This window comes from Pipistrellus kuhlii, unplaced genomic scaffold (genome assembly GCF_014108245.1).
Source record: "Pipistrellus kuhlii isolate mPipKuh1 unplaced genomic scaffold, mPipKuh1.p scaffold_m20_p_18, whole genome shotgun sequence".
Lineage (NCBI taxonomy): Eukaryota > Metazoa > Chordata > Mammalia > Chiroptera > Vespertilionidae > Pipistrellus > Pipistrellus kuhlii.
The window spans coordinates 17,773,232-17,878,578 of record NW_023425493.1 but is presented as its reverse complement, the minus strand read 5'-3'; the positions used below and the strand labels follow the sequence as shown (position 1 = coordinate 17,878,578).

The window sequence follows — 105,347 nt, the reverse complement described above, 5'->3', positions numbered from 1 at the left end:
GAGATTCAAGAGATATTTTGGAGATAGAGTCAACAGGTTTCTTTTTAGGGGAGTATAAAAAGAAAGCATTAACCAATACGCTACTGAATTATTTTAATTTCTAATCCAAATAATCTGGAAGTTAATCACCAGCTCAGCACTGAAGTTCCCCGGTGAGAGTCTGTCCCATTGTGTTTCAGGCAATACAGCATTGAGCAAGGCCCAAACCTCCAATTCTCATGCAGACAGAAGAATCAACTTGCATTTTAGCGCATGCTTTGCCTGGGGCTGTTTGGCTCGCTTCAGGATTTCAGGAAGTGAACAAATAAAATTTGTGGGGTTTTTTTTGGCTGTCATCAGAAAACAGTTTTTAGAGCTGTGCAGAGAGCAGCAGCGGGAAATGATGAATGTTTTTCTTAACTAAGTAGACAGTCTCCTGCTTGGTGTCTCCTCCCCCATTGTTTGCTTCTGCCTTGGCACACACTAGCAAGAGCCCATCAGAGTTATCTTCAAATTACACCTGACCAATCTACACTCCTTACACACTCCCAGGCATACCAACACACCCCACTTTCTACACACACACACACACACACACACACACACACACCCCTCTCCCTATCTCTCCACTTCTAACTGATTCTCTTCTTTGCTGACTTCCCCCTCCTCTAGCCAGATCCTGGCTCTCAAAAGCCAGCTGAGAAGAGGTGAGGTGGAATGCACCTTAAACTGGTGGAAAGGATGTGCTGGGCCTCCCTAACTGGTTTTTCTTATTAGAATCTGTCACGCAAGGAGGAGGAACTCCTTTTCTTGGAGTCAAGACAAAACATCTCTTTGTTTTTTGGTCCGAGCTTAAAAGCTTTGGGGTAACTTTGGAGGTGTCTTGTAAAGGGGGAGAATGGGTTCTTACCTCAGAGACCTGTACCCTGATGTCGGGAACACTTAACATTTACAGAAGAGGGATACATTTCTGCTCTAACCTCTCAGAACTAACTCCTCAATTATGTTAACTTAAAAAGACAACACAGATATGCCCAAAGGTTGATAGTAGTTCCTCCTAGGTGATAACATGAGGCTCTATATTTTTTTTTTCCTGCTTCTTGACACTTTTCTGTGGTTTCTAAATCCCCTACAATTGATGTGTATTAATTTGATAATTAAGAAAAAATATTAAAATTAAAATCAAACCTCCCTGAAGTTGAGAATTTTTTCCTTGCATGTACTAGCAACTAAACAGAATACAGAAGGCTTATGTATCTCAGTGGGACTTTTAACACATTTGCTAACAAAGCCCCACTCCCCAAACACTTCAGATTTTGACTTTCCTGGTTATCTGTCTTACCCCTTGCGTACAGGTCTCTCTTTAGTTTCTAGCCATCCCATGTACTGATGAAAAGTCCAGATTCTGATGACATGTTTTTATAAGAATGGATCTGCATGGATTCCAAAATTGTCATGCTTATCACTCCTGGGGTGAAAAGGATCTATTTATGTTGCTATGTGGAGTCTATGTGGTAAGAAATGGTTCCTGTCCCTAAGGACCTAGCTACAATTTGGGAAAGGCTCTTCCTCCAACTTTGAAGATGTAAGTGCTGGCAGAAAACAGCAATTCGCCTTTGATCAAAACATCTGTGAGTCTCACAAAAGACAAAGGCACGTCAGAGTGAGCCACATAATAGCCTGCAGCAATATTTAGAGTCTGAATAAAGAGCAAAAACTCTTTACAGTAATCCAAACAAATAATCTAAGCCACTATCCCACAATCATTTTGATACAACACAAAAAAAATTAAAAATAAACATGTCTTATATTGTTTGCAGCATTGTTTTGTTTTGCTCTTCGGTCGGGGCTTAGGTACAGATACAGAAAACCACTGTAGCAATGTTAAGCGGGAAAGGCTGAAGACAGGGAACTAGGTACTTACCAAGTCATTGGAGGGGCTGAAGGAATGGGCCGCTGCCTGAGAAACCAGAGAGGTCTAGACTCTAGAGCACATGTGTCAAACACAAGGCCCGCGGGCCAAATCCGTCCCGCCAGGCCTTGCAATGTGGCCCGCACCGCGCTGTCATCACTGCACTCCACTGCGTTTCCATCACAATGACAGTTTATGACTGTTCAGTACACCATTCGGCCCGAGATTTAGGCTGGATTTTAGATTTTGGCCCCTTCTCTGATTGAGTTCGACACCCCTACGTCTAGAGGAACTCCTGGCCCCACGGGGATGTCCATGCTTCTCCAGGCTAGTTACAGTACCACCTTCCTATATTGTAACCTGAGATCTAACTTATAAAGCTCACCGCCTCCAACACGGTAGAATAAAATACTAGAGGAAGATGGAAAGGCAAGCAAAGGAAATGGGTTACTCTATGTACAACAAAGCAAGGGAGAAAATGGGGTCGCAAATACAGACCTTATTTCTGCCTCTGACCCCAAGCCCATAGCTGGTATTTATAACTTTCTTCCACTCCCATCTCATATTCCTTTTTGTACTTTCAGCCAGCACCTCAGCTAGTCATGCTACTTTATCTGATGGGGTAACCCAAGCCTTCACTCTAAGGGGTCTGAACCCTTGGTGATCTGTCTGTATTGGGTTGCTGTATCTTTAACTTCTGCCACCGGACAGAGCAGCATCAGAGGGTGCCCTAGAGATTCCTCTTGGTTTTAAAACCACACATACCCATTATTTCATTTGTTGTAGAAATTCTGTTTCCCCTTGAAAACCGGGACCAACCACTCCAACAATATAGGAACCCCCTTTCACATGTTGATTTAACATTAGGAAGAGCCCACATTGGCCAAATGGCTGTCTCAACTTCCCCTTTAATCTTTAGGTGGGAGCAATCTTTCTCTAGGTTTTAAGCCTTCTAAGCCAGGAGAGAGCCAAGCATCATGAAAGCAGATATAGAAACTTTGTGATTAGGTCCTTACATGTAATAAAGGTTCTACTCCTATTGATTTCTAGATTCATGTAGCCTGACTGGAAGAAGCATCACCGTAGATCGGCTACTGGTTAGAGCGCGATCTCATTCCATAGCACAGCACTCTGACAAATCAGAGTGCTGTCTTCTGGCTGTTACCAGGACTGAGTCTTCAATAAGTTATAATGTCATTCTGTAATGGCGTGTGTTTGTAGCTGATGAGATACTCCACAGACATTTTTCCTTTCTCTCAGTACTTTGGTAGAAGTAATAGTTGGCTACAAACAAGATAATATGACACTGGTTGACTTAAACAGAAATAAATGTTATCGGATGGCTTTGGGTTGCTCACAATATCAATGTGAAGACCTCTAAACAAACCTAAGAAAAATCCAGAAGCCAAGAACAACAGCAGAGGTCATGCCAGAGAAACAATCAGGTTAGGACACTGCCTTTGGCAGCCCAACTTTGGACACTCACCGCCATTTTCTCTGCTGGACTCTTAAGTCTGTTGCAGCCTCTGACAATATAGTCTACTTATGGCTGAGTCTTCGAGTACTTCCACATGAAGCAAGATCTGTGGCAGAAGATTCTGTTTGGCCAAACCTGCTTCCTGCCAAGGAGGTGAGACAGGAAAGTCTGCCCTATTTAGGCCTAGTTGGAGCTGAGATCTTGCCTCCCAACAATACCTAAGAGATAGAGGATCCTTCTATCTAGGAAGGCAGCCCCAAAATCTGGCAAATGCCCACCATGTCCTTTAAGCCTCAGTTTTCTCATCTGTACAATGGAGATTATGATGTCCTTTTATAATTCTTGTCCTTTGCTATAATACTTTAACCTAATGTCCTTTCAATCCTTATCCATTGCTATGAAGATTAAGTTTAATAATACATGTGAAAAAAATTGATTGATATTTTATTTCCATTAGTGCCTCCACGTCTTTATCTCCTTGTCCTGAGGCAATTCCTAATCTTGGAGCAATCCCACTATTCTTTCCCTCCTCTCCTGCTCCTAGACTGCTGAATACATCTGAAAAAATTGATAAAATCATCCCAGTTGATTCCATTACAAATAAACAATTTCCAAACTCAAATTACTACTTGTGTACCTCTTCCCTAATGCTGCTCCCATTTCCCTAAGCAAATGGATGTACTTGTCTCCTACAGAGAGGAAAGAGGGAGTTCATATGTAACCCCCTAAACTCCTTTCCCTACAAATACTCATGTACGTCTGCCCCAATCATTACTCTTCCCCTTACCCGGAGTCTCAAGTGATATGTCTCTCCTCAAAAGATGGCAAAGGCTAATCTCTCCCTTTGTCTGTACTCTTTTGCCTTTCCTGAACCCTTGCTTAAGCTTCCATCTCCTTAATTTTCTGTATTTCCTAGTCCACTGGTTTCTTCCTTGTGGCTTGCAGTGTCTAATACTGCAGACTCTCTTTCACACTCGTGGGGCATCACTGGTTCTGGGTTATTTAAACAGTTAATACTATAGTTTTTTGTAGATTTGATAAATGCAACTTGTAAAAATTGAAAGCAACACAGAAAAATACAAGGAGTAAAAACCACTTGAAATCTTTAACCTAGAGATAAGCATGCTGAGTATTCTTCTAATTCAGCTTCAGTGAGAGGTACAGCATAAGATTTAATCCTTTTGCAGGTCAGTTCCTCACCCTTCAGCATGATCGCTCATCTCATTTGCTCAAGAAACAGGGCAATATTTATATTTATCACACATAATTCTAAGTTTTACAACAGTTACTTTGTGGTAAGTATAACTGTTCCCAAACTTAGAATTACATGTGATAAATATAAAGTGTTCAGACTCAGCACTTATGAGTTTCCAGATAAATAGCTTAGTATGCTATTAAATTTTCACTCCTGGTGGCTCTACAACTTGTACACAGAATAAATATAATTTAGTATACACAAAAACAAAACACTGTTCACTGCTCAGCCTTCTGTAACCCTTCATGCTATCAAAGCCACTGCCTCTGAGGTTACTAATGACTCTTTAATTGCTAAACCCAAGTTATCCTACTCAATTTCTCTGTAGAATCTGACAATTTTTTTTTATCATGCCTCCTTTATGAAAATTCCATCTTTTAATGGCCTCCTGAACACTACTCTCTCCTGGTTGTCTTGCTAGGCCCATTCTGGCCATACCTAAGTCTCTTTCCTTATCCCATCTTCATTATCAGGATGCTCCTTCAGAACCTTTTCCATTTCAGCATATGCTCTCTTTCTGGCCAGACTTACCAGTACTTAATTATCCCCGAAATGTGAATGGCTCCTCAGCAATACCATCATCTTCAGCAATACCATCGTCTTCAGCAATACCATCTCTTTCCCAAGCTCTAGTTCTATATCTTTCATTGCTGTACTGTATGTCTCATGAATTGCCAGCCATTTAACACATGCAATAATGCCCCAAACCTGTCCTCTACTTCCATTCCTTATCTCATTTCACGGCAGCAGCATCAACCCAGGCACTAGAGTTAGAATGACATGCCAAACCTCCTTCTCTCCATCACTATGACTGGTGTGGATTGTATCAACAGTCAGCATAATGTAGTGGTCAAGAGCAAGAACTCTGGAGCTGGATTGCCAGCATCCAAACCCAGTTTACCACTTACTAGGTGACCTTGAGCAAGAGTCTTGTGTGTGTTTTCTTAATCCTCACCTGAGGATATTTTTTCCATTGATTTTTAGAGAGAGTGAAAAGAAGGGGGGGAGAAGAGAGAGAGAGAGAGAGAGAGAGAGAGAGAGAGAGAGAGAGAGAGGGAGAAAGAAAGAGAGAGAGAGAGAGAGAGAGGAGAGAGGAAGAGAGAAACATTGATGTGAGAGAGACACATCAACTAGTTGCCTTTTGCACATGTCCCAACTGGGGTTAGGAGCAAACTCACAACTGAGATACATGTTCTTGATTGGAATTTTACCCATGACCCCTTGGTCCGTGGGCCTATGCTCTACCACTTAGTTAACCAGCCAGGGAAGATTCTTAACTATTCTGTCTCAGTGACTCATCTCTAAAATGAGGATAATGATAATAGCAATCTCCTAGAGTCCTTGGGAGGATTAAATAAGTTTGTATTTGTAAAGCACTTAACACAGAATCTGGCACCGAGTAAGTGCTACATAGGTGCTTGTTAATTAATTGGTCTCTGGTTCACCCCCACTGTAGAGCATTTTTCACACTGCCAACAGGTTTTTTGAGGGGTTGCCAATGTTTGAGTCTCAAGGAGAGGCCAGTCATTGTGCTAAGTGCTTTGTATATAGAATCTCATTTAATCCTAATAACAACCTGTTTGGGGTAGGGTTTGTTACTATCCTCATTTGAGAGATAAAGAAACAGAGATCTTAAGAGCTAATTTACTTTGTTAAAGATTATAAATGCCTGAGTTCAAGTTTTAAGTCAGGCTTGTGTATTCTGTGAGCCTAGTGTTCAAAACCAAGAAGCTACTCTATGCCACTTTCCCAAGGCTGAGTAAGTCACTTACTGCTTAAACGTTTTTAAAGACCCCACATTGCCTGTGCTGACATAATCTATTCCTTCACAATCTTGTTCCAATTTATTTTTTTCCCCTGTAACTTGCCTCCATGTGGACTGTCTTTTCCATCTTCCTTCTCTTTCCTCCTTCTTTCTTTCTTTTGTTCTTTCAACATTTATTGAATGCTTGAATGCCAGCTAGACACCATTGGAGAAAACAAGAGAAATGAACAATTTGTCTTCAAGGAGCTCATAATCTGACACAAATTATTGTTGGCAGTGCAATGAAAGCTGTGCACCAGGTGGATGAGGGGCCAGACTGAGAAAGGGAGAGGAGGGGATAGGGAGAATTTCTCTGAGGAGGGAATATTTAATTGCCTTACAGGATATTCTGGTCAGACAATTTTTTCCCATTCTTTGACAACCCTGACTTCTAGGTTTTACCTTTGAGATTGTTGGGTGTCTTTCTTCAGGTCAGATTGATGTTGAATACTGTGTTTCAAAATTATCTTCTCTGGGTCATGACCCAGTTGGATGTGTGTTTTCTTGTACCTACCTCAATTATAGCACATATCACATTATGGTCTAGATATTGGTCCATCTTTCTTACTTTCTGACTGAATTGTGATGTTCTCCAAGGAAAATACAGTCGTTTTATTTCTGTTCTTTCATTGTCAAAGTAGTGTGACTGGTATATCATAGTGCTTAACAAAGTTTTGTTAAGTGAAGAGTTATTTGCATATTTACAAAAGGAAGTGGAAGGCCTGGGACCCTTCTGATTCAGAGTAAAACTATTCAGAATATCATTCATAGTACTTAGCCCAGTGCTCTTTAGAAAGTACCTACTTTTAATAAATGCTAAGTACCGTATTTTTCGGACCATAAGACGCTCCGGACCATAAGACGCACCAGTTTTTAGAGAAGGGAAATGAAGAAAAAAAGATTCTGAAACAAATAGTGTCCTAAAATATTTTATGTGCATTAAAACCCAACATCACAGTCATAAACACATGTAATCAACCCTGTAAAGTAAACAGCAGCATTTAGAACCATTTTAGAGTCAGGCAAGCACACAGAGACCACACAGAGCCGGGCAAGTAAAATAACTTTTTTTAAAAAGTATATGTGTAGGCTATATTTGGACCATAAGACGCAGGGACTTTCCCCCCCCACTTCTGGGGGAAAAAAGTGCGTCTTATGGTCCGAAAAATACGATATTTGATGGTTCTGTTAGTGAAATATCTGAAGTAATGCTAGGAGTAAGAAAACTTATTATTAAATCTACTTCTTTAGATAAATTAGGCTTTTTATGTCCAACTGAGTATCGGGACTCTCGATCAGGCAAGATAAAAATTAAGAATTGTTGGTTACAGAGCTAATATTGAGGATTTCTTTTTTTCCTTGGCTTGGGTCATGGTTCCAGAATCTTGTGTACAGTGAAGGCACCAAGATATGGTGCTGTTGGGAGCAGGATACCATAGTCTACAGGAGTTGCTGCCAAGAACCCACCTTTCTAGTCCATTCTGGCTAAAGGCCTAGCAATCTCGTTTGCAGCTGCTTCTGGTTCTGTCTTCTTAGACATACTGTGCAGTTATTTCCTCTCTGTGGTTGAGCCTTCTTCCTGGTAGCATAGCTCTCTTTTTTGTTTATGGTGGGCAGAAGGTACTTAAGGTGCTGAGGTGAGGAGTCCTTGCTGCTCCTCCTCTCCTTCTCCTTCTTCTTCTCCTCCTTCTCCTTCTCCTTCTCCTTCTCCTTCTCCTTCTCCTTCTCCTTCTCCTTCTCCTTCTCCTTCTCCTCCTTTTCCTCTTTCTCCTTCTCCTTCCCCTTCTCCTTCTCCTTCTCCTTCTTCCTCTTTGTCCTTGATTAGCCTTCCACCAGGGGCTGAGTCTTTTGTGTCACAAAAGTCAGAAAGGCTTATAGCCTATGCCTATTTTCCATTTGCCTCATCCCTCTCTTGAGAAAACGATTGCAGAACCCCTACTGGCATCAATTAAGAGGAAGGGAAAGGGGAAAAATACATGTAGGGGGGAAAAAAAAAGCCCAAAGCAGAGACTGGTATCTCAGAATATTGTCCTGGTCACGGTAGTCCTCTAGTCTCTGGGTCTCATCAAAGTTGTTAAAATTGTTAAAAATTAAAGTACATGTGAGGAATTTGGAATTGCATTTGGTACTCAGACAGTGAGTGCTTAATAAATGTTAGCTATTATTATCTAGGACTTTTCCACTCAGGGAAGGACCTGGGTCTCTGTCCCAAGTTAGGTCTTCCAGGACAATTACTCTTACCCTCATAGTAGTGCCATGCTGTGTGAGTGATCTATACCTCATGCTAGACCTAGAGGACAGTTCAGCTGCATGAACTTCTGGTCTCCCCTGGGGGTGAGGTTGCTACTACACCTAGAGGATTCTCTTTCCTCTCAACATTGGTTCCCCTTTCCCTACCAGAGAAAGCTTACTCAAAAGTCCAGTTGGTACTGCACCAGTTCTGAGTGGAGTCCAGGTGTTGTTACTGGCCTTTCTGGTAGACCTGGGACTGGATAATTACACTGAAATTCAGAAGCAGCATGCAATTTTTGGCACTGGTGTCTTTCATTAAATTCAACGAGCATTTACTGAGCCCCTAAAGCGTGTAAAAATCTGGTTCCTTGAAATACATTTGGCTCTTCTTAACTCAATTTGGATTAATTCTGATCCCATCCTTAAGCATTTTATGAAGACCAAATATTAAAGTGGGAAATTTTTGCATCATTCCTTGCAACTATAAACGTCTTCGATGAATGACGGTTGCTACAGTGCTATGTTAATATTAATTGTAATAACATCAAGGCAGCTTCCCAGGCAGGCGGTAGAGAGCAGCTGTCAGGCCAAAAGGAGCAGGCCGGAAGAGGTTAGGGGAGGTGCCTCCAGCACGTCCGGCCCAGAAGAGGCGGGGCCTCGGGGAATGTAACCCAAACCCCGCCCCTTCCTCAGCCCCTTCCGTCAGCGCGGCGTAGGCGGTTACCATGGGGATGACGTAGAGTGGGCGGAACGGGGGCGGGGCCATGGAGAGGAGGAGGAAGATGGCGGGAGGGCGGCTCTGAGGAGACCTGGGCGGCGGCGGAGGAGGAGAGAAGCTCAGCGCCGCGCCGCGCCGCGCCGGGGCCCATGTGGGGAGGAGTCGGAGTCGCTGTTGCCTCCGCCGCCGTTGCCGCCCGCCTGGAGCTGTTGGACCGGAGTGGGAGTGAGCGGGAGACGTCAGGATGAAGTTCGCGGAGCACCTCTCCGCGCACATCACTCCGGAGTGGAGGAAGCAGTACATCCAGTATGAGGTACCGGCGACGGCGGCCGGGGTGTTGGGAGGACTCGGAGGGGCCGCCGTCTCGGCAGCCCGACCTCCAGCCACAGCCGCCTTCCGCTCTCGCTACGTCCCCGCGGCGCCGGGGCAGACTTTGACCCGGGGCCGCCCGGGAGCCACTGCGGCATCCCCGCCGCCGCGCCGGCCCCTCCGGGCCCGCTGACCTTCCCCTCCCCCGCGGCCCCGCTGCCGCTGGGGTAACGGATAGGAAGGCGGCGGGCCGGGAGGGAGGGCACTGCCCCGCCGGAGCTGGGGCACGGAGGTGGAGGGCGAGCCGCAGGTGCGGGGCTCGGGGTGCCTGGGCAGCCCGGGTCGCGCTAATTCCCGCATTCCCTTCTCACCCCGATCTCTCTCGTCCCTACCCGGGGCGAGCGCCCCCGTCGCCAGGTTTGCTGGTGTTTCTCCCTCCTCACCTCTCACCCAGGAATCCTCTTCCAGGATAAGCCCCTCTGGGCGATTGGCTTCATCCCACAGAGCCCTCCTTCTGCCTTTCCCGGCTTGCCCGCACTGTTGATAAAGGCTTTGTAACTAACTGGGTTGAAACTTGATTGAAATGTACATCACACAGGCAGTGTTAAACAAACGTATTGTAATCAACTCATCAGTTTTGATAATAAGACTAGTTTTACTGACTGCATGCAGTATAACAAAGTAATCGCATCTTAGGTTTTGACTCTTGCGTTGTTTTGGAAGGGAGCGTAGGGGGAAGAGGAAGGAGGAAAGAAGAGAATTATTAAAATGTTCAGGGTTGGGGTTTTTTGCCACTAAAATTTTTGTTAACGAGGGAGAAAAGTACTCTATTGTAAACAATTACTTTTTTTTTTATTTTAAAGCCCTACCTGCCTATTACAGAAATCATGCCCCCCCCCCCCCCCTAATTCCTTTGATAACCTGTAGGGTACTTAATTGAGAGTGGTAAGGAACCTTACATTCCTACAGGGAAAAGTAAAGATAATGAACCCATTTATATAGTCAGAGGTGAGCTACCTAAAGGGCTTTAAGCATTGCAATAGGTTATTCTCAGTAGCTGGCAATTCAGCTCCTGGATAAAGACTTCTTCTGTAAGCGCCAGGAATTCACATCTATGTTATGTGCAAGAACAAAGAGTATACAATCAATATGAACCCAAATATGCTAGCTAGATTTTATGAAATAGAATATTTTAGTACTCTCATTTCTATTTAAGTTAAGTGATAGCGTGTTTAAGCAATAGCATGAGTTTATTTAATCATATAGCAGTTGTAATAATTGAAGAAGACAGGGAAAGGGATGTAGGTAGGTTAAACAGAACCTCGGAAGATTGTAAAATAAATTCACCTTGTAACGTACAGCATTTCATTATTGCCAGGAACGAAAGGCCTAAAATTATTAATGCTTTTCTTGTCACTTAATTTTCTTAGAGTGTTTTGTGGCTACGTTTGTAAGAATGAAATAAGGGGATGGCTTTTCAGCCTGGAGAGTTTTTGATTTATTGTTCCTAATAACATTCAGTCAGTTTTAAACCTTGGCTAGAGTCCAGACGATGGTTTTTATTGAAAGGAGAGTATTGGTCTTTCATCTCTCTGGTAGTAGTAATTTTCAGCACCACTGCCAGTTCTTCATAGAGGCATAGGACATAGCATGCTGAAGCAACATCTTGCAACTTGCGGTATAGTATGGCATGCTTGATTTGGGCAGAAGTAATAGTGGCTGTTTGCTATGATTCATTTTAAGTATTACAACGCTTAACTGTTTCATAGAACTGTATTAATTTGGAATATCTGGGGCTGGAAGTGGAAGCATACGATTTAGTTTGAAAATGCAATTACCTCTTGATTTGTAATGGCAGCTTTGTGGCTGGAGTGACCACAGCAATTCTGGGACTCTTCATTCACTTACTCCATTCGGGTACTAGTCTTAAGTGGTTATTCAAGGTTGGTTACAGAGGGACAAAATCCCTGAGCACGTTTGTGATTGTATTATCTTTCCCAGGCCAATTACAAATCATATTTGGAAAAGTTCATTTACTGTGGATAATTGAAATTTTATTTTGCAGAGTCCCTACTATGTGACTCCTGTCTGGGATAAACTCATTGTTTGGTAGACAAAATTAAATAAGGGGTACTTTTCTTTGTGCACTGGAGCAATTAGAGACATTTAAAAAAATAGGGCTAGGATTTTTATGTGTTTTATTGTTTCTCAAGAGCTGGTGCTGGTCCTTTGAAAATACTTAAAGAGAAATACATGAGAGTGTTTTGCATTCAGAAATTTTGGCAGCTTTTAAACTTAGGTGTGGGGGGGTTCTTTTCTTTGCTAGAGAAAAGAACCTTCTTGTAATGCAGCAAAACGTAGTTTCTCATGTATGAAGGTGATGCTCTTGAAACACTCTTAGCAGAACAGACCCTTGCATTTGTTATTCGAGCACTGGTAGTGAAATTTTGGTATATTACCCCTGACTTCTAGCCGAGGGTGGTTTCTAGTGCTGCGAACCACTGTGCTTCAGCTTTGGTTTTTATGTTCATCTTGCTATATTAAATTTTACTTGAAATAAGCATAGCATTACATAGAAGCTGACAGTTTTGTTTTATATCTATAATTATATGTATTATTGGATATTCACGGTCACACAGTAAGAGCTAGTTTTTGTAGGTATGTTATCCGTAAGACCTTGTGGACAGTTTTTTGGCCTTTCCAGGACTCTTTCTCCTCCATAAAGTAAGACTATACGCCCAGAGCTTTTTAAGGTTTGTTGTGGCTCATAGGTTTTTGATTTAACCTTCAATTGTTTTTCTTCCTTGGATTGTTAAAATTATTTGATAGTGACCCATCAATATCCTGAAAATTATTGGAGTTTCTAATTTAAAAGTGAATTATAGAGTTCCTAGACTAGGTCTTCGTAGACAGAATAATAAAGCACAAAAGAATAGAGCAACATGGAGAACCGTATAAAGAAAACCTATTCCATCCACTTCTGATAGTTTTTATAAGGAATAATAATTAAAAAAATGAGCATAGACTGTTTCCAGTAATCTATTTGAGTGTAAATCTTGGCATGTAAAATAGACATTAATAAATTTTTGTAAGAATATTTTTTAAAAATTTAGAATCAGAGATTGTATAGAGTTCTGTAATTGATTAATCAAAATTAACTTAAACCAGTTTCAACCAAATAGATTAGTCTGACTATGTTAATATTTTACAGAATATTAACAAAAGAAGTAAATATATTTGGTGCTTTAGGCTGCTGACTTGTATTTTCTTTCCTAGGGTCCTGTGGTTTAGTTTCTTTTGTCAGTGTATACTTTAGTTTTGTAAGATACTAAAATAAATAGGCACCCAAGTTTTAGGATTTTAGACTTTAAAAGAAATTTAGAGATTATCTTCTCCTTGTTTTTTCAGGCAAGGAATCTAGAGATATTCAGTCACTTGTCCAGGATCAGATATAGCTAGCTAGTCTCTTGAGCACAGATGTTTAAGCATTGGGAGTCAGCTAGCCTAGCTCTGTGACCCTGATTAAATCACTTTCTCTTTCTGGGCTTTAGGTTCTTTGAAACCCGAGCCAACTAGATTTGATGGTTTCTATATTTTCTAAGGACCCATCTGGCTCTAAATTTCTGTATGTTTTTATGGTTTAGTTATTTGATATGTGAAGAGGAAATAATTTAATGGAATATTATTAATAACATCCTTTTAAATTAGTGTTCTTTCAAAAATTTTTTATGATATTTTAATCTGTGAATGGAAAGCTGCCTCAAAAAAACTTTTGTTTAATTAAATAAGCAATGATAGTCATGGATTAATTTTTTGTTGCAGGATTTGGGAAAGGAGAGATTCTGCATAACTGCACATCCCTTATTTTCAAATGCAAGGAAACATTGCCATAATGTTGTGCTTTTCATTTATAGAACCTCTCCCATGAGAACACTTGTGTTGTAGGCTTCAATTTTCCAAAGGTATTGTGTTGATTAGTTAGGGTTAACTTGCCTTGCTGGAACTTGTTTGAAATTTCCAGTTTGGCCACCCGATGGGGCACAAATCACACTTTTTCTTTCAGTGCTTCTGTAAATGAAAGTACAGTATAGTATATTTAAGATAACACTTGTACGTGATTGTGTCAATAAAATGCCTAGCATTTACAAATGTTTCTTACATGAGTGAATAAATGTTGTATAAGACAGGAAGGTATTATTGTTCATTATTATCTTCCTATAATGAAATGTGTTAGGATAAGGATGCTGGGAAGATTATACTTGTTCATTCATCCCTGCAGTTTGGTTTTAGAACAACTTTTGGGTGAAGGCCCAGATCACAAGAACTTAAGAATCTTATTTGACTTGCAGTGACCATGGAAAATTAGTCCTGGCTTCAAATCTAGTCCTAATCTAGAAAGCATTTGAGAGATTGATTGAGTTGTGCTTGTTAGAAGTTTCAAGTATATTTGCATCATAGACCCCAAAAGAGAGTACTCCTAATTTCCATGAAGTAAGGGAAGATAGCATTACATAGTAGTAGATGTACTTATTTTTATGCATAAGAAAAGGAAGAAATAAAATTTTACTAAAAATGGCTTGATGTGACCTTTTTGAGGAGGTAATTCTTAGGGAATTTTCAGTGTATATTCATAATCAAGTTTCAAAATCAACTGAATCCTGAAGTTTGAAACTAGAATACTATATTACAAAGTTATTAAGTTAAGATTTTAAAAAATAGCCAAAACCGGTTTGGCTCAGTGGTAGAGCATCGGTCTGCGGACTGAAAGGTCCCAGGTTCGATTCCGGTCAAGGGCATATACAGTGGTTGTGGGCACTTCCTTGATAGGGGGTGTGCAGGAGGCAGCTGGTCAATGTTTCTCTCTCATCGACGTTTCTAGCTCTCTATCCCTCTCTCCTCCCCTGTAAAAAATCAATAAAATATATTAAAAAAAAGATTTTAAAAAATAATGAAGCTTTTCAGTTATGTTCTCTAAAAGTGTTATTATTGATACTTTCTTAGATTAAAAATACTTTGTAGTATTCACAAATAAAAGGTAAAATTTATTTTATCATTGTCTCATCTTTTAATAACTTCTATTTTAAAAATTGTATGTTTTGGCCTTGGCCGGATAGCTTAGTTGGTTAGGGCATTGTCCCGATATGCCAAGGTTATGGGTTCCATCCCCTTTGAGGGCACATAGAAGAATCAACCAATGAATGCATCAATAAATGGAACAACAAATCTATGTTTTTTTCTTTCCCTCTCTCTCTGAAATCAATAAATTAAAAAAATTCTGTGTTTCGTAATGTATACAGTTTTAGAAGGATATCATTTATAAATAAATATATATGGGAGATGGATTTGACACAAAAAATGCTTGGAAGACTGCTCAAGTTGTGCAGCTTAACCAAAGCTGGGTTGTGGGTTGCCTGGTACTATTGAATTGGCTTTTCGGATTAAGACAGTGTCAGAATTCACTAGGGTTCTTGCCTCTTCAGGTCTTCTCCTTTCCTAGTAAATGCTAAAATAAGCCAAGTAGCCCTAACTAGTTTGGCTCAGTGGATAGAGTGTTGGCCTGCGGACTGAAGGTTCCAGGTTCCAGGTTCAATTCCAGTCAAGAGCATGTACCTTGGTTGCGGGCACATCCCCAGTAGAGAGGGTGGGCAGGAGGCAGCTGATCGAATCGGTTTCTCTCTCATCTATGTTTCTCACTCTCTATCCCTCTCCTTTCCTCTCTGTAAAAAAACAATAAAATATATTTAAATAAAATAAGCAAAGTAGACAAAGCTAATGAACATAAATAACTTAAAAATTATTCATTCAACCAATATTTAGAGGGGTTTTACTTTGCTATAGGCTGATTTGTTATATTTATTTCATTATCTTAAAAATAGAAAAACCCAGTATTTTTTTGTGTGTGTTTTTCCTTTACATTTCAGTAAATATACTGTTTTCAAAATTAAAAATTGTGTAGAAAGGGAAGATTACAGATCGAGGTCTTGGGACACAGTTATAAATTCGGATCACTTGTGTAAATGATGTGGAAGACTTTCACCTTAGTTTTTCAAACTCTTTTAAGTTATACACCTTTAAATAATTACCTATTTCTTCCCATCACCAAGCAGGTATATGGTATCTGTAGGAACTAATCAGAAAATCCTTTAAAAGTTGTTTATTTATTTAGAGGTTATAGGAAAGTATAATTTACCTGCTGTTAGCATAGCTTACAATTTTGTTATCTCTGTAACAAGAGGGACAATATGTTGATTGAGAACCTAGTCATTTCTTTTTTATTGAGGTTGACCTGCAATATTTAGACAACTATACACCAGGAATAAGGAGATATAAGTCCTTAGACCCAGCTTTGTCACTGATTATTCATAAATAATTAGTGAGCAAGTGATTTTTTTTAAGATTAAAGGGCTGAAATGTAATCAGACAGGAATGTAAGGAGTTTTTAGATGATTGTGTGAGTTACTTATTTGGGCTAAATTGGTAAAGTTGTAATTCACAGAATAAACCATGTGCTTTGAGGGCTTTTTCTATACCTCAGAGCAGTGTTCTTTTAATTTTTCATCTCCGAACCAAATTGAAATTCTTAAAAATTATTGAGGATTCCAGTGTCTGTTGATATATGCTGTATTAGAAATTAAAACTGAGAAATCTTAAAGATACCAAAGTACACAAGCACACTTATTAGTGGTCAGAGACATGACATACACTTCATTTAGCCTCTGGAAAATTCCACTGTGTATTCTTGAAAGAATGAGAGTGAAAAAAAAATGTATGAAGAAAAATGAATGAAATTGTTGTATTATTATGAAAATAGTTTTGATCTTTTGGGTTTCCTGAAAAATTTCTGATTGTTGCTGCCTTAGAGTATAAGATTCCTATCAGAAAGTAAGGAGATGGCCTGAGAAAAAGTGTCTAGTCTTAGGAAGCACATTAAGAGGATAAAGGAACCCCATGGGTGAGGATTCTTTGGTATTTCTCTCCCTTCTTATCCCTCATTGCAAAGGACAGTTGGCTTCCTGGGATTTCATTCTCTCTTCTTTGAATTGAATTAGTGGAAATGTAGTCAGTTTTTCATTAGGAGAAAGGAGTTAACATTTATTGAGCATTTAGGAACCAGGTATCAGCTGTTTTACAACAGTTTTGCAAGATAAATGATTTATTATCTCCATTTTACTGAGAAAAACCTAGACTTAGTGGAGCCAGAATTTGAAATAAAATCTGTCATATTTTGGAGCTCTAGCTTTTATATGGGAACTAAAGGCCCAGTGCATGAAAATTCATGCACTGGAGCGGGGGTCCTCAGCTCGGCCTGTCCCCTCTTACAGTCCGGAAGCCCTCAGGATTGGGAGGGGATCAGGGGAAGGCGACACCCCCATCACACCTGTGCTGCTGCCACTGCTGACAGCGCAAGCCTCGGCTTAATTTCTGATTGGTCTTTTTCCATATCCTTAGGGTCTCACTAAATTTCTGAGGTTTCTAGAAGATTCTTGCGTCACCTTATAACTGTGGTTTTGAATTCTATATCCAGTATTTTGTTTTCATCTATTTCTTTCCTTTGTGACTTGTTTCTTTGTCTATGCATTTTGGCTGCTTCCCTGTGTGTTTCTATGTACTGGGTAATTGCTAAGTCTCGAGTTGATAGAGTGGCCTTGTGTGGTAGGTGACCTACAGGGCCCAGTGGCTCAGCCTTCCCAGTCACCTCAGGTGGATGCTCTTGGTGCACCCCTTTCTGGGCTGTTTTCACAGTCTTGTTGTAGTTAACCCTTGAATGCTGTTGGTGTCACTGGGAGGAATTGACCTCCAGGCCAATTGGCTGTGATGACCAGCTATGTCTACACTGGAAAATCTGTTGCACAGGAGACCCCTTTATGGGGCAGGACTTGCTTCACTGGGGCTTTGGTGCTCACTGGGTCTGTCCCTTGAGTGTGTCTATTTGTGAATGATGGTAGATGCTTTATTTATTTATTTTTAAAATATATTTTATTGATTTTTTTACAGAAAGGAAGAGAGAGGGATAGAGAGTTAGAAACATCGATGAGAGGGAATCATCGATCAGCTGCCTCTTGCACACCCCTTACTGGGGATGTGCCTGCAACCAAGGCACATGCCTTTGACCGGAATCGAACCCAGGACCCTTCAGTCCGGAGACTGACGCTCTATCCACTGAGCCAAACCGGTTTCAGCTGGTTTAGATGCTTTAAAAGTGATGATTTCGATGTGAAAGTCAAAGAATGTCCGGGTCAACAGAAAAGTTTGAAGAACAACAATTATAAGTATTATTGGATGGAGATGCATGTCAAACTCAAAAACAACTTGCAGAAAGATTAAACGTTACTCAGCAAACAATTTCTGATTGTTTACAAGCAATAGGAAAGATTTTAAAGGAAGGAAAATGGGTGCCACATCAACTCAATGAAAGACAAATGGAAAACCGAAAAGTCATCAGTAAAATGTTTCTTCAACAGCACAAAAGAAAGTCTTTTTTTTCATTGAATTGTTACTGGTGATGAAAAGTGGATTTATTTTGAGAATCCCAAATGCACAAAATCATGGGTTGATCCAGGTCAACCATCAACACTGACTGCAAGGCCATGTCGCTTCAGAAAGAAGACAATGCTCTGCATTTGGTGGGATCAGGAAGGTGTGGTGTATTATGAGCTTTTAAAACCACGTGAAACCAACAACAAATAATCAGTTTGAACAACACTTTGATTGTGAAACGACCAGAATGTGCCAGAAGACATGGCAAAATAATTTTGCTTCATGATAACCCACAATCACACACTTCAAAACCAGTTAAAGACACCTTAAAAGATCTTGCCTGGGAAGTGTTCACCAGACCTCAGATTACCACTTGTTTTGATTGATGCACACACACTTTCTGAGCAGCACTTCAAAATGCATAAAGTGGAAAATTGGGTCTCTGAATGATTTGCCTCAAAACAAGAAAAGTTCTATTGGGACGGTATCCACAAATTACCTGAAAGATGGGGGAAATGTGTAGCTAGCAATGGACATTACTTTAAGTAAAGCACTTTTGATGTTTCTCTTGAAATTATAGTATTTTATTTGATTACAAAATTATTAACCATTACACTTGATAAATCTCTGGCTATTGGTGATTGAACTCAATGTTCAGCCACTCTCCTTTCCTCTGAGGTTCTGGGATGGGGCTAAAAGTTTTAAACTTCTAATCAAGTTTATGGTTTTTCTGGGGACAACTCCTATCCTAAAGCTGTCTGGGGCCTTCTCCACCACTCCTCCATAATTCATATGCAAATGATAGTACATTTCAAGGGTTTTCAGAGCTTTGTGTCAGAAACCTGAAACAAGGAGCAAGTATTTTTTTGTTATAAAATACTTGTATTACTGTATTGTCTCAAATTCTCCATAAATAGTGAATCTTTGGAAGTCTTTTTTACTATATATTGTCAAGGTTATTTAGTCATGGAAGTAACAGGTTGGTCACTAGTCTAAAGCAATGGCAATTCATTTGGGAAGAATATAATTTACTAGACTTGAATACAGAGTGGGTTACCCTGTAGGTATATTCCTTGCAATTTGGGGGTAGGGGGGTGGGGGTGGGAAGGGTTTAATATGTATGAATGACTTTAGGCCAGTAGTTCTGGGGAGAGGTGATTTTGTTCCTCTGGACATTTGGCAGTGTCTGGAGACATTTTTGGTTGTCGCAGCTTTGATGGATTGGTTGCTTCTGCTATCTAGTGGATCCCTAGATGCCAAGGGTGCTAATAAAAATCTTGTTATGTGCAGAACAGCCCCTCACAACAAATGGCCCTAAATGTCAGTTATAAGTAGGTTGAGGAAAGCTGGTGGCCAATTTAGGAATCACTAATAGATGGTAGTTGAAACTTTGAAGCTGTGTAACTGGATACAGTCACTTGAGCTGATGACCAGCTCTGGAGCCTTATCCACTTAATTAATTCTACCATTTTGATAGATATGAATAAACCCTTTTTATTCCTGTTCCACAAACCAGTTAAAGAGAACAAAGGGCAATCATTCAGATTACCTAAATATGGTTGTTAGTTGATTTTCTGGTTTGGGAAAAAACAATAAAATCTTTACTCTCTTTATAGTCCTGAACTGATTAGGGAGGACTTTCCAGACCTCCATTGAAAAGTATTTCTATCCAGGATGAAAAGAATTCTGGAAATTATCTACACATAGTGTGAATGTACTTAACACTATTGAACTGTACAATTGAAAACAGTTAAGTGAATTTTATGTTATGTATATAACACAATTTTTAAAAATTTCATCTAGTGTTTCATATTTTCTTAGATGGTGTTCCATTGTATTTCTCTGGGCTCTTGTTCTCGGTTTCTATAACTACTTTCTTTTAGTCGGAGTGTTTATGTTCTCACAGGTGATTTTTCAGCGGCATTTGATTTTTAAAGTGTACAAATTAGTCCTTGTCTTAAAAATTAAATAGTACTGATTGGTATGAAAAAAATATATTTTTTAGCTTATTACAGTTAATTGAAGCATTTCACTAGATTCCTTTTTTCCTTAATTTATTTTTCATTATTGACAATATTAGAAATGTCCCCCATTTCCCTCCCTCTTTTGCCCCCCTTCACCCAGCTGCTGCCTCACCTCAAGCCTTCATTGCACTATTGTCTGTGTCATGGGCTATGCATATATGCATATAAGTTTTTTGGTTAATCTCTTCCTGAGATCTGTCAGTCTGTTCTATGTGTTCATGCCTCTGGACTGATTCTGTTCGTCAGTTTGTTTTGTTCATTAGATTCCACATATAGGTGAGATCATGAATATTTGCCTTTCTCTGGCTAGCTTATTTCGCTTAGCATAATAATCTCTATCTAGGTCAATCCATACTGTAGAAAAGGATAAGAACTCCTTTTTTACAGCTGCATAGAATTCCATTGTGTAAATGTACCACAGCTTTTTAACCCACTTATCTACATGGACACTTGGGCTGTTTCCAGATCTTAGCTATTGCAGATAATGCTGCTATGAACATAGGGTTGCATATATTCTCTCAGGATTCTTAGGATATATTCCTAGAAGTGGGATCGCTTGGTTAAAGGGCAGTTCCATTTTTTAATTTTTGAGGAAACTCCATACAGTTTCCACAGTGGTGTCACCAATCTGTGTTCCCACCAGCAGTGCACGAGGGTTCTCTTTTTTCTACATCTTCAACAGCACTTACTGTTTGTTGATTTACTGATGGTAGTCATCTGTAATAACTCATTGTAATTTTAATTTGTATCTCTCTGATGAATTGTGATGATGAATAGCCACAGAAATCTTGAGAAAGAAGAAAAAAGTTGGAGTGATCACAATACCAGATATCAAACTATACTACAGAGCTATTGTAATAAAAACAGTCTGGTAATTGCATAAGAACAGGCTTATAAATCAGTGGAACAAAACAAAGACCCCAAAATTGACCCTGGCCATTATTATTTGACAAAGGAGGCAAAAGCAATCAATAGAGTAAAAGACAGTCTCTTCAGTAAATGGTGCTGGGAAAATTGGACAGATACATGCAATGAAACTAGACCACCAACTTATATCATGCATAAGAATAAACTCAAAATAGAGAAAAGACTTTACATTTAAGTCATGAACCCATAAAAATTCTAGAAGAAAACATAGGCAGTAAAATGCAGACATCTCATTTAACAAAATTTTTGCTGATAAATACCTTAAGGCAAGAAAAATAAAGGAAAAAATTCACTAAATTAATTTAGGGAACCATATGTAGTTGTGTGGATATTGAAAAAGAAGTAATTGTTTAGCTTCACATGCTTTTAATATAAAAATTATTCAATTCATGTATTCCTTTTGTTTCTTCCTAATAGGCTTTCAAGGATATGCTGTATTCAGCTCAGGACCAGGCACCTTCTGTGGAAGGTAAGATGCATTAATTCCTTCCTACGTGTAGTCACATAAAATCTCTCTTTAAGGAAAGAGATTTTAAACTGTACAGTACAAAACCAATATAACCTGTCCTATTATGTAGATCTTTTTTAGTTTTCATAATATATATATCATAATTACATTATATTTCAAACAGACATTGTTTTTTGTTTAGTTCACATTTTCCCTATGGATCTTGTAAATGTCCTTAAATCAATCTTAGCATTGTGAATCATATACTGGCTTAGAGTCAGATTTCTTATCTGTGTCATTTTCAACCTTTCCAAATGTTTTTTCTTTTTCTTTTTTTAAAATTCTTTATTGTTGCCGAAACCGGTTTGGCTTAATGGATGGAGCGTCGGCTTGGGGACTGAAGGGACCCGGGTTCGATTCCGGTCAAGGGCATTTACCTTGGTTGCGGGCACCTCCCCAGTAGGGGGTGTGCAAGAGGCAGCTGATCGATGACTCTCATCGATGTTTCTAACTCTCTATCTCTCTCCCTTCCTCTCTGTACAAAATCAATAAAATATATTTTAAAAAATAATAAATAAATAAATAAATAAATAAAATTCTTTATTGTTAAAACGTCCAAATGTATTTTCATATCTTTCTCTTCATCCATCAACCTTCAGTGGATCCTTAGTCTATAATTAGTCTGGCCAACACACCTTTTTCTATTTATGCCATGTCTTTAAACTGGGACTAAAACAACAGAGCACATTTACTGTGTGTGTGTGTGTGTGTGTGTGTGTATATGTGTGTGTGAGATAAGCATTTATATATATGCAAGTATACAGTTTGGCAGTCATAAAACAACCTAAGGACACTGGTTATCTCTCTAATTATTTTTATTGATCCTTCTTTTTCTGTTACCTCAGCTTCTGCTCACAGCTCATTCTTTATGGGTTTAACCTTTGATAGGTTTGGATAGTTCTAAGTTAAAGTATTGTAGTATGGGTTCTTGTGTCAGTAATTAATTAGCTAATTCAACAACTATTTCTTGAGGGAGTGTTCTTTCTGAGGCTGGGTATTTTACCTTTTTATATCACTTTTTTTTTTCTTTAGGAGTGAAGAATGTGGAAAAGTATTTACTAAGAATATTCTAGATTAATACAGATTAATATCTTTATGTAATACCAAACTGGTATGCTATGAAGTCATTCTAATGACAAGCTTTTTCAGGCTTATTTTTATGACATAGATGCTGAAGTTGTTTAATAAAACTATAGATGTATACATCTTTCATTTCTAGTCATTTTGAATTGAAAATGTGCTTCCTTTAATACTTCAAAATCTTTACCAGGATTTAGGCACTTAGATACTAGTGTTATGTCACTGAATTTTAGTTTATAATATATTTAATTCTCTTAATATTTCACTGAAGACATTTAAGATTTATCAAAATGTTGAGTTCTTTTTTGGGGTTATTATCTCTTATTTAATGTGTCCTAAAGAGTAACTTCTCAAAATATTTTAGGAATGTAAGAAAAATGAAATTACATGGAAGTTAAACTGATTTTCTCACCCTGTGTAACTTGCTTTAAATAGTGATTCTTTCAATTTTATTTTCAAGGTTGTGCTACTTATCTTTAATTTTTTTCTTAAGTTTTACCATCTGGTTTATAACAAAGATACTCAGATGTGTTGGAAATTATGATGATCTTTCTTCAGCCTTTTATGCTGGATCATGCTGTAATTTTCATACACTTCTAGTTCTTATAGGAAAATGGAATTCTGTCATAGACTGCTAAAATGAACATTATTTAGAGTTAAGAACTTTTTCTTTATCTCACTGCCCAGAGACAGTGAGTTTCATAAGGCTATTTCTTTTACAGTCCGAGGGCATAATATAAAAATTTATTACTCTGACCTGGAAGGCCCTAAATAATCTAGTCCTTTGTCCATGACTTCACCTTATGCCATTTTCTTTCTTGCTCACTAGACTCCAGATACATTGCCTTTCTTTATGTCTCTAAATCAGCCCAAGCTTGCTCTTATAATAATAGGTCCTTAGCTTTTGTCCTCCGTTGAGAATCATTGGGTAATTCTTGAAGGGCATATGGCTGTGCCCCTCAAGAGACCTTCTGAATGCCCATTCGTATATATAGCTATTTAGTCACTTTATATTACATCAGTCTAATTTATTTCTTTACACAGCATTTGTCACTTTCTGATATCTTGTGTGTTTTCATTGACTTATTCTCTTGAGACCAGTGTAAGTCCCTTGTGACCATATATTTTGTCCTAGTATCTAAAATAGCTACATACCTTAGCTTATATTTACAGAGTGCATCAGTAGGTCAGAATAAAAAATAAAAATAATTATTTTCCTCAGTCTTTCTTTCTTTTTTTTTTTTTTTAATATATTTTATTGATTTTGTACAGAGAGGAAGGGAGAGAGATAGAGAGTTAGAAACATCGATGAGAGAGAGTCATCGATCAGCTGCCTCTTGCACACCCCCTACCGGGGATATGCCCGCAACCAAGGTACATGCCCTTGACCGGAATCGAACCCGGGTCCCTTTAGTCCCCAAGCCGACGCTCTATCCATTAAGCCAAACCGGTCTTGGCTTCCTCAATCTTTCTTAAAATCGAAGTACTGTTTATGAAAAAAGGGAGTAAATTAACCTAACTTGCGTTTTTAAAATTTTTTTAACTTTTCTTAATCTTTAATGCAGAATTTTCCATGCTGGGTAGATGGCTAATTGTATTTTTTGTTGTTGTTTTATAATGTTGATACTATAATTTTATAAGGTACAGTCTGAAGTAACACATTAGCATTTCTTTAAAGCCAGTGGAGAAGCAGATGATATAAAGTCCTACTTTAAAGATTTTGTGTTTTTGTGCATTTGTGTTGTCTTGATGCCAAGCATAGTATTCCCTTTGATTGCTGAAGAATCATATTTTATAAGCTACTGGGTTAAATGTATATTTTTTGTAAGATACTAAACCACTTAGTGTTTTACATATGGGATATGCCTCCTTTCAAAGTTACATGTAATAGGCATAGATTTAAAAAATCATATATGAATTGTTGGAGAATTTTTTAAAAAAGTCTACTCAGTGGAATATATTTTTTAGATTATTTGAATTATAATGGAAAGACTTCCAGATGCTTTGATTGTTTTCACATTTGAGTTCTCGTTATAAAGTACTAGTGGGCCAGTGCACGAAATTCTTACACATTAAAAGGGGATTAATTAGAAGAAATAATTTAATATTGCTATTTGCCCTTTCTCTATAATAGAAGTGTCAGAGATGAAAGAAAATTAGTAAAATGTATATGAAAACCTTCCTCCTGTCAGAGTCTGGGGCATACCACGGGACCCAGAGTCAAGTCCCCGCCCACCCACATATGCCTCAAAATCACAGGAGACCCAGATCCAGCCAGCCCCTGCCCTCATTGGGCTAGAACCAGACCTGGCCAGTCCCACCCTTGTCAAGCCCCACTGGGCAGGGGACGTAGCCTCAGGTCCCCTGGCCCGGCACCAGGACGGGCTGTGTGGCCTGAGATCCCCCAGCCCAGACCAGGGTGGGGGGCATGCCTTGGGGTCCCCCGTCAAGCCCCACCAGTGGGGGTCATGGCCTGAGATCCCCTGTCAAGCCCCGCTGGGTTGGGGGCATGGCCTGAGGTCCCCCATCAGGTTCCGTGGCCCAGCACTGGGATAGGGGCACAGCCTCAGGTCCCCCGTCAAGCCCTGCTGGGCAGGGGGCACAGCCTGAGTTCCCCCAACTCAGCACTAGGGGTGCATCTTGAGGTCTCCTGTCAAGCTCTGCTGGGTGGGGAGTGTGGTCTGAGGTCCCCGGCCTGGTGCTGGGGTGGGGGGTGCATCCTGAGGTTCCATAGCCTGGCGCTGGAGTGGGGGAGCAGCCTGGAGTCCTCTAGCCCAGCACCAGGACAGGAAGCACATTTTTAAAAATATATATTTTATTGATTTTTTACAGAGAGGAAGAGAGAGGGATAAAGAGTTAAAAACATCAATGAGAGGGAATAATCGACCAGCTGCCTCATGCACACCCCCTACTGGGGATGTGCCTGCAACCAATGTATATGCCCTTGACCGGAATCGAACCTGGGACCTTTCAGTCCGCAGACCAATACTACTCTATCCACTGAGCCGAACCGATTTCGGCAGGAAGCTCATCTTGAAGTTCCCCTGTCAAATTCCTCAGGTCCCCTGGCCTGGCGCAGGGGCATGGAGGAGTGGCCTGAGGTCCCCCAGCCTGATGCCAGGGGGTGCGGTGTGGCTTGAGGTCCCCTGACAAGCCTTGCTGGGTGGGGGATGCAGTGTGAGGTTCCCCTGTCAAGTCCTGTGGGGGTGGGGGAGGGTATAGCCTCAGGTCCCTGCTGATTGCTCATTAAGGCTCCTTATGGGAACTTGGCCTCTGTATTTAATCGGAATTATAAGTCCCTTTAGTTAAATCTAGGGACTTATAATTCCGATTAAATACAGAGCACACATATTTTTTCCCTCTCACAACACTTTATAAGTGCTGATGTGTACTTCTATTAGGAGGAATGTATATTAGCAGATTGTTTCTCATCCCATCACAAAGATGGTACAGCCATCTTTGTGATGGGATGATGGTCAATGAGCATATTCCCTCTTTATTAGATAGGATTCCTTTATTTTTTATATTTTTAAATCTTTATTGTTGAGACTACTACATATGTTAAAGTATTCCTTTTGATGGGGAGTGTACATAGCTAGTGTTGGTTAGCTTAATACAGCTCTCTGACTTTCTGAAATGGAACAAATACATACAATTAAGGACATAAGCCACTGACCACTACTATTTTCTAACATTTCTTCTTTAGTCTCCACACATATTCCCCAATCTTATGAACATGTTTTATTGGCTCTTTTTTGCTTAGGCTTTCTTTGCTTATTCAACTTGGTTAGTAGATGTGTTACAATCTCCCTAAGCTCCTTAGAATTCAGCTCTTAGTAGATTAAAGTATGCTTCTAAATTATTCATTCTGATTATATGCTTGAGTTCACTTTAGGCATCGTCTTCCACCTCACCTCTGTCCCCAGGTCTTTGTTGTTTTAACAGATATGAGCTTGCTTTTTAGTTTTAGATGATGGGAGACTGAATTACCTTTCTAAAATCTATGAAGTGTATTATCAATACAATGCCTAATCTTGTTTAATCCCACCATTGTTTTGAAGCAAATTTCAGAAATTGTATCATTTTTATCTGTAAATATTTCTAAAGAATAGTCTGCCCCATCACACATAAAAATATTAATAGTGATTTCTTAATATTATTAAATATCTGACAGGATTCACATTTTCCTAATTATTTTATACTTTAAAAAAGATTTATTAGTTTGAATAGAACCCAAATAACATTCATTTTTTGATATACTGTGATTGATTAAAAATCTCTTAGTTCTTCTGTGATCTATAGTGGCACCATTCATTATGGTACCCAGTAGTCAGATGTAGCTATTTAAATTAATTGAAATGAAATATTCTGATCCTCAATCATACTAACTATATAGCCACATGGCGTTAGGAATTACTGTATTGAACAGCATAGAATATTTCTCTCATTGAAGACAGTTCTATTGGTCAGAGCTCATCTATAGATTTCCCCTCTAACTTTCTTTGTTTTTCTTCTATTTTCCTTTAAAAATTTTTATTATTATCTGGTAGAACAAAGAGGTTTGTTTGCTTCTTTTGGTCTTTCAGATTCTGGATTTTACTGATTGTACTTCTGTGGTATATTGTATCTTAACATGGTTTCTGTTTTCTGTAGTTCCTGTGAAATTTTAGTTAAATCTAGGGACTTATAATTCCGATTAAATACAGAGCACACATATTTTTCCCCTCTCACAACACTTTATAAGTGCTGATGTGTACTTCTATTAGGAGGAATGTATATTAGCAGATTGTTTCTCTTTGTAATGTTACTAGCTATTGACAATTATTGCCTCCCCTAGATTCATGAATTCAGTAAGGTTTACAAAATAGTGATATTCTCATTCTCCTGTGTTTATCATCAGAATTCTGTAAAGAAAAACTTCTCTTCCCTTTAGTTACCCTTAGCTATATAAACTGTATAGGAAAGATAGGATAATTGCCTAATTCTTTCCCTTTGTTGCTAGCTTTCAAAATAATATTGGTTCTCTGACATTTTCCAATGTTGACCAATGAAACTTTTTAAAAATGTCTTAATGAATTAATATATTTAAATATATTTGGTATGTTTTGGTACAGTGTAGTTTTTATCCTTATTAACGATCGGGTTTTCAATTTTGGCCCAGTGGGAACTTCTTCAGTTAATTTTCTTATTGCTTTTGATATGACCCTCATAGTCTTTGAAAGCTCCTTCTTTTACCTGATATGGCAGAATTTTTCAGACTCACATAATTCCAGCCTAGGACCTGGGATCAGGCATTCTGCCAAGGAGTCATGGTTCTTTTAGTGATAACCAGGGAGTGTTAATTCTTTAAAAGCTACATACTGGCAACTGGAACTGTTAGTCATTGCTACTGAGTTATTCATTGTTGTAGACTTTATTTTTCAGCAGCAAGAAGTACATACATGTGTATCTGCACATGCATGCACATGCACACATCTGTAAATATATATTTGTATATTTTTAAAAGATAAAATCTCGTTCTTTAAAGGATAGATTGTTAATATATTTGAATTTAAAAGTTACCGTATGTTCTATTTGAAAAGATTAACTGTGATGATTTTTAGGATTGAATAATACTTTTAGGCCTGGTAACCACAGGTTGATCTCTTTAGGATTAAAGTGTTGAGGGGTAGTGAATACCAATACTGATTAAAATTTCTTTTTCTTCTTTGAAGGTTGAGAGTTGAAACATAGTTTATTACCTACTAGACTGCCAATTTATGGCTCCTGATGAGAAATTGATCAGCTATCTTTTTGTTACAAGAGATATAATCAGTGAGCTTGGAAAAGGAAATTGAATTTACTTCAGTTTGTTATCACATGCAATTAATTTTGCATACACACCAAAACACATCTTATTTGAAGTTGAAATAGTTGTGATTGGAACAGGACATTGTAAGTCTAGTGTAATTAAATATATTTAAGAGTTTCTGTTGTTCTACAATTGCAGTGTAAGTCCAAACAATATGTTATTAGGCTATTCACAAAGGAATCTTTTGGTTGTACAGTGAGAAAATGAAATAGCTAAATTTGTATATTTCTTTTACAAACGGTGGAAGAAAATAAGGTAAATTTATATGGTAAGATTTATTATTTTTATACTGTTATTTTTTTCTGTTTGGGATCTCTATCTTCTTAATAGAACAATGGTTTGTTATCTCTTTTAAAGTCTACAACCAGTCTTTCTAGTCTGTTCACTCATGACATGATAAATAAATTTAGGGTATTTACAGGAGAGAAGAATTTTTAACAATGCAAGAAGAACACAGTATACTAGGTAGATAACCAATGTCACCCCAACTGCCTCCTCTGCTGGCCAGATCACCCCTAACTGCCTTCCCCTGCCAACCTGATTGCCTTCAACTGCCCTCCCTTGCAGGCCTGGTCCCTCCCAACAGCCCTCCCCTACAGGCCTGATCTTCCACAACTGCTCTCCCCTGCTGGCCTGATCACACACAACTTGTGGTGGCCATCTTGTGTTCACATGGGGGAAGCCATCTTTGACAATATGGGGGTGGATAGCTTGTATGTTGGAGTGATGGTCAGTTTGCATATTACCTCTTTATTATATAGGATAGGGACATAGAGTAGAATTTCTGAAGACTTGCAGTTTCCATTGTTTTAAAGCTTTTTGGAAGCTTTTCTTGTTTCCTAGAAGTACTAGAGGCCCAGTGCATGAATTCATGCACCAGTGGGGTCCCTCAGCCAGTCCTGCAGGATGGGGTCGAAACCAGCTCTCCGACATCCCCTGAGGGGTCCCAGATTGTAAGAGGGCTCAGGCCAGGCCAAGGGACCCCACTCAGTGCCAATCAACTGGACCCTGGTAGGAAGCTAACCTGTCAGTCAGAATGTCTGTCCCTGGTGGTCAGTGTATGACATAGTGAACAATTGAGGGGCCTTAGCATATCATTAGCATATTACCCTTTGATTGGTTGAATGACTACTTAGCATATTAGGCTTTTATTATATAGGATAAAAGACTTGAAGATATAGGCCACATTGATTATCTACCGTACAATAAAAGATAATTAGAAACTGCTAATAAAAAGTAACATAATTTGTGCACGAGTGGGGGGTTCCCTCAGCCCAGCCTGCATCCTCTCCAATTTGGGACATCCCTCTCACAATCCTCGACCACTGACTCATTGCTTACCTGCCTGCCTGCCTGCTTGCCCCTAATTGTAACCCCTGCCGGCCTGATCACTCCTTACTGCCCCCCTGCTAGCCTGATCACCCCCATTGCCCCCCTCTGCTGTTGTGGTTGCCCCTAACTATCCCCTCTGCCAGCATGGATGCCCCCAGCTACTCTCCCCACCCCCCGACAGGCCTAGTCATCCCTCACTGGCCCCCCTGCCAGTCTAGTCATCCACAATTGCCAACCTGGTCACCCCTAACTGCCCCCCCCCTGTCAGCCTAGTCACTCCTAACTGTCCCCACTGCTTCCTGGTCATCCCCAACTGCCCTCTCACCTCATAGCCCCCCAGCTGACCTGATCGCCCCATGCAGCCTGCTTGTTCAGTCATTTGGTCGTCTCTCACTAACCCCCTGCTGGTCTTGTTGTAGGCAGCCATCTTGTGAGGGCTTGATGGTCAATTTGCATATTACCTCTTTATTATATAGGATGAGTTAAAGCAATCTGAGGTATGATTTCATGTATAGGACATGAAATTGCATATTATAATTTAACGTTATTAGATCAGTTATTTTCAAAGTGTGATTTTTTGACCTCAGTATCAATAAATGCCGACCACTGTCCTAGGTGACATCAGTATCACCTAGGACAGTGGTCGACAAACTCATTAGTCAATAGAGCCAAATATCAACAGTACAATGATTGAAATTTCTTTTGAGAGCCAAAAACTGACTTCTGCTCATGGACCACAAAGTTTCAATCACACTGTACGTGCGGGCCCGCACATGGTATTTTGTGGAAGAGCCACACTCAAGGGGCCAAAGAGCTGCATGTGGCTCGTGAGCCACAGTTTGCCGACCACTGACCTAGGAAATGTAAAATTTTGAACTCAGTTCAGACATACTGAATCAGAGAATAGGCCTGGGCCATTTGTGTTTTAACAAGCTCTTCATTGGCTTCTGATCCATACTAAAGTTTAAAAACAAACTTAGAATGTTATTGTCCTTTCTTTGTACCAGCCAGTAAATAAAATTCTATCTGTGTTATTCTGTTCAAGAATTGTGCCCTTATAGAGTGCCTTCATCAGTTAAACTATCCATACATAATTTTTAAAAGGTAGAATTGATAAAAGTAAAATCAGAGTATATGGTGGTTAGATGTCATTAAAATTTAAAAGGGTAGTTCTCCATTCTGTGTTGACACTGGAGAAATTCAGTTTGTAAGATTTCAGTGTTCTAGATAAATTTATCTTTCCTTTTTTGGAAAAGGAAAGATAAATTTATCTTTAACATTTAGTCAACAAGTCTGAGAATGTTGAGATTGACCGGCTAAAGATAAACTTAGGTAGTTGTTAGTAATTGGTTTGGAATGTCACTTAGAATAGTATCAAAATAGGTCTCTGATAGAGGTGAGGAAAGATTTTGTGCCTATCTTAGATTTGAGCAGGAATTGAAACCATCTTTCCATTGTTTTTGTGGGTCTCAGTTTGAAAGTCATTGTTCAAGTATAGGTAAAATATGTCTTTCTCAGACACAGTATTAGGGTTTAGGTTTTTGTTATACACAATGAGCTTTTAAAATTGTGTTTAAAGGAGAGAGTTAAACCTTAAACTAGAAGCATTTACAGTGTTACTTTAATTTATACATTCAATTACATAGTTTCATTTTATTTAGAATTCTCATTTTAAGAAAAGACTAAATGAAACTAGAAATTAGTTGAGAAATTAGCCTATGGTGTGAAATGATCTGATGTATAATGTTACTTAGTTGAACAAAAATGTAATTTTATTTTGTTTTTAAGTGATAAGTTAATTTATAATTATTAACCTGGAGTTTGAATGGTCTTTTGAAAAATCCTACCTAAGACAGCTAAATGCTATTCCATCAGAACACTGGTCCCAAAATAGAGTTCAGACTGTTTTTCTACTTGACACAGTTGTCTCTCTTGCTTTGCTTTCCTCCTGATATGTTTCCATTTTGGGGATGGGAAGAGCTATGATTATTTATAGGCTAGTGTGTTTTGGACAGGTGGTGTGTTTACACAGATCAGTGGAATTATCAGTGTTTCACAAGACCTTTATATGAATACGTTTTGTTTTATCATCACTTTTTGTATTTAAAAAGAATGAAGTAATTACATTGGGTGAATAGAGAACACTTTCTTTAATTTTATACTTTAACACAGAATGTGTTCTTTATAGGAATTTTCCAGAGTTTTGGAATAATGCTATATGTAAGCCATGTAGCTTTGAAATTTGAAAAAAATTTAAAGAATGTGTTTGTGTCTTCTTAAAGAGTGTAGAGCCTGGCTGGTTTAGCTCAGTGAATAGAGCGTTAGCCTATGGACTGAAAGGGCCCTGGGTTCGATTCCAGTCAGGGGCACATGCCTGGGTTGCAGGCTCCATCCCTAATAGGGGGCATGCAGGAGGCAACTGATTCTCTCTTGTCACTGAAGTTTCTATCTCCTTCTCCCTCTTCCTTTCCCTCTGAAATTCATAAAAATATCTATACCAATAAAAGGGTAATATGCTAACTAGACCGAATGTTTTCCAGATGTCTTTCCAGACAAACCTACCGTGGCGGGCACCAAGGCAGAGGTGGTCAGGGGCCGTCAGATCAGCCGGGGAGAACAGTTAGGGGTGATCAGGCAGGCAGGCAGAGTGGTTAGGGGCAATCAGGCAAGCAGGCAGGTGAGCAGTTGGGAGCCAGTGGTCCCAGATTGCGAGAAGGGTGCCCTGCGGGATCAGGCCTAAACTGGCAATCGGACATCCCAAGGGGGGTCCCAGATTGGAGAGGGTGCAGAATTTCATGCACCAGGCCTTTAGTGTGTGTGTGTGTGTGTGTGTGTGTGTGTGTGTGTGTGTGTATGTAAATAGTATAGAAATTATAAGCATATTCTTCCATTCCCATTTTCTGCTTTTTATTTGACAGTGTTTTTTTTTTAAGGGAGTTTTGTATAACTCTGAAGTATTCATAAATTATTGAAGCTTTACATAAACTATAATTCCAAATTTATAATAAAGTCAGGAAGTAATTACTGGCAATACTACAATATGAACTTCTGAAGTTAGCATATGCACATATGTTTCAGGTCAGAAATCATTGTTAAGTTAATTATGTAAGTAGCTCTTTATTGTAACAGGACCATTTTGCCACTGTCTTCTCTAGTGAAATAGAATAAAATAGTCTCCTTTTTTTCTTTCCCTTATCTCTCTTCATCTCCTTCTGGAACCTCCTTGTTCTATATCCATTAAGCCCTGGTCATCCAAAGCCATCTTAAGGTTTCTCTATACTTTATTATACTGAATTGACAACTATTTGTAGGATCATCCAGATACTTCATCTACTAGAAGTAGTTAGCTTGCCTCTTGAGACATTTGGCTAGTTAATGATCTGTATCACATAGTTAGAAACCTCTTTCTTTCTGGATATTGTGTGACTATTAGTTCTCAGTCTTTTCTGTTCTTCCAGTTCCTATTTTACCTATCCTTCTATAAACAAAGATGGGGTGAAGAGTGGATTGTGAGCTCAGTAAGTAGTGATATGGGCCAGAGTAAAAGATTTTGGTGTCCTTCTCATATAGAGGTAGATTTTTAGTAGGAAGAACCTACCATTGAAGATTATTATCTTGGAAACCAAGATGGAGGGGTAGGAACTACTAGTTCACCTCATGAACTATAAGTCAATATTGGAAGAGGGAGTCTCAAAAAATAAGAACTAAAAATAAGTTTAAGTCAAATATTTTTTAAAGAAAATTCTATACTAGGTAGGTAATATATAACCTATATTTTTCCTTCATTGCCTTAGTAGCAACAAGGATATCATTGGTGTCTAAGGCAAAAATTAAGGTTTTATTTAATCAGCATTGCTTCTCTGTATTAAAGGGGATGTTGGAGAAGAAAAAGATTAACTCAGAATGTGACCTCATTTGGAAATAGGGTCTTTGCAGATGTAATTACTAGTAGTTAAAGATCTGAGATCCTTGTCTATAATGAGCGAGTGAGGAATAACAGAGATACAATTTAGAGGGAAAACTGATCTTCAATGAAGTTTTATTGTGCTTCATTGAGTAATGCCTATTGAAAAGCAGAAACACACTTAAATTCCAAAGTACATATTTTCAAACAGAGTGTTTCTGTTCAGTATTTAATAATCCAAGTCTATTTGAAAACTAATCAAGTAATATCTTTTTAAATGTTTTTAAACAGATTTGTGTATTACATTATGGCTCTCTAGACATTTAACTTAGTTAGACTTAAGAAAAGTTGATTTCCAATTAACACCAGATTTCATAAGGAAGAAAATATTAGCTAAATAATTAATTCCATGAAATGACATGTATTCCAAACAGAAACAGGCAACATCTGTTAATTCAATTGGGAAGACAAGATTGAGCTTGATCCTTTTATTTTTAAATTAGGTATTGTTCAGAATTTTTAGTTGAAGCACATTTTAAGTACATTTAGTGACTAATACTCTGTCACATCAGAACTTGAAATATTTGATTTGTATATGGTCATTAAGTATTTTATTGATTGGTCAAATGGTGAGAGCTGGTTAGTTTGTTGATCTATATATAAAATACCCATCTAACTAGCTCTAAAATATATTTATTTTATGCATCATAGCTTATAATTCATATTTCAAATTAAAGCCGTATTGTTTTTATGACAAATGGTCTTTTATTCTAATCATTAGTAATTAATACATGTTTATTTAATGTTTGCAACAACTACTTCACTCACAACCTATTTAGTATTTTTGATCCTAAGTGTTATATAATTGTTTTTGGGCCTTCAACATAGTTTTTTTTTTTTAATTGTTTAAAGTATTACACATAGTAGTACATATGTCTCCTTTTCCTCCCATTAACCTCCCCCATCCCCCAGCACATGCCCTCAACCCCCTAGTGTCTGTGTCCATTGGTTATGCTTATATGCATGCATGTATTATATAATTTCACTGCCTGAATCAAAAACTTAGAAATTGGTATACTAAAAAAAAAAAAAAAAAAAAATGCATGTACTGTTAGCAATTTAGCCTCATGGTGTTATTGTAGTTTCCTAAAAACAGTTTTTATCTTTATGGGCTATCAGGATATACACTGGCTTTTAGAAGATGTTAAGAGTATGAGGGGGCCGGAATAGAAACTTTAAGACACTTATGTTCAAAGCTTTATCCATTCATTTGGTAGTGAACTGTTTATTTGTACTTTAGCCCATAAAAGTTCATAGGTGAATACATTATTTTGTTTGTAATTTGCCTTGTTGTTAGCTTTTAAGGTTCCTAAATTCAGGCATTATTGTTTATTTAGTAATTATCATTTCCCACTCAATAGATAGTTATTGAGTAAGTTATCTGGAATTCAGATCAGTGAAAAAATTTTTAATAAGTTAACAGGGAAGACTTTATTACTAATTAAATGTGGGATGATACAGAAATATTTTTATTTGTAATTGAACTCTTAAGGCAGAAAAAAGTAAGATAATGCAGATATCTATAGAGAATAAACAGTGTACGTGTACACAGAACAATAAGGTCTCTTAGTTGCCATGGCTTTCCAATTCCCATGAGATATACCTCCATCATGATTTATGTGGGTGGGTGCCTAGCTTTCCAACCAAACTTATGTCAGTGTAGCAAACCTTCTCTTATTTAAAGTTATTAGATTATCTGCTCTTTGAATTTAAAGGAATATAATGAAAATAGATTTCCACTTAAATATTTGCAAAGAAAAAATTTATATAAATTTTCATATTAAAGTTTATGTAAATTATATCATTGATAACCTGCTATAACTATAATAGAAAACAAATAAGGCAGTCATAACCCGGCTTGAATCATTGTGTTACCATTATCAACTATGTTAACTTTTTTTTATTGTTGTTAATCTTTACCCAAGGTTATTTTTTCCATTGACTTTTGGGGAACAGAGTGGGAAGGGGAGAGACTGAGAGAAAGAAATATCACTGTGAGAGAGACACATTAATTGGTTGCCTCCAACACGCCCCTGACAGCCGGGGATCAAGCCTGAAACTGAGGTACATACCTTTGACCAGAATTGAACCTGAGACCCATCAGTCTGTGGTCCGACTCTATTCACTGAGCCAAACTGGCTAGGGCTCAACTATGTGATCTTGAACAAATCATGGCTGAGTTTTAGTTCCCATGTTTGTGAAACATTTATATGCTATCCAGCCAGTAGTGTACTGGAGCTGATAGTTACATTTTTAGAAATCTTATGAGCTGACTGTTATGTTAGACAGCCATTATTAAAAATTAAATTACATAAATTTGTAATTAACTTACATTAAAAGCAAAGCCAATAAATGCCCAAAACTCATCACTTCCTAATTATTTTACTACATTGTATTAGTATTTATGTTTATTATATCTATGGTGAAATTACTATATAATGATGTGCTTTTGAACATCTCTTCCCAACTCTGTGTTCAATGCTATCTCATTCATTGGTAGTTTGAAAGCTGTTATGCCAGGAAATTAATAAATATAAACCGTAACTTGATTTATTGTTTTGTTGATTGTCTATTTAAGAAAGTCCCAGTAAGGTGGTTTAAACTTAAAAGTTTATTGAGTCTCTTGCCTGTTACTGTGAGTAGCACAAGAAATTGAGGAAATATTCTAAACTATTAACTAGTTCAGCAAAAAGTTGCTCATGTCATTGATGAACAGGTGAGGTTATGACATACACCTTTGTTGTTTCATTTTTTTCTCATTTTTTAATGTAAATGAAAGTATCAAATAACATACAAGTTGTAACTATACTCGTCTATCAATTGGCAAAATCAAGAGCATTCTGTAAGAAACAATTGGGTCTATGAAATTTACAATAAAGAATATTGTCTATTTTATTATACTTCAAAAAATTTGTCCTATACATAATAAACACATATACTTTTTATGTCAGAAAAATACATGATAAACATATATACTTTTCCCCCTGCACGCGCGCGCGCGCGCGCACACACACACACACACACACACACACACGCACGTACACTCTACATACCAAAAGCTGATTGTTCATTTATCAGCACACCACTGTGTCTAGCACAGAGCAGGCATTCATTAAGTACTGCTTTTTCTATCCTTTTCTCACCTTTGGCCTTTTCAAATAGAATCAAAATATCTGTTATATGTAATATAATCAGAGTTGCTGAAAGAAAATCTTAACACTGATTTTAACTTCAAGGCTATTATATCCTCTAGTATTACCACTTTACCAATATTAAAAACTACTTTAGTTAAAAAGGACAAATGAAGGGGTGAGGGAGTTGGTTTTCTTTTGAAATTCTGGGAACTTTCAGGTCTAAAAATACCAATACTTTATTATATTTGAAAAAGGGACATTAGAAGCTTAAAGAATATAATATTTATTGAATTTGAAAAACAGCTATGAATCATAGCAATTATCAACATTTCTTGAAAATATTTTTCTGATAAATGGGAGTAATTTAAATTTTGTTTTTAATTGTCAATCTTTTTCGTCCTTATCTACCTTCCTATGTGAATAAGGAAATTGATTTTATAAAAAGCATTTCAACAATGGGCTGATTTTCTTTTTCAGTTACTACAAAGATATATTATAGATTCTTTGACAACATTAGATTTTCCATTATTGTGATGGTTTTTCTTTCCACTTTTAATCTGAAATAAAACATTTTCTAGAGCTTCTGTTTGATGGTGGTTGTTTTTTTCTTACACATTCAGGATATATATTAGGGGGTCATATATAGTCACTCTTCTCACTTCTAGTTTACCTTTGTCTAGTTTAAATAAAAGCAGCTGTATTTCTGTAGTGCATAGTTGATTGCTTTCTAACTCCCCTAGGAGAGGAATCAATTGCTGAACATAGAAAAAAGATGAAACATTGAGAGACCTTTTTGTGTGGATTTAATGTTACTAATCAGGGAAAAGTAAGCCTTTACACGTTTTAATCCTGTTATTTCCAAAAGAATAATATGGGCTAGTAGTGTTTCCTCCTCATGAATGTTTGAAAATATATAAAGGAATAATTGAATTATATTAGCATTTTTGTAGGAAACCAATTGCCAAACATATGCGGTCTGTTTCTGGGTTCTCTATTGTACATTGTAACACTTGTCTTCATTTCTAACATGTGTGCTACAAGAATTTTTAAAAGCATTACCTGACTTATGGACACTGACTTCTTTTCCCTTGGATTGTCAAATAAAAAATAATAACAGCCAACACAACAATACCCGTCTGGTATGAATGAATCAAAATCAAACCTTTTTTTTTTTTTTGGAAGATAGGCAAAAAAATATATATATTTTAGTAATGAGTGTGTTTGTCATGAGATGAAAAAGATTGAAAAACTCTGCTTATAGCTTCATAGTAATTTTTAAAATTGGACAATAATAAATATTCATTTTCAAAATTACTTAGCTATTCTAGAGTTTTTGCATTTCCAAGTAAACTTTGAAATCTGCTTCTCAAGTTTTGCAAAAAGAAGTCTGCTGAAATTTTTATTGGGGTTACATTGAATCCATAGCTTGTTTTGGTAAGTATAGACATATTAACAATATTAAATATTGTAATCCATGAACATGTTATATATCTCTATTTAGGTATTATTTACTTTGTCTTTGCAACATTTTTAATTTTCCATGTAATTTTGATTTTTCATATTTTTATGCAAATTGACCCTAACAGCAGAACAACCATTGGACCAGTCACTATAAGGTGCACTGACCACCTCTTGGTCCCTTTCCCTGACCAGCAGGCTCTGATTGCCTGATGGCCACCCGCTGTGGGGGCAGGGCTGGTGAGTGGGCAGGAACAGCAAACCTCTTGTCCCTTCCCCTGGACGTCAGGCACTGATCACCCAGTGGCAGTGGTGGGCGGGGCCAGTACAGGCAGCTGGGGAAGGTGGTCCTGACCACAGGCCAGGCCTAGGGACCATACCTGTGCATGAATTTCATGCATCAGACCTCTAAAATTTTTATAATTGTTAATCCACAAGCTATGAGGCATTTCTTATTTATGTATCTTTTGTTTTAATTATTAGTATCTTCCTTAATTTGATATCATAATGATCAATTTTCTTGCTATTAGTAAATAGAGGACTACTTTAATATAGCTTTTCTAAGAAGGCCAATCATCAGAGCTTGAGTTTCACATCAGTACCTAATAAATAATACTTGGAATGAATTTATTAGAAAATGGAAGTTTCCAATTTTTACAGAAAACTGAAGCTATCTCTTTTAAGCTTCTTTTAAACTGTATCTTTTACCGGCTACTGTTTAAAAATTTAGGACAGTTATTTTATATTAGTAGGTTTATTTTGTGAGCATTAACATTAGCTTTATAAATTAAATAGCAATAAAAGGGAAGTTAAATTTGCTGATAGCATTTTAAAATTTTCTTTGTGTTCTTTCAGAATATTATTGTTGTCACATGAATTACTATTTTATACATTTCTGGGAAATTGTAATATAGGTCACTTTCAGTGGTAGAATAATTTCAATGAACCAGTTTGCAGTAGCAGACCCTCTATCCTATAAATAGTAAGAGCAAATGGCAGTAATCATTAAAATAAACCTCACCAGCATGTCTGATATTTTACATGTGTAAAGAATGTCACATAGTCATCTTTCATATAGACTATTGAAAATTGTTTTCATCAAGAAGGAAGAAGAACGGAAGAGTTAATGTCTAGGGGGAATAAATATGTCGTCCATAAGTCTGGTGATATGAGCTTGGACCCTTATAAATACAGAAAGCAATGTAATGATAGCATCATCTATGACACTTAGTAATGGAAAAAGAGAAAGGAGATAGTATGAGTATGAGGAAAATAAGATTGAAGCTAATTAACATTTACTTTCAGACTTGAATGCTAACCTTGGCTGGCAGAAGGTGCAATGGGATGGAAAAGGATCTTTGGTTATAAAAACAAAACAAAACAAGAAATGTGGCAAAATAAAGCATAGTAGTTAGCATAGATATCTAAATTTTAAAAAGGAATATTCTCTTCTTTTTTTTGGAATTATATGGTTAGATTTATTTGTTGTTCTCTTTAAAATTATTTGGATATGACAGTTTACCATAACATTAAACAATATTGGTATCTCCCTGTTCTTATCTATATCTTTTTTGAGAGTTTTAACGATAGCAACTTCTTACCAAAAGTCTTATATGCTTGTGTTTTCGCATGAGAAACTTGTCTGATTTTCATCACTTTATTTGGAGATTTTTAAAGGAATTTCCCCATTGCTCAACTGTGCACCGTGGTTAAACAACTTAACTAAAAAATATTAAATGTGAGTCTGAGGAGCACATAAACTTGCTATAATAATCAAAGGCTCCTTATTCCACTGAATATATATTTTTTTTTTTTTAAATATATTTTTTATTGATTTTGTACAGAGAGGAAGGGAGAGAGATAGAAAGTTAGAAACATCGATGAGAGAGAGTCATCATCGATCAGCTGCCTCTTGCACACCCCCTACCGGGGATATGCCCGCAACCAAGGTACATGCCCTTGACCGGAATCGAACCCGGGTCCCTTCAGTCCCCAAGCCGACGCTCTATCCATTGAGCCAACCTGGTCTCGGCAATTCCACTGAATATATTTTAGCTTCTTACCCATTTCAGATCCCTTTCTTTAGTAACTGGAACCATTTCTGAATGTCCTTAAGACTGTAAGCTACAGTTGCTTATAATGATTCTCAGAATCCTGTCCAAATAAAATTACTCCCCCTTACGTGAAAAAAAAAATTCTATGAGTAAATATTTCAATAAGTTCAGAAAAAACCCCCATAATGCTTTTCTCTGGCTAACATTCAGTAAATTCAGTCAGCTGCAGCCTTCTTGGGCTAATTTGTTCCAGGCATTCAAAAACAGGGCAGAATTGCTGTTGTATCTTTTTTCTTTACTTCAGAGACTTTAGCATTCGGAAGCAATATGTCTTAAACTTTCTTTAAGGCAAATAAGTCATGAAGGCCCTAACCTGTTTGGCTCAGTGGATAGAATGTCATCCTGCGGACTCAGGGTCCCAGGTTTGTACCTTGGTTGCAGGTAATACCCAGTGGGGAGTGTGCTGGGGGCAGCTGATCGATGTTTCTCTCTCATCAATGTTTCTAACTCTCTATCCCTCTCCCTCTCTGAAAAAAAAAAATCAATAAAACATATATATTTTTAAAAAGTCATGAAGTATTTTAAGAAAAATAGAGATGTCTCCTGGGATCTATAACATTTTACATTTTGTTTCAGAAGGAATTTCTTATAATTTGTAAACTTTTAGTTAAGAAGGCCACTATTAGGGGAATTTGATTTCCTTCGTGTCTTTATTTTTTGTCTTGGGAACTCATTTTGAATAGTATTTGTCCTTTTCTACAGAATTCCTACCCTGTTGCTTCCTAGAAATATTATATGAATTTATATTTTAATGGCTTTTTTTCTTAATTTGATGTTTTTTTTCATGTTAAATCAAAAGATCTCATTTTCTTATGAGTCATTGAGGTACTAAAACATGTTCAGAGTTAAACATGGGAAGATGTGGAACTGCATGATTTTAATTTTTAGTCAATCATTGGAAGAGTCTCTTTTTAGTAGCTGCTTTTCTTTTCTAATTTGAAGATACTGAATGGTCCAGAATATAAAGGAGGGGGAATGCATATAAAAGCCTGGTTTAGAGAGAATTTAAGCTAAGAACTTTTTTTTAGTTGGTATGTTGCTATGAAATTAGAATGAAATTTGGAAATATTGGGGAAAATTCTCAACCAAGATGTACTTTCTGGATCTTAAGAATTAACAAAAAGCAAAACATACCTTAGTTTATATCTGACTGGACTATTGATGTTATGTTTATTATAAATGCTTTCTGTCCTTAGTTACATACTTGTTACTTTAGAGAGAAATGAAATAGTTACATAGCCATAGTTACCTGAAAGCTTTATTCCTGAGTAAGTAACCAGAATCCTTCTAATTCATATAGTTCATTTTTGTACTCATAAAAAAAAAAAAAAAGGACTGAGCATTCTTTTAAACCAATATTACTCATTTTGGAGTAATCATCAAATATTTTGTATTTGTATTTGGTTGATAGTAACTCCAGTCTTGATAATATGTATAACCTGTTGTTTTGCAGAAGTGAAGAAAGAACTATGATTAAGATTAATAATAATTTAGCTAATGGTTGATTTAACTAGATAGATTGATTAACAAAGTAGCTTTAAATAATGACATATACTTTCCAGTTATATGAAATAATTAGGCTAACAGAATTAGCAAATGGAAGACCTTGTTTGAAGAATAGGTAATTCTCTTGAAAATATAGTTGTCTTGTATACAGATTAGTATTTTGTCATGTTAGTTAAATAAAGAACAGTGCTGAAAAAAAGTTCTTTTTTACTGTCTTTGAGAGGAATTAATTTCCAGATCTTTCATATATACTAAATCTTGAAATTGTTTTGCCTGAGTAATTGCCAGCAGTTAAGGAGTCCCCTTTCAAATGCCTTTCCCTGATTTTATAAAGTAAAACCTTGTTTCTTACTAAGTCTAAATTTTATGAAATACTCAATACTTAGTATAGGTGTTGAGAAAGTAAGTGATGAACAGGATAACATCCTTTTGCAGTCAAATTATTGTCAGTTGTTTGTTTTTAATGAAGTTTATATATTATTAAAACTAAGTTTTAACAATATATCCCCATGTAATTTTTGCAAAACACTTGGAGAATTGACATTGCTACAACAAATGCTCATTCTTATCTACTCATTTATGTGAACAAGTTTTCTCAGCACTTACATCTCCAGGATGAAAAATAAGAATAGCAGTGCTTGCTAATGGTCTCATTCTACAGTATTCATAATATTCTAGCAAATAATGTAATATTTATCATTTGAGCAAATAATGTAATATTTATTATTCTAGCAGTAATTAATATTTATCACTGGGTATATGAACTAATTGGGAGAGAAAACTATCCATTTAAATATAAGGTTTATTTTTAAATGTCCAATAAAATTTTTTACTTATTATATTTAATATTTATCAAAGTTTATTATATATTTATGTTGTTCTGATGTAGTGTGTTCTAATAATTATAATGATAGCTCAGTGTAAAAGAAAATTTAGTATTTAGGGCTTTATAACTAGGAAAGTTTTTGTATGTAAATTTTAATTTATATTTAATGGCTAGGAAGTATGATAGTATCATCAATAAATAACTTTCAAACCTAAAAACACGTTAAAATAAATTCTGTAAGGTTAATATAATGGAAATACAAGTTCAAGAAGAAAACAAAATAATATACAATTTCCAACTGTTAACTTATTTTTATGTATTTGATAATGAATGATGGTGGTTATCATATTACTATGACGTTTAAATTCTAGCTAAAATTAAAAGTCACTTTAATAAATGCAAATAATTACAATGCATCAGAAATTACATTATTTATAACTGTTTAAAATGTTGAAATCTTTTGTTATAATTTAAAAATATGTAGGATGGCTTTTTAAAATTTTTTTTAGAGATTACAAAAGCAAAGCACAATTGAAAACATTGGCATTATGACACTTGTTTTACTGTTGAATTATGCCCTTGTTGGAATTATTTTATTATTTCGTTTATTGGTGGTTTTTTGCCTAGCAGACATCGGTAAATTTTCAATGGGGTGATAAATAGTTTCAATTATATCAGCTAGTGCCAGTGAGAATAATTTTATCTCAATTATATATTACTAATGTGAATTAATTGTTCTACCAGAACTATTTTAAAAGCACATTTAATTTCACTCATATGATGAAATCTCAAGATAGATTAGAAAATCTTTTTAAGGCCACTTCAGTCTAGTTGGATTCAGCATATTTTGCAGAAATTAGCAGCTTTAATTATGGAATATAAAATTTGGAGTTAGGTGAGCACATAGAGATTGCCCATTCAAATGCCCTTGTTTGTCAAAGAGAAAAGCACAGAGACAGTCATTTACTCAAGTTAATACAGGTGGTTGGCAATACAACCATATCCAATCTGTCGCTAAAACCTATTCATTTTTTACCATCAGAATATCTCTTGACTTTCTCTGCTTCTTTATCTCCCTCACCCTAGTTAAGGCTATCATGATCTCTCATGATATCTATACTACATATGATTGGTCTCCCCATAGCTCCTCATTTACAAAGTATATTTGATCATAATTATTCCTCTACTTAAAAATCCTTCAAAAATGTCTCCTTGGTCATAAAAAAATAGGTTAGTCTTTGTTCTGGAAGACCTTAAATGATCAGACCCTGCTACCTGTCTATGTTGACACCATTGTCCCCCTTACCCCTGGATTCCAGTCACATTGGTCTCTTCAGTTTCTCACATGTACCATGCTCTTTCCTTCCTTCCTTCATTCTCTCCCTCCCTCCCTCGTTTCCTCCCTCCTTCCTTCCCCTCTTTTTCATACCTTCCCTTCCTCCCCTATCTTTATTGTTAAGAATGCTACATATGTCCCTCTCTTTCCCCCCCTCTATTTTTCCTCTCCATCCAGTTCCTGCCCTTTCCCAGGCCTTCACCGCCCTAATTGTCTGTGTCCATGGACGGTGCATCCCTCTTGAGATTCATCAGTCTGTTCCATGTTTCCATGCCTTTGGTACTTATTTATTTTTCATTAAATTGACATACAGTATTATATTAATTTCAGGTATACAGCATAGTGATTCAATATTTATATACCTTACAAAATGATTACCAAAGTAAGTCTATTAATCACCTCTCACCATACATAGTTATTACGATGTTATAAACTCTAATCCCTCTGCTGTACATTACATTACCATGGCTTATAACTGAAAGTTTGGATTTCTTAACCCTCTCTTTTCCCTTTTTCAGCCTTCCTCTCCTCTGGCAACCATCAATTTGTTGCCTGTATCTTCTACACTATAAGGAAAGCTTTGGAGCAGCAGTCGCTAACTGTGGTCCTTGGACCATTGGTGGCCATGAGGTCTGAAAGGTCCGGGACTGCTGTTCCACAGCATCTTGTTATATATTGTTTTGTTGCTTGGAGCGCTTCTACTGCTCTAGCCAATGCCTACTTATCCTTCAGATTTCATCACTTCTTCAGAGATGAGATTCTGACATGTAAAGTATTTAAAGAAGCTAATAATGATTTTAAAGAATTATTTTTTGAGAGATTATATGTGGAAGATTACACTGATAAAGATAAAAGAATTCCTGAAAATTGCTGTAAAAACCGCTTGATAATGGCTGCTATGCAGTAGGACTATTTTTACCTTGATTAGTACTCTCAGGGTTATTTGCTGCTAAGTTAGTCATTTTGGGGGAGGATGAGAAAGAAATTGCCTGTCATCCACAAATGCGAAGTAAAGATAATATCATAATAGAAATGATAAAAATCTTTGCCTCATTTTCTCTTTCTCCTTAGTATGACTGACTCAATTAATATTTTACTTAGAGCAAAGTGTTCTGTGAGTCATACTTAACAAATTCTATTTTTTTCCACCCCTTTGTCTTCCTTTTTTTCCTGTTGATGCTAATCTTATAATTGTTGATAATACATTCTTGCTGAAATTTGCACTTATTTATGCTGGGATTCTTTTAGTAACTAGGCTTACTCTTTTGTGGCTATTGAATTCATGTGAAGTTCATTTTCATAGTCAGCTAGGGCTGCCATACCAGAATACCACAGGCTGGTTATCTTAAACAACCGAAATTTATGTTTTCACAGTTCTAGAGACTTGAAGTGCAAGATTAAGATGCTGGCTTTTCTGATAAGGCCCCTCTTCCTGGCTTGCCGAGGGCTTTCTTGCTATTTCTCACATGGCCTATTGTCAATGTGCACATCTAGAGAAGGAGATAGGGAGGGAGAGGTGTGTCTTTTCCTATTGGAATCAGGCCCTATCATTATGACTTCATTCAATCTTAATTATCTCTCAACTGACCTGTCTCCAAATAAAGTCACACTGTGGATTAGGGATTCAACATATAAATTGGGGTTGGTAGTGCACAATTCAGCCCATACACTCATGTAACACATAATAGTCATTTTGATATTATTTATTTTATACTAGAGGTCTGGTGTATGAAAAGTCATGCACTGGATGGGGGTCCCTCAGTCTGGCCTGCCCCCTCTCACAGTCTGGGAGCCCTCAAGGGTGGAAGGCGACCTGGCAATCAGGGGAAGGCAATGCTACATCACACCTGCTGCTGCCACTGCCGGCAGCGCAAACCTTGGCTCACCCTGTTACCTGAGCCTTGGGTGGCCCTGGGTGGTGGACAGCTGCCTTCCAAGACTTGTCCGTGCCTCGGGCCAGCCCTGGGCATCTGGGGGTGGGGGTGGGGGGGAGGCTGAGTGCGGGTTCGGTCTCACTGTGCACCTGCCCATACTCCTGGTGGGGCTGAAAGGATGGCCTCCTTTTTGTATAGTGTTTAGGAAGACTTTTCCCATGCAGAGTTATTTAATTTTTTTCTAGTATTTTATAATATTGTGTTGTTGTTGTTTTTAACTACATTTGGAGTTTATTTAAATGGATGGTCCCAGTTTATCCAACCCTATTTGTTATATAGTACATTATTTTCTCGATGATTTGAAGACACCTTTAGCTTAATCTAAATCTCTATGTATATACAGATTTATTTCTGGACACTTTTTCTGTTCTTTTCATTGTGCTTTTCTCATTCCTTTACCAGTAGTGAACTTCTGATTGTGCTTAGTTACTATGTCTTTTGAAATCTGAAAGGACTGAAACATTTTTCTTCATTTAATTTATTTTGCATAGCTATTCTTGCTATTTTTATCCATAGTTTTACTTTCTCTTTTCTGTTACTTCTTAGTATTGTAATCTTACTCATCCCTCTTCTGACTTGTGGCTATTAAGTTATATGTTAACTATGAAAGTAAATAACAGACTGCTAGTACTTTAGATAAAATACTCTCTAAATTGAGGAAATGGAGAAATCACATGAGATTGATTAATGGGTAGAATGTTCTTCCTTTGTAAAAAGAAATTTATTAAATATGTTTTAGTTTTCAGAGGCTTAGATTTTTTTCATTTCTAGGTTCTTAGTAATATTTTAAATAGTTGGAAGTTGCTGAATATGCAATCTCTATATAAACATTAATATATAGAGTTAAAGTTATTTTTAAAACAAGCTATGTTTTGTTTATTTCTGTCATGTTAGGTTAATGAAAGTTGTCTGTTAATTGGGAAACAAGTAAGTGACCTAGTCCATTTTTTGCTTCAGGGTTTTCTTTCCTAGGAATACAATAGAGAATAAAAGAAAAAAGAAAAAAAGTAGATAATTAAGTAGAATAAAATATTACTCTTATTTTAAATCAGCTGTGGCCAGATGCTATTATAAAAGCATCTGTTACCATGGAGCATCTTTAACTTAAGGTTAGCTTTATACTTTGAAAAAATAATTCTCAGTAGATTTGGGTTGTTTGTAGCCTTTATTGTACCTAATTGTTGAGCTTACATGAAGAACTTAAAGTGACATCCCTTTTTTAGTGCAAAGTCAATGGAATCCTGTATTATCTCTTCATTCTAAAGCAGAAGAAATAGAGAAATAGATGTATATCAATAAAAGTTAACATTTTGTGTAGTATTAATTTTTTTTACATTTTTAAAATTCTAAATTAAGTGGATGGAATCTACTTGTTTTTTAGAACTTCATTTTAAGCATTTATTTATTTTTTAAAATATCTCTGATACTGTGAATTTGTATGTATCGATATATATGTGTGTGCTGAGTATTACACAAGGGAATACTATGTCTCTTATTCCTGCACAGGTGAATTATTTAAGGGTTTCCAGGATTGCACTAAGATTTGGGGCATCTTTGGGACATAAAAGCATCTATACTTTGTCTAAACATTTCAGGCTTAGAGTGCCCAGAGATCCAGAAATAGGATGGGTTCTATATTGTGATTAGTATCTGGAGTCTAGTCAGACCTTACTTGGGTAAGAAACATACCCTTATAGACTTGGGATTTCCTGAATCTTCATATATTTGTTCTTATGGGGTTTAGTAAATCAACATGTCAGAACTCACACAATGGATTCAGCCTACAGAGACTTACATGGATTGGTGCACACAGTATTTTTTAAATATCTAGATTTATGGATTCTCCTGAAAAATTTGAAGGTCTCACAACCTGAGCTCCATATCACCACATGGCAGCAAATAACTGGATGGGCATGTGCTCTCCAATTTGCCAGTGTCTGTACCACTCCTTATCCTAAACGTGGCAGTTGCCATTTATCACCACACTTGCACTATCACACTTTGCTCCTTTCATTTATGTTCCTACACAGCATCTGAGGTTTGGAAGATCTAATTTATAACTATCAGTCTTCATCTCTTTTTCTGTGTCTGGGCAGCTAAAATGACAATGAGTAAATAGCAATTTAATATTGTTAGAACAGTCAACTCCCCCCCCCCCCCCAGAAACATATGACATATTCATATCTTCATTTTCTCGAATTTCCCCCCTGAAATATTTTATCCACTTTTTTGCAGAATCCTACTCATTTCAATTGCCAACACCTTGAATCTTCCTTAACAGCCTTGTCTACAGTATTGTGTTCCTCTTCTAAAGTCTTAGAACACTTATTTTCTCCACCACTATAAATTTATCATGGGAGAGGTTTAGAGAGTTTTATTCAATTATAAAATAAATAATTGTGTTTCTGTTAAGTGGTTTTTGATTTGTCTTAATATGGTTCACACTTTTTTTTCAAATCGAATATTATTGTCATCTTGAAGACTATGAAAAGTAACTTTAAATTTTGTTTCCCTAGTTTTCAAATTGGCCTTCAGACATTAAATTCAAATAATGTTTTTCTTACTTTCAGTTACAGATGAAGACACAGTAAAGAGGTATTTTGCCAAGTTTGAAGAAAAATTTTTCCAAACCTGTGAAAAGGAACTTGCCAAAATCAACACATTTTATTCAGGTGAGTGGTTTTTTGGTGCAACATGCAAAAGACAATTTCTGCTGCGAAGGAGAAACGACCATGTCATTGTTTAAACATTGGTCATAATTTTAAAATTTGTTTCCCGCCAAAACCGATTTGGCTCAGTGGATAGAGCATCGGCCTGTGGACTGAAAAGTCACAGGCTCGATTCCATTCAAGGGCATGTACTTTGGTTGTGGGCACATCCCCAGTAGGGGGTGTGCAAGAGGCAGCCGATTGATGTCTCTCTCTCATCGATGTTTCTAACTCTCTAACCCTCTCTTCCTCTCTGTAAAAAAAATCAATAAAATATATTTTTAAAAAATTTGCTTTCCTTGTTATATTGCACTTAAGGGATATTTTCTTTAGCTGAGGTGGAAACACATCTGATACCTCAGTGTTTAAGTCTTATCACCGGGTGGTGACCGCGAGCCTACATGTTCTTATATTTGCAAGGATTTGGGATCTCGTTGTGAACCAGTATCTTAATAGAGCTTCACTGTAGCTTTAAGGGTCTGAAACTTAATTTCATAATTTCTTTCAGAGCTGAGTTACAGTTTCAGCTTTTTAATAATGACAGTTTTTTATCCATCCCCCCTTGCATTGTGCAACACTCATATTTATCTCTCTAGAGCTCACAGTCAGCAGAGTAGCTTCTACAAGATGCTATTAAAATTGAGAAGAAAATATTAAAGCTTATGTTTATTTATATCTTACTCTTTAAAATTTTGTTTTTAATACATGTTTGCTTCCCCCCTTTTTAACATCTGTTTGTTGTCTCTCAGAGCTCAAGTTTCTTGACTCCCTCAGCCCTTCCTAGAATGACTTGCTTCTTCAGTCGTTTAACCACTTTGTCCCTGTACTTTTACTTTTTACTCCCTTTACCCTTATTGTTTGTAATGCTTCTGCCTAGTGAAACTCCCAATTGTGGACCAATATGCCATTTCTCATCTTCATGTGTACCCATGAGCTGGTTAGGACGGCTAGGGAAAAGTCATATAGCAGAACAAATTTGAATCACTATAAATTCATTTTGGGATTCTTAACTGGGTCCTAATCAATGTTCTTTTCTATGCTCCAAAGTGCTCTTCTAAACCCTACACCATTCTTTTGAGTTCTCTGAGCTCAAAATCTTCCCCATCATGCTGATTAATCTCTTACTTTACAAATAAAAATGAAGACCTTCAATTCCTGTTGGTGTATAATACTTAGGTAGATCTATGCCACTCACTCTCCCTAGATACCTAGAGACATTCTTACCGTTATTAATTTTCCTCCAGTCATCGTAGAAAAGATATCCCTCTTCAGTCTGTGCAAATCTCTACAATTACTGATTGAATTTCAGTTTCTTGAGACCTTGATCTAATAATTATCTTCTCTAAGAATTATTGGATAAGTTCATTGTTTATTTTCCTTTTTGCTGGTTTAGTCTCCTTAACCAGTCACTCCTTTCAAGCAAAGAATAAAAAGTAAGGGGAAGCGAATATCTTAACTCTGTGTCCACCTCATCTTTCATTGATGACTGGACTTCTTTCTAGGTGGAGGGAACAATTTATGCAAAGGCACATGGCCGTTAATTGACATGGCATATATTCATGTTCTTCTCACTCATTATAAATACCTAGAAGGCAGACAAAATAGAAATATTATAGCCCAGCCAATGTGGCTCAGTAGTTGAGTGTCAACCCAAAAACCAAAAGGTCACCCATTTGAATTCTGGCCAGGGCACATGCCCAGGTTGTGGGCTCAATCCCCAGTTAGGGGTGTGCCAGAGGCATCTAGTTGATGATGTTCCTCTCTCATCAATATTTCTATTTCTCTATCCCTCTCCCTCCCTCTCTCTTGAAAACTCAATGAAGCATTTTTTTTAAAGGAAATATTATTTGAAACCATGCAAATGGATAAATTTTAATCAAGGGGAAAATATACAAAAGGAATGACAATTTTCAAGGACAAAAATCATTTCTATAATCAGGAGGTAGGAGAATAAAGAGGAAGCCAGTAATGTAGACAGCCATGTAATAAAGGCTGAGGAAGAGGAGGTCAAAGAGGAAGGATTTGCAGTGGAAAGAGTGTTGAGATTGAGAAAAGGCCGTTGTATATAATCTAAGGCTGTAAATGAAAAACAAATGAGGTCAAAATTAATAGCATTTTCTTTTACTATTATTTTTTGGGGTGGATTTCTAAGCCCAACTCTAAATGGATAATTTAGATCACAAAGAAGAGTTAATCATTCTTAGTTTACAAAGAAAAATAAATATCTACTCTTAACAAGAGATAAATACCTTTTATATTTTTTTAGTTACACATAGATATGTGTGTTTTGTGTGTTTACATGCATCTATAAATGTGTGTATATATGTAATATGTTTAAATAATTTTTATGGAACAATACTCATACCACTTATGATTTATTCTGTTTTTATTAATTAAATATTTAATTATTTCTATTTATTTTTAAAATCCTGACTTATGATACACTGAATTGCTTTTATAACCCCATATTGAAATAAACCTTCAGTTTAAAAAATGATACCTTAGACTTGTTACTTTTTAAAAACAATGTAGGCATTCTACTATTAAAAACTTGGGGGCTGTGATTTAACGACTTCCTTTTTCTATGTAGCAGGGCCATCAAGATATGTCTCTTGATGTCATCACAGAGTAGATACAAATTCATAGTCTTCAGACTGACTTTTTGCCAGGTCAGGAAGTGATAGGTAATATGAAGACATGATTGACAGAAATAAAATTTGGCACTTGTCCTAGACAGTATCATTTTTCTCCTTAGTTAGCTGCCTTTTTCATGGCAGATTGTCTTGTAACTGCAATCTTCAGACACTAGGACACATGAGAAACTATAAATAATACAGGGGTGAGTTCAGCTTACCTAGTATACACCTATCTCCTCCACTCACATCTCATAGAAATATTTAATGGCTAGCTAAAATGGTCATTTTTAAGTGAGATATAATATTGACTAAAACTTGCCGAAATCGGTTTGGCTCAGTGGATAGAGCATCAGCCTGCGGCCTGAAAGGTTCCAGGTTCGATTGCGGTCAAGAGCATGTACCTGGGTTGTGGGCACATCCCCAGTGGGGGATGTGCAAGAGGCAGTTGATCGATGATTCTCTCTCATCGATGTTTCTAACTATTTCTCTCTCTTCCTCTGTGTAAAAAAATAAATAAAATATATTTTTTTAAAAATATTGACTAAAACTTATTACTCCAAGCAAATACTATAAAAGCCAAGCAAACAAAACAATAAATACTACTAAAATGTGAGTATTTATTTTCACACCAATTATCTACCAATTACATTTTGGATTTTTGACCCTTATTATTTTTTTTTTAGAAGTTTACCATTTAACTTTCCTAGGTGTCCATATATACTTGCTTATAAAATGAGCAAATTGATTCCCAGCCTTCTAGGTTTCCACATGTGAGGAGTCAAGCTATTTTAAAGTTTCAGAAAACCTGATGTAAATTATTTTATTGATCTTTATTTTTTACTACATATATTTGGTTAACATGATAGGGGTATTTATTTATATTTATATATAAAAATCTTTTAATATTTGAAGACCCTGGGAGGATAGGGTAATTTTTTAAAAGAACTGGTCCTTTTTGGTGACACCATTGTTGATCATTGGCCTAGAAGTCTCCCAGGTCTCTTTCAACACTAAAAGTGGTATCAGTCTTGAAGGCTATAATGTTAGAAATCTTTTTTGTGGTGACTAGTTATTTCTTCTTCTTGTCTAATCATGGTAGAAGGAAAAAATTTAGGAGAATGCAGTACGAAAATTATGGCAGTAGAAATAGATTTCTTTAAAACAAAATTTTTTTTTTTAAATTGCTTTCAGAGAGGAATGGAGAGGGAGAGATAAAAACATCAACCATGAGAGAGAATCACTTATTGGCTGCCTCCTGCATGCCCCTACTGGGATCCAGCCCACAACCCCAACATGTGCCCTTAACTAGAATCAATCCTAGGATTCTTCAATCTGCAGGCTGACACTCTATCCATTGAACCAAACAAGATATGACCAGATCTATTTCTTGTCTGTTAAATATTTTCAGGCTTTATATAAATGCAAGACCAGTTGGATAATAGTTACTCAGAAGTATTTCTATTATATAGTTACTAGAGGCCTGTTGAATGATATTCATGCAAGAATAGGCCTTCCCCTGGCTTTACTCCCAGCCGCCTGGGAGCTGGCAAGTCCCCACTCCCTGCCCACCTGGGAGCTGGCAAGTTCTCACTTCTTTCCAGAGTACCACTCCTGTAGCTCCTTTTGCCCTCCCTCCTCCCCCTCATAGCAGGCGTCCCATTTTTGTTGGATTAATTTGCATACTCACTCTGATTGGCTGTGGGCAAAGCGGAAGTACAGTCAGTTTAAATGTCTATAATTAGGTAACATTCCTATAATCCTGTCATATAGTGTCTTGCTATGTGTTTACTTTTCTTTATTCTTTTAAAAAATATATATTTTATTGATTTTTTTTACAGAGAGGAAGAGAGAGGGATAGAGAGAAACATCGATAGAGAAATATGGATAAGTTGCCTCTTGCACATCCCCTTATTGGGGATGTGCCTGCAACCAAGGTACATGGCCTTGACCGGAATCAAACCTGGGACCTTTCAGTCCACAGGCAGATGCTCTATCCACTAAGCTGAACCAGTTTCAGCTACTTTTCTTTATTCTTATTGAATTTAAGATACCACAATGTGTAATGCAATGTAAGAATCTCACTGAAATACTAAATGTTCTTTTTCAAATGATTATATGTATCTAGTACCCCACATTTAACAGGTTTTGTTCTATGCTTATATGTGTGGTAAAAATGTGGATTAAGTATTTTGAATTAATTAGGATAAAATTCCCATTTCTTCCTATTTCATGAATATCTTGAATCTTGAGTTCATTACAACAAAATCAGCTACTTAAGAGCTATTAAAAGATGGGGGCAAAGAGAAAGTTAATTAAAGCAGTCAGCCTTACTTGCTTTCTTGTTAATAGATCTCATGAAAATTAGATATATATACTATTCACAGTATATTATACTTTCTCCATTTTGTTAAAAAAAAGTGATTGATAGTTTAAAAAAATCTAGCCATGTGAAACCAACTTAATTTATTCTTTCTGTTTACCTCCTCCTTCCCTTCTTTCTTTTCTCTGCCTTTTTCCTTCTTCCTCCCAAACCCTGGCAACCACTAATCTAAATACTTTTTATCTCTGTGGATTTACCTGAGAGATAAATATATTCATTTCTTATGATCATTTTTTTTATAAATGGAATGCAGAATGTGGCATTTTCTGTCTGGCTTCTTTCACTTACCATGGTGTCTTCAAGATTCATCCATATTGTACCATAAGTCAACATTTAATTCCTTTTTATTACTAAATAATATTCCATTTTACATATCCTACATAATAAATCCTAATATGCTAAGTCTCTGGTTTTCTGTTCAACCAATCAAAGCGTAATATGCTAATGATATGTTAAGGTCACTCAACTGCTTGCTATGAGTGCACTGACCACCAGTGGGCAGACGCTCTGACTGGTAGGTTAGCTTGCTGCTGGGGTCTGGTTGATCAGGACTGAATGAGATGGGCCGGACATGCCCTGAAGCCCTTCCACGGCCAGTCCCTCCTCTGCTGGCCAACCATCTGTGCCCCTCCCCATCCTTGACTGTATACCCGTGGGGTCCCTTGGCCTGGCCTGTGCCCTCTGGTAATCCAAAACCCCCTCGGGGGATGTCGGAGGGCTGGTTTTAGCCCGATCAAGCAGGCCAGGCTGAGAGACCTCCCTCACTGGTGCACTAATTTGTGCACCAGGTCTCTAATGTACCTTATTTGCCTATCCATTCATCAATTAATGGACATTTGGGTTATTTTCACTTTTTTTATTTTTTGGTTAATCTTCACCAAGGATATCTTTTTGAGAAACTGGAAGGGAGGGGAGAAAGAGAGAGAGAGAAACATCAATACATCGATGTGAGAGAGACACATTGATTGGTTGCCTCTTGCATGCAGCCCAACTGGGGCCAGGAGTCAAGCCTGTGACTGTAGTACATGCAGAATTGAACCTGAACCCCTTCACTCCATGTGCTGAACACTCTTACCACTGAGCCAAACCAACTGGGGCTACTTTTTCACTATTATGAATACTAATTTGTGTATGAGCACATGTTTTGTGTGAACATGTACTTTTAGTTCTCTTGGGTATATATGTAGGAGTGAAATAGCTGGATCTTAAGGTAACTATGTAAATTTTTGAGAACTGCCAAACTGTTTTCCAAATTACAATGTGGTTGTACCATTTTTGCATTCTTACTCTTAGTGGCTTTTTAAATTCTGTGTCATTTGTCAAAAGTAAGGGTACATTTGAGATTTTGTAGGAAGGGAAATGTAGGGTAGATGAAAAGAGGGTGTTGTACCAAAACATTTTTTTCCTATCCAGTTCTAAATATTACATGTAATTTTTTCTCTAGAAATTTTAAGGAAACAAATTAGTATGATTAGTAAAAATTCAGACAAATTGGTAAGAACTTTTACCACCATTTTGATCTTGATGTTTGGACAATTCTGTTTTATTTCTTACAGAAAAGCTCGCAGAGGCTCAGCGCAGATTTGCTACACTTCAGAATGAGCTTCAGTCATCACTGGATGCGCAGAAAGAAAGCACTGGTGTTACTACGCTGCGACAGCGCAGAAAGCCAGTCTTCCATCTGTCCCATGAAGAACGTGTGCAACATAGGAATATTAAAGACCTTAAACTGGCCTTCAGCGAGTTCTACCTCAGTCTTATCCTGCTGCAGAACTATCAGGTACTTACATTCTTACCCTGGAGAATGACATTTTTAAATAATTGAGAAATTACAATAAATGGAATTACCTGGAACTGTACTTATGGGCCAATCCAAAAGGAAAATCCTTAGCATGCCATTATTCTTTTAAAAAATATGTATATTTTATTGATTTTTTACAGAGAGGAAGAGAGAGGGACAGAGAGTTAGAAACATCGATGAGAGAGAATCATCGATCAGCTGCCTCTTGCACACCCCCTACTGGGGATGTGCCCACAACCAAGGTACATGCCCTTGACCAGAATCGAACCCGGGACCTTTCAGTCCGCAGGCCGACACTCTATCCACTGAGCCAAACCGTTATTCTTTAGGTGCTTACTGAGATTTCTGATGTTCTTACTGGCCAAAACCATGTTACCAGAGATAGTAAAATAAGACCTCTATTTTCAAAGATCAGTTTTCTAAAACCTGTTAATAAGACTTCTATTTTCGAAGATCAGTTTTCTAAAACCTTTTTGTACAATATTCAGGAGTAGCCTAGACCAGTGTTTTTCAACCTTTTTTGGGCAAAGGCACACTTGTTTCATGAAAAAAATCACGAGGCACACCACCATTAGAAAATGTTAAAAAATTTAACTCTGTGCCTATATTGACTATATATAAAGTAATTCTCTTGAATAGGAATCAAATAAACACAAAGAAAGTATTTTATAATTACTTTATTATGAAATATTAAGTAAACAAAATAGTGAAAAATTATAAAATTCTTGTCTTGTCTGCACCTACGGCACACCAGGCAACATCTCGCGGCACACTAGTGTGCCGCGGAACAGCGGTTGAAAAACGCTGGCCTAGACTAATAGTTTGTTTCCTATTTTTTGTAGGCATTTCTAGCCTTACTGAGTAGAAATCAGAAATAATGTATATCTACCCAGCCACTGGTGGCTATATAAGAGCTTCTATTAATATATTGCTGCAACACTATAGCAAAGTTTCTACAACTGCAATTGGACAGTTAACTTTCCAATGAACACTAACAATATAAAAGATACTGACTTTTTAACTTGCCACTAAGAATTCTTGCAGTTTTATTATTCACAGGCTGCAATATAACTTTTTTTTAATCTGGTTAAAAAAAAAAGAAAAAGGAATTGTCACAGCAAATGTGTATACAGACCAAACATCTAAGTTACTATATCACTTAATATTTTAAAAATTTAATCTGAAAAATTGAGCTACCATGTATGTGAAATTTTGGAAATACAGGGCATTTATTCATTTGTAATTGTAGATTTGTTTATATAGTTAAATTTATAAGGAATTTACTGAAAAACAGATGACTCATTCACCAATAAATATTTAAATTAGGCAATACATCTTCCTCACCTTCCCCCCATCTTTAGAGAGATCTTATGCACTATTCTTTTTTCATTTTATTCTTGTGATTGTTACAGTTCTAACCAATCGTTATGATCATTATAGGATCATATATATATGAACTAAAGATTATATAACAAAAGTATTACTAGGTACAAACACTGGTATTTTAATATAAAAAGTAAATGTAGCCTCATATCTGCAGTGATCTAAGTTGTTAATACATATATTTATTTCTCTTTCCCTTTTATAATTCTGCTTTCTTGTTTGCTGTTTGTTTGTTTTTTTATCATTGAAAGAATCATCCAGTTGGAAAATAATTTTAGAAGAATAGAAAAATAATTAGATAAGATATATCTGATAGGAAATTACTTTCCTTTGCAATTTATTCATAGGCTGTATAACTTATTTTTTGAGCATTGTCCTATACAGCAAAAAGGTTGCAGGTTCAATCCCCTGTCAGGGCATGCACAGGAGGCAAAGGATCCATGGCCTTCCTCTCTCTCTTTCCCTTCTTCTTTCTCTAAAACAAATAAAAATATCCTTAGGTGAGGATTTTTTTAAATGTATTTCTTACATTTCATAATTTATTATTTATGCTTGTGTGTTACAGGGAAATACCCTTGTGAAATTTTTTAATTTTCCTAGAAGCTTTTGTTTGGGGTCATTATAAAAAGCTCCTTGGGAAAACAAAACTAATTATAAATTATAGAAGTTTTGATTTATCCTTATGTTCTTTGAGGGTTGTTTATTCTATAAGAAGACATTGATTTTGAGAATCAGGAGAAAGAAAAGTTGATGGAATGCAGTCTTCAAGTCATGGTGTATGTAACCCAAGAAAAATTTAAGATGATTCATTAAGGAAAAAATTATAAGCAAACAAAGCCTTAGTTTGGAGTGAGTGTTGTTGTTGTTGTTGTTGTTGTTGTTTTACTAATGGGGATGTGATCAGAAAATTTGGGAGACCTCTCATTTAAAGAACCTTGCAAATCCATAATTTTCTGCTTTTTTGCATGTTGATCAAACAACAGAATTTGAGAATGTAGAAAAGTAGAATTTTGATGTAGTAGAAATGGAGGAAAAATACCAGCTTCCATTCATTTTCAGCTAAACCCTGTAAGAGTGATCACTTCTTTTCTACTGATTCTTCTTTGCAATCCCATTCCTTAACTGAGAATGTATGAAAGTTAAGAGAAATAGGTAATCTTCCATATTCCATGCTGGTTTGTACATGTTTGCATAGGAGTAGGGGAGAAATGTATAAACTATGCCAGTCCTTCAAACAGCAGAGAACTTATAAATGTATTCAGTGCATGATAATTCTGAAATATTTCTGAAAATATTCTTTTGATCAAATAATCAAAATAATATAAAGTAGCTATTTTGAAAACAATTGTTGATAAGAAAATGGAAATAAACATGTTTTGAGTTTAGGACTTCCATTAATTTACTTGAAATAGAAATAATATGGTCTGTATTAAGGGTTTCTTTTTATTACTGATAACATACTACCTTGAAATGAATAAATAAAATAAGAAAGAAGAGTCTTTTCCTTTCAGTAAATGCTTTTATGAAAACATTGTCATTTCCCTAGGTACTCAATCTTCAGTAAGTTCTGATACACAGTGTTTATTATTTTTTATCTTCTTTATGGTGCTGGAAATTATAGTAGTGTTTCTCACTTCTTTCTGTAGAATCTGAATTTTACAGGTTTTCGAAAAATCCTTAAAAAGCATGACAAGATCCTGGAAACATCTCGGGGAGCAGATTGGCGAGTAGCTCATGTAGAAGTGGCTCCATTTTATACATGCAAGAAAATCAATCAGCTCATCTCTGAAACTGAGGTATAGTAATCTCACTCATATACCAAATATTTTCAATGTTACACGTTTTACTTTTAATGAAATATTTCCTCCTTTTGCCTAGTCAGAGTGGCTCAGCAGTTGAGCATTGACCTAGGAACCAAGAGATCACCTGTTTGATTTCTGGTCAGGGCACATGCCTGATTGCAGGTTCAATTCCTGTTAGGGTGCAAGCAGGAGGCAGCCGATCAATATTTCTCATATCAGTGTTTCTCTCTCTCTCTCTCTCTCTCTCTCTCTCTCTCTCTCTCTCTCTCTCTCTCTCTCTCTCTCTCTCTCCCCTACCCCCCCTTACTCTGTCTAAAATCAATAAACATATTGTTGGTGAAAGATTAAAAAATTTAATAATATGTCTTTTTAGGCTGTAGTGACCAATGAACTTGAAGATGGTGATAGACAAAAAGCTATGAAGCGTTTACGTGTTCCCCCTTTGGGAGCTGCTCAGGTTAGTATTTTTTTCCAGTTGTTTGGTTTTACCAATTTAATAATTAATACAATCTGTTTAGCTGATAAAATATACCTATTTCATTACTTTAAATAATGTTTCAAAAATTTTTAAGTAGTTAATACTTTTTTTAAATTTAAAAATTAGATACTAAATCTCACTTCATAATGAATTGTAATGACTTCCCACCCATCTCTTCTTATCCTATATTTCTCTTGTTTATTTTTATTGACATGCTAACTTTGTTGTCTTACCAAAAGATGAGATGTGTATTTAATGATTGGGGTGTCAGTTGTGCTGGACTACTATACAGCTTCATCCAAAATATAATAGTTATACCTAAAAAAAGCCTTTATTAAATAATATTCATTATATTATAGCAAGAAACATTTAAGTGATATCTTCTATGTCATAAAACAAGTCTCAATAAACTAAAAAATATTTAAACCATAGCATGTATGTTCTCTGACCACAATGGAATAGAAATCAACAGAGCTTTCTTATCTCATTCTTATAAAAGGCATTTATGAAAAACGTGCAACTAATATCATACTGAATGGTGACAACTGAATGCTTTCTTCCTAAATAAGTACAAAAAAAGATATTCACTTCTCTTCAACATTGTACTGGAGCTTATAGCCAGTACTGTCACATAAGAAAAAGAAATAAGAGGCATTCAGATTAGAAAGAAAGAATAAAAGAAAGAAGGTTTTTTTTTATTGTTCATGACTTGATGACCTCAAAATCTAACGAATATAGATTAACTACTAGAACTAGCAAGTGAGTTTAGCACAGTTGCTGAATCCAAGATCAATATATAAAAATCAGTTATATTTCCACAGACCATCATGTAAAGTTAGAAATGAAAAATTTAAAAATAATGCTACTTATAATTAAAATATGAAATATTTAGGTATAAGTATGACAAAAGATTTTCAAGACTTCTAAATTGCACTAAATCTATTCTGTAAGAAAATCAGAGTATATATAAATTGATGCCTAAAATTATAATTTTGTTTATTTAGTGACTCAGATTTCTGTAAAAGAATTAAAATAATTGACAACTCTATACTAGTATTATAGAATGATGAGGGATGATTCTCTGGTTCAGATTTCTAAAAATACAAATCATAAAATATTTTTATTTTCCTGATTGAACTTTGAGGTTTGTGCTACTGATTTGTGACAGCATGTACTAAATGTACTTAATATTTTGCCCTATACCCCAAATTCTGTTTTTTCTGTCCACAGCCTGCACCAGCATGGACTACTTTTAGAGTTGGCCTGTTTTGTGGAATATTCATTGTACTGAATGTTACCCTTGTACTTGCCGGTAAGTAGTTTAAATTTTGAATTAAATTATGTTTTCATAAGTATGCATATGTCATACTCTGTTCTTTTGTCAAAACTACTAAGCTACTAAAGCTTCTGAAAGAAAAATCTGTAAGGCTGTTTCTTGTTCTTATAAATAAGTGGGGGTGGGGAAAGTCATTTGTTTATTTTTCCCCACCCTTGGTTATATTATTTTTTAAAAGATGCTAGTTGATGACTACTTATTCTCCATTATTTTTCAGTGTTTATGTACAATTTCTACACATTTTTTCAGTGTTCGGTCATCAAGAACTTGATCACAGATGAGAATAAAGAAGATATTACAAATGATGTACTTATTTATTTACTTTGCTTTTTGGACACTCTTTCACATCTTTTCCAGAATCTATTTATAATTACTTTATAGAGAATTTTAAGAAGTGTGGTTGTATAATTTCCTATTATATAGAACTTAAAAATTAGAAAGAAATAAAAGGAATTGCTAAAAGCTAGTGCATTCTCAACATCAAGAAATGACATAACAGCCCTAATCAGTTTGGCTCAGTGGATAGAGCATTGGCCTGCAGACTGAAGGGTCCCAGGTTCAATTCCCGTCAATGGCATGTACTTCAGTTGTGGGCACATCCCCAGTAGGGGGTGTGCAGGAAGTGGCTAGTAAAGTTTCTCTTTCATCATTGTTTCTCTCTATCCCTCTCCCTTCCTCTGTGTAAAAATTCAATAAAGTGTATTTTTTTTAAAGAAATTATATAACAGTAACAGAGGCACAATCTTACTAAACCTCCCAAAAGAAACACTTGACATTATCAATCACTTCTTCTTAAAACTTTTTCTTCAGTAGATTTTGCTGAGAAATCATAATCTACTGGTTTTTCTATTATAACTTAGCTGACAGTTCTTTCCCAGTCTCCTTTGCTAGCTGTTTTTTTCTTTTTCTTTGTGACATCTAAATGTTGGGAAATACTACTGTGCTCAATCCTCAAGTCTCTTTCTCTGTCTACATGCATTTCCTATCTAGGCAATCTTATTCAAACCTATGGCCATAATATCATTTATATACTAATGACTCCCAAGTATGTATACTCTTTTCTCTGAATGCTGTCTAATTGGTTACTTGGATGTCAAATAGGCATCTCAAAGTTACATGGACAAATTTCTTTTTACCCTCAAATATACTTTCTCTTTTATCGATATATAGCAATGCCTTTCATCAGTTTCTCAGGCCAAAACCTTTAGCCTCTCTTTTCCTCCGTCATTTCCAGTTCATCAGTTCTGTATTCAAAATAGATTCTGAATCTGACTACCTCTACCAGTGCCATCCTTAATATATTGCAATGGCCTTCTAAACTTGTCTTCCTTCAGCCATTTTTGCCTCCTGTAGCCACCATGGTCTTTTTAAAAAAATTAATTAGATCATATCAGTCTCCTCTTCAAAACCTAGTAATGGCTTCTCACAATATAATTGAAATTTCACATTACAGTCTATAAAACTCTACAGGATCTCACCTCTCTGGGCCTTTCTGGCTTTACATCCTATCATCCTTCCCACATCCAGTTTCACTCTGTTTTCAGTCACTCTTGTGTTATCACTATTCTTTGAACACTCCAAGCTCATTCCCATCTATAGGCCCTTGCAATTGTCTAAAGGCTCTTCCCCGAGATATCTATGCTTACTTCCTCACTTCATTTATGTAATCTCTATTCAAATGCCACCTCCCCCAGAAGGCCTTTCCTGATCACCTCTAAAATAGCTTGTTCTGTCCCTTTAGACTACATTCGTTTTCTTCAGAGTACTTATAAGTACATGGCATAATATTTCATATTTATGTTTCTTGGTATCTGTTTTCCTCACTGGAATGTAATTTCCTTGATGCTTAGCCATTTATTTTTCCTGTTTACCATTTTATCGCTAGCACCGAGAACACTGCCTGGGACATAGTAGGGACAATATTAAGAAAATATTGGTGGAAGTTTGAATGGATGGAAAAGAAAGGACCAAGATGAAATTAAGTGATATACAAACATACATATTTGAGAAAGATACCTCTCAAACATTCTTTCATTTAGAAATGAAATTTATACTGGAAATTGATGGAATCAAAGACATGTCAAGAGGAGACAGAGGAGCAGAGATTTTAATTTTAGTTGGCCAGGGTAGGGGATGGTACGTAGGAGGAGGAAGTGGGTTATGAAAAGGAGAAGTAATATATTCACCTAGGGAAAAGAAGAGCATTATTAGATGACAGGGATGAAAAGGTAGCTTGAGATCAGTTCATAGAATTCAGCTAAGAAGTGGACTAGTAAGTAAAACATATTTTTGGTTGCGAAACACTACATCAGTGTACATGGTGCATGTGTTGGGAGTTGTTTTTTCAGCTTAACAATAACCCACAACCTTCGGACTAACTAAGGGAGTTGTTTTTTCAATAAGGATAACCTTAGTCATTTGTATGTGGAATTTTTTCTTTTTCCCCCAAGATGTATGTGGTACTATCATCATCATTAAATAAGACATAAGAATAAATAAGTGTCTTTATTCATTTTTATGTGAATGGATTGAGAAGAAGCTTTTTAAAATTCAGGGACAAGTTGAGGGTTTTTTCTTTCTTTTGTAAATGTAGATTAAGTTTTGGTGAGACACTCAGTTGTTTTTATTGTGTGGTTTATGCATTTAGTGTTGTGATTATGTTCTCTCACCTCTGAGCCCTTCTTTGTTTGATCTTTGTGTTTGTATGGGGAGAGTCAGGATAAATATAGTTAAAGCCAGCTGTCTATCCTTATTTATCTCCCAGGGGTGCTTAAAAGATAACAGTGTTGAGAGAAACACAGCAGTAGTAATGCATGTACAGGCATGATTCTTTTTTCAAACATTCACATCAGAAAAACTGTGTGCAAAATTCCTGTAGTTTCTCAAAGGGACATGGCCTGATATGTAATAATTTGTCTGAAATTTGCATATTTTTACTTTCATGAAGTTGAAAAATTACCTGTTTAGACTTTTTTAAACTTCTCTTACAGATTTCTAATAACCTTATTTGATACGGTAACAACAGACTTGTTCTTTTGCAGTCTGTCTTTCACATAACAGCTAGAGTAGCCCATTGAAATTATTAATCTGGTCATGTCACTTATGTGTAAAATTCATTGACTTCATACATCAGAGTAAAAGCTTTAAATCTTGACAACATACTTCAAAGTCTGCCTTGATTTTCCCCTGGCTATCTTTTTACCACTTTACCTCTCTCTTACTAGTATTCCAATCATAGTGGCCTTGGCTTCTTCCTGTTCCTGCAGCACACCAGGCTCATACTTGTTGTCTGACTCTTTTACTTTCCTTTTACTTGGAGCTCTGTCCCTTAAGATATTCACATGATTCATTTTGTTTCCTTAAGGAAATGCAAATGACCTACAAATGTCATATCCTGATAGATCTTCTTGACCACCCTACCTAAAATAGCACCTAACATCATTCTTTATCTCCTTACCCTACATTTTTTTTACTTAAAAAAAAAAAAAAATCACTACCTGATATTATACAGAACACAAGTTTTTGGAGACAGGTATTTTGTCTGTTGTTCATTACTAAATCCCCAGCTCTTAAATTGGGCATAGGAGGAGGTGCTATAAAAACACCATATAAATATTTGTCAAATTGAGGAAAAAATAAAGTTTTCTCAAGTAAAAAGAAAAAAAAAATAATATATACTGAATGCTCATAATTGCTCATTGTTTTAGTCATTTAATATATGTTGTTCATAATTAATCCTCTTAAACTTTTAAGAATAGATATTATCCCCATTGACAAGGAAACTGAAACTTAGAAAAATTAAATTATTTGCCCTAGTGTAGCTAGGATGTGAAATTTGGTTTATTGTATTTGACTCCAAAGCAAAGCTTTATTCACTCTGTATTTTTAAGTATCACATGTGCTATGTACTATAGAGAATACAAAGTTAAGTACTAAATGATTATATTAAGTGTATAAGGTAGTATATAATTAAATATTAAATGGATGGTACTAATAGTACATTTTATAGTTTTTTGGAAAAATTAAGAAGTTGTTAGCCAAATTGAAATGTTTTGCACATAGTAGGCTCAAAATGAAACATTGGTTCAATGAATTTGTGAACAGATGAGGATCTGGCTCTTAAATAAGTAGAATTTGAATTTTCTGAAAGAAAGAGCAAGGCCATTTTATGTACAAGGGGCAATATAAGCTAATGTGAAACAAGAACTTATTAAAAGGATAATAAAGTGATAAGAATTAAATTGTTTAGGAGTACTGTGAGATAAATTTGGGAAAAATGAGTTGAAGATCAGATTGTGAACTTGAATTGGGAGTCTCTAAAGTGTTTGAATGTTCTTAGAAAGCTATAGAATAATAGTGATACTGAACATTTATATGGGCAATAGTATGTAGTGGTTAACAGTGTGGGCTTTGAAGCAAAATTGAGTTAAAATCCTGACTCTGCCCTATACTAGATTATTAACCCTTAGAAAATTAACCTATCATTGCTCTAGTTTTTCTCATGAATCAAATAGCAATAATAGTTTTTAACTTACAGAGCCATTGAGGAATAGATGAGTTATTATATGTAAAGTACTGGTCATGTAAAGTCCTGGGAACAATTGTTAGCCCATTGTAAGCATTCTATAAGTATTAACTGTTGTCATTTATATCACTTTTTAATTATCACATTGCCATCATATGTACTATTTTCTTTAATTTTCATAGCAATTCTGTGAAGTAGGTATTACATATCCAGTTTAATGATGGACAAAACCAAACCAAAGAAGTTGTGTCATGCCAGAAATCTCCATCTGACAGAACTGGTATTTTACCTTGGTTCTCTGTAATCTAAGAAACTAATGGAATGGTGGACTAATATGCTAGTAGTCAAATTTTAGGAAAATTATTCTGGTGGGATTTTGCAGAGTGAAATGAAGTTGGGAAATAATCTAGAAGCAAATTTATAGGCTCTTGAGATAATCTAGATTTATATTTATTTATAAAAATTTCTATGCCAGGGTTGTATCATTGAGAATTAAGAAAAAAGACAATAAAGGGGACATTATGAATATTCTAACTAAGTAATTTATATTCTTTCAGCTATATTTAAACTTGAAACAGATAGAAGTATATGGCCCTTGATAAGAATCTATCGGGGTGGCTTTCTTCTGATTGAATTCCTTTTCCTGCTGGGCATCAACACATATGGTTGGAGACAGGCTGGAGTAAATCATGTGCTCATCTTTGAACTTAATCCAAGAAGCAATTTGTCTCATCAGCATCTCTTTGAGGTAATCAAAGCAAGATATAAAATCCCACAAATATAATTTTCTTAGTTATATAGCTGGTTTTAGTGGGCACTGAAATCCACCTGAGTAATGACAAAAATAAAAAAATTTTCTCTTTTTGTCTTTTCCATTCTTTATCAGATTGCTGGATTCCTTGGGATATTGTGGTGCCTGAGTCTTCTGGCATGCTTCTTTGCTCCAATTATTGTAATCCCCTCATATGTGTACCCACTTGCCCTTTATGGATTTATGTTTTTCTTTCTTATCAATCCCACCAAAACTTTCTACTACAAATCCCGGTTTTGGCTGCTTAAACTACTGGTAAGTCCAAAAATTTGTGTATCAGTTTTAGAGAATTTACTGTATTTATCATTGGCTTCTTCCAGGATGAAACCTGCTTTATTACACAGCTCGAGAAGCACAGTTCACATTGTAATCTGTGTGAGTGGCTCCCCAGCTCCAGAGTCAAAGATTACAATATGACTGGTACACCTGGTGTTATACAGTGCAGCATCTTTGGCAAAGCACAAATGCATTTTTCCCTCTGAAAATGGAATATGAAGTGTCCGGATATTGAAATGATTTTGCTAATTAATAATTAATTCATGATTAATTTAGTTCATTATTTAATCAGCTCTGATAACATGTAGAAATCTATAAATTTCCTTTTCTTTAAAAGTGATAAAATTGTTATTTTCCTGTTAAATTGATGTAAGTAGTCTACTGTTTTTATTTTATGAAAAATTGGTTCTCTAAAAGCAATAGAAATTGGTCACCAAGTTTAATTTGCAAAACTGACTAATTTTTGTTTAAATAAATTTCATTTCTTCTTCCACTTTATTTCTTAATGATTGCAAAATCATGTAGTCTCAGTATTAGGACATAAAAAATATAGTATTAGGGTATATAGAAATGGTAGCTATATTTTTTTTGTGATAGTGTAAAGTTAGTTCTGGGAAGGGACTTCTGCTTACTCCTAAATTAAACCAGCTCTGTATTGAAAAATAAATTGGGAATGCTTTCATATAATTATTTCTTACATTATGAATTACAACTAACAGATAAACAAAGATTAATGATTAAATTGACCAATCTCTATACAAACTTTCAGAATTCCCATAATTATTGCCTTTCCCCCTCCACTTGATAAACTATACTTCCTTGAAAACTGTACTTTTAAAAAATTTAAATATATTTTATTGATTTTTATACAGAGAGGAAGGGAGAGGTATAGAGAATTAGAAACATTGATGAGAAACATCACTCAGCTGCCTACTGCACACCTCTTACTGGGAATGTGCCCCGCAACCAACGTACATGGCCTTGACCGGAATCGAACCTGGGACCTTTCAGTCTGTAGGCCAACGCTCTATCCACTGAGCCAAACCAGTTTTGGTGAAAACTGTACTTTTTGTGTGTTTTTCCCTTTTGTATGCCCCTTAGGGTTAGATTTTTTGGGTTTTTTTTTGTTTTGTTTTTATTCTTAGCAATAAACTTTCCTACATATAGCTGGCATTAACTAAATTTTTTAAATCTAAAGACATAAAATATGGCCTTCCTATTTAAAAAATATAATAAGCATTCAACAAATAAAAAGCAACCTGTGTTCAAATATAGATGAGTATTAATAGCAATCAGGAAAAGAAAATGGCTAAATCTAATTGATTTTCCCCAAAAAATTAGTTGACTTTTTTTTTTTTGGAGAGGCCACCCGGATCTGATTGTTTCTTATTTGTATTTCTTATTTCTTTTCCCACTAGAATTGAATTTTTGTCACAAATTGAGAACTCCCTCTTTTTCTCCAGTTTTATTAAATATAAATAAATAAAAGAGCAAATAATTTATTTTAAGTATAGCACCATTATGCTTAGTTTTGGGTTTGAATTCTGAGTATGGAAATTAGATATACAAGAGTATTTTGGTAAGTTATAAGTATACCATTACCATTAATAGGTTTCATCATCATCTAGAACAGCAGTCGCCAAACTTTTGGGCCTCACGAACCAGCAGTGGTCCATGGACCACTGGTTGGCGGCTGCTGCTCCAAAGGTTTTCTTAAACCAGCGGTCACCAAACTTTTAGACCTCATGGATGGCCAGTGGGTACCCAGACCACTGGTTGGTGACTGCTGATCTAGAAGAAATAATTTGTAGAAGATTTTTAAAAGAAAAATATTTGAGGATGTGTGGTGGAGAGGGTTAGTGGGGAAAACGAACAAACAAAGGGGGATATCTGTAATGCTTTCAACAACAAAGGAAGAAAAAATGTGAGCCATTTTTCTCCCTCTTGGAATCTATACTAAAATCATTTCCAGTGAGTACAATATTATTAGACTAGAGGCCCGGAACATGAAATTCGTGCACTTGAGGGGTCCCTCAGTATGGCCTATGTTCTCTCGTAGTCTGGGACCCCTCAGGGGATGTCGACTACCACAGAGGCAGGAGAGGCTTCTGCCACCACAGCTGCGCTCACCAGCTGTGACCCCGGCTTCTGGCTAAACGGCACTCCCCCTATGGGAATGCACTGACCACTAGGGGGAAGCTCCTGTGTTGAGCATCTGTCCCCTGGTGGTCAGTGTGCTTCATAGCGACTGATAGTTCTTCTCCCCTCCCCCCCCTTCGATCAATTTGCATATTAGCCTTTTATTATATAGGATTGACTTTCTTATTTTGAGATTTTATTACTAGATTTTGTGGAGTTTATAACTGTTATTTGCATTAAAAAATGTAGTATTCTTCTGTTTACAAGGATATAACTTTGATATTATAAACCCCCTATTGTTCCCTGCCTCAATTATTGTGAAATGTCTGTATAGTTATTTTGAAATGAGGTTTGACTCAGAAAACTCAGGTATTAATATGACTATTTCATTGCAATAACAAAGTAATACACACAGTTGTTTACATTGTGTTAAGTGAGCATTTCTCCCAGTGCATCATTCTTTGTTTAAATATTAAGCTATGATTCATGCATGACAAGTTATTCTTATTAGCAGAATGATTCCCCATTGAGTAGACATTTATCTATGCATCTTCTATGTACTAATAAATGAAGACTTTCTATGTACTAATAAATGAAGACTTGTTGATGGAATAGGTTGGCAATGGTAATATAATAAGAAATAATAGAATAATAAAATGTACTATCAGAATCATTAAAATACAGAAGGAAGTATTATAATTCTTTCTATTTGTAATAATTGTTACCAAGAATATTTTGAGATAATTTTAACATTAATTGACCTGCCAACTTAAATTCAGATCTCACTGAGAAAGCTTACTCTTAGACTATTTCTTGTAGCTTTATAAGAATGTTTCTGCCAGAGTTATATTTCTTTAATATAGCTCTTTTTAAAGCCTCATCCTAAAGTAAAACTATAGTCATCACCATGACATTAGTGAAATGAAAGTGACTTTGGTTAGAGAAGAAGGCATGCTTCAAACAATAAGATGCACCATCTTTCCCTTTCTATCGATACTTCATAGGCAAAGGAGAGCTTCGTATTCATTTAGCAAAGCTCCCATCCCAGCTAAGATGGGAGAATATTCCAGAAATAATCATAACACATGGATCTCCTGCAAAATTTACGTTAGAGCCTAATGTTAGACATTCTATCAGTGCTTCTACCTTCTGCCACTCTCTGCTTTCAACTTCAACTCCTCACACCTCTCTGCTTTCTATTTTCTAACTATAACTATCTTGCCTTCCCAGCTTTATTTCCTTTCTTCATTTTGCATTCAACTCATTTCCTTCTCATTCAACTCATTCAACTTCTAATTCTCATCCTTGCCACTGTTGTCAGGTCCCTGTGTTTGTGATTGGTTCTTTGGTTTCCGTTTTATCAGCTAAAGTAATCACATTAGGTGGTCACACATGAATTAGATAAATTTAATTTGAATTTTCTTACTTTTCTGTCTTTCTTTTTTCCCCCCTTCCTCACAGTTTCGAGTATTTACAGCTCCCTTCCATAAGGTAGGCTTTGCTGATTTCTGGCTGGCTGATCAGCTGAACAGCCTGTCAGTGATACTGACGGACCTGGAATATATGATCTGCTTCTACAGTTTTGAGCTCAAATGGGATGAAAATGGGGGCCTGTTGCCAAATAATTCGAAAGGTAGAGTATGAATGCACATCCACACTACTGAACTGCCAATGTACACCAAGAAATATTGGAAATGATAACTAAGACATTTAAGATCATCGTGAAAACTGATCCAATAATGTTACAAACTTAATTAAATGTACTTGGCACTTTTTTAGCAATCTTTTATCTGATATACTTTGGCTCTTAAATTGTGTTCTGATTTTAGCCATTCATTTGCCAAGAGACTTACAACTTAATACTTCATGAATTCTAAAATTAAAAAAAAAAAGTCCTAGTACATTGGTATTTATGTACCAATGTACTAAATGCTTTAGTGCCAACAAATTGTTATCATGGTATTGCTTTTTAATGATCAAAAATACTTATTACTTAGAATTGGATCGAGTACTTTGAGATAGTCATTATTCTATTTTTTAAATCTTATTTGGAATCTTGTTTTTCTTCTGACTCTTTTTCCCACTCTTAGTTTATACTAAGAGTTCAGGTTATTAAGGAATTTTGCCTTAATAACAAACACCAAATTTAGATAACTTATGTAACAAAAGTTAATGAAGCCAGTGCCAACACATTTTCATTGATTGCCAGCAGATGACAACTATTGTAGATTGATCACATTCCCAGAATTTGAAGAAAAATTGATTTATCAATTCCTTCTCATTTAAGAGTCCCATGGTCTACCAACTGAGCTAGCCAATTCCTTCTCATTTAATAATACAAACTTTGCTCTTAGTTTTTTAAAAAAAGAGTACAGATGCATGAGCAACCTATAGTAGATATATTATAACTAGAGGCCTGGTGCATGAAATTCGTGTACAGGAGGGGTAGGGGAGTCCCCTCAGCCCAGCCTGCACCATCTCCAATCTGGGATGCCTCAGGGATGTCCAACCGGCAGTCAGACATTCTTCTCACAATCTGGAACCACTGGCTCCTAACTGTTTACCTGCCTGATTGCCCCTAACTGCCTCTGTCTGCCTGCCTGATTGCCCCTAACTGCCCCTTGCCCCCAACTGCCCCCCCACCAGCCTGGTTGCCCCTTGCAGCCTGCTGTTCAGTCATTTGGTCATCCCTCACTATCCCCCCTGCCATCCTGGTTGTCCCACCCAGCCTGCTGTTTGGTCATCCGCCTGGTCATTTAGGTCCTGACAGCCCCTGGCTTTTTATATATTAGGACTAGTAGCTCTGTGCCCACTGCCCAGAGGCTCTCTGCGGCCCAGGCCCATCTGAAGCCAGGCACAGAATGCTTGCCTCGTCACTGGGGTGACGATGCAAACGTTCCCCCAATTCCCCGCTGCTCCGTGCCCACTGCCCAGAGGCCCTCCACACCTGGGGTGGAATGCTTTCCACATCGTCGTTGTGGCGATGAAGCAAGCATTCCACTAGGCCGCTCACACTGCCCACTCTCAGCAGCTGCCCCCTCCCCCCGGACTGGGGAACTCTGGCAGGGCTGAGAGGACTAGGCACCGCCATCTTATGGCTATTGATGCCGCCATCTTTGTGATAGAGTGACAGTTAATTTGCATATTACCCTTTTATTAGATAGGATGGTTTGGAGTTCATGAAATTGACTGGTGTCACCAGTGATATTTGTACATTTTCCTGGTATTTGAGATAGAGCTAATTTTTTCCTCTTTGACTAATATACTCAACTTCTAATTCTATTATGTTTTTATCACACTCCAAAGAAAGTGATTCCAGAAGAGAGTCAGAAACTTGCGAGGGCAAGTTTTCCCACTAGGTCCTACCTAAGTATTTTACCTTCTCTCCTAGTGGTCCTTACCAATAAAAAGTTTGAGACTAAAATAGTTACAAAGAAGAAAGTGGTTCTGAAACGCAGGCTCTTTTCTTTCATGGGCTTGCTAGTGGTTATAGTATATGACTAAATGATGTGAACAAGTTATTTCCTTAATTTGTAAAATTGTAATCTTTTCTTCTTTGAAATTTTCACAGAACTAGAAATTTGCCACAAATATACATATGGTGTTCGGGCCATTGTTCAGTGCATTCCTGCTTGGCTTCGCTTCATCCAGTGCCTACGCAGATACCGAGACACAAAAAGAGCCTTTCCGCATTTAATTAATGCCGGGAAATACTCTACAACTTTCTTCATGGTGACATTTAGAGCCCTTTACTTCACTCACAAAGGTATTCTATGATTGACTCTAAAGAGATTTTTAAAAACCCTTATTTTTACTACTTGAATCTTTTCCTTATTTTGCATGCTTTTCCAGTTATCGTGTTTTTTTACACTGAAATTCTAATCCCCTCAGCTATATGTTTTTTTACACGGAAATTCTAATCCCCTCAGTTTGTTCTTGAATTTTAGTCTTATTTCAATATTTACTAACAAATACCATTAAAAAGAATCAAAGTCATCTGGAATAGAAGGATTTGTGATAACATTTAAAATCCTGAATTATGGTTAATGGGTTCAATCTATATGAACACCTTTGGTTTTCATTTGTTTTTTTAGACTTGTTCATTAATGAGGTTGGGAAATGCTAGGTGGAAAAGAGTCCCTCTGGCAATCATGTATATTTTTAATCACTTTCCTTCACCAAGTTGTAAGGAGTGTTTCCAGCCCATTTAACTGCAAATTGAGTTCTCTGATCTCTCTAGTTTCTTATCTCCATGGCAACCAGTTATTACTTGAGACTGCTCTTCTGTTGGGAGGAGAAAAAAGCTTTTAGTTCTGAGCCACATGCAGTCACAGCTTTTGAATTTTTAACCTTTTTTTTGAAGAACAATCAAAGGTCTTGCTTCCTTTTACTAAAATGTATTCTTCCTTTGTCTATTTAAATAAGTGTCAGCCCATACCTTAGATTCTGTATTCTCGCATCAATTGATAGTAAAGAAATATTACTAATTAAAATTATTACCATTATTTTAAAATAGTTTGATAAATTTTTTTTTTTGTAAATTTTTTTTCAGTAATTTTTTTTGAGACACTGTATTTTAGGACCCTTAGTGTTTTAGAATTGCTACTTATCTAAAGTCTGTCTAATGGTCATGAAAGATTGGGGTATTGTTTTTTGTTTTTTTGTAAGGCTTGCAGTTTGGTCCCTAGAACATTTTATAACATAGTTGCACTTAATAAGGAAGTTTTTAAAACTATATATTTTTATTGATTTCAGACAAAGGAAGGGAGAGGGATTGAGAGATAGAAACTTCGATTCCAACGGCTGCCTCCTGCACGCCCCCTACTGGGAATTGAGCCTGCAACCCGGGTGCCCAAACCGGGAATCGAACCGGTGACTTCCTGGTTTATGGGCCAACACTCAACCACTGAGCCACACCAGCCGGGTAACATATTTGTAGTTTTTTTTTGCAGTAGATTATGTGATTACAGTACTATTTTAGTAATGCAGCCAATAACATTTATTACTATGTTACTATGTAGGCTCTCTTGTTAGATGAGAATTTAATTACCTCAATGATTGAAACACCTTTACAATACTCTTATAATTTTAACTCTTGATGAGGAATGCTATTATTCAGTTCAGGCATGCATCAAGATTTAGTTTTTACTAGAGGTTATTACTAGAGAATTTGTAAATCAGACAACTAATTTGATAAGTAGTACTGTATGACTCAAGAACCCTTTACTTTTCTCCCATTCCGGATAAAAATAGTACTGGTACCATCAATTTAATAAGAAACTGAAAAGCTGAATTTCTTAAATCTGCAAGCACTCTAAATCTAAAAACCTAAGACTAGAAATAATAGTTTGCATAGTATTATGGTCTTCAAGCTTTTTTTGCTCATGTATCCCTTCAAATAATTTTTTAAACTGTAATTTTACTTTATTATTTTAAATATTATTCAAACTACATTACTTATTGGGTATTTTTAAGTTCACACCTGAAATTTTGATCTTAAGTTTAAATAATAACAAAAAATGTATTGTCAGTGTACTTTTCAAACAAAACTGCTAAATGTTTCTATTAAGTGTATCCAAGTACTTTAACTATAGAAGCATAACACGTACCATGACTTCTTTTTTAAATGAAGCAGCTCTTTAGATAGTTAGAAATTTTACATTTGTTTCCCACTAAACTTTACTTTAATGTAATATATTTTTATGTTTTAATGAATTTTGGCTGATATGAATATAGAAATTAAATTTTTTCTTCCTGTTATAATTTTCATTGCCCTGATTATTATTTATAGTTGATCAAAATAACATTATAAATGTATTACAAATTTTAATAATTGTTACACATAAAACTCTTTATGAAAGAAATTTATAATACTTATTACTATTGCATTTTTCAGTTTTTAAATAAATAAACGCTGAGAAACTTTAACATAGGTATACACATGAGAATGCAAGTTTTGTTGCAGTGTCACTCAATGTTTTTGAACAAATCATGAGTTTTGTGATAAAAAATTGCATAGAAGTATATCATCAATAATTATTTTTAGTGATCTCTCAAAGATTTTTTGTTGAAAATAAACTGAATAAAGTAAGGCATTGAACATAAACTGGAAAAAAAAAAAAAAAAGGATTTGCTAACTAGTCACTTGAGTCATTCACTTTCTGTTTCTGGACAGTCTACCAAAAAGTTTGAATAGGATCAATCATAGGATACTTAATTTTAGAGACTCCCTGGTTAGCCAAACATACTCAAGTACAATTAGGAAAATAAAATATTATTAATTGTCCATGCAGTATTGCTTTTAAATGTATTTTTGAAAATAAGCCTTGGAATTGCAGGTTACACTCATCAAATTTATAGAGACTATCTGCCATATACTACTACCCTAATTAAAAAACCAAGTTCTGACTTAGAATGAACATATTTATATATACTCCTGTGCAAACATCTCGCTTCTCAGTTCTAAGTTGGGGGGGTAGGTGGTGCATAGAGAGAGAGAGATTAAACAAGCGCCATTTAATATTATTGAGAATATTCTGAGTCAGGTTGTGCTAGAAACTAAAAATAGAACTACAAACAAAACAAATTCTTGCCCTAAAGAATTTATAATTTATTAGGAGAAATAATCCAGTGGAAAAGAATAAGTTGGTTGCACGACAATGTGATTATATGTAAAACTTCTGAACTGAACAACTTAGAAATGGTTAAGATGGTAAATTTTATGCTCATGGTTTTTTTGTTTTTTTTTACCATTGATAACTATAATTTTTTGAAAGACATTAAAATAAAGAATAAAGAGATAAGCAAGGTACCAGAACAACCTACAATGCAGCACATGTCCCTAGCCCAGCCTTTAGATCTCAGGATGGGAAGTACAGAACTGATGTCCCAGAGGTTAAGCTATATCCTATTGCTTATATTGAATTAAGGAGGATTCCAGTTATCCCATTATGTGTTTTGTGCAAGGCCATGTAATTTGTGAGTGCTGGAAGTATTCTGTTCATCTTTGGCCTAGGGCTGTTTGGGTTTTTTTCCTCTTCTCTCCCCAGACAAAACCACACCTTTAAAGTGTAAATAATAATGTCTTTTTTTGTTTATTTAACCATTTGAAAGGATTAAATAAGGGTGATAATTCACTTGAAATCACTTTATGTACTCTAACTTAATTATGCTACATAATTGGAATTTATCATTAAATGAAATATAGTTATCTTTGCTGTATAGATCTGGCATATTTGTAAGTCTTTCTAAAAGAAACCCTTATGATCACCGTGGGTGGGGGGCTTGTATAAGGCAAGTATCAATTAGGAATGTATTTGGCTTTATGTACTAGTAACACGTTTTACTCACTGAAATTGATTCATGTGCCCCAGACAAATTTTTTAAAACACAAGCATTTTTTAGACAGGCCATTGGTTATATATCTTAATCATATCCCTAAATTTAAATAAAAACACTGATTGTAGTTGCTACATATTAAATATTTTTATCACTTTTTTTTTCTCCCATCCCAAAAAAGCCTAAAACAGAAGGGGAAAATTTGAAAAGGTAACTCAGAGGGACCAATGACAGAAAATTTAACATTGAGTGCTCAAAAGTAGCATTTGATTTCTGTTGTTTTCTGGGGCAGTATTATAAGAGAAAAGGCACCAGAAAACATAAACTTTGGAAAAAAATTATTGGGCCAAAAGAATAGAATCTGTATGGTTAATGAGGTAAATCTTTTTTTATTGTGTATGTGTTATTATTGCAAAGGATAAGTTTTATGATGGAGGAAGGGTAGAAGATGGTGAAGTAACCTTGTTCAAATTCTGAATCTTTTCAGGGAATTAGCCTAAAAAAGGTACCATAGTAACAACATCAGGGAATTTTCAAGATATTATTTTTTTCTTTTTCTTTTTTAAAGTTATGTAGGCCAAAGAGTTTATTTTTTTCTCCCCATGGATATTTAATTTCTTTATTAAGGTATTACATATGTGTTCTTATCCCCCATTACCCTCCCAATCCCCTCACTCATGCTCTCACCCCCGTTATCTGTGTCGATTGGTTAGACTTATATGCATGAATAAAAGTTCTTTGGTTGATCTCAAGATATCTTTCAAAGACATATCTTAGTTTGTCCTAGCCAGTTTGGCTCAATGGATAGTTCTTGGGTTTGATTCCTGTCAAGGGCACATAAAGTTGCAGGTCAATCCCCAGCCCCAATTGGGGCACATGTGGGAGGTAACAAATCAATGTGTCTCTCTCACATCAATCTTTTTCTTTCTTTCTGTCTCTCCCTCTCCCTTCCACTTTCTCTAAAAATCAATTGAAAAATATCCTCAGGTGAGAATTGACAACAGCAGCAAAAAAAAAAAAAAAAAAAAAAAAAAAAAAAAAAAGATATGTCTTAGTTTATCTGCATAATTTGTAAAAGTAGAGGCACAAGAATGAATTCTGAACCTAGAATAAGTTTTTAAAACATGAGGAAGGTGGGTTAGGCCCATTTTAGGCAGTCTGTGTGTGATAATATTGCAGGTAGCTCTTACTTGCTGCGATAAGAAGGGAACACATTTTAAACATTTCAGTACATTTTCTTTTTCCATCATTGATTTTAGAAGTTTAGCTAAGCAAAGATTTAGCTAGCAACCAATCTCCATATTTTAAGAATTCACATTTTATTACAAGCCTAAATTTGATGCCAACTCCTACAAAATTTTGTTGGATTTGGGATTGGAAGAGACAGAAAGTGTTTTAAATGGTTTTGTGTGTCCTTGAGGTTTTTGGCTTTGGCAAGGAAAAGTCTGTGGGAGGTACAATAATAGAAAAGGCCATTGTGTTGTCATTCCTAACTTGTTGATGGGGAGAAAGTGCTTCATTAGATTTTCTGTTTTTCATTTATAGTTTCTAATATTCTAAAACATCCATACATTCTTAATGTATTTTACTCTTTATTGTTCTCCAAATATAAAGAAGAAAAAAATTTCTTTTAAAAATACTTCATAGTTTACTTTAAATTTTATTGGTAAAATATGCTAACAAGCATTTGCTATTAGACTTCTAAAAATACTTGAGAAAAGCAGAAGATATTCTCTCTGACTTAAAAGCTGAGTTCGTATATGTTTGCTTGTTGTTTTTCTAGTCCCTTCTATTAGATAGATTCCCTTCTTGTTTAATATTCTGGAAGAGTGCTATGCTCCCTAATAAGGATTCCTCAGCAGTATTCGGTGCCTTCAGTGCCAATAGTCATTTCATTGTTTGAGTGAGCACACATAGTCCTGAAGTGCTTCCTTTCTGGGGGTATGGCCAGTTGGTTACCCTATTTCTACCTTGAATATGAACTGTGTCTGAATTTCCAAATTTTAGTCTTATTATACATATAATTGAAACACTCATTTTAAAAATATTCTCTAGGGAAACTTTTATTAATTTTTTAAAAGACATACATTCGGGTAAATGTTTTTATTTTTGCCTTATTATTGAAAGTATCTCAAATTTTTAATGTCTGTCTGGCTTGCCCTGACAATAAATATAATGATCACCCGAGAAGGGGTAATACATATGACCATATGTATTAACTAAAATCCCCTAAAGATCAGGGAAGTATCTATACCCATTAATTTTCAGAAGCCATATTGTTTTCATAATTTAGTGGTTTGATTATTTGGGCAATAAGAATAGAACTAAGATTTGTTGGGTGCCAAACTCATTCATAACTCAGCTTACCTATGTATCTTTGGGCTTTGAAAATGGTGTTTCTTATTTAATTTCAAATTACAAACTAATAAGCTATTACCAAAGTAGAGAGGGTTGAAAATAATACTATTCACTTTTTCTTCACACATTGCCACTTCTTTTACTTTTAAACCCTGAAGTATGGTTTAGGGTGACTTCCATATATAATTTTTCTGGTTTCTGTCTTAGCACTTTTCCTGGCAAATTATTTTGCTTTATCTTTCCTATGATGGCTGTGAGTACAAAACTCGAGGAACCTTATTTTTATTTGTTTTAGATTCAGTAGATGTCATTACCATAAATATGTTTAATGTGAATTATGCTTCTAACATGGCAGGTGCATTATAGAAGCTCAGGGGTAGAATAGCAATGACTTGATTTTCTGTGATTCTGAACATCATTAAAGTAGGCTACCAGAGTTAGCCAAGAGAGAATTAGATATAATTGCTTGCCTAAAGTGATAATATTTTTCCAGTACATCTTCTGAATACCAATGAAGGCAGATGATTTCAAGGGAAAGCACTCCTCATTTGGGAGTTGGGAAAGATCAAATAAGGGTAATAATTAAAAAGAGACCAAAATGTAGCTAGCATATTTAGACCAGGTGTATGTTAATCATTGTTTGAAGAGGTTCGTAAGATAAAACATTACTTATTACAAAATATTTTGTTAAAAACATTTATTTTTTTTAAAGTAAGTCCTTGTGTATGTTTCATAGAAATTTTATAGAAATAATATAGTCTTAGAAAGGAGGGAGGTATTTGACTCATTGTACCATTTTAAGAATTGTACTCTAAGGATGGGGCTTGTATTTAAAAATTTAAGAGAAATTAAAGAAAATTAGCACATTGCTTTTACATTTTCCCCCATAATCTCCTTTTTAGAAAAAAATATATTTTATTGATTTTTTTTTTACAGAGAGGAAAGGAGAGGGATAGAGATATAGAAACAGATGAGAGAGAAACATCCATTAGCTGTCTCCTGCAACCCCCCCCCTCCCACACACACACACACACACACACACACACTGGAGATGTGCCTGTAACCAATGTACACGTGCTCTTGATCGGAATCGAACCTGGGACCCTTCAGTCTGCAGGCCAGTGCTCTATCCACTGAACTTAAATGGTTTTAGCCCATAATCTCCTTTTATACAATAATTTGAACTCTTTGATTTCAGTAATTAGGAAAGAAAATCTGCTTTCATCAATATGACTTGATATTACTTACACTTATTTGAGAAATGCTCATTTTGTTACTTCTTGATGAATGTATCTTTTATTGTATTCTCAATTCATTATTTTTTTCTAGCAAACAAATTGTTGTGTAAAGTAAATGAGATATTATATGTAAAACACTTGGCACATAGTAAGCATTCAATTTTAAAAAAGAGTTGCAAATACTGTGTAATTTACAGCTAAATCCTTATCTTAATCTCTTGTGTTGATCTGATTTTGAAAATATGAGAAGAGTATGGATTTTAAGTTGCTAAGTTTGCTTTATTCCTTGCAAGCCATAGTAGATGAGTTACAGGATTTTTAAAAAATGCAACCATGATGCTAATAATTGAACTGTGTTACTAAGCTAGACCCCCGCTGTCAGTAGAATGAGGTAAACAGGCATGTCAGAACACATCCAACTACACCTAAATAACAACAAAAAAACAAAAACCCTTTTGATAGGCCTTTAAGTTGATGACTCATATTATACAATGTTGTAGTATAAATATTCAACCCAATTTGCTTTTGATGAAAAAAGTTTTTGTGGAAGTAATTTAAACCTGAAAATCTATTAATTTTTTTAAATCCAAGTTTGATTGTTCACTAGAATCCCTTGTGGGCTATTTTAAAAAATACTCATTTCTTTTCCCTACCACTCACTTCCCAGGAGAAACTGATAGTGTGTGGTGGTGTATATTCAACAAAGCAGTTCTCTGATGGGAGTGGGAGGAGGCAGCACTAATTTGCAGTGCTTGCTAATTTCCATGGTATAAATACTTCCACCATAGACAATTTCAAGCTATTAGGATGATAACATTGAACGTTGAGAAAAAAAATACATAACGTTGTATAGTATTCTCATCATATAGATAAACTAAACATATAACCTAAAAATAATAATAGTAAAATTTAGTAAGATGATTAGGAAGTGGCCTTTGTTTTTAATATAACTAATTCAAGTTTATGTAATTCAATTTTTAATAATGACTGTCTTTACCAACCAAACTTAGTTTTTGAAAATTTAACAATTGGTTCTCATGAACTGATAAAAACTGACTACGCAACACTGAAGCTCTGAGATATCTGTGTGTGTGTGGTTTTTTTTTTTTGTTGTTTTTTTTTAACTAATTCTGATGCAAGCAACCTGCCAAACAATTATTTTTCTAAAATAAAGTTCTGATCCGAAGGTCCAAAAAGGCATTCACCGTTAAATACAAAATATTTTCTCCTGCCTCATTTCAACTCATACCCATCCCTACGCCTTCTGTGTTTCACCCACACTAGGTTTAGATTATTTGCAGCTTCTCAAACACACCTTGCACTTCCATTATCTTCCTTCAGCCTTGAATGGCCTTGCCTCATCAGCCTGACTTTTGCAACATTATTTGTTTATCCTTCTAGAAATAACTCAAATGCTACTTCCTCTCATTTCCTACTGTTGGAAACACTCCAATTCTCCTTGAAGTTCTCATAGTACTTTATAAACAATTCATTTTGAGCTCAAATTATCATCAGTAACAAATGGTTGTTTCACTTACTAGATTATAAGTGGCCAAAGAGTGTCTTTGAATCATACTGTACTTAACACTTTAATACCTGGAAAATTATTAATAAACATGTATTTACTTTAATAGAAAGGATTGTAGATAGTGCATTTTACATTTTTTACTTTCTATGCCTTTGGGAAAGTAACCAAAAGTTTAAACTTTTTGAATTAGATGTTTTGTCTCTTTTTTCCCTGATGACTCAGGACCATACTAGTAGTTATATGCCTATATCCTAAAGAACACAGATAATATCATGATGACTCTCAAACTTAACAGATAATTTTTTAGAGAACATATGAAGCACTTAAGACAGAAAAAAGACTAAATTGTATGACTATATTTGCAAATTATTTTTATTATTCTGATTTAGTATACTTTATATTATTTTCAGCATAAAGCCAAAAGTTACTTTATGGTATTCCCAGCATAAAACCACATTGGGCCTTTGTATCAATAAATACCTCTATAAGAAGCAAAATATGCTTTGCTTTGTGACTTGAAAGAAATTTGCTTGTATACATGTTCTTAAAGATATATTTCTCATCAGTTGATTACTTTCTGGTATTTTATCTAGAAAATTATCTCATTGTCATCACAGTTAGTATTAACAAGATCTAAGTGTATGAAGGTAATATTGTAAAGTAAAAACAATCTAAGAATTTTTTTTGACGCAAATGCAATGCATTCCTTGTTAAATGGTTTTTCATCTTTGACTCTAAGCTGCCACCTTATGGCAAAAATTAAAATAACACCTTTTGTAATCTCAAAAACCTCCATTGCAATTATTTAGATTTTTTTATTATTATTTAACATAGTGGCTCCAAAATTCCAAATGCACATTTGTACAAGGTTTTTGACTCTGACAAGTGTTTGATGATTACTTTGGACTTCAGGAAAATCAGATTTTTGTAATTAACCTTTGTGAGACAATAATCCTACTAGAAGGATTTGTTTAAAATCTTATATCCTTTATGGAGCTGTATAAAGAATCTGTTCTTTAGCTTTATTTAATGAAGAATTTACTTTGAGTAATTTTCCCTTTCCCTTTTCTTTCTTCAGAACAAAATCACTCAGACACCAGGGTATTCTTTTACCTGTGGATTGTCTTTTCTATCATCAGTTCCTGCTATACTCTCATCTGGGATCTGAAGATGGACTGGGGCCTCTTTGATAAGAATGCAGGAGAAAACACCTTCCTCCGGGAAGAGATTGTATACCCCCAAAAAGTATGTACAGTGTTTGTGTTTAAGAAAACAAAACCTCAAGTGTACCACCAGCTAAATCCCGTGCAATAGGTACCAAATCCCAACCTAATATAATTATAAAAAATAACTAAAAATACTTATTTGGTTATCAAAAATGTATCAAGTTGTTTACTATATGCTAAGCACTAAAAAAAATGAAAACAGTAAAATTCTGGTTTTCAAAGAGGCCATGGACTATAATATATATATATATATATATATATATATATATATATATATATATAGAGAGAGAGAGAGAGAGAGAGAGAGAGAGAGAGAGAGAGAGAGAGAGAGAGAGAGAGAGAGAGAATATGCAAATTAGGCCAGGGTGGTCTGCATCTGGCCCTGGAGCTAGAGAACACACAGAGGGCCTGGCCCCTAGCTGCAGTCCTGCAGCCACGTCGCTGGGCTGCTGGGGCCGGAGTGGAGATACAAACCTGTAGGGGGGCCGGGTTCAATTCTGATCAAGGGCATGTATCTAGGTTGCAGGCTTCTCCCTGGCTGGGGCCCAGGTCAGGGCTCATGCAAGAGGCAACCAATCAAAGTATGCCTCTCACATTAGTGTTTCTCTCTGTCTTTCCTTCTCTCTTCCATACTCTCTAAAAATCAATGGGAAAATATCCTCAAGTGAGGACAAAAAAAAAAAAAAAAAAAGAAAAAAAAGAAAGAAAGGTCATATCCTATGAAAGAGACATCTTGAAAATGCCTAAAGAAAGTTGTCATTTTTTTGTAGTGAAGGGATTAGAGTCTGTGTGGATGAAAACACCTTGATGGCTGCAGGGCTGGCAGTGATGGCAGCAGCGGGATGCCTTCCCGATTAGCCTGGTTGCCTCCCGAAGTCTAAGCCTTCGGTAGGCAATCCCCTGAGGGCTCCCGGACTATGAGAGGGGGCAGGCTGGACTGAGGGACCCTCCCCCTCACAGTGCACAAATTTCGTGCACTGGGCTTCTAGTAAACAAACAGATTGCAATACCATGTAATAAAGACTAAAATAGAGGAACAAATAGCTTACTGTAATTTATGATTTATTTTTGAGCATGCAATTCCCTCCACTCAGATGCCCTCTCTCCCCTTTGTCTGCCTACCAAACTCCTGTTTCTCCCTTTTAAAAGTCAGTTTTAGTTTTAATTTCTCTCAGAAGCCTTTCTTTACTTCTCTAAGCATATTTAGCTATTCATCCTAATCCCATTTTATGCTCTACAAACTTCACTGTAGCAGTTACCACGTTGTATTATTTGGTTAAGTATACGGATCCCTCACTGCCCTGCAGAGTTTCTGGTATATAGTAGACTTAATGTTTGTGGAGTGAAAGTATAGATACCTGACTGAGTGAGCAATACTGTGAAAGCACAGGAAAGGGAGTGCCTGAATACTTGGTGCATCTAGAAAGCTGCTTTTGTTTTTTTTCAACCAACCCTTGTTAAGGTGCCAATTCAACCTGAAATATATGGGAGAATTCTTCAGGAATTATTTTAGGCTTTACATATATATGAATGAAAATATGAGAGGCTGAATTAAAGAGTCAAAAGATCAAGAGTATTTTTGCACAGATATTGAAAAGAAATTAAACAATGAACTGGGAATCCTGATAAGTGAATTCTAATCCAAGCTCACTCTCTAACTGGCTATATTACTTTAGGCAACTAGACTATAGTGTATTATCTTCTGTAAGGCAGGGTGTTACACTAGGTTATCTCTTGATCTTTTCCTAGTTCTAAAATTCTGTAATGAGGAGGGAAGTATAGATTAGGTCACTAATAATTTATACTATGTCAAAGTGTCACCAATACCTCAAAATGGTACTTTGAAAAATGTGTGGATATGTAATATTCAGTTGGGATTAGGGAAAGCTGTTTTCAAGTGTGAGAATTTAAGAAAAATGATAAGAGAGTGGCTATAAAAATGATGATATGTAGTGTAACCAGATAAAGCAAATGAAGGCAGAAAAGGAAATATTCGTTGACACTGATCTTTTTTTATGTAAGCTGTAGCAATAATCCCAAGGTGCAAACTTAGAATATAGGACCAAGATGGTAGACATATCTCCATAAATCTCCTTTGAAAAGAAAATTATAATGGTAAGCACAAGTCAGAGAGCAGACATGAGCTCAGGTAAAAATGGTCCTTTGTTGCCCACCAAATTAATATGGTCTTATTGGGCTCCTTCTATTGTTCTTACTTTACTGAGAGATAGAATAACACATTTATTTATTATGCTGAATGCACAGATGTACTATTTATCTCTCTATGTAAATGTTAATCCATTTCTCCTTTTAAATCTAACGTACTGGTTTCTATGTAATAAAATTAGTGAATAGAATCTTTCAAACAGCTTATTATTACATATTTTCAGGACCCTAGAAAATAAAATATATGCTTTTCTACATAATATTTTGCAAATTTGCCACATCTCGTTCAATTTTAAAAAGGTAAATTTTGGATTTATTCATTCTACTTGAAAAGGGAAGAAACTATTTGTAGAGAGCAGTGGAGCTTCATTTAAAAATTAAGAACATGGCTCTGAACCTTAAAATCAGTTCCTAGGGGTTAACATTGAATAGTGTTGAGCACCACATGCAGTCCCAGGAAGCACTTTGTTATTTAAAGAGCTTATTATACAGATATTAATAATGAGTGAATCCATGAATTATGGTTCTGGTCTTTTGGCAATATGTACAGACTTCTGTAGCTAAAACTGGACTCCTTGCTACTGGGTACCAGTATCTGGAACAACTGGTTAGCTGAGTGCTGTTTTCCTCATGTAAAAATGGAACATTATTTAACTTCTACCATGTTTGTGAAATCCAAGCCTAATTTCATCTCCTTCAAATATAGGGTAAAGCAGTTTGAAAATGCAAGTGCATGCCCTGGCTGGTGTGACTTGGTTGGTTGGAGCATCATCCCATGTACCAAAAATTGGCAGGTTTAAGTTCCAGTCAGGGCACATACCCAGATTGTGGGCCCCTGCAGGAGGCAACCAGCCGGTTTCTCTCACAGAGATGTTTCCCTGTCTCTCCCTCTCTCTTTCTTCTTTTCTCTAAAATGAATAAAAAAGAAAGTACAAATAGCACAGTTAACAAATTTTAATCTTTTCTAATAGCTGTTGAGTCACTAGCATATCAAATACATATTAGAATGTCATCTCATTCAGATTGAGGATCTCATCTGGCTTCTATTCCAGGGGTCTAGAAGAGAGCCTGGTATACAATATGGGAATGAAATATATTTGTTAAATGATTACTAAAATTCAGTTAAATTTCATCTTGAATATTGCACCCTTTAAGAAAAGAAATTAAATTTGTGGAATCTTTTAAAAAATAGAATAAAACTCTCTTTCTTCCTGAACCTGTGCTTGTTGGTAAGGTGTGTGTGTCTCGTTGCTGTGATAGGTATGCTTATTTGTGAGAAACATGATGGTAGGTATACTCAATTTGCTTATTATTTCTCAGGCCTATTACTACTGTGCCATCATAGAGGATGTGATACTGCGCTTTGCTTGGACTATCCAAATCTCAGTTACCTCCATGACTACTACGTTGCCTCATATTGGGGACATCATAGCTACTGTCTTAGCTCCCCTTGAGGTATTCCGGTAAGCAAACTACTGAAAAGTTTATCAAGGATTCTTTATACCTAAGAGATGTCCAAATTAACATTTATTAAAACTTATACTTGGAAAGCTTAAATTTTACAAATTTTCTCAATGTTATCAGCCTCCAAGTTGGAAAAATTTAATAGGACTAAGATTAATTTTTCCAAATTAAATAACTACTGATGACACACAAGCTTTTTAAGAATTGGGCTCTATTGGAAGGGTCATGAGTAACATTTGGGAAGTGAAAAGTCTTAGAACAGAAATTAAAATGAAAATCCTTTAAGAATCAATTTTTGCAATTTGTCAGTCTTGGCTATTCAGCCCAATTTTCTCATTGGAAACAAAAAATGCTGGATAATATTTTAAATCTTCCTAAAAACATCAATGAGCTAACAAGATATCCCCAAATCTAAGTGAAAGCAGGTACCCAGTATAAGCAGAGTACTAATGCCAATTTTGCATTCAAGAAATTTGCCGAATTAGAGATTTGAGGTTCAGTTGTGATAGATAGCCAGTTCCAATGTGTATGTACCTAAAAACATAGCTTAAAAATATGACATTTCTAAAAAGTAGGAATTGGAGAATTTATAATTGTAGAGGAAGATTTTAACATACTTTTCTCAGTAATAAACAAGTAGTCAGCTAACCAACTTGACCTAATTGACATATGCAGAACACTGCATATAATAAATACTAAATATATGTTATTTTACATGCATATAGAACATTTAACAAAATTAACCATATGCTGGAGCATAAAGGAAATTTTAGAGGAGTAAAATCACAAAAAGATAACTGAAAATCCCCAAATATTTAGAAATTAAGCAGTACATGTTTAATGGGTCCAAGTTGAAATTGCAGCGGAAATTAAGAAAAATATTTTGAACAAAATGAAATTGAAAATGTGCCCCAAAAAATGTGAACTACAGCTAACGCCATGCTTTGAAGCTCATGTGTAGTCTTAAATGTATGTATTAGAAAAGCATATAGCTCAAAATATTAGAAAATTTAAAAATATAAAATCAAACCCAAAAGAAAGAGGAAGTATAAAAAGTATTTAATAAATAAATAAATTAATTAATAAATTAATTAATTAAAAAATTAACAAAGCCATAGTTCTTTAAAAAGAACTGGTTTGGCTTATTGGATAGCCTGCAGACTAAAGGGTCCCAGATTCGATTCCAGTCAAGGACACATGTCCAGATTGTGGGCTCAATCTCCAGTAGGTGCTGTGCAGGAGGCAGCTAATCAGTGATTCACTCTCATCATTGATGTTTTTATCTCTCCCTCTTCCCGCCTCTCTGAAATCAATAAAAAATATATAATAGAAAAAGACTAATAAAATTGACAAAGTGTCTAAACATGACTGATCAAAAAAGGAAAGCAAGCACAAATTACAAATGTCAAAAAATACTAAAGATTTTTTTTTAAAGCACAAGACAATATTGACTAATTTTATACCAATGGACTTTAAAATATAAATGAAGTAGACAAATTCCTCAAAAAGCATAATTTACCAAAACTAATAAAAAAGTGGAAAATTGGGTAGGCTTATATAGATTACAGAAATTAAATCCATATTAAAATCTTCCCCACAAATAAAACTACAGGCCCAGGGAATTCTTCCAAATATTATATATGAGTACGAAATATTATCAGTGTTACAGGAAATTCTTCCAGGGAAAAGAAGCAATAAAAGGAGCACTTCCAAGTTCATTTTATGCAGCCATCATAACTTTGATATCTAAACCTACAAAGACATTTCAAGAAAGTTCAATCTATCTCATCTACAGAGATACAGAAATCCTGAATATTACCTAAGGAATCAAACAGTATATAAAAAGAATAATATATCACAACCAACTTAGGTTCATTCTAAGAATATAAGACTTAATATTTAGAATCATTTAACATTTAAAAGTCAGTCTGTGTAACACCACACTAATAGAGTAAAGGGAGGAAACTCAATATATGTAGAAAGTGTTATTGAAATAAGTCATTTCATAAATACCTATTTATGAAAAAATAGATTATAAAAAACATAAAATCATATTTAATGGTAAAACGCTATAAGCTCTCCCTTGATATCAGAAGTAAGATGAGTATGCCTATTGTCACCGATTAACATTATACATGTAAGTATATAGCTAGTGCAAAGAGGCTAAGAGGTATAAGGGTTAGAAAGGAAAAATAAAACTATAATTATTTACAAATGACATGATTGCATATATAGAAAATTCAAGAGAATGTACAAATATGCTATTAAAATGAATATAGTTGTGTCCCTGAATACAGGATTGATGTAAATTAGTGGTGTTCTTTAAAACTGTCACAAACAACTAGAAAATGAAAAACTTAAAAACCATACCACTTTGAATAGCATCAGAATATATCAAATATCTAGGAATAAATTTAATGAAAGATGTAGGTGTGTGAAAATTGACAAGCCAGTTCTATAATTTATATCGGAATACTAAGAATCAAGAATATCCAAAAACATCCTGAAAAGAATGAAGTTAAAGGACTTATACTTTCAGACATCAAGACTTACATAGTTACAGTAATTGAGACAATGTCTAGTGTTGGCGAAAGAATAGACAGTGTCCACTAGAACAGAATAGGAAGTCCCAGGAACATCTATACATGCATTGACACTTTCTAATTAATATAAAGGTGGCTAAATAACAGTGGAGAAAAACAGGTTTTATAATAATGATGTCAAGTCAACTAGATGCATATTGGGGTGTTGGGGGATGAATCTCAACTCCTAGAGCAGACTGTATGCAAGATCAACTTCAGGTATACCTAAAATACTGCCTATCTAGAACTCTTTACTCAGTGAAAATATCTTTTGCAAATGGAGGTGAAATAGAGGTATTTTCAGACCAGGGATATAATATTCCTCTGATTCAGGATGGCCTGATAAAATAAGAGAGAACCTAGAAACAAAGATAAACCTGAAAGATAAAGATTGTATCTGGAAACGGTGTATTTGTTGCTGTCAGTATTTTCTCTAAACCATTTCTTCACCTTCCAAAATGTCTAGGTGTTCATCACTACCATGATCTCCCCCACCCACTTTTTTCTCTTTCATGTATGCTGCTTTATAAATTAAATTTTTTAGTTAAAAACTCACTTTTTCATTCTTAACTATTTTATTTTTTTAAGAATTTTTTGCTTAATACAGATAGGTCTATTGCCCATTTAAAGCAAAAGCAAAAAACCTCCTTGGAATCAACTTTCCTTTTCCAACTGCCCATTTTTTTGCTCTTCTTTAGACCAAAATAAGAGATGTCTATGCTTGCTGTCTACTCCAGATGCCCTTTAATTCAACTCAATTCTTTCCCCCCCAATACTCAAAACTGAATCACTTTTTAAAATAATATATATAAAAGCCTAAGCAACCATTACAAAGGAACGACGACCTATCAACCAGTTACTATGATGTGCACTGACCACCAGGGTGCAGATGTTCATTGCAGGATTTGCTCCCTGGTGGTCAGTTGGCTCCCATAGCTAACTTCCCTCCCCCCCTCCCCCAAGCCTGCTGGCCCCTTCTCCCAATAGGCCGATGCGGGAGGGCGGTGGCAGCTGACCAACTTCCCAGGTTCCCTCCCCCAGGTCAGCCAGCCCCCTGATAGGCCTCGATTGCCTGCCAGGCTGAGGGACCCCACACGTGCATGAATTCATGCCCCAGCGTCTAGTTTATAACAGCAGCAAGCACTTGAGTATTGTCTGTTATGTACCTGGCACTGCTCCATATGTTAACTTATGAATCCTCACAATAATTTAATTTTAATGGTAAGTATTGTTACTGTCCATTTTACTGGTGACATTGTAGCATAGGTTAAATAACTCATCCAAGCCTTATGCTTAGGAAGTGGTGGAGCCATGATTAGAATCTAGGTCGTCTCCCAGAATCTATTTATGCTCCTGGATCATACAGCCTCTCTACTTTGCTAAATCCAATGGTCAGTTCTCTATTTATTTTACGTCTTGCAAAGTACTTTCTTCACTTGATTTCCCAGAAAATATCCTCTTCTCTCTCACTAGCTATTCCCTCTCAACTCCTTAACTGGTTCTTCCACTTCCTAAATTGTAAGTGGCTGGAGTGCTCCAGGGTTTAATCCTCTGCCCTTGTCTCTCCTCCACTTATATTATTCCTAAGCCCATTCCTAAGTATTTCCAAAAGGAAATACTCTCCTTTTGTTACCTCCGGTACTGACTCTCCCTTGAACTGCAGACTTAGTTCACCCAGGTACTGATTTTCCCTTTGGACACCTAATGGCTCTAGCCCAGCGGTCACCAACCAGTGGTCCATGGACTACTGGTGGTCCATGAGGTCTGAAAGGTTGGCAACTGCTGCTCTAGCCTAATAGGAATAATCTGGATCTCTAGTAAATGGTGTTACAATTTCCTGAGACTAAAAACCGAAACCACTCACATACCAGTAAGTTTCATAGTTCCATCTTCATAAGTTCTAATGCCTTCTTCTCATCACTTTAGTCCAAGTCTCCATCTCTCCTGGACTACTGCAATAGCTTCTAACTGGTCTTCCCTTCAGCTGTTTCTGCCTCTTTCTGATCTGTTTACAGTGTAGCAAATAGAATGTTTTTTTTAAAACACAAGTCACATCATTCTTTGAGACCTCTTCTTGTTTTCTTAAAATCTAAACTCTTCAGTATGAAATATAAGACCCTCTATGGGTCAGGCCCTTTTCTACCTTACCAATCTCATCTCCTGCTATTTTACCCTCCCTATTCCACTCGGGCTTCACTGACCACCTTCTGTTTCAGCACACCAAAGGCCTTTCCAACTTGGGGCCTTATACTTTTTATTTCCTCTGTCTAGGACACTTCAAGTTTTTCCTGACTTGCTTCCTTGCATCATTCCAGTTTCTGCTACCCTGTTTCCCCGAAAATAAGACAGTGTAATCTTATATTAATTTTTGCTCCCAAAGATGCGCTAGGTCTTATTTTCAGGGGATGTCTTATTTTTCCATGAAGAAGAATATGGTACACATTTATTGTTAAGTGAAAATAAAGGAAATTTATTACCTGTATACGGTACGGTAGTACAGTTGTCAACACAAACCAGACTAACTGAATCCTACAGTATCAAGAATTTACTCATTTATTCAATGACAATCATGTCATCATCTTCTGGAACATCATCATAACAATCCAATTCCTGAATTTCCTGGTGAATTTCTTGTGACTCCATTTCTTTCAGAATCAGTGGACCAAATCTCTCATGTTTAGCATAGGGGGGCCTTATTTTTGGGGGGATGCCTTATATTTCACTCAGAAGGAAACCTGTAAGTAGGTCTTATTTTTGGAGGATATTTTATTTTCTGGGAAACACGGTAGATGTCATCTCTTCAGAGAGGCATGCTCTATCTCCTTACCTGCTTTATTTTCTTTAGTGCACTTACCATTAGCTGATTATGATGTCTCTGCCACTAGAAGTCACACCCCATAAGGGCAGAGGCTTGGTCTGTCTCGTTCACTGCCTTTTCCTGTCATAATCTAGGCACCCAATAAATATATGTTCAATAAAGTGGAAGAATCAGTACTCTGAAACTGGATTCCATGTCCCTTCCTTTTGCCTATTTCATTCTTACTCTCCTACACCCCTCATCATAGACATCTTTTCTTTTTTTTTTTTTTTTTTTTTAATGTTCTAACCCTTAGTTCCTTGGTTTTTACTTCTATGCATAGACACTTGATATACTGGAAGACTTATAGATTATAGTAGTGTGTTTACATTTTGTAAGTAATTTGCCTACTCCATTTTACTAAGGCGATTTGTATGGAACTTCTTCCGCCTGGAGAATGAACATCTGAATAACTGTGGTGAATTCCGTGCTGTGCGGGACATCTCTGTGGCCCCTCTGAATGCAGATGATCAGACACTTCTAGAGCAGATGATGGATCAGGATGATGGAGTACGAAACCGTCAGAAGAACCGGTTGTGGAAGACTAGCCAGAGCATATCCCTGCGCCGGCCTCGCCTCGCTTCTCAGTATGTATGGCTTCCACTTCTGTCAGACGAATTTTCTTCAGTTTTTAAGCACTGGATAATATTTAAATTAATAAGTTATCAGGGTGAATCAAATGAAATTGATGGTGTTCAATCATTTTTTACCTGCAAAAAACAGCAATAACAATTTCATAGGATCCAATCTATAGAAGGTCTTAATGAGCACATAGAAAAAATGGCATTAATACATTAATTAATGTCCACTAATTTGGTGTTAAAATTACACTGGAGAAAATTTGTTGGAGAATAATTTATGACTTCAGTATGTTTTATGTACCAATAATTTTCAGGTTACAAACTATAGGAATCCTGGCTCTGCCACTTGCCATCTATGTAACTTGGACCAAATTAATTTCTCTATATTAACTCTCATTTGTAAATTGGGAATAATATGGCCCCCGTATAGGGTGGCTGAGTGTATTAAATTTGTTCTGACGTGGAATTTGGACCAGTTTCCTCACAGAAAGAGCTCAATAAATATAAGCCATTTTTATTTTCCTATAATAGTATATTTTATCAGTGTGTTGTTAAAAATAACAATGTAGGATATAATGTGACTGTGTTTGAAATTTTGAGATAATACATATTGCAATGGATTGGAATGAAAGAGGGGACTTAAAGTTGAGCATAACCAGTTTTCTAAAGGATAAGGGGGTGTTTGAATAGGGCAATGGCACAGTAAAGACATAAGGCTGGAAATGAAGGGGAGGAAAAAAACCATGTGACTAGAACTATAGTAAGAAATTATAACTGAATAGATGAAATATGATTTTAAAAGGCTGAAAAGTGCAAGCTTGATCATGTAGGCAGGAAGGAATCATGGAATTTTTTCATAGAAGAATGACACTATGAAAGTAATATTTTTGTAAGTTTTAATGGCACTGCAATATATATTTTTCAGAATTTTAATAACATTTTTATTGATTTCAGAGAGGAAGGAGAGGGAGAGATTGAGCCCACAATTCAGGCATGTGCTCTTGACCAGAATCAAACTTGGGACCCTTCAGTCCACAAGCCCACGCTCTATTCACTGAGCCAAACTGGCTAGGGCAGGAGATGTGAAGCAAATAATAATAATAATAAATAATAATAATAGGTTGTAGATAACCTATACATAGTGGAGAGCAGAATAGAAATTGCCTAAGTTTTAGATAAAATTTGAAATTTTCTGAAGAGAAAAAGTAGAATAGAGCAAAGAACTGAGAATTAGGGAACAAATGCAGGCAAGAGAAAAAATAAATGAAAAGGGCAGAAAAGGAATGTTAGGGTCAGTAGGAAGAACTTCAAAACAAAGCATAATACTATTATATCAAGGAAGCAAGAGTTTCGAAGAAGTGGGAGAAGGAGGTATAGGGATTGGTTGGGTCTGCTAGATAAATGCCACAAAGTTCATGAAGACAATGCTGTAGGGATTATCCATCACATTGAGCTCCTAAATTTGAAAATCTAATCCTTGTTAGTTACCAGCAGAGGGCAATCTAAACATATAATGTTTCTGTCTCAAAAACAAGGAAGCTCTTTGGCAATAGATTATGTTCAACTTCAGATGTTCATGGGAAAACACTGGAATACTAGATTGTAACCAGCGGAAGATTTTTAGAACAATGGAGTAGATTCTGTTCAAGGAGAAAGCAGTGAATTTAAAATATGATCTGAATTTGAGTGTTTTGTGGCTCGTGCAATCTTTAACAACACATCCTTCATTTAAGGTATTGATAGAAAACACAGTTGTACCCTCTGAAGTCTAGATGAACATCCTTGGTTTTCCTACTCTACAATTCTTTCCTCGACCAATGCAACTCTAGTAATTTTCCAGCCAATGACATATTTTCTGACTTCTTCCAGATCAGATCCTATGGACTCCAAACAAGCTCACACTGTTTCTTTTCCAAGGAGACTGTTATCTGAAAGTGCCCAATTAGGATCATTTGTCAACTGAAAACAACTGTCATGCCTTTCTTTAGGTCTTGCCTTCTGCAGGCTAACTCTCTTGGTTTTTCATGTGTACCTTAAATAGTATTATTTCTGCCATCTTCATCATAATTCTTTATATTTGTTGAATGCTTTATTGGTGCTTTTTATATCCATTTTATTACTTGATATTCACATTATCTCCCTGAGGTGAGAGTAGTAATGTGTAACATGCATTACTATTACTTCTTTACAGATGAAAATTGGCACTCCAAGAGGTTAAAGAGGTACATAATAAAATCAGTCAGTACTCAAACTCAGATCTTCTTATTACAGAGTACTACTCTGTTGCACATGACCTGCCATTGTTATTACCTTCCTCTGGTTGAAATCTAATTTCCTAGTATTTTTCCAATAATAGCAGAAATTGAAGATGAGACTTGATGAATAGTCCATCTGGTACAGTAGACTACAGTGCCTGCTTAGGATCTGTTCTTACTGGTGGTATTTTGGAAGTGGATCTGATCCTGTGGATGTGTTTGTATTTTAGTAATGGACTGAGTCTTTTTTCCCCCCTTATTACTAGAACCAAGACTCGTGACACTAAGGTATTGATAGACGACACAGATGATGAAGCTAACACTTGAATCCTCTGAAGTCCAGATGAACATCCTTGGTTTTCCTACTCTACAATTCTTTTCTCGACCAACGCAACCTCTAGTACCTTTCCAGCCGAAAACAGGAGAAGATACATAACACATTTTCTGAGCTCTTCCAGATCGGATCCTATGGACTCCAAACAAGCTCACTGTGTTTCTTTTCTTTTATTCTGGGTTAATTTTCATTTTCTATTTTTAAAACAAATATTTACTTCATTTTGCCAATCAGAGGACATTTTAAGGAACACAAACAAAGTATCAAAAGGATTGTTTACAATCACAAGGACACAGATACCTATCAGGATGAAGAATAGGCACTGCAAGGACCCTGTGTGGGACGGTACTGAGTTACCTTGGCTACTGCTTGGCCCCGTTTTGACTGGTTGAAACCGGACATTAGTTTTTAAATTTTTCGTCCGTTTATGTGGAGAATTTTTTCCTTTCCTTCATACCCAGCGCAAAAGCACTGGCCGCACTTGCAGGGAAAGTGCAACTTTGAGCAGTACCTTCATTCATGAAGCTACTTTTTAATTTGATGTAACTTTTCTTATTTTGGGGAGGGTTACTGGGTGGGTGGGAAATATGATGTATTTGTTACAAATAGTTTTCTCATTATTTATGAAACTTAATCATAAAAGAATGATATAACTCCTGTGCAATGAAGGTGATAACAGTGAAATAAGACGGAGGAAACTAATGTTGGACGGCATTTATGAGGGTTTAGTCCACAATACCTCTTTCATGAGACAACTTGCACCCGTTTGACTTTCTTTTCTTTCTTTTTAATTTTAAGCCAAAGCTTCATTACTGATTTTCTTAAGTCGCTGCTACTTTAGAATTCTGAGCATGTCTCTCATAACAAAACATCCACACACTTTCACACAACCAGTTAAAATTTAAGAGGTCTGATACCTTTTTTTTTTCTTTAAAGAGCAGATGTGGAATACATTTGCCAATATTTCAACCATAACAACTAAAGTTATGCCTTATTAAGCTTTAGCATGTAAGGTAATTGAAGTATAGCCTTTACTGACTCTGAATTAGAAGACAAAGCTATTTCAGGGACTCTACACCCTCATTGGATAGCTTTTCTTCTGGGCTCACTTCCATTAGCCTGAATGTGATCAAATTAAGTCTGTCTTGGGAAACCGTATTTTTGAGAGCATAGAACAAATTATCCTTCCTCTTTCACATTATGCTGATAAAACAGACCTTGGCAGCCATTTCTCCCAATAGTTTTAAAGGATGAACATTGGATTGTTTGCCCTTCTTGATAGAAAACTCACTTGTAAAATTTTGAGGTTCTAAGCTTGATCAAACACAATTATGATCTATCAAGGTCTGTTCACAATGTCCATCTGCACTTTGTCTAATTTCTTTCCTATGTTCCCAAACTTAACCCAAATAAGCCCAAAAACTATAAAGGATTTTACTCTTGAATGTGGTTAGCAGTAAATTTAGCATTTCATTATTTAACACAATTAACATAAATACCAGGAAAAGTAAAATGTATTTTAATCCTCCTGTCTTTCCAGATCCAGGTGAAGATTCAACATCAGTGGATTTGTGAAATGAAATTACTTATGTCATTTTCAGCCTAATTTTAGACAAAGGAACAAATGAGTTGAAGGGCAGCTATTATTGCTTACTTAGTCTAAAAAACATATTTACTGCCCCTTAATATACCGCTTTTATCATCAGCTCTTCTCCCATGCATCACAAGTCTTTATTCATCCCTGTCATAATTTCAATAGATTATATTAATGTTATTCTTACTACCAAAATTATATCAATTAACTGACCAGTTTTGTTTTAAAGTAGTTTCTTCCATCTTAACTCTGAAAATGTTCCCTTTCTGAATCAAAATACTTTTTTCTTCTGAAAAATTATACATCTTTGTGGATTTTATTCTTTTTTTGTGTTTTGCCAAGCATATTTCTTGTCCCAAAACTGAAGAAGAAAAGTTTAATTACTGATTTTTTTTTTAGTTTAAATAAACTGAATCATTTATAGTAATCAGTGATAACGAGTTAGTGCCCCATAATAAATTAAAAGTTGCATTATTTTTTCCTAACTATTGTTTTTGTACTTTAAAACTATGGGGGAAATATCACTGGTCTGTCAAGAAATAGCAGTAATTAATACTGAATTATATAGATAAGTCCAGTGGATCAGCCATTTCTTATACAAATAAAATTGGTGGTACTAATGTGTATCCGGAGCAATTTGAATGATCAACTCCATTCTCTATTAGCAGTTTGAATGATTAATTCCATTCTCTGTATAATGACACACATAAAATCTTACAGGTGACTTCTGGCATATGAACTCCTCAGTGTGTCCTATGGCCAATTCAACTATTACGATTTTAGGCCCTAATCAGTATTATCTATTTATAGATAATATAATGTTTAGAATGTGTTTCTTTTCTGATGTATTTGTCCTATTAGCATAGTCTGCTCAAAAATGATAAGGCTTATATAATTTCAGCTTACCATGACAGATGCTTAAATATATATTTAAACACACGCACAGCTTTATGTTTCTCCTAAAGCTGTAAAGAGAAAAGAGGGCTTTTCCTCATAAGAGGAAGCAGTTTGGGAGACAGAATATACATTTAAAATTTTTCCTCCAAAAAAGACAGAGTGTATTTTCTTTTCTCCTCAGTTTTATATGTTCTGGCAGTTGGGAATGCTTTGTGCAACCTAAAATTTTAATGGAGACTTCTGTGCACTGAAACTCTCAGTAGAACTCTTAGGAAATGAATATTACAGAGTCATATGAAAGGAACAGCAATCTAACCAAAGGTAAACTTTCATTTGATTTTAGGTTTAGAAATTCTAGTTTTATTTGACAAGTGTGCAATTTATAATATCAGTTAAAATACTCCCCAAAGGACTGTAAAGGAAGTATAAGTAAAAGAATAAAGTTCATTTTTTGTTTTATGATAGTTAGTATAGAAAGCATTGATGTGTATAGAGAAACTAGAAAATAAAAGTGGCTTATTTTCTATGCACAAATAATGCACCTTTATTTAAGGCTGCCTATACCATTAAAATGGAGTAATTGATTATTTCATATCATACAACAAAATAATCAAAGGTTAAGTCATTAATTAGGTTAAAATGGTTATTTTTAAGATTGGAAAAAAGTTGAAAACCCATTTGCAACTTTCTTTTCCAGCATCTACCATTTTTCTCCTTAAGAAAGCTGTTTAACTTCAGACTCAAAAGCAGTGATGTGAGGAGAATGCCAGTCACCTCAGCAGTAACCTATATGGACCCCTAAAGAAGGAAAATGGGACTCAGCCCCTAGGATCTATGACTTCCCAATATTCTCAACAGGAGAGTTCTAAGAAATTATCTGAGATTTTACTAGAAGTAAAATCCACCATGGTTTGACCCAAGTACATTCATGATCACTAGAGAAAGCTCATCCTTTCTTACCAGGTAAAAGAGCAAAGTAACCTATTACTGAGTCCTACAGGCATCAGATTAAGAGACACATAGTTGAAGAGAAATCAAATAATTGTGGAGATAGCAGAAAAGAGCAAGAAGATATTGGAACTTGGGAGCAGGTGCAGGGCGGTTAGGAAGGTAGGTGAGCTCCATTGCATAGAGGTGATGCTGTCTCTCCTTTTAGTGGTTATGTTGCTGCCAGAGACCGGCCTTTATTTTCCTGTCATCTTTGTCCATTGCTTTGCATTATTCAAGAAATAGTTCTTTGTGCCCAAATGTCATCTTCAAGCAATGACTAGAAAATTGTCTTAGGCTAAGGAAAATAATTTAGAAAATAACTATCCATGGCATTATTTTATTCAAAAACTTAGAATTCTCTGAAATTATGCACTTTATTTGGTAAACAAATTTCAAATTATTGTGTGTGTTTTTTAATTGTTTGTATAATATGTGCTTTTCTTAAGACACAAGTACTTCTTGCTATATAACATTTAAATTTTTAAAATTAAGATAGCTGCTCAGATTTCAGAAATAATCATGTTGATTATCTGGCTTTCTCAACTACAAAATCAACATGCTTTCACAAATTAATAAAAAAGCCAATGTCATTACATTTAAGATCTATAGTCACTAGCTTAAGACAAAGTTATAGAACTTTGGGGAAAGTTAGATAAAAAATCCAATTTATCTGCTTAGTTCATTTTCTTTTTATGATGCATCTAAATTTTGTTTTTTACTTGTGATAATTAACTGAAGCAAAGGGAGTTTAGGTGAGATTTTACAAATTAAGCATACGTGTCTGCATTTGAGGTATCAGCTTGATAGTACATTTTAAAATCTAAGTGTCTGAATTTTAATTTCAAATTAATGTCAGAGCACAGTGGTAATATAGGATAGAGTTGATTATATTAGAGCATAAGAAATTTGTGCTGATCCGAGCTACACACTAATAATTTTATCAGCACAAAACCACATTCCATCCAACAAATATGAAAAAGTAAAAGTATCTCATCAGATTTGAAGAACTAAATATAAGCTCTGTGAGAATTTTGCCCTGGGAATGGTATGGAATTTTGCCTGCTAATTGGTATGGCTGATAATGCCTTTCTTGTATGAATTGGCAAAAATCTTGATATGGGTTGCCCCTTAAAAACAATCTCCCAGCATGTATTGACTTATTTATTAACCAGGAAAGAGGAAGAGAGAGGGACAAGATGAGTTTCCTTGAGGAGAATCATAGTAATTTTCCTCTAAATGTATGTCTTTGTAGCAGACCTTTGGTTTATTTTATTAAAGCCACCTTCAGATTTTGGGGGCGGGAGCTGAGTTTGATTTTTTTTTTTTTTAATTTTTTTTTTATGGTGCCATTCAACCTAAGGACAATCAAATAACCAATTGTTTGCCTTGGATTTAGTGTCTGCTAATTACACAATCTCATCTATATACCTTCAAACCATTTACTTGATAAAACTTCCACCATATTACCTTAGTTCTTCCTATGCTTTTTCCTCTGAACCACCACCAACCAGAGGGAAGACTTATAAACAGAAAGATGTAGAGTTCTAAGGAAAAGCAAGATTCCATCTCACTGTCCCTTTATCATAATCTCTGAAGTCCTTACCCATACTCCCCTGATTGTCCTATAGCAACAACAGCATGATGGAAATCAGAAAGATTGTGGGAAATTTCAAGAGAGTAATTGATCATGACATTGTTATTCTTTTGAACTGTAAAATTGTGAGCCACTCACATTTGCAAAGAAGAGCAGAACTCTTAAGCTTTATCATATTGTGAAGATTAATTAATTTCTTGCTATTTTCCAGATTAGCATAGAAGCTTGTATCAATGAAGAGTATTTAGGAGGAGAATAGGGTGAAATGTATGTTTTTTCAAATCCTCTCACTCTACTCATGCTTCTTTTTACCCCCTACCACATTGTGTTGTCAAATGATGCTATTCTATAAAACCCTGAACTATAGTTGTTAAAAATAACTATGAAATGTGATTAGTCCTCTGTGGGTGCTTCTTTCCTTTGTTCTCCCTTTCTTTCTTACTCTCTCCACTCTGGTAAATGGAAAAGGTGACATCAAAGAATTGATGCTTGCTTGGACTCATGTTGTATCTGTGACTATGGTATTAGCTGTCTCCTTTTTCCTTCTTAAATGGATAGAATTATTATGAAGTGTGGAGTTCCCTTCTTGATAAGTAGGTAAAATGCACAATGCGGTACTGTTTTATAGTTTCTAGATGGTTGTATAAAGCAAAAAGTTATTGTGGTTATGTGTTTTTAAAAGAAAATAAGTGATTGGTTATAAAACTCTGTCCCTTTTTTTCATTATTACAAGCTCTCTCTGTTTTCCAACAGTTTTCTGACTCCTTTGTCACTGGCGAATGGTTTGTGTGATTGTGTTTTTCTCTCTGAGTTTCTTGGATTCCTGAACATGAGTCCTCTTTGGACTAACTTGTAAAAGGGTTTAGCTCAAACATTTTGACTCTTAATAATCTTAAGTGAACTTTTTTCTTTAGGTGATATGTGAAGTGTGACATTAAACTAATGGGATTGATTCAAAGAATCTGAAGTATTAGGTGAAATAAAATATTCAATTATATTTTGGAGAGATGGACAGCTATTACCACTATATATCTATGCCCTGTATGAAAACATTTAACTTTCTATATAATTCCTGGGTTACTTATCAGTTTTTATATCTGTCTGTCTAGGAAAAATTCTGAAATTAACCCTAAGATGAATATATTTAAAATACAAAAGGAAAAATATTTTGTTGACTAAAGCATAAAAGCTTTTTTATTTTAATACCACAAACTCTATTCTTACTATATTTCTGTGTAGGCTAAACTAGAATGTGATAATGTGTAGTTTTCAGATTAAATTCAAGATAAATTATGAATGTATATGAATCACTGGATGCATAATATCCCTTTCTACAATCTGGTGATAATGATACATGCTCAACATTTATGTGCATATCGCATTTTATAGTTTTCGAACTAAGCATCTTGGATATGTGGATTAACAAGTCCTCTCAATTTGTAGATGAACAGACAAAGACCTAGGCCAGCTGAGAGTACAATCCCAGATTATTCACAGCGGCCACTCTCCATTTATCTATCTTAGACATATCCAGAATCCTTGGACTATATTTAGTGACCTTTGTCTTCATATGGATAATTTTGATTAGATCATTTAAGTTTATGAGAATAGTAATGACTTAACTTTATACTATCTCATTTACTTCTTTTTCTAGTTTCTCACCATGTCCTAAGGAAATTAAGGCGTTTTGAATTTTTAAAAATTAATTTAGTATGTGTTTATTGAATTCCTATCATATAGTTTTATGGAGACAAGCAGGGAAAGTTGATAAAATTATTTCTAAACAACTTATCTAAAACCACATGCCAAAAAAGCCAAACTGTCTTGTTACTAGATATTCACCCCAGGTAAGCTGAATTTTCTATCTCAAGTTAAGAGACTCCTCTCCACCCCTTCCCAGATAGATATTATTCTGGTTGGGTTTTTTGTTTTTTTTAATTCCTTTAAGAAATAAAAGTATAAAGTCTGTCAAGATTTATTTCCTCCGAACTTTCTAGTGCTAGAAAACTGTCCCTACAATTCATTTTATAATTTACTTGTTAGATATGTCTTAACTGAATGGATATACTTCTTTTTTAAAAAAAATATATTTTATTGATTTTTTACAGAGAGGAAGGGAGAGAGATAGAGAGCTAGAAACGTCGATGAGAGAGAAACATCGACCAGCTGCCTCTTGCACACCACCTACCGGGATGTGCCCGCAACCAACGCACATGCCCCTGACCGGAATTGAACCTGGGACCTTTCAGTCCGCAGACCGACGCTCTACCGCTGAGCCAAACCGGTTTCGGCTATACTTTTTTTAATTATATACTTTTTAAAGTATACTGGGAACAGCTTCCCACACAGGAAACATTTAAATTATATAAGCAATATATTAGCATCAAAGTTCAACTATTGTTTACCTTTTAAAACAAAGTTTCCCCCAAATATTAACATTTATATTGACTGTATAGCTGAGGGACAATGAGAAGGATATATCAGTTTGCCTTTTTCAACTACGGCAGCCCCATGGCTTCTTTTCTGTATAAGTTAATAGGACAACCAATGTTAATATATAATTTTTGGTTATAGATTTACTATGCTTTTCTACTTTGTTACGTTAAATTTGTAAGGAGAAAACCAACTAACTCAAGAGAAACAAGCAGGTAATAAGAGAATCCAGAAGAAGCATGTTAATAGTAACTCCCAAATTCTTTGCCACTTCATTCAATTTAAAAATTACTATAGATTGTGTGAAGTAAGCAGAAATTTGCTTACTTGTGGCTTCTTAAACACTGCCTTCTGACTAGATCAGTCAGTAAAATTAAAAAATTCAATTAATCAGGGCTTCCATATCCCTTTGAGGAAGGATCAAAGATAGTTCAGAATTATCAGTTCACCTAAGATTATGCCTGTCAAACTATTCGATTTAGACATTTTTCTGCACTTTCATGAGTTGATTTATTTATGAGAGAGGAAGGCAGAGAAAGAAACATGTATTTGTTGTTCCACTTATGTATTCATTGGTTGATTTTTGTATGTGCCCTGACCAGGGATTGTACCCACAACCATGGTATATCAGGATGGCTCTCTGACCAACTGGGCTAACCAACCAGAGCCTGGAAAACTTTAAGCCCCTCCCTGGCAGCCCTAGTCAAAAGATTTGCTGAGTAGGGTGTATGCTGTGTTGCCAATTATTGTGTCCATGAAGACATACCCACCCTTGTTTCCTTATGTGGCTATGTGCCCCAATCTCTGCTAGTCTGGAACTCTAGGAGTAGTATAATTCAGGGAAGAAGAGACAGTTTTTTCCAAATGTGCTTTGTTGTCATCAGGAAGTCACACAAAATCATATTTGCTAAAAATATTTGAAGATATAGTAATGTGGGGCTTAATAAATATTTGTTCAACTGAAAGTAACTTCTAGAGCCTATATCAGGTGAGCTGCCAAGTAAATGTAGGGAGTGATGGGCTTTTTTGATGGCCACAGAGGCTGTGCCTCTTAAGAATGTTTGCTCACTGGCTTATTGGTCGATCTCCTCACTTTGATCCTGTGTGGAAATTTTATTCTGATGCTCCCTCCTGATAATTAGCTGATGCTGCTTCATCCTGTGGACTTTCTGTTGTATCTCACACGAGCAGGTCCCTCCAGAGCAGAGCAGTCACAACTTATCCTCATTGCCTACCACAGGCAAGGCACTTCTCATGTCAGAGTACATTGTGTAGCATTAGTTTCATTTATAGAGGAGAAAACCAGTGTTAAGTGACTGGCCTTAGACACTGCAGTAATTACTGAATCTAGGATTAGCACTGAGTTCTGACTAGCCTGCATTCACTCTCCTTAAAGAAAAACGGGGCCAAACGGGATTTTACCTAATTGGCAGTTAAAACTAGAAAGTAGCTTATGAATTATTGCTTCTTTTGAAATCTAGGTTTGGTCAAGATCAGAATACAACCATTTTCAAGAAAATCAAAGAACACACACACACACACACACACACACACACACACACCCGCCACACACACACACAAATCATAGGTTCCTCAGCAAGCTGGGTCCCACTGATTGCTGCTTTCTGGGAATTTGTTTTCTGCCCCTCCAAGACAGCTCTTTGGATTTTTTGAAAACTAATAGTAACAAATTAGCTCCCTAATTGACTGCTTTTCACAGGAGTCCTCTCTCTTGAGCCAACCACCTCCCTTCCCTTCCTTGCAATTGTTAAAGTCCTCATTGGTGATGAATTGGGATGATATAGTAGAGGAAGACATGTACTTGCAATGTATCGGGCATTTGAGATTTAAAGAGGAGAGCATAACTATAGAACAATGAGATTGGATGGCTATTGCTCAGTGCTGTTGATGCCAACAGAAGAATAATACACAACTGAGGACAACATCAGGCAATTGAAAGCCAGATGTGGAACCAGAGGGCCTCTGATTGCATACAAAGAAGCTCTCATCTCCTACCGTGTTTCCTCGAAAATAATACATCCTCCGAAAATAAGACCTAGCACATGGAAAGATAAGACACCCCCTGAAAATAAGACCTAGCGCAACTTTGGGAGAAAAAATTAATATAAGACACTGTCTTATTTTCAGGGAAACAGGGTAGTATAGGAAGGAGGAGAAAGTGAGGACCAAGCCCAAGACTTTAAATAGAGTAGCAGAATTTCAAAGATAGTGAAACACCCAACCAAGGCAGGTCTGTTATGCAAGGTTAGATCCCTTAATTGGGAAAACCTGACACATCAAATGCAACATCTGGTTGGATCTCCTACCCCAAAGATTTTGACTCCCCATTCCCTTTCCATCCATGATGGGGAACATTAAAGAGGCTGCTTTTGTGCAAGACAACATGTGCACCAGTCAGGAATGCTTCCCAAGATACTAGTAAGGATTCCAGGAGGTGGAGAAACTTGCTCCTAGAAACATGGGAAAAAATGATGGCAATAACCCAAGTTGTACTTTTCAGATTATACTAGGAGAAGGAAATATATGGCCAGGAGATTGAGAGCAGTTGCCCCAATAAAAGTTGCTATCCCTTGTCCAATGTTGAAACCTAAGCCAGTTTTCAAACCTAGACTATTGACAAGAGAAGTGGCTGCTGGGACTGTAGGAGAAGAGCATTGCAATAATGGCAAGTATACACATTAATGATTCTCCTAGATCTTTCCCACAGCACTTATGGTTATTTACTCAGGTAACTATGCACCTGAAAGAAGATAACACCTAGATACTTTGAGGACTGTTACATAGGGCTTGAGTCATTGATGCCAAAGACCTGAATCATCTTGACTCTCGTGCTAGATTTGGGTCCTATGGGAGTCTGATAAGAAATGTCCTGACCGCCGGGACCGGTTTAGCTCAATGGATAGAGCGTCGGCTTGGGGACTGAAGGGACCCAGGTTCGATTCCGGTCAAGGGCATGTACCTTGGTTGCGGGCATATCCCCAGTAGGGGGTGTGCAAGAGGCAACTGATCGATGACTCTCTCTCATCGATGTTTCTAACTCTCTATCTCTCTCCCTTCCTCTCTGTACAAAATCAATAAAATATATTTAAAAAAAAAAAAAAAAAAAAAAAAAAAAAAAAAAAAAAAGAAATGTCCTGACCAATATCTAGTTTACAGAAATTCACAGTACCTATGGATCTGCCCAGTAGTCAGTTATCCAGTCTCCAAGTATATATTTGTTATGACCTATTTGGCAGCTGACCAAACTCCAAATTACATCCTTTCTCTGCAAAATAAGAAAAGCCAAAATTACATCCTTTCTCTGCAAAATAAAAGCCAATTGGAAGTCTAAAATTAATCCTCCCTATAGACATAAATGGGCAGAGATTGGAATAGATTATTGCCACATTTTATCTGACCTCTTAATCCTTGTTTGTTTAACCAATCTGATTCCTGGAGAATCTAGAAGGGTTAGGAAA

At 35.9% G+C, this 105,347-nt stretch overlaps 1 protein-coding gene across 4 annotated transcripts; it reads left to right on the top strand.

Moving 5' to 3' along the window:
- The first annotated feature begins 9,405 nt into the window (after positions 1–9,405).
- Positions 9,406–100,909, top strand: XPR1 (xenotropic and polytropic retrovirus receptor 1). Of its 4 annotated transcripts, XM_036442581.2 has the most exons (15): positions 9,407–9,690; positions 21,533–21,584; positions 48,729–48,830; positions 55,439–55,662; positions 58,713–58,862; positions 59,242–59,325; positions 60,577–60,658; positions 65,765–65,955; positions 66,094–66,273; positions 69,895–70,066; positions 72,005–72,199; positions 81,974–82,140; positions 85,608–85,750; positions 91,556–91,777; positions 94,293–100,909. In XM_036442581.2, the coding sequence occupies exons 1-15, from the start codon at positions 9,622–9,624 to the stop codon at positions 94,351–94,353; spliced, it is 2,094 nt and encodes a 697-aa protein (XP_036298474.1). In that variant the 5' UTR covers positions 9,407–9,621; the 3' UTR covers positions 94,354–100,909. The 4 variants fall into 4 exon arrangements, with proteins under 4 accessions (XP_036298475.1, XP_036298476.1, XP_036298474.1 ...); XM_036442582.2 differs by lacking the exon at positions 66,094–66,273 and having other exon boundaries at positions 9,406–9,690; XM_045583168.1 differs by lacking the exon at positions 48,729–48,830.
- The last annotated feature ends 4,438 nt before the right edge of the window (positions 100,910–105,347 follow it).

Excerpts from the sequence above, each read along its gene's own strand:
- XPR1 (XM_036442581.2), top strand. The coding sequence starts at position 9,622 with ATGAAGTTCGCGGAGCACCTCTCCGCGCACATCACTCCGGAGTGGAGG. Across the intron at positions 60,659-65,764 it reads TGTTACCCTTGTACTTGCCG|CTATATTTAAACTTGAAACA; the intron begins GTAAGTAGTTTA and ends ATATTCTTTCAG. Across the intron at positions 66,274-69,894 it reads TTTGGCTGCTTAAACTACTG|TTTCGAGTATTTACAGCTCC; the intron begins GTAAGTCCAAAA and ends CCTTCCTCACAG.